We start from the raw sequence: 134922 nt of genomic DNA, 5'->3' as shown, positions 1-134922 counted from the left end.
ATTATAAAGAAACAAGCTGAACAGTAGATCCTAATATAGTGTATGTATGATTTTCCTATGGAGAAAATTCAAACGAGGAAGGGAGATAAGATGTATTGAGGGATGAACTTAATACTACCTCTATCTAGTTCCAAAACATTTTCTTTTTAAAATATTATTTATTTATATATTTATTTGGCTATACCGGCTCTTAGTTGCAGCACGTGAGGTCTTTAGTTGTGGCATGCGGACTCTTAATTGTGGCATGAGGGATCTAGTTCCCTGACCAGGGATTGAATCCTGACGCCCTGCTTTGGGAGCATGAAATCTTAGTCACTGGACCACCAGGGAAGTCCCCCTGTTTTCAGTTCTTTCAGGTGAAAACCTAAGAGTGGAATTGCTGGGTCATATATTTAACTTTCTGAAGAACCACCAAACTGTTTTCTCCAGTAGCTGCACCGTTTTACATTCCCACCAGCAATGTCTGAGGGCTCTAATTTCTCCACACCGCCAACACTTGTAATTTTCCATTTTGTAAATAACAGCCATCCTAGTGGTATGAAGTGGTATCTCATATGGTTTTAATTTGCAGTTCCCTAATGTTTCCTCATGCAAAGAGTTGACTCATTGGAAAAGACCGTGAGGCTGGGAGGGATTGGGGGCAGGAGAAGAAGGGGATGACAGAGGATGAGATGGCTGGATGGCATCACCGACTTGATGGACATGAGTTTGAGTAGACTCCGGGAGTTGGTGATGGACAGGGAGGCCTGGCGTGCTGTTATTCATGGGGTTTCAGAGTCAGACACGACTGAGCGACTGAACTGAACTGAACTGAATGCAGATTACTAGGTGTTGAGCCTTTTTTCATGTGCTTATTGGCCATTTTTATGTCTTCTTGGAGAAACATCTATTTAAATCTGTCCACTTTTGAATTGGGTTTTCTGTCTTTTGTCATTGAGATGTAAGATTCGAGGGTGAATTTTTAAATAGGGCAGTCACGAAAGGCTCCCTTAGGAAGATGACATTGTTTTTTTAAAAAGATATTTATTTATTTGGCAGCACTGAGTCTTAGTTGCGTCATTCGGGATCTTTGATCTTCATTGCAGCATATGGGATCTTTAGTTACGGCCAGCGAACTCTGGCAAAAGTCACTGGCATCTGAAATAAAGAATACTCTTACCTGGAGAATCCCATGGACAGAGGAGCCTGGCAGGCTACTGTCCATAGATCTTAAAGAGTTGGATGCGACTGAGCACAGTACAGCACACAGCTCTTCAATAACATAGGAGTTAGAGGCACCGACCCTGTGCATAGCTGAAAATCCCAGTGTAACTTATAGTCAGCTCTCCATATCTGTGGTTCACCCACATCTGCAGGTTCAATCAACTACAGTATTCACTACTGAACAAAGTCCTTATGGAAGTGGGTGAGGGCAGTTCAAACCTATTCAAGGGTCCACTATACTTCTCAGAGCTTCAATCTGTTCACTTGTAAAACAGGAATAATAATTGCTATCTACCTCACAGTGTTCTTTCAAGAATCAAATGAAATAATATACCCAGTCAGGGCCTGGCACATAGTCATGCTCAGAAATGGGTTTGAACCTAGATCAGGAGGACTTCAAATCCTGAGGCCTCCGGGAATAAAATGATTTGTAGGAGAGTCTGAGGGGTTTCATGGCTGGAGGCCTGCAGTCAAGCCTGACACAGGCTACCATATACCCTCCTCTGTGCTCCTTATGTGTTTAAGAATGTGATTTGTTTACATACTAACACCAGTCGGGGGATTAGAGTCTGAATGCCAGCTTTTACCAAGTGACTTTAGGCAAATTTCTTAATCTCTTTGAACTCAATTTTCTCATTTGTGCCTCAATATTGTCATATTGACCATATATGTGTCATAGGAAAATTGACAGATAATATATTTGAGTGTCAATGGCATCTGGTAGGTGCTCAAAAAATGTCTTTCTTTCATTGCTTCATCCTATGTCTATCTGCCCAGCAAATGCCATCTGAGACATTAAAAAACGTCACAAGATTACCTTTAATCATGCCTTTAACACATGTTGCCATGATGTTTTGCTTTGTTTTGCTTTTTTTGTGGCAGGCATAATGTGGGCTTTGGGGTCTCAGGTGAGAGTTGAGATCATGGTTCCTATTCTTACCAGCTGTTGGACCTTGAGCAAGAATCTTAACCTCTCTGAACTTTAGTTTCCTGGCCTACCTTACAAAGCAGTTGTAAGGATCTGAGATCATTTTTTGTAAAGCATCCAGCACCCAACAGGACTCGTAGCCTCAGGGCCAATGGAGGGCACCTTAGTATGAAGAAAAATTTGGGAGTTCCAAGCAGTTTGGGTGGTGAGGGAAGAACAGGAGGGAAAAATCCCAGACTGTCTAGAAAATCTGAGAACCTAGCAAGACTGAAGCATAATGAGTTTCTAGTCCTCATTTTTCTCCCTTTGGAAAAAGCTAAGAATCAGGAGTACCTAGTGTTCTGTCCAAGGCTAGCTCTGTGCTCTCAGGCAAGTCTGGTTCCCTGTCTGAACCTCAGTTCCCTGGTGTCCCTCTGGGACCCTCTCCTCTGTATCCATCTGTGGCACCACTAGTGACCACTAGAGGGTAGCGGTGAACTATGGAGTCTTTGCCTCCAAGTCTATTTTGCTTGCCTTGTTGGGGACAAGAGAATCGTGGGAAATAACGATAGTAATATGTTTCTCTTTTTCAAAGAGCCACATTTTATCCTCAGTGCACAGTCAGAATGAGGTCTTGGCATAGTACAAAAATGAGAAAGCAGAGCCTCAGAAGCATAAGAAATTTAATCAACAGGTAATTTTTGTCATACCATATCTTAAATTTAGAACATTCCAATGCTAGAAACAGCATTGCCGTATGTCTTGTCTGCTTAGTATTGATAACTTACTATCTACTTTATGATTCAGGAAGTGTTTTCTGATCCTCAGTATCAGGGGATTCTCCTCTTGTTCTCCCCAGCTTACACATGAGCAAACTGAGGCTTCTAGAGGTTATATCATTTGGCTTAGTATTTTCTTAACTTAAAAGCACCATCTGAGAGACTGTTTGGTAGACTCCCCAAAATATTAGCTTAACAACTACAGACACTGGTGTTTTGCAGCAGTTTTCATACGGTGGGACCTAGTGGGTTCAAGTCCAGATATTGCTCGTGTGGCAAAAGAAATAAAGTTCCTCTCGTCTCAGCATCTCTACAGGTTATCAGCAATTTCACATGGCACTGGAAACTGTTTTAGATCAGCAGCGGTACTCAAAAGAGGCTATCAAGTGATACACCTGTCCCAAACTCCAGATTCTGATATTTACCTTCAACCACCCTTTTGGCCTTGCCCCATGGCATGTGGGATCTTAGTTCCCTAACCAGGGTTGGAACCTGCACCCCCTGCACTGGAAGCACAGAGTCTTATCACTGGACCACCAGGGAAGTCCCCAGATTATCACTTTTTGGATGGTCCTTTTATTGTATGTGTATGCAATGTCTTTCACAGACCCCTGGGTTGGTTAAGATGCTATAACAGAAAGGCACAACTCACATGAGCTTAAACATTAAGGAAAGTTTTTACTTCATACAACAAGTAAACTCCAAGGTGGCACATGCAACAGCTCAACATTGGCAGAATTATCCTGCCCCCGAATGTCAGTAATGCTGAGGTTGAGAAACCCTGGGTTGGACTGAACAGTGCAGGGCTTCGGGCTGGAATCTTCTTCCATGAATTGCATGGCAGTGAGGAAGAGGCAAAGGACACCACATAAAATCGAGGTTTGGAGGGTCTGAAGGAGGAAAGGGTGACTGGCTTTGGGGAAGGGAATCGACAGTCTCTCAGCCCTGTTGCTGTTATTACTAACGTGGCTTCCAGTGAGCTCCAAGTAGCTCTTATGCTATCTGTGCCCTATTGTGGGGAGTTAGGAGGCATATCAGAATTAACCCTTAGTCCTTGCCTTCGCCATGCTTATAGTCTAGATATTTAAACCAGACTCATATTACTGCCTTTTATCATAATCTTTTTCTTAATTGTAGAAAATACTGAAAGGAATTAAGAAAAGCCAGAATCACCCATAACCCATCAAAATAGCTACCACTAACATTTTTGTTTATTTCATTCTAGTCTTGACCCCGCTTTCTAATGATCGCGATCCATGTAAATTATCTCTGCATTCATTCATTCACCAGCTACAGAGCTGAGTGCAGGTTTGTGTCGTTCAGATTCTCACTGTATTAGGAGTTCACAGGAGAGCAATTTCATTGTGGCCCAGAATGGTTGAATAGGTGAGGCTTTACCTGGGTCTTGAAGTCAGTTTTAATGAAGAAAGAGGGTCTGAAGATGGCCTTCCAGCGAGAGGAAGGGAGTGTCCCAGAAAGAAGGCAGGGCAGATGGGAGTAGAGAAGAAAACTGATGCATATTGGGAAGGCTAGAGGGAAGGAGTCAGTGGTGGGGAAGAGCCTAGGTGTAATGAACATGGTTCTTTGTCTGTCTAGAATTCATCTCCCTTCTGATAACAACACCCGCTTTTCCTTTCGGGCATCTCTCCCCCACTGTCAAACAAAAGCTTCTGTTTGGTTGTAGCTAACCCACCCTCTGGTTTGGAGGTGGTCACATGACTGAAACTGATCAATCAAAACACCACATTTCTCTGACCAGTGATTGGCTTAGGGGTGCATGCCTAGATCAGGCCAATCAGGATCAATGAGACTTAGTTCCTGTTTGTTCCCGCTGGTCTCAAAAGAGCAGCTCTTTTTCCTTTGGATTGGAAACTAACAGATGAATCTTATCCATTGTGAGTGGAATGGCTGCCTGAGAATAAAGGCAACATGGTAAAGTGTCGATAAAGAGAAATGGAGAAGGATTGACAGAGTCCTTGGGACAACATTTGAGCTCCTGCATCCAGTTATGCTTAAAGCCTATGGCTCATTTGGATTAGCTCATTAGTTACATGAGTTAATAAATTGTCTTTTTGCTTAAGCTGGTTTCAGCAAACTTTCTGTCTTTTGCAACTAAAAGCTCTAACACACTTTGCTGCTGCTAAGTTGCTTCAGTCGTGTCTGACTCTGTGCGACCCCATAGACGGCAGCCCACCAGGCTCCGCCATCTCTGCGATTCTCCAGGCAAGAACACTGGAGTGGGTTGCCATTTCCTTCTCCAATGCAGGAAAGTGAAAAGTGAAAGTGAAGTCGCTCAGTCATGTCCGACTCTTCGAGACCCCATGGACTGCAGCCCACCAGACTCCTCTGTCCATGGGATTTTCCAGGCAAGAGTACTGGAGTGGGGTGCCATTGCCTTCTCCGAACACACTTTGCAGCCTAAAGTAATGGATAAAGTATCGAACTTAGGGTCAGAAGGACTTTGCTCTGCCACTAACCAGCTGTGTTCTTGGGCACTGCCCTTCACCCCTCTAAGACAACTCCTCTCAAAAATGGAGGAAATAGGACTTCCCTGGTGGTTCAGTGGATAAGATCCACCTGCCAATGCAGGGAACACGGGTTCAATCTCTGGACTGGGAAGATCCCACCTGCTCTGGGGAGTGGGCCACAACTACTGAACTCTGCATGCCCTAGAGCCCATGCCCTGCCACAAGAGAAGCCACCGCAATGAGAAGCCAGTACACCACAGAGAAGAGTAGCCTCCACTCACTGCAACCAGAGAAAGCCTGTGTGCAGCAACGAAGACCCGGCACAGCCAAAAAAAAAAAAAAATTTTTTAAAAATAAAGAAGTATTTTTTTAATTACACTTAAATAAGTGGAGGAAATAATATGAGCCTCTTGCGTTAGTAGAAGTGAATGAGAGTGCTTTGCCAACTGAAAGGAAATAAAAATGTAGAGATCTGTTATAAAATTGCAGGGACAATTTTAGGAAGAAGATTTGAGGAGGGCTAAAAAAGGATGACAAGCTTAAAGGTAAACTTGGATGCTCCAGGCAGCAGGAGATGATATAAGAGCAGGTACAAGCAGGTACTGCTGAAATAGGAGCAGGTACAAGAAAGAACAAAGGGTTCCTCGTCTACACCCTCCTCTTCAATAGGTGCATGAGACAAAGGAGTGTCATTCTATGAAGAATGGCAGCACAAAGGTGATGATAATCAGCAACTGCCACCAGCTTCATGGTAGGAAGTGATGGGCACTGTGACAGTGCACGTCCCATCTGAAGGAGGCAGCCTCTTCTCAACTTCAGCCAATCTGCCATACAGTATATCCCAATTTCCTAAAATTTCAATGGAGCCCAGAAATCCAGACAGTCCCAATGAATAGAATTGAGTATCACTGGTTTTGACTTTTTTCTTTCTGAAATATCTCAATTTTCAAATGTTGGTTTGTTTGTTTAGTGTTCTGTGAGCCAAACACAACTAGTCTATCTGTCAGACTTAGCCTTGGGGATACTAGTTTTTTGTTTCTTGGGTAGTTGCCAAGATGAATCTTAGTGGGAAGGATGAGAGGGTGGCTAGTAGGGAGATGTCTGTACAAAACCAAAGCATGGGCAGAAAGTTTGCGAAGGAGGAGCTCCATCTTCTCCTGAGAAGCAATTCTGTGAACATCTGTTGAATCCTCACATGAACCTTATGAGATAAGGCAAGTTAATTATATTACATGGATGGGGAAACTGAGGCTCAGAGAGTGCTCACACCCATAGACTACAAACTGGACCCTCAAGGCTGCACTCTTTACCTCCTCACTGATGGTACCCAAGTTGGAGCTGACTTTGAAGTTTACCAAGAAGCTCAAGACACTGCAGGGAAAAAGGAGCCCTTTTGCTTCAAGGATGCCAAGCTGGCGTTGTTACCCACTGCATCTCCAGCGCCTTTTAAATCTCCTTGTCTCAAGGTGAATGTAACTACTGGGTAGCACTTCTTTGATGATGTGGCAGCCATGGAGTGCACCGCTCAGAGCTCCTTCAGGAGAGCTCTGCTTCGAAGAGCATGGTTGACTGACAGCACTAGTTACCCCTCTGGATCCACCAAGTTCATGCCAAGGTCATACCTCCCAGGGCTGCTCCCAGCCAATGACAGTGCTAGTGAAGCCCCACTGCTGCCTGACCTGGAATCCCTCTTCCAGCTGACTGTGGCTGGGGAACTCCCGTTGAGCAAGGCCAAAACTTTCTTAGAACCATACTGCTGTCCAAGGCTCTTCCTACCCTATCCTCCCGTCCCCTTCTCCTGCCAAAGGTATCAGACCAGCCTCACAATCTGAACAGTCTCTTGCCTACCCTCCCTCCCTTCCCCTTTATCCTTCATAGACATAAATAAATAAATCCTCAGTAAGTCTCTTGCAAATCTATGCCCATCTTAGCACCTGCTTCTCAGGGGATCTGAACACAGATGACTTCCATTTTGTGAAATGAGCCAGTGAAGTCTACAATCATACAAATCCAGAGTCATCTGTTAGAACAAGGAAACAGGGTTTTGCACTGTAACGCTTAGGTCCATGGGCTTTGGAATCAGAATGATCAGGGTGTAAGCCCTACTCTCCAGTGGTATGACCTTAAGGAAGTTTTATAACCCACGCTGAGTCTCTACTTCTTCATCTGTTGAAAAAAGTGATTCTAAAAAAAAAAGTGATTCTCAACCAGAATTGATTTTTCCCCCAGGAATATCTGACAATGTCTAGAGGTGTTTTTTGGTTGTTACAACTGGAGGAACTGGAGGGGGGTGAGTATTGCTACTGATGTCTAGTGGGTAGAGGCCAGCGTGTGCATGCTAAGTCACTTCAGTTGTGTCTGACTCTGTGCGACCCCGTGGACTGCAGCCTGTCAGCTCCTCCATCCATTGGATTCTCCAGGCAAGAATACTGCATTGGGTTGCTATGCCCACCTCCAGGGGATCCTCCTGACCAGTGTCTCCTACATCTCCTGCACTGGCAGGCAAGTTCTCTACCACTAGCGCCACCTGGAAAGCCCTGGGTAGAGGCCAAGGGTATTGGTAAGTATCCTACAGTGCATAGAGCAGTCTCCCCAACACACACACAGAGCAAAGAATGATCCAACCCAAAATGTCCATAGCTCTGAGGCTGAAAACCCTGTATACAATGGAGATGGTAATGGTAGCTAATTCTAAAAGCTGTTATAAGGATCCAGTGGGATCATGTGTTCAATATCTGTCATTTCTGATCCCCCATTCCCTTGTAAACTCCACAATGGCAGGGACCAGATGATTCAAGATCAACATTTGGTATCATTAATGACTAGAACATGGAAGGTACTAAGTAAATTATTATGAATTAAAATACTTATCAGATGAGTACAGATCAACAAATGGTAACTGTTATTATTATTGATGTTATCATTTTTACAATTATCATCATCATCAACACTGTCTTTTCAGACCCTGGCTCAATGCATGGGGCATAATTGGTCCTCAGTATTTGTTGAATGAGTGAATGAATGAATGAATGAATGAGAAGTGAAGGGGTATTTACTCATTAGCTGTTAATTTATGTGCTTTGGAGAGATATTGGAAACTCTTGGGAAACAAGCCCAGTCTTTTTTTTTTCCCCAAAGAGGAATTTTGTTCGTCAAAGAAATGACTTGAGAGGATTGAGACCTCAGCCAGCCAGAGTCGGGGGCCTGACTCAAAGTCATGTAGAGTTTAGGACACACATCTTGCTTGGCTTAGGCAAAAAAGGAAAACGGGCCAGGTTTTGTGCGAACTTGCTGTGAAACAAGAGCTGTTTTCAGGGCCCAGGAACACGCTCTGCCCCATGTTTAATTTCTTCCATCTGTCTGGTATCTGACCTCTGCTGCCCTCTGAGCCATTGCCACACATTGTCTGCGCACGTTCCCATATAAGGTGATCTCTCTCTTTCTTTCTCTTCCTCTCTTCCCCTCTCCCTCTCTTTCTCAGGGTTGGGCTGCCGCAGCACTTCCTCCACCCTGCTCTCTTTCTCTCTCTCTCTCTCTCTCTCTCTCTCTCTCTCTCTCTCTCTCTCTCTTGGCCTTCCCTGGCAAGCTCTGCAGTGAGGATGGATGGCTGGAGAGCGGGAAGGGGCAGGGGGCTGCCAAGGAATGTGGCAGGTTTATTTTTGTTCAGGCTGCATTCTTTGCCAGGCCTGCAGGCCCCAGCCACTTGGGGATGTCACATGCCGATAAGACAGTGGGGGGTGACTGAGACCTGTGGCTCAAATCTGCAACACCCCAGGTGTGAGACATCGTCACGGAATGGGGAGGGCAGGGAGTGGGGGAGGCAGGGACTCTGAGGTCATGGGACTTGCCTCTTCCCACTGCCCTGTGCCTGATTCCCAGAAAGAAGTCTAATCCTTCAGAGAAGCAATTGCAGGAATTGAGATCTGTGACCATGTAGGACGATCTCTGGGCAAAACCCAACATCTGTGGCTGAGTGGAGAAGAGCCAGGTGTCAGGGTGAAATCATTAGCTGTGTGACCTTGGGTAAACTGACTGACTTCTCTGACTCTCAGTTTCCTTATCTGTCAGAATAATATCAACAAATCTACTCGATAGTATTCTAGTATCATAGTGTAATGTAAACTTCATGTGGCAGCAATTATTATCTACTTTGTTCACTGTTGTTTCACCAGCACACAATAGGAGCTCAAGTGTATTAAACAAATTAAATGACAGTTCTTTTAAATGCTCAGCACCCTGTAAATGATAACTTATTATTATTCAACAACAGATGCTTATTAAGCATCTATTAAGTGCCAGGCCCTGATAGGTACTGGGGATATAATGGTGAACAAGGCAGACAAGGTCCCTGCCCTTAGAGAGCTTATATTCTAATGGGAGAGATATGTAGTAAAGTAAATTAAATTCTGAGAGTACTAAGTGCTATAGAAGATATTAAAAAAACAAATGTGGAAGAAGTGTGGAGTTTTAAAAAATATATATTTATTTATTTGGCTATGTCAGATCTTAGTTGTGGCATGAGGGCTTCTCTCTAGTTGTGGCGCACAGGTTCCAGAGCAGTTGGCCTCAGTAGTTGCAGTGTGCAGGCCTCGTAGCTCCATGGCATGAGGGATCTTAGTTCCCTGACCAGGGATCGAACACAAGTCGCCTGCACTGGAAGGCGGATTCTTAACCACTGGACCACCAGGGAAGTCCCAGAGTGTGTTTTTTTAAACCTTTTGATTATGACTCACAGTAAGAAATATGTTTATTGTGTGACCCAATGAACACACATGCACGTTTACTAAGCTGAAATAAAATGTTCACGTAAGTTGTGGTAGATTGTCTGTGAAGATGTCTACCAGGAATTTGGCGAACTTCATTCTTGGTATGCACATGCCACTCCCGAGTCAAGAGGTGGAGTCTAGAGAATTCCCTGGTAGTCCAGTGGTCAGGACTCTGCACCTAATAGGTCCTGTGACTTGCTTTGACCAGTAGAATGTGATGGAAATGACACTGTACTTGTTCTGGGCCTCAGCTTTAAGAGGCCTGGTGGCTTTCACTTTTATGCCCCTACTATATAGCTGCCATGTAAAGAAACCCAGGTTAGACCACTGAATGATGAGGGACCACAAGGAGAAAGAGAAAGTCCACTTGAGGGAGAAATGGTAGCCAGCATTGAGGCCCCAGGAGGAATGGAAACCATCTTGGATGTTTCAGCCTCCTCCCAGCCGAACTCAGTAAGGTGGTGACCCCAGGAGATACTACATGAAGCAGAAGAACTGCCCAGCTGAGCCCAGCTGACCCACAGACTTGTCGGGGGGAAAGGTGTTGTTTTTAAGCCAATAAATTTGGACTGGTTTGTTATGCAGCAAATAATATTTCTGACCAAAGAAGCATTTACCCTTATTCTGTGTGATATTTTCTAGTACACTTCATTTCAGTTTTTTAAAATTTTAATCAAGACCCATTAACCCAGGTTTACCTGGTGGTCCAATGGTAAGAATCTGCCTCACCATGCAGGGGGACACCCATTCCACCCCTGGTCAGGTAAGATACCATATACCACAGGGCAGCTAAGCCCATGTGCAACAACTACTGAGCCTATGCTCTTGAGCCCAGGAACCGCAACTCCTGAGCCTATGTGCCGCAACTACTGAAGCCCACATGCCCTAGTGCCCATGCTTTGCAATAGGAGAAGCCACTGCAATGAGAAGCCTGCTCACTGCAACTACAGAGTATCCCCCTACTCTCTGCAACTAGAGAAAGCCTGCACAGCAACAAAGACCCAGCGCAGCCAAAAATAAATTTTTCTTTTTTTAAAAAAGAGCTGGGCATCCCCCTTTCTTAAAAAAAAAAAAAAAAAAAAGACCCATAAACTGATGTCAATACTCACTAGTAATGGGCCATAACCAACAATCTGAAAGACACAGTGAAGGAAAATGATCCATAGATGTATCACTTTAAGTAATGGCGTTAGAAAAGGGGTCTCCCTGAAAATCTAACATCTGAGCTGTGATCTGGATGGGGAGAAGGAGCCAGGCTGGTGAAGATCTGGGGAAAGAACAGCCAGGCGCAAAGGTTTTGAGATGGGGACAGGTTTGGTGTGTCTGAGTAACTGGACGGAAACCAGTGGTCAGAAGAACAGGGAAAGAAGGGAAATCTAGCATGAAATCAGACCTTATACCAGTCATTCAGCCATTGAGAGCAAACACAGCAAGGAAGAGGTAGGGTGACCTCCCAAGGGCCTGACTGCCCATCATTTTCTTAAAAAAATTGAAGGGAGATCCAGGTAACATAAAACTAACCTTTTTAAAGGGAAAGCGCAGTGGCATTTGGTACATTCACAATATTGTGCAACCACCACCCCGGTCTGTTTCCAGATTTCCATCACCCCCAAAGGAAATCCTGTCCCCAAGAAGCAGTTGCTCCATAATCTCTAGTTCCCAGCCCCTGGCGATCACCAGCCTGCATAGTGTCTCTACGGGTTTGCCTTCTCTAGATATTTCATATAAATGGAGTCATACAATAGGTGGCCTTTGGTGTCTCTAGCTTCTTTCACTGAAAGTGTTTTCAGGGTTCATCCCTGTTGCGACCTGTATCCATACTTCATTTCTTTTTGTGGCCGAATAATATTCTGCTGTGTGTTTATACCACCAGTTCTTTAGGCATCCATCCATTTGCCTGTCATTTTGATTCTATAATTCCATCTGTAGCACTCTTATAGACCTTGATTTGACGTCATCAGCCCAGAAAGGAGAAAAGGTCTTGGCAACATGAAGAAGCTTTATGCCCTGCTGCTCCTGGCCTTTTCTTGTCCCCTCCCATCAACGTTTTCCTGCATGAGTCTGAGCTTTCTGATGGCCCAAAATGCAGCTTCACTGCTGGTTACCCTTAAATACTCCCCCTGAATTCTATAAATACACCAACACTCAGCTGGGAAAAAAAGAACTTGAAAGGCATCTGAAATGAAAATATATTTTTTTCCCATCATCAGCCAAGCATTTTCTCTCCATCTTCTCTCTCTCTTTGATTCCAGGATAAGCTCTTGGATTTCAAACCATTAGCCCTACCTGGGAAAGAAAAGAACTTGCTTGGCAAAGCCCTTGTAGGCAGAGAAAGCCAGACAGCGTGTTAACCCTGGTCCTCCCACACAGAAAATCCCTTTGCCTCACACAGAAAATCATTTTGCCTCAGTGGTGTGATTTATGGTCCTTCTTCCAGACTCCACTGAGCTGGTTTTGAGCCAGTTTAGCCAGGCTGGTAACAATGGCTTTGGGATCAAGCAGACTGGTGTTTGAATCTTGGCTCAGCCAGCCGCTAGCTGTGTGACCTTGGGCCCTCTATTAACTCTCCAGGACTCAATCTCCTTCGTTACAAAATGGAAAAAACAATACTGTCCTTGCAAATCTATCGTGAAGGTTAAATGAGATGATGTGGGTGTGGGCAGTGTGCAGAAATGAAATTAGACCTAACTCAAGGAGATGCCTGGAACTTCAGCTGGAGAATCAGGGCAGCTTGGCCATGTGGGGGTGATTTGGTTCACCTCACAAGGCCTTTCTGCCCATCATTTTGATTGTATAATTTGCTTTATAATTCAGTCCATCTGCCCCTCCAGATCTCCACCCTGCCATTTTCTCCCTTGGGAGGCCAGTCTGCAGGGATAGTCTCAAGTGGTTGCCTGCTCCTTTGATTCCCTGTCAGGTTTAGCCAACAGGAGGCCAAGCAGAAGATCAGAGGGTGGGAGGAGACTGAGGCCAAGACTGGCTGCACCTAGAGGCTCCTCTTGAGCAACCTTCCCCCAACAGGGGCTATGTTGGGCTTCTGGTACCTGGTCCCTTCTCTGGCTGCTTCAGGCTTAGGGACGCATGACTGCCTTTGTTGCTGGATGCTTGTTGGTTTCCCTAAACCCTGCCCACACCTTTATAAATAGTCCTTTGTTAAGCTCTCCGCCATTGCCCAGAATGTGCCATCTTTATCCTGCCAGGGAACTGACTGATACAGAGGTCACCCATTTTAGTTCATGTCTCAGATTTGCCAGGGGAAGTATATTGTTTGATAATCAACTGAAATCCAGCTCTGAGCCCCCATTCTGTCAGTGCTGAGTCTCTCTCCCTCACACAGTTCCTGGGGGATGCCAAGGTTCTGGATTCTTTTGCAGTGATAAAAGCCTTCGAGAATCACTTATAGTCTTTTGTCAATGGCCAATCCTAGTGACTGACTGCCAGGTCACCCACCCATCATCCTGGGGTGTCTGGTCCTTTTAGGTCCAATGGAATTGATGCTTCCATGTGAGACCTGGGATAAGGTAAGCTTAGGCCACACTGGAAGCCACCAGATGGATGATGTGGCCTCCTTGGGGTATTTCCACCTTCTTAAGAGCTGCCCCAAACTTACCACCTGTGATGCTTTCCAAATCTTCTCAGCATTTCTCTTACAGGAGACTTACAGAGACTTACAGGTGGTAAGTCTCTATTCTTATTCTGAACTTCCCTGTCCACATTCACCCTGAGGACAACCAGTATAAGCTCCCCTAAAGACTTCAGACCTTTACAAAAGACGTAAGGGCAACTTCTAATTTTGGCTTGTAAAACTCAAGGTGATGCAGATTGTTTCAAAAGGAGGGGAAACAGAAGGAAGGAGTACACACATAAATTAGTATTTTAATAAATTCTGACACATACATGAATTATTTAACAAAGTTCCTAACATACAGTAAGCACTCAATAAGTGATGCTATACTTATTAATTGAGTCCAGTAAGAATGTTAGGTGCCTTCTATATTTCAAGCCATAATTATAACCAAGGAACTAATATGAATTGCATATTATTTTGGCTTCTCTGCATTGCCCATTAATCTCACAAAACCCATTTTAAAAAACCATGTGACGAAAATGTCATACCAGGCATGCATTTAATAAGATCTCTGGAATCTCATCCATTCAGTTTAATGTTTCACATATGATTTACCTTTTAACCTTTTAGGAAAGCACATTCTGCTACTAAACATACCCACAAGATTAAATTGCCAGAGCAGAGACAATTTAGCCTCTCTGCAAAACTGAATAGGTTTCCATTGAAATTAATTTCTTTCATCTCCAAATAACCTAGATGGCAAAGGCATTAAATGGATAACATTAATGGATAACAGAATACCCCACTTCCGAATTTGTTCCTGAGTCTGGGTCATTTTTCTCTGGTTTAAGAGAATGAGATAAAGTGGGCAGTATGCAGAGTAGCCCCAGATGGGATAGCATCTTGAAACCTGGCATTCACTGAATACTCATGAAGAATCCAGAAATATCTCACGGTCAGGATGAAAGGTCTAAATTTAATACCCAAAACAGAAAATTGGCTTGGCTTCCCTGTACTCTGCACAGGAAAGTTCTTGTTGGAAAGTTCTGAAATGAGAAGGGGCTGGAGACATTAAGTTCATAGCACTGTCAGATTTTTATGGGGACGTTGAGGGTCTGCTGTTATCCCAAGATCTCATTTGGCCCATGCTGGAAGCCTGCATTGAAGGAAGATAATTTGCTGGAAGGAAATCAGGGAGAAGGTTTACACTGATACACAAACGCCCCACAATAAGTACAGACTCATTTCTTCCTCTTCTGGTTGTGCTTACACAGCTTTTAAGATTTAACCACCTTCCCAGGCCACCTGAACAGGACATCTGTTGTTCTTGTTTGCACAGTATCTATACCTCTGGTAAGAAAATCTAGCCCTTTCTTTTGGGAAACTGCCCTTACCCTATCTATTACTATGTTTATCAGAGCCATAACAATTGATTCAAGAATGATCAGACACACTTAAGACCGTTGAGAGTTTGCCCTGGGAATCTGCTGGAACTATAGAAGCAAAGATCCTCCTCCTTTTTTTTTTTTTTTTCCTGCCACACTATGTGACTTGTGGGGGAATGGCTTGTGGGATCTTAGTTCCCTGACCAGAGATCAAACCTGGGCCCTTGGCAATGAGAAGACCAGGGAATTCCCCTAAAGATTCTTTTACTGAGGTTGCTAGGTTTGAAGAATGTAAGCCTTTTGCTACTAACAGCCCATTCAGAGAAAAGTGGGAATGAGAGACAGTTAAGATGGAGTGAGAAAGAAAGTTAAGATGACATCATTGAGCTCCTAGATCAAGCCATACCTGATGGTAGTAATTTCCTTGGACTTCACAATTACATGAAATAATGACAAATCTCCTTATTTTTAATTTAATATTAAACTCAGTCTTGAAAAGGCACTTGATTAGGAGCAATTTTTTCCCCTCTGAATAACCAGAGCAGAGGTGCACAACTGTTGATGGTCCTTATAGTATCTACAAGGTTAAATAAGGGAGCTAGAAGGGGCAGCTTCCAGTTTCTCTCTCATCTCCTCCACGCTTCTTCCCACCTTCTCCTCCACTGGAGGCTAGTGATAATACCAAATAATAGCATTTTCTTATCAGAGGACTTTGAGAAGCAGATTGGGAATTTTAGTGCTTTGATAGCAAGGGAAGAGTAGGTTTCAACAACAGTCTGTTTTACAACCAAAAACTCTAAAGAATCTACATCTTGGGTCCTATAGTCTGCAACCACGAGTAACCAAGAGGCCAAAATTAACAATAATTGAAAGGAAAAGACAAATCCAAGAAAGGCCACCCCTCCATTAACCCATGTCCCTGATGTGCATACCCTGCTTACCTGATTTAGCCAATGGAAGTGCTTTATCCCTGAGAGTGGAGGTATGTACATGCATGTTCATAGCAACACTGTTTATTGTAGCCAAAAAGTGGAAACAATCCAAATGTCTATTAACAGATAAACAAAAATCCATACCATGAAATGTTATTCTACCATAGAATGGAAGTACTGATATATGCTGCAATATGGATGAACCTTGAAAATATTGCAACCAAGTGAAAGAAACCAGACACAAAGAACCACATACTTTATGGTTCCATTTATATGAAATGTCCAGAAAAGACAAATCCATAGAGAAGGAAAGCAGATTAACGGTTTCCAGGGGCTGAGAAGTGGTGGGGTTTTTTTAAAATTACACACTGGGAGATGATGGCTAAAGAGAATGGCGTTTCTTTCAGGGGTACTGAAAATGTTTTGGGGTTGGATAGTGGTAATGGTTGCACAACTTTGCATGTATGGTAAAAGCAATGGAATCGTATACTTAAATGAGTGGATTGTATGTATGTGGATTTTATCTTAATAAGCTATTAAAAAGAGAGAGAGAGGCTCAGGGTAGGAGCAGGAATCTTTCAGAGAGGCTGTCTCATGTGACTGAGACTTCCTTTCACCTATTAAAAATGTCAACTATAGTTCAGCCAAATGGCATCTTCTTTTACAAGGAAGACTCAATATAGAACCTAAGGAGAAAAAAAAAGAATACATGTGGGTGGCTTAACTTGGAATATAATCAGCAATGCCTTCACAGTTGTGAAATTATTGCTGATAGGTTCTTCTTGGATCCCTCAATGAATCTTTTTATCTTAAATGAATCAAGGGATGGTTGCAAAATCTTCCTTTGTCCTGTGTGTGGGCCTGATAGATAGGCGGGGACCCAACCTGTGCAAGGCCGCTGTCTGCCTATCTTCTTTGCTTCTAGTTGGAATATAAACTTCTCAGTATATGGATCCCAGGCAGCATGCAGACTGGCTTCAAATTCTTTCCTGTGTTTCAAAGCAATCACATTAAGTATAAAATCAATTCAAGTTTGAGTACAAAGAGTAGATTCCATTGCTCACTTGAATTTACACAGGATTGCATTCTTTTTAAATATCATTTTATTTATTTATTTTTATTTATTGTCTGGGCTGGGTTTTCGTTGCCATGTGGGCTTTTCTCGAGTTGTGGCAAGCCTGGTATGAGGGCTTCTCATGGGGGTGGCTTCTCTGGTTGCGAAGCACGGGCTCTAGGACCTGTTGGCTTCAGTAGTTATGGTCCCTGGACTCTGCAGCACAGGTTCAATAGTTGTGGCACACAGGTTTACTTGCCCTGCGGCATGTGGGATCTTCCTGGACCAGGGACTAAACCCGTATCTCCTGCATTGGCAGGCAGGATTCTTTACCACTGAGGCACCAGGGAAGTCCAGGATTGCATTCTTATAACTGAAATGTATAGTGTTTTCATAATAGCAGTAACAGGCAGAGAAGGAACTAAAACTACTGGAAAAGCCACTCATCTTTGTATAACCTACATCTGTAGACTACAGAAAGAGCAAATATAACGGTATCTTTTTTAAAAAGAAAGGTGGAGGCGGGGGGAGGTAAGATGTCCTTATCTTGGGCTTGCCAGGTGGCACAGTGGTAAAGAATCCACCTGCTAATGTAGGAACCTCGAGTTCGACCTCTGGCTTGGGAAGATCCAACCCAGAAGGAAATGGCAATCCACTCCAGTATTCTTGCCAGGATAATCCCATGGACAGAGGAGCCTGGTAGGCTACAGTCCATGGGGTCGAAAAGTGTTGGACATGACTGAGCAACTGAGCATGCATGCATGTACTTATAATATCAGGCACTGTTCTAATCTCAAAACCCATATCAACTCACTTAATCTTCACATCAACCCTTTTAGGAAAGTATTATTATGGCCACATTTTATAGATGAGGACATGAAATCTCAAGTGAAGCCATACAATGGCAATCCAAGCTCCAAATTCAGGTAGCCAGGAAAATCTCCTAACATACCCAATAGGGTCAAGTAATTACATCATCCCTTGTATGCATCTTTTGGGCTTCTCAGGTGGTGCAGTGGTAAAAAGAATCTACCTGCCAGTACAGGAGGTGTAGGAGACATGGGTTTGATCCCTGGGTTGGAAAGATCCTCTAGAGAAGGAAATGGCAACCCGATCCAGTATTCTTGCCTGGGAAATCTCACAGACAGAGGAGCCTGAAGGGCTATAGTCCATGGGGTTGCAAAGACATGACAATGGCATGCATCTTTTATTGTTGTTTAGCCATCTAGAGTTAGCTTTTCAAGGTTTTCAGTGTTGCCTTCTCCAACTAGTCTTGAGCATCTGTGAGCTGGGACCTGTCTTAATTTCTCTCCAAGTACCCTGCAGCCAGTGATGTACCCATCTTGGAATGTTCTATTCCCTCTGCCCCAAAAAACCTCTCCCCTTTCTTGTTTGGCTAGTTTTTACTGACCCTTAAACATCTTTTTGTCTGATGGAACCTCTCCTGACAGTACAATCCCTTCAGCTCCAAATAAACTTGAGACCCTTCATTTGGACTCTCCCACCATTGGATCCTTCTTTATAGCATTTATTGTTGTTGTATTGGTGTTGCCCATTCAACTGTCAGTCTTCCTGCATAGACGGTCAGCTCCATGAAGTCAGGGGCCAGGTAATTCCCTGCCCTCCACTGCATCCCCAGCAGCCAGCACAGAGCAGGGCATACAGGAGATGCCTAATATGGAATTTGTTTTGTTTTGCTTTATTTTGTAAGTCTGATGCTAAATCCATAGTTGGTTTCTTCCAAGATGTTTGAGCAGGCTACTAAGTTTTCAGAGTGTGAGGAGTTTCATTTTTTTTTTCTTCTTGTTTCTTCACTGCCAGCTGACATCACGAAGTACAGTGGTGTCTACTCTGATAGGAGCAGTTCAGAATACCATTCACCAACTAAGTTCTCTCCTAACACCAGTTAATAAAATCCTAGGGTTCTGTCTGCTTCTGTAGACTTCCTGGCCTCCTCTGTGATCTGAGCACTAAGATCTCCTCTTGCCTGTCTCATAGAATGTGACCTCCTTGGAAAGGTAAGGAGGACTTTATTCATTTTTGCAGGCGCCTAAAAATAGGCTCTCAGAAACCAAAGAGCCTTAGGCCATTTACTTTTTTTTTTTTTTGTCTCTCTCCATATTAAAGAAATTTTGGAAGAAAAAAATTAATTCCCAGTACAGGTTATGTGGCCCAATAATGTGACAAAGAAGTAGAAATCTCTATGATGAATGTATCTTTTGTTAATCCCACCGGAGACTCTACAATTATTCCATGTATAACCCAATTCGGAGATATTTATGTCAAAAACCTAAATTTGAAGCCCAGGCCAAATGCTTCCTCAACCCAAATCCTGTTGGCCCTGCCTCAGGGAAGTCATCACCAGATGTTTGGGGAAGGCAGGAGGGAAGGCAGGAAAGAGGGAAGGAGGAACGAGGGAAAGGGCACAGGAATTTAAAATGTGTTAATAATGAAGAGGGGCTTCCCTGATGCTTCAGGAATAAAGACCCTGCCTGCCCATGAGGAGACAGACGTTGGTTCGATCCCTGGGTCGGGAAGATACTCTGGAGAAGGCGATGGCAACCCACTCCAGGATTCTTGTCTGGGAAATGCCATGGACAGAGCCTGTCCATAGCGTCGCAGTCCATAGTGTCCAGTCCATAGAGTTGCAGAGTCCGCAAGACTTACGGACTAAACAACATAATAATAATGAAAAGAGTATTTCGTAAACTGCAAACTGGAGGACATTTACGTAAGTTTATTGCCACCGTAACAACCCCCAATTCTCTAGGCTGTCTGCAGTGGCTCAGAACCTGCGAACCAATTTGAACGTGGGCCCACAATCTCCGCCTTTCGTATCCAGAGCCTTGGTTTCACTGCGCGCGCCCGCCAGGGGCCTCGCGGAAACGCGCCAACCCATCCCTCCGGAAGTGACGTGTCCACGGCCTAGCAACCGTTGCCAAGGAGTTCGTCTCTAGGAACCCACTAGAGCCTGGATGCCTCGTGTGGGGTAAAGTGGTTTCGTGAGGAGAATTTGAGGTAACGTCGCCAAGTCGCGGTCGGAAACTCCCCTGAACCCCGGAATAGAAGAGAACTCCCTCCCCCTCCCCTTCCGCTTCCCAGTGCGGCACCTCGAGAGTGGAGGGAGGGGTCGCAGCAGTTAAACCCCCCACTTCGGGGGTCAGTTCCCGTGGGGCCTCGCAATGATCCAGGCGGCTCCCCAACAAGATGAACCGTAGGGGAGCCCAGAGCAGCCCTCGCGAGGTGCCTGGGTCAGACGTGGGGTCCTCTGTCCCCTCTCCCGAGCCCCAGGGGCGGGAAGCGGCGGGGGAACTATTTTGGGGAATCTTAGGAGGCTTGTGCCAGCCTGGGACCCGGATAGCGCCGCTTCTGTTCCGAGTTGTGCCAGATAAACGCCTGTCCTGGTTTTAATTCTCCCCCACCCCCTCGGGTTCTTATGTGGGTGAGTGCTTGTGAATTAGTGAGGCGACTTTCCGCTGGAACAGGGAGAGTAATTGCTTTTGCTAATTTTAGAGCGGAGAACCCACTGGGCATAGACAACCTACCTATTCAGTACATCTTCGTCCTTAGCGGGTGACCATCTGAAAGCTGGTGGGCAGCTAGGAGTGAAAATCAACTGGTTTCTTTTCCTCTCCTAGTAACGTTTTATGCGTTTATCCTAGTATTTTGGGCTTTGGAAGGGAAAAAAAGAATATGTGTGTGTATATGTTATGTTTTATATACATACAATTTTTACATATAAATATTTTCTAAAGAATGAAAAATTGAGTATATCCGTATGTGAAGGTTGTGACGTGAACTTTTACTTAATATACTTTACACAGTGGAAAATTTGCATCTCCAGTGTGGATTTTTATTTATCTAAAGATTTTCCTTTTATAGCTTAAAGGAAACCTTAAAATTTTAAACCACATTGGTTATCTTTTTCTTACTATGTTTTGGCTTATTTTTCAAAAATAATATAATCATTTACTCATAATTTTATCATAATTATGAGAAAATGATAATACTTTTACATTTTGATGTTTTCTAAGTATCCAACTCTACCTACCCAATTTAAAAAATCTGTTTCAGAGCAAGATGCATGCAACTCCAACTGTTGCATGTCTTAAGTAAAATTAGCATCTCTTCATTTCATGGTTAAAAACTATTAGGGAACCCTGAAATATTTTTTTCCTTATTTCTTTTTTTTGGAAGTTCACTGTTAAATTCATTTTTTAAAACTGCTACTCTAAAAAAACTGCCTGTCTGCAAATTTCTACCACTTTTCCCCATACTAAACACATGATGTCTGCATGCAAGAAACACTAGGAGCCATGGTTAAGCTGTTTCAGCCATTAAATAATCAGATAATCAATTTTAAAAAGTTATAATCTTCCTCACTGCCACCTTGTTTAGGCTTATGCTTATTTTCTGGCCTTGGGCCTGTGAACAAATTCATTCTATTGGAAGAAGTCGCTGTTTTATATGCGATATTCAAAGATAGAATTAGGCACAGATATGTCCTCAGGTGGGCTTCCTGGTGGCTCAGAGGTAAAGAATCCATCTGCCAATGCAGGAGACTTGAATTTGATCTCTGGGTTGGGAAGATCCCCTGGAGAAGAAAATGGCAACCCACTCCAGTGTTCTTGCCTGGGCTTGAACAGGGCTTGAAAAATGGTAAGGTTTTGCACCTCTGGAGATAGGGGAAAGGGAAAACAGCCCTAGGCAGAAAAAACAGCATCATGTTGAAGGCAACATGATGGAAACAGCATCATATGAAGGCAAAGATGGAAAAACTATGTAGAGAGTATTGCTTATTTTAGTCAGCTGAAGTTTGAAAGGATGTAAGGTAACAATTTGGAAACAAAACTGAGGAATGCTAAATTGAGCTTGGGCTTCCCAGGTGGCGCTAGTGGTAAAGAACCTGCCTGTCAGTGCTGGAGAAGAAAGAGATGTAGTTTTGATCTCTGGGTCAGGAGAATCAGAGGAAGGCATGGCAACCCACTCCAGTATTCTTGCCTGGAGAATTCCATGGATGGAGGACCCTGGTGGGCTACAGTCTATAGGGTCACAAAGAGTTGGACACAACTGAAGTGATTTCAGTCAGTTCAGTTCAGTTGCTCAGTTGTGCCCAACTCTGCGACCCCATGGATCACAGCACGCCAGGCTTCCCTGTTCATCACAAACTCCCAGAGCTTGTTCAAACTCATGTCCATCAAGTCAGTGATGCCATCCAACCATCTCATCTTCTGTTATCCCCTTCTCCTCCTGCCTTTGATCTTTCCCAGCATCAGGATCTTTCCCAGTGATTCAGTTCTTTACATCAGGTGGCCCAAGTATTGCAGTTTCAGCTTCAGCATCAGTCCTTCCAATGAATATTCAGGACTGATTTCCTTTAGGATTAACTGATTTTCTTTAGGATTAACTGATTTTATCTCCTTGCAGTCCAGGGGACTCTCAAGAGTCTTCTCCAACACCACAGTTCAAAAGCATCAGTTATTTGGCACTAAACTTTCTTTATAGTCCAGCTCTCACATCCATACTTGACTGCTGGAAAAACCATAGCTTTGACTAGATGGACCTTTGTTGGCAAAGTAATGTCTCTGCTTTTTAATATGCTGTCTAGGTTGGTCATAGCTTTTCTTCCAAGGAGCAAGCATCTTTTAATTTCATGGCTGCAGTCACCATCTGCAAGGATTTTGGAGCCCCCCAAAAATAGTCTCTCACTGTTTCCATTGTTTCCCCATCTGTTTGCCATGAAGTGATGGAACTGGATGCCATGACCTTACTTTTCTGAATGTTGAGTTTCAAGCCAGCTTTTTCACTCTCCTCTTTCGCTTTCATCCAGAGGCTCTTTAGTTCTTCTTCACTTTCTGCCATAAGGGTGGTGTCATCTGCATATCTGAGGTTATTGATATTTCTCCCAACAATCTTGATTCCAGTTTGTGCTTCACCCAGCCTGGCATTTTGCATGATGTACTCTACATATAAGTTAAATAAGCAGGTGACAGTATACAGCCTTGACATACTCCTTTCCTGATTTGGAGTCAGTCTGTTGTTCCATGTCCAGTTCTAACTGTTGCTTCTTGACCTGCATACAGATTTCTCAGGAGGCAGGTAAGGTAGTCTAGTATTCCTATCTCTTTAAGAATTTTCCAGTTTGTTGTGATCCACACAGTCAAAGGCTTTGGCATAGTCAATAAAGCAGAATTAGATGTTTTTCTATAATTCTCTCGCTTTTTCCGTGATCCAGAGGATGCTGGCAATTTGCTCTCTGGTTCCTCTGCCTTTTTTAAACCCAGTTTGAACCTCTGGAAGTTCCCGGTTCATGTACTGTTGAAGCTTCGCTTGGAGAATTTTGAGTATTACTTTGCTAGCGCGTGAGATAAGAGCAATTGTGCAGTAGTTTGAACATTCTTTGGCATTGCCTTTCTTTGGGATTGGACTGAAAACTGACCTTTTCCAGTCCTGTGGCCACTGCTGGCATATTTTTTTTTCAAATTTGCTGGCATATTGAGTGCAGCACTGTCACAGAATCATCTTTTAGGATTTGAAATAGCTCAACTGGAATTCCATCACTTCCTCTAGGTTTGTTCGTAGTGATGCTTCCTAGGGCCCACTTGACTTTGCATTCCAGGATGTCTGGCTCTAGGTGAGTGATCACACCATCATGGTTATCTGGATCATGAAGATCTTTTTTGTATAGTTCTTCTGTGTATTCTTGCCACCTCTTCTTAATATCTTCTGCTTCTGTTAGGTCTGTATCATTTCTGTCCTTTTTTTTGCCCATGTTTGCATGAAGTGTTCCCTTGGTATCTTTAATTTTCTTGAAGAGATCTCTGGTTTTTCCCATTCTATTGTTTTCCTCTATTTCTTTGCATTGATCACTGAGGAAGGCTTTCTTCTCTCTCCTTGCTATTCTTTGAAACTCTGCATTCAAATGGGTATATCTTTCCTTTTCTCCTTTGCCTTTAGCTTCTCTTCTTTTCTCAGCTATTTGTAAGGCCTCCTCAGACAACCATTTTGCCTTTTTGCATTTCTTTTTCTTGGGGATGGTCTTGAAGTGACTTAGCGCACAAATTGTGCTAGATGTTATGGGGGTCTCAAAACCCAAGAAGTTTGGACTTTATTGTGTAGACAATGAGAAGCCTACAAAATGATTTGGAATGGGAGAAGCAGAGATGAACAGTTGAAGGCCAAGAAAGTGAAGGTCTGAGTTACTCAAGGGTGGCTGAGTTGAGGCCTACAGGCCATGCCAAGAACATCAATGGGTGAAGAGTGCTTGGTGGAGGAAACCAAAACAAAACCAAAGAGCACATATTGTTTTGTCCCTAAGTCATGTCTGACTCTTTCATGACCCCATGGACCATAGCCCTCTAGGCTCCTCTGTCCATGGGATTTCCCAGGCAAGAATACTGGAGTGGGTAGCCATTTCCTTCTCCAGGGGATTTTCCCGACCCGGTTGAACCCACATCTCTTGCATTGGCAGGTGGATTCTTTACCACTGAGCTACCTGGGAAGCTCAAAGAATGCATACCTAAGGCTGAAGTTTGCAACCTCTACCTAGCTTCCCTTGTGGCTCAGCTGGTAAAGAATCCACCTGCAATGCGGGAGACCTGGGTTTGATTCTGGCCTGAAGAATTCCATGGACTATATAGTCCATGGCGTTGCAGAGTTGGACATAACTGAGTGACTTTCACTCACTCACCCAGCTTCAGTTGGTTGTGGCCATATACCTAGTGGGTCCAGGGTTCCCAGATCTGATTATCCAGAGAATTTGGAAACTTGGATTAATGTGGGCTTCTAATTAAAAAAAAAATTGAAGCATGTCTACAGGCTAAGTTTTACCCCTGGGTAGAAATTGTGGAGCTGAATGGAAGAAATGTTAATGTGGGTGGGTTTTATATTCACTTGTCCATGTTAATTCAGATGATTGCTATCAGATGCATATACAAAAACATGTTGTTGAATATTATCAATAGGTACTGTAGCATTCCTAATAAAGTCTGCATACTCTTTCTTTCAACAAAATAACTCTTTTCACAGCATTTTGTATTCAATGTAGAATACATTCCATGCCTACTTCCTGTGAACTTAATACTGACCTTCTGGTGTCTGTATTTTGTTAATACAGAATTTTTGTTTCCAATATTGAGGAATTTTTTTTCCTGTATTTTTACTCTTTAGTTTAAATTATAAGACCCAATTATGAGTGATCAAATCAAATTCATCGTGGACAATCTCAATAAGGAACCTTTTAGGAAGAACTATAATTTAATCACATTTGATTCCCTGGAGCCAATGCAACTATTACAAGTTCTCAATGATGTTCTGGCTGAGATTGACCCAAAGGTAAGAGTTTTCTTTTTCTCTGTGATGAAAAGGGTGGCAAAAAAGCAAGTTTCTGCCACTAAATATCTGTGACTTTGGGGCAAATTATTTAACCTCTCTGGGCCTAGTTTTCCATTCCTATGAAGTGATAGTAGATGATCTTTAAGATTTCTCTACTAGCTCAAAAATTAAATTACCTCCTTGTACCTTACTTAGAAATTATTTGTGCATTTCCAAACATAAATAAATTTGGTCCTGGAATGAAAACGCTTTTACAAAAGGTTTTATTGTGTTGCAAGTTAGCTCATGTCTCTTATACACTGGTCTTTTCCACTGGAGACTTTTTTAAGCTTGGCATTCTTAGTATGAATCCTGATCTAGCTTGTATGTACCCTCCGTTGGAATCTGGAAGACTCCATACTTAATCCGTTTTATGAAGAGACCATTGTGACTGTTAACGCTCTAGCAGAACAATTTTGACAGTGAGTTTCAATATTGTACTTTGTTATATTTGTAATAATAACATTTTTTCAATTTCTTTATTTGTTAGCAAGATGTTGATATCAGAGAGGAGATGCCAGAGCAAACAGCCAGAAGGATGTTGAGCCTTCTTGGTATCCTTAAATACAAACCTCCAGGAAATGCTACAGACATGTAAGAATCTGATCAAGTGTTGCTTTCTTAGAGCTGTACTTTAATATCCAAACCTTCATAGTCAGTCTTTCTGGCAATACTTGTTTTCCCTAAGTCAGTGGCCTCACAAAATCACTGAATTTCAAAATAATCTTGATTTTTTAATGTTATTTTTTCATGTAGGAGTCTTAAGTGAGTCAGTTCTTTCTCTTAATCAAAAAAGTCAGGCAAATCCATGTTTCTATTTTATCATTTATCTGCCATCCTATACAAAAGCTACAATTTAAGCCTGTCCAGTCAGTGAAGTGAAGTATTAGGACTGACCAGTTAATGGTTCCAAAACAACCTCCTCATGTATTCCAGTGATGTATTAAGGGCCTAATTTTATGATTATTGTCAACGTGCAGACTTACTTTAGAATAGCCTTGGTTTTTGTAAATTGGATTTGAGCAAACGTTAACTTTTTTCAAGGTTTACTTATAAGCCTCTGTGTGTGTGTGTGTGTGTGTGTGTGTGTGTGTGTGTGTATTTTCTTTTTATAGGAGTACCTTTCGTCAGGGTCTGGTGATTGGAAGTAAACCTGTACTTTACCCAGTGCTCCACTGGCTTCTTCAGAGAACTAATGAACTGAAGAAAAGAGCATATTTAGCTCGTTTTTTAATAAAACTTGAGGTACCAAGTGAGTTTCTCCAGGATGAAACCGTGGCTGATACCAATAAACAGGTATACAATATATAAATGGTATTTTTAAGCTATATATAATGGGTTTCAAGGTTTCAAATATATGTTAATCTCACTTTAGTTTATTTGCTGTTTCTGTATTTCCATTGGAACCAAAAGGATAAATTGTTATCAATAATTTTAATCTGTAATCACTCTATGAAAATATTGACTTCTGAACACCAGTACCTTTTTGGTGATAGAGTATGTGGATAGAAAAAATCCTGAAATTAGGATTTTAGAATAATTTACTACTTAGGAATTGTGCATAGTTAAATGAGCTTTTTGACTCAGTACCATGAAGATGAGGGTTCAATAAAGGGTATGTGGACTTTCTTTGTACTGTTGCTTACAACTGAATCTGCCATTACCTCAAAAGTTTAACTAAAATTTATAAATGTCCTTAAATGAATAAATACATGTGGATTTTTTTAAAAAAGAATTGTGGGTAGATAGGATCCTGGGCTTGGAACTGCAGAATACTTTGTTAATTAATTAGTTAGGTGACTATATAATTTGTCATCCAAATTAGAGAGGAGGGTGGTTATCATAATAATTACACTAGAGCAAAAGGTATAAATTGGCACTATACCAGGTGGATTGGGACTTGTGAGCACCTTCAAAAATTGTGTGTAGGCAAAGAAGCCAGGCTTATGATCTCAAAGGATGTCCTAATCAGGCAGAAGGTAGAGAAAGAACCAGGAATTTGCAATTTCAGTGTACTTTCTTCACCAGAGTTTTGGTGTAATATTGGGTTTCTGGCCTTAAGATATCAAAGCTCTTAACTATACAGGATTTTGGCTGGTCTGGCTCCTGGTCCTGGGATTTCAAAGCATGTTGCTGATTGAAGACTGTCAAAACCACTCTATGGAAATAGACTATGGAAATTAGAGAATTTAGGCTTAAGATTGCAAAGAAGTTTGATTTAAAAGAAAAAATTTGCTTCTCTCTAGCATTTGTACTTTTGTTTTATAGTGGGTCTTTAGACCAATTTGTGCCAGTTTGTTGTGAATTTTAAAAGTTTGTCAATCTGTCTCTCCCAGTAGATTTATGAGATCTCTAAGGACAGTATCATGTCTTAGCCATCTTTGTTTTCCTCTAGGATTTTGTAGGGTTGCTTCTGTACGGTATGGGCTCAAAATTTGGGTTGAATTGAAACAATCTACTAAATGTTTTTTATCCATATATTTTGTCATTTTGGGTAGCCATGACAGTCACTCAAAATAGAGTCAGTATTGATCTCTTAAGACATTTCAAGGGTTGAAAGGTTTATGCAAATAATCATGTCAAATAATACAGTAGATGCCTTGAGAAGGCACAGCACCATTGCAGCCCCTACCTTTGAAGGCTTTACGCAATGTGAGCAATAGAGAGTGTACACGTGAACTATTTCCTCCTCCCTCCCCTCCCCTATCAATAAATTTGATAGAAACTAATTCCTCTGAAGGAAGCTTATTAATAGTTTTTATCAAACATACCCAACTAATTATTAATGGAAGAATTAATAATACTAAAGACATATTTGTTCTTGAAGCATGTTTGAAGTGTATGTGTGAAATGATTTACATGTTTAGCCAGTCTTTTAGTGGAGAACCTAATAAAAAATTCACATTGTCTTTCTAAATGAAGAGTTTTAGAATGATTGATTTATAGACTTGCAGAATATATGTCAAGAAAAAAATATTAATTTTCTGTCATTATCCACAAAAAAAACCTATTTTAAAAAATGTTGGGGTGAGAGTTGTGACTTTTTTTATTCCTTTAACTGCTTTTTTATTGAACACCTGTATTGGTTAAGTACTATTCTAGGCCCTAGGGATAGAGAAGCCTCCACAAGTAATATGATTCTTGTCCTCCTGACTCTCAGTGTCCAAAGGTGGAGACAGATAAGTAGCTAGCAGTTATACGTTTATATGATATTTACTCTGATATCATGGTACTCATATAGAATAGATACAGGGCTAGAGAAGGCTGCTTTGGGGACGCTGAGATCTGAAGGATGAGTAAGTTATCCAGGAAAGGAATGAGGGAGTCATAGAGTGTTCTCAGACAGAATAGGGTGTGTAAAGTGAAGGTGGATGGAATAGGGTGTGTAAAGTGAAGGTGGACTATACCAGGAATTTAAAGAAGATCAACATAGCTAGCATATGGAGTGTTGGTTAGGAAAGTAATCAGGGAAGTCTTTAGAGGCCAGATTATATACACCAACATTTTTGTGTCCTGTATGAATGTTTAAGGATATATTTTAATGCTGTTCTATACTGATTAAATAATGACTATAAGTTAATAGATGACCTGATTAAGGAAACCTACTGGATCTCGTCATTAGTTTATAATTTTTTAACTTGTTCTTCTAGTATGAAGATTTGATGGAAGCCTTTAAAACTTTGCATAAAGAATGTGAGCAGCTCAAGACATCTGGATTTTCTACAGCAGAAATAAGAAGGGTAAAGAAAAAACAATAATGATTTTGGTGGGGATTTGAATTAAATTCAGAATGTCTTAAGACTATAGAAACTAATGATAGCAAATGGCAAATTTTCTTTTGTAGGACCTTTGCTGATTCTTTACCAAAGACATTAATGAGGCCAGGGTTAACTCATAGTTAATTCTTATGTGCTATTGATATATAGAGCACTTTGTCGTTGTTCAGTCACTAAGCCATGTCCAACTTTTTTGCAACCCCATGGACCAGAGCCTACCAGACTCCTCTGTCCATGAGATTTCCCAAGCAAGAATACTGGAGTGGATTGCCATGTGCTCTTCCTGGGGATCTTTCCAAGCCATAGATCAAACCCAAGTCTCCTGCATTGGCAGGCAGATTCTTTACCACTGAGCCACCAGGGAAGCCCATATAGATCACTACCATGGATTGAAAGTAATTATGTTTGGGTCTTTATCTAATATATATGTGTATACACACACACACACACACACACACACATATATAAAGTCTATGTTATAGAAGAAAGAAAAATAGAAGGAAAGAAATCTAATTGTTAACATTTGTTGCACTATATCCTTTCAGATTTTGTGTATGTGTGTGTGTGTGTATATTTGGGATCACACTATACGTAATTATTTGTATCTTGTTTTTTTAATCATTGCATTGTGAATATATTCCCATTGTTATCTTTCTACAATGTGATTTTCAGTGAGTAAATAGTATTCTATGGTACGGATAGTTTTACAGTTTTGGTGTTTTGTTTTCATATTTTGCTATTATAGATAATACTATGATCATCTTCTACATAAATTTATTTTGGGCTATCTGTGATTATTTCCTTAGAATAAATTTCTAGAAGTAGAAAGCATTTGAGGACTTTTATGTCTTTCTTGATGCATGTTATTTAGTGTTCTCCAAAAAATATTTTTGTACTCTCACCAGACATATAAATTCTTTCTTTAAAAAATTGCTAATTCTCGCTTTCTTGAATTTTATATTTTTAGAAATAACATCTTTATCTTCTCAAACAAGAATCATTGGAAGTTGCTTCCTCAGGGAGGCCCTTCCCTGATTCTCTAGATAGATTAATTCACCCCAGTTCTTTTTGTTTTATAACACTCATTGTACTTACGATTATTTTAGTGTCTGTCTTCCCAGACATTTTAAACTCTGTGAGGGTGAGGACCATGTCTATATATCTTATCTATGACAATATCCCCAGTGTCTATCCCCAGTCCCCTGCATGTAGTAGGTCTCCAATAAGAGTTTGTTGAATGTATTAGAAATGAAAGATGAAGTCACATCTAATAGAAAAGAAAGACCCGTGAGTAGATACTTATCACAAAGTATAGAGTAAAGGTGATAGATACCCATCTACTGTTCCTCCATTATGCCATGCGAGTAAACAGAAATGATAAAATAACCCAGAGTCTGTGATTTTAATTGTATTAATTATTACCAGAGTGTTTTTGAACATATTCTTTGTAAGGAAATACGATTAAGCAAAAAATAAAAACTAATTCACTTAAAATCCCATGTTCTTGTGGTAACTTTTACTGCTATTTTAGTGAATATATGTAAACCTTTTTCTTGGTATTGTATTATATATAAATGTCATAGTCTGCTTTCAAGTAATGCCATATCATGACTTCTTCTCATGTTATCCAGCATTCTTCTGCATAATTTTTAGTAACTTTAATTGTGTTGTGCCATAATTCACTTAATAATCCTTAGACATTTGGGTCATTTCCAAATTTTAGATAGAATTAGCATCTATGAGAATCCTTATAGATTCCCATGGGTAAAATTACTGAGCCAGAAGGTATGCACATTTATTTTAAGACTTCTGAAATTATTCTTCAGGACAATACCACCAATAACAACAGTCCCTGTTTCCCCAGATCCTGGCAATACTGACCACCATGTGTATTTTTCCTTTCATTATTACTATGAGAGTTAGTCTGTTAGTTTTTGAGGTTTAGCAAGGATTTTTTTGCTTGTTTTGTTTTCACTAGAAAAAATTGTGGAGCTGGTGGAAATATTTTTTTTGAAATCTTTTATTTTTAGAAAGGGAATTGGTTAATTGACAAAATCATACACAAATTTATATATTGAAAACACTATAACCTTAAAAATAATTTTACTGGAAAACTGACAGAACATAAAGTTTGGTGTTTAACAGAGCAGATGGGATGTCAGCAGCTGTTGTTCATGTTTTTAGAACTGCACACTATCCATTATAAAAGATTTTTGAAAAATCATGTGTCCATATTGGAATTAGAACACAAATGGGCTAGTTGGCAGCTTCACCTTACTATTTTATATCCTGTTGCTTTTCTAAATGAATACCAAGCTACCAAATAAATTACTCTGCATAAAGAACCCTGGAGAGGAAGGGTGGGTGGCAGATAGAAATGCACTTCTTCCAAAAGAGGATCTTTGTTTCTTAATGCTCTGGTTATAAGTGATGGAAGTGGTAAATGTGTAATCATATGGAAACCTTATCTGAATTCTACAGACAAAGAATATTTTTTCTTATAATGTCTTCTTGACTGCTTTTTAGGATATCAGTGCAATGGAGGAAGAAAAGGATCAGCTTATTAAGAGAGTTGAACGTTTGAAGAAAAGGGTAAGGCAAGAATTAGCACTGTAAAACTTTGACCCTCAGTCCCAAGGACTTGCAAAGAGTTAGGAATAGCAAGTAAAGGTTAAGCAAGGCATAAGTGTACGTCTGAAGATGGAGTCAAATAACATGAATAGAAAGGGAATCTCCCTAGGCAGCAGCCCAAAGCTTTCAAGGCCCTGGAGTCTGAAACTTTAGTGTCATCTCTAGGGAATGCTGTTTACCAAAAGGAAATTATAAGTGAATGTCTGGGTCACGTGACATGCTAATGTCTCTCTTAAACCTGACAGTAACATATACTACTTATTCCGTTACTGTAGGTGGAGACAGTTCAGAATCATCAGAGGATGCTGAAAATAGCAAGGCAACTTCGAGTTGAGAAAGAGAGAGAAGAATTTCTTGCACAACAGAAACAGGAACAAAAAAATCAGGTACCCACATGAAAGTTTATATTGTCATGATGAAAGAAATAGTTTCTTCTGATCATTCAGGTATTAAGAGGAAGATTTTCAGAATTGAGGATGTTCATGTTTCCCTTTGTTAACATGATGAAATACTCTTTTAAAGAGTATTGCATGGTACCAACAGCAAAAACAAAACCATCTTTTGGGTTTCTATTCTTCATACATATCTATGCACTATCTCTTGGGCCGTGCTTAACTTATGTTGTTCCAGCATTACAGAATATCCATTGTAATGTTAAGCGGTAAGATTAACTGTTAATAGAACTTCTAGAATCTCTAAAGGGTGTCTTGAGATTCAGACTGTATGAGAACGTCTATTTTATTCCACGAATCATGGTATTTTTTATGTTTTACTCCAGTGGCAAATAAGCAAATCATGAAAAGACTCAAAATCACACGTACTCCACATTTTTGATTTTGCCTTAAAGAAAAAAATAATTTGGCCAGAAAGTATTTCTTTTATTTTATTAAAAATCTATCTTAAAACTGAGTGGACTTGTGTATTAGAATTGTATTTCAAATCAGCTTCATTTCCTACTAAATGGGCAGTTTAGGTTTTTGGCTCTTTTGGAACTTGGCTTGGCATCATAATATTAGAACAGTAAGCTGCATTTGCCCGTGCCCTGAATGGTTCCTTAGCTTCACTTTCTGATTCTCAGACATCATCTCTGAGAATGTTAGCATTCCTTGGAATAAAGAAAACCATGTTTTAACAGAAAAGCCTAGTACAAATATTTCTTTAACATGCATTTTTCCTTGATCACCAAATTCAACAAATAACTAAAGAAAACATTTCCAAAAGCTTTTTTTTCAAGTTTTACTTGAAAATGTATTGAGCAAAGCAGTTACATTTTTAGCTTAGTAATTTCTTAGTTCTTATTATTTATTCCCTTTGAAAGAATTATGTAGAACTTGTATTTTTCATTGCTTGTCTATATAAATGGTAGGTTTCAGCAGAATAAGCAAGTAATAGATGTAATTGTATTTTAAAGCTATTTCATGCAGTGCAGAGACTGCAAAGAATACAAAACCAGCTGAAAAGTATGCGACATGCAGCAGCAGATGCGACACCTGAAAGTAAGTGGAAATTACTGTCTGATATAGGTGATCATATTAGTGAGAATATCAGTTTAAATCAGTAGTCTTCCTTACTAATGGGACCTGATTATTGTCAAGTGATAGGTCAGCATTTTGGGGCATCATTTCCTAGCTAGTAAGTGACAGCCTGGTGAAGACATCCTTAGTGTTCACCTAGGGGCTTTTAATTCCCTTTCAGTGTTTTGTCAGAGAGTGAAGGTAGTGGAAACCATGGTGGAGGGAGGCTCTCTGGTGTGTGAATGTATAAGTTACTTAGAATGGATGCTATGAAAAAGTTGGATAGAAAAGATGTAAATATCATTTTAGTGCCAGGGCTATAAAGAAAAGGAATAAAATGCTAGATCCTTAAAACTGAATGCTTTTCATATTTTGGGTTATGCTATTGAAATGGGTATCTCTGGCTCTGTTGTTACATTAGCTTTACATAGAGGATGGATGGCAGGAGAAGAAGGGGGCAACAGAGGATGAAATGAGTGGACGGCATCATCGATTTAATGAACATGAGTTTGAGCAAACTCTGGGAGATAGTGAAGGATGGGGAAGCCTGCCGTGCTGCAGTCCATGGGGTTGCAAAGAGTCAGACATGACTGAGCAACTGAACAGCAATCCCAGATTATACCACCAAACCCATCCTAGGCATTTTTAAGGTGTTCTTGCTCATCAGAAGGGAGATGATGTAAACTGAAAGAGCAGTAAAAAATTCTCATTTGTACTGGAGAAATATTTGCACGTAAATATCCAGCTCTTGGAGAATATTTTTCAAGTGTTCTAGGAAACATTATACTCTAGTATATAATACATAGAATGACTATAATAAAAAAGACAGTCAGTAACAAGTGTTGACAAGGTTGTGAAGAAATTGGAACCTGCATACAGTGCTGGTGGAAATGTAAAATGATTCATCTACTTTGGAAAACAGTTCAGCAGTTCCTTGAAATGTTAAACCTAGAGTTACCATATGATTCAGCAATTTTATTCCTACCCAAGAGAGTTGAAAACATATGTCCACACAAAAACTTGTACACACATGTTCATAGCAGTGTTGTTCATAATGTCGTTGTTCAGTTGCTAAGTCACGTCCGACTCTTTGCAACTCTATGGACTGTAGCATGCCAGGCTTCCCTGTCCTTCACTTTCTCCTGGAGTTTGCTCAAATTCATACCCATTGAATTGGTGATGCTATCTAACCATCTCATCCTCTGCTACTCTTGCTTCTCCTCTTGCCTTCAATCTTTCCCAGCATCAGGGTTTTTTCATAATAGCCAAAATTTAAAAACAACATCAATGTCCCTAAACTGATGAATGAATAAACAAATTATAGCATAACCGTACAATGGAATTTTATTCAACAATAAAAGGAATGAAGTATTGATACATGCTACAATATGGATGACCTCCCAAAACATCCTAAGTGAAACAAAGACAACTTATTATATGATCCCATTTGTATGAAATTTCCAGAATAAGCAAATACATAGAGATGTAAATCAGTGATGAGTGCCTAGGGTTGGGGAATTGTAGATGAGGACAGTGGTGTTGGTTGGTGGGTGGGTGATGGGGGATAGGAGACTGCTAGTGGGCATAGAGGCTTCTTTTGAAACCTGATTAAAATGGTGTAAAATTGGTTGTGGTAGTCATTATACAATTCTGTGAATATACTAAAAGCCATTGAACTGTATGCTTTAAGTAGATGAATTTTATGGCTATATGGTAAATTATATCTCAGTAAATCTGTTAAAAAGATAATACAGTATTTCCTTGATTCTAGACACATGATCTTTAACATTTTAATTGTTTTTGCAGTTGGGATATGTCTTGCACTTTATGTATACATTTCACATGGTATTTGTTAATTTAGTTGATGATGTCTTATAATTGATAGCATCTTAAAATCAAAGAAATATGGCACATTTAATTGACATTTAAGAAACCACTATAGTATTCCCCATAAAATGTATGGTTAATACATGTTAATTAATGACTTTCCATAGAATCTCTTGGGCTTCCCTGGTAGCTCAGATGGTAAAGAATCTGCCTGTAATGCAGGAGTATTGATCCCTGGATCCCTGGCTTGGGAAGATCACCTGGAGAAGGCAGTGGCTACCCAGTCCAATATTTTTGTCTGGAGAATACCATGGACAGAGGAGCCTGGCGGGCTACAGTCCATGGCGTTGCAAAGAGTGAGACATGACTGAGTTGTTTAACCATATGAAATCTGTCACTCCTCTCAATCATAAATTCAGATTCAAGCAATACCTGGAAGTTGTTGTACATGTAGTTTTTGGCATCATTTGATTCTTTATTCACTAGGTTTTCACTTTTTAGGAGAATGTTTAGGACAAAAGAAAGTAATTTTTAGTGCTTTTTTACTCCTTACTATAATATACAGTATAACTTTTTAGTATATGTTCTCTGGATTTGATGTAGGTTCCTTCACATCTTTAGTGTAAAAAATTAAGATAAATCTTCAAAAGAAATTCATTAAATTATACACATTTAAAAATTAATATCAACAAGAAATTTGTTTGCATATGTCTGTCTTTGCTAAGAAATTTTTAGAACTTACTATTAATAGTGAATTTTTGAAAATGAAAGTAATGTGTAGAAGAATTGAAAGATTTAGTAAGCAGAAAAATAACTTATTGATCAGCACAGTTTACTGCAATTTAAAATGTTAACCTGAACATGTGTTTCTTCAGTGTCTGTCATCCTCAATTTCATTAGGTTAAATATTTCTTGCTATTATGGTTTAATTCTGGTAACTAAGAATATCCAAAGGTACTTATAGTGTTAGTAATATTTCATTTTTTATTTGAGCAGATAGACTTTATTTTGCTTTGGCTTTATAGACTAAATAGAATTTTGAGGTCAGGAAATACATATTTAGTAATAAAATGGACAAATAAAATTTGTTCTCTTTGGGGGCATCTCTTGAGATGGTTTAGTAGATTCTGCTAAATAATAAAATCAATTGTGTTGCTAAGTAGTAATAGAAACAATTGGCTCAGTCCATTAATTCAGTGTTTATTGAACATCTGCTCCATGTCAGGTTCTATACTAAGTACTGGGAATAGAAAGCAAAGCTATTTCTATTAAAGTGCTCACAGGCTAATAGAGAAATGACAAGCAGTGGACAATGATAATGCAGCATGACAAATAAACTGATAGAGCCCAGCTTCAGTGAAAAGAAAGAGGCAAAGAGCACCAAACTCCAGTACGTGTGTTAGTCGCTCAGTCATGTCCGACTCTTTGCAACCCCATGGACTGTAACCTGCCAGGCTCCTCTGTTCATGGAATTCTCTGGGCAAGAATACTGGAGTGGGCTGCCATTCCCTTCTCCAGGGGATCTTTCCAACCCAGGGATTGAACCCGGGACTCCTGCCTTGCAGGCAGATTCCTTACCGTCTGAGCTACTCTAACACAGAGTCAAATGGCTTCCTGGAGGTGTGGTGATTGAGTAACTTAATGCTGCAGAGGTGGAGGAGTAGAAGACATTCCATGCTAAAGCACAGTGACCTAAAACAACAGTGCAGTGGGCTGAGCAAATGATGGAGGAAGTAGAGATAAAAGGTCAGGCTTCTGACTGCTTGTCTTTGAAAAGAAGGCAAGGGAGGGAGTGTGGGAATGATTGAGAAATCTATGCATAGATTGAGGGATGGTAGTGGTGTAGTGGTGTTTACATTACTGAAGAGTCAGTCAGACCAAGGAAGATGTGAAGATTCAGGAGGAAAAGGTAAGAACCGGTAGCAACCTTTCCTGTATGCTCCCATTGTATCTCAGGTATTTCACTGAATGTTCTACAGCAGTTACCATAACATGTTAATTGTTGGCATACCTGACTGACTCAGCTAAACTCTGGGCTAGTCATGAAGTCATAATTATTCTATTTTCAGGCCTTAGCACACAGATTTGCACAGTAAGCATGTAGTAAATAATCTGTTAAATACTTGGGAGGAAAAGGTAGAGACCCTAACCCTGCATAGGAAGAAAATTATCTTTTCCACAGGTAGGAGGGGAATCAAGGAAGAAAAAACGGCTAAAAATATTAAAATAAGGTATTATTTGTGCAATATGTGTTTTTTGTGGGTTGACAGGGAATGGGGAGCAGGAAGTTCAGTCCCTGCTTTGTTGACATTGTTCTGGGAAGCAGAGTCTTAAGGATTATATTCAGCAGACTAGGAAAAGAGTAAATTAAACAGATGTTCAATTGCTTCAGGTATTTAGTTTAATAAGGCCCATCTAAATATTTTAGTAACAAAAAATCGCTTACAAAAAAATTCTATTTGCTTAAATAACATGAAAGTATTTTTAGTGTCATAGTGTAATTTGTATTTTTTCCGAGTAACAGCCATATTATAAAACATTCACTGAAGTTAATTTATCTTTATATTCTACATATTCCTGAGATTTACTATATAAAAGAAGCTTCTTATTCAGTTGTGGTAGGATCAGCAAGATGTTTTCAGAGGGTTTTTAATCACAATGTTTGCTGAGATCTTAGTGACCTTATATTTATCTCATCAGCATATTTTTATCAAACTTTTTGTTTTGAATTGAGATATAGTCAATTAACAATGTTGTGGTAGTTTCAGGTGAACAGTGAAGGGACTCAGCCATACATATACATGTTCACCAGGATTTTGAAAGATAATTTTTTAAAAATTGCATAGAAATATGTCCACTTTTCAAAGTATAAGTTAAAATTTTTTTTTCAATTTCTCCCTTATTTATTTATTTATTTATTTTTCAGTGGGTTTTGTCATACATTGATATGAATCAGCCATAGATTTACACGTATTCCCCATCCCGATCCCCCCTCCCACCTCCCTCTCCACCCGATTCCTCTGGGTCTTCCCAGTGCACCAGGCCCGAGCACTTGTCTCATGCATCCCACCTGGGCTGGTGATCTATTTCACCATAGATAATATACATGCTGTTCTTTCAAAACATCCCACCCTCACCTTCTCCCACAGAGTTCAAAAGTCTGTTCTGTACTGCTGTGTCTCTTTTTCTGTTTTGCATATAGGGTTATCGTTACCATCTTTCTAAATTCCATATATATGTGTTAGTATGCTGTAATGTTCTTTATCTTTCTGGCTTACTTCAAAGTGTAAGTTAAAATTTTTAAGAGAAAGATTTAAAATGTGACAGAAACTGTTTTTATGTTGACTTCATCTCAGCTTTACTGAGGTTAAATGGACATATAATAAACTGCAAATGTTTAAAGTATACACTTGTTAAGTATTGACATATGTATACCCTGATGAAACTATCACCTTAATCAAAATATAAATATTGATATATCCATCACTGCAAAACATTTCCTTTGTAATATCTCATTCCTGTCCCTCTCACCCTCCTCAGACGACCATTGACCTGCTTTATGTTAGTTTAGTTATGTTAGTTAGATTAGTTTGTATTTTCTAGAATTAGGAACTTTTTAAAATAGGCAAAATGATATTTAAGAATTTAAAATCTTTTAAAAACATTTTAGACTTTATTTCTTGCATCTCTGGATTACATGCGATATGTTTAAGAACTTGAAGATGGAAAAACTGGTCATCTAACAGCCAAAGAAGCCAGGGTGTAGAGTTAATTGGAAACCATATAGGAATGATTGCCTAATTATAGTGATTCATTAAACACTCTCTTCCCTTCCATTCCCCAGTCCCTAAAAAAAGAGATGGGAAATTGTAGGGATGAATGGAAAACTCGTGAATTTGCCATTAATAAATTTTTACCCATTAATACATGGTTAGCTCAGGAGAACTAAAAATAATTTTAAGGCTTTGGTCCAAATTTATTATGCAATCTACGTACGTAGATTACTTAAACCGGAAATCCGGTGTTTTAAAAAGTCAAGCCAGAATTTGTAGATGTGTAATGGAAAGCTCTGAAATAAACTTTTTAAAGCTCTTGAGGCTGGGAATTTATAACAAAATCATTATTCACTGAAAATCTGTGTATGTGTACAATTGTGCTCTCTGCCAGAATAAGAAAACTATTAAATCTTAAAAATATAATCTAAGTTGTCACTTAACTGTAAACTTAATACTTTATGAAATCAAAACTACCAAATGTGGAAAACTGAAAATGTTTATGAATGTAGATAATTTCTCTTTTTCAGAATTTAACTTGTACCTTTAGTAATGTGTTCATTGGTTTAAACCTAAAAATTACAATGTATTATTAGGATTTGTGAAGTATTAGAATAGAAATATAAATTGCATAAGTACTGCAAAAGAAGAATAAATGACTACTTACAGAGGAAGTAACCTGGATTAGATTTCATTTGTGTTGTCATTTGGTTCATGGGTTCCTTAAATACATAGAAGACAAAATATGATCCAGCAATATATTTGGCTCTGTAAATGTTATTCTTGCATAATGTGGAGTATAAAAGAATTAGATGGTAATTTGGGAATATCATAATATTACTTTTTCTGTAATTTAAATATTCTTCTATGTAAATTGTCCTTTATTATCATTCTGATTAACATAAAAAAGTTTCAATGGCCAATCCTTTATTGTTCTGTAATGGCAGCCCACTGCAGTATTCTTGCCTGGAAAATGCCTGTGGGCTACAGTCCGTGGGGTCACAGAGTCAGACCTAGTCTCTCCAGGTTGTATGTTTTAAAATGTAGAAAGGATCACTGTACCTACTCTGTTGGGCTGAATAATCACTTATTTAATTTTTATAGGTTTAATGAAGAGGCTAGAGGAGGAGATAAAGTTTAATTCATATATGGTAACTGAAAAATTTCCTAAAGAATTAGAGAACAAGAAAAAAGAATTGCATTTTTTACAAAAAGTGGTTTCAGAGCCTGCTATGGGCCATTCTGATCTTCTTGAACTTGAATCTAAAGTAAGTAACAATCACCTTTTTATAAGCTCCCAATTTTATCTCTTCTCCAGTCCCGTGAAAATTATGTGAACTGCTTCTATAGTGTTCTGCTCTTGACTCTGAAATTAACCTGTGCTAAGAGTTGACAGCTCTTATAAGGAATTGTTCTTTATGAGAAATTATAACACATGATGTTGTTACTTAATCCACAACTGATTAGGAAACTGGGTAACTTGGAGAAAAATTAATGCATATGGTTGACTCATAGGTTTATATGTTTATAATATAATCACTTAGATGACAAATTTTAAAAAATATTTTAAATGATTACTTTTTATTTCCAAAAATAATATAGCAATTTTGTACTTAAAGCTAATGGCTTTTATTAGCTTTTTATGCCTACTTTGGAATTATTAAACTTTCTTGTAATGTTCATTGAAACCTAATATCATAGCATTTTTGATTCTTAAAAATAAAATACTAATCAAGTGTTTATTTCTTTAAATAATAATTAAATATCATGAAAATTGATTGAAGGATTTTGACATTAATGGGCTTAATAACCACTACAGTTAAATACATAATTCTTTTAATTTATGTTTAGAAATTAGTTGTCCAACTCAGATTTGGCTTAAATTTGATCTCATAGGATTAGCAGGAAAATTCTAGTCTTTTCAAAGGATAGTTATATTGAAAGTCGTGTAATTAAAAGTCATATAATTAAAGTCATATAATTAAAAAAACTTATAGGACTATATGCTTCTATTGCCTTTATTCAGTTTTATTACATTTCTTACATTTGAGAAAAGTTTAGATTAATGAATGGGATAATGACAGCTGTCATAGAATCACAGATCATTCATTCGAACAGAAAGGGTTTTTAGATGTCATTCATGTCAACTGTCAGCTGGGTTCATAAATTCCTTGTACTAAATCCCTGGGTAATGTTAGTCCAGATCTGCTTTATCACTTAATTACTTGAAAAGTCACAGCCTAGGTGAAGGGATAACTTCAGATTTTTAGAAATTGTCTTTAAAAATAATTTAAATACTTCATATAGAATAGGATAATGTAGACATGGATGGTTAAATCCGTGTAACTAATCCAATTCTGTAAATATGTAGCATGAACCATGAAATGCAGATTGACTCAAAGTAATTGTAACAACCCATCCATGGTATTAATAGGACTGATCCTCCTGTCAAAATCACTGATAATAACAACTGTCAATTCAAAGCTTTGTTTGACCAGATGTCCCTTAATTTAGGTAATTATAGCCAGGGTTTTTAACCTTTTTTATTTTCATACTGTTTTAGATAAGTGAAATAAACACACAGATCAATCAGCTGATTGAAAAGAAAATGATGAGAAATGAACCAATTGAAGGCAAACTGTCACTATATAGGCAACAGGTAAGACCTCTCGAGATTTTTGGCTCCCAAACCCACGTCTCCTGCATTGCAGGCAGATTCTTTATTGTCTGAGCTACCAGGGAAGCCCAAGAACACACTTAAGACCACTCTTTTTGGCTCACATACTTTGATCTGTAATCTTGTTATTGAATATCTTCATAAACACCACAGTCTGCGTTAGTCTTAAAGTGAGAAGGAAGTAAAGAATAAAGGTTCTTCTGTCATTGTTAATCTCCAGATTAAATCAGAGAATTTCTGGAAAAGCCACAAAGATGCATGTTCAAGTCTGAAATCTGATATATCTGATAATGCTCAGTTTCCTTAGTATCTGCCAACTGTGGTGATAGTTCTCTTTGTGTTTATATCTGTGAGTGTGAAATTTGATTTTTTATGTGAATGCTTACCTCAAGTGACAGAAATAAATATTTCTAATCTTTAACGAACTAAAGTCAAAGTGTTAGTCGCTCAGTAGTGTCCTACTCTACGATCCCATGGACTGTAGCCTGCCAGGCTCCTCTGTCCATGGAATTCTCCAGGCAAGAATACTGGAGTGAGTAGCCATGCCCTTCTCCAGATATCTTCCCAATCCAGGGATCGAACCTAGGTGTCTCCTACAATGTAGGCAGATTCTTTACTGCTTGAGCCACAAGGGAAGTCCTAATGAACTAAAGGCAATATACTTTTTCAGGTTTAAAGTTAGCTTGAAAAAATACAGAGTAAATTAAATTTTAGGGCTAAGGCATTTATCATTTTATACAGAAGTATTAAATCATGAGGATATATATGTTGTTATGTCTTGCTAGACAGAAGATTCAAATGACAGCCAATTTGAAAATACTGAGCTACATAACAAAGCATTATTCAAGGATGCTAGAATTTTTTTAAAACCTTTTTATAATGGAAAATTTTGACCATATACAAAGGTAGAGAAAATAGTCCAAATAAATCCTTGTGTGTCCTTCAGCTATAGCTATCATGGCCATTCTTATTTCATCTGTAGCCCCCAGCTGCATCTGGATTATTTGAAGTAAATTTAAGATTTCATATTATTTCACATGTAAATATTTCAGAATGTATCTCTAAAAAGGAAAAGCTTTTCAAAAGCTTAACAACATACCATATTTAAAAATTTTAATAATTCTTTAATACTGGCAAATATCCAATCAATGTTCAGATTTCCTTGTCTCTTTTTCTTTGTTTTTTTTTTTAGTTGCTTTGTTTTAATTAGGATCCATACAGGATTTGTACATGGCATTTGTTTGATGTTTAAATCTCTCTTAATCTATAGACTCTCTTCCTTACTTATTTATCCATTTATTTAATAATTTTTTTGTAGTTTTTTATTGAAGAAATTTATTTTTCATATAGCATTTCCCATAGTTGATGTTTTGTTGATTGCAACTGAATGGTGTCCTTTTAAAATGTTCTTCTGTGTCCTGTATTTCCTATATATTAGAACTAGAAACTTGAACAGGTTGTGTTTTTGTTTTTTTTTTTCAAGAATACTTTCTAGTTGGTATTTTGCCGTTCCCTGGAGTGTAGAGGAGTTGAAGTTAGGCCAGCTTCTTTTTTATCTTTACTTTGCTGTCAGACAGGGCCATTCTGACCAATATTTTTTTATAGCAAAACAGTCTTGCTCAATTATTTATGGCAAGCAGTCTTTTTGATATAGCTTCTCTGAATACGACTAAATTCACAATATTCATTCCTGCTGAGTAGATGGCCTCATATCAGAGGCCATCAGAGAAGCATGGCTCATGATTGGAATAAGACACTGGTTCCTCAGAGAACAACTTTAGAGTGAAAGAAATATGTAGAAGAGCATATAGAGCTCTATCCAGAAAATATTGGGTAATTATTATGACTCTTTTCCAAGCACTCTTTCGCTGACTGCGTAGAGGATGTTTGTCCTGCAGGATAGAGTGTGGAAAAGAGCCAGGATGATTAGGTTAATTTCTCTGTGGTTTATGAGATCCCACAGTAAACCCCACTTCCTACTTGTTTGATCTGGATGGAAAAGCCCCACCCACTTTAATGTGATCGTCCCTAGCCTCCTGTAGTGTGACCAATGGTGGATATTCTTCATCCTTTTAAATTGACCTATGACTAGACACTGGAATCTGTGTCTTGAAAGTGCAGGGTTGTCTATTCTCCTGGGAACCAAATCCCCTAATGGCATCAACATAATTCATCATTTTCTTTAGTCCATATGTTACACACAAGTTTATTATTACACTAAAAATAATATTATATATATATTCATATATTTCCATCCTTAGAGAAAGAAGAGCATATTATACACACTTTTGTTTGCACTGCTTTTTTTCTCAATATATGCTGTTGAATAGTATAGTAGAATAATCTTTATTCCTTTATGACTTTATTGAGATATAATTCGCATACCATACAATTCACCCATTTAAGCTGTAAATTCAATGATATTTAGTATCAGAGCTGTACAGCCATTAATCAATTTTAGAACATTTTTATCATGCCAAAAAAGAAACCCTGAACCCATTAGCAGTCACTTCCCATTTTCCCCCAGATCCTCAGCCCCAGTCATCTACAAAAGACCAAACTATTTCTATAAATTTCCCTGTCATGGACATTTCATATAAATGGAATCATATAATATGTTGTCCTTTGTGGCTGGCTTCTTATATTTAGCATACTGTTTTTAAAGTTCCTTCATGTATGGTGACTCAGGCAGTAAAGAATTTCCTTCTATGTAGGAGACCAGGGTTCAATCTCTGGGTCAGGAAGAGCCCCTGGGGAAGGGAATGGCAACCTACTCCAGTATTCTTGCCTGGAGAATTCCATGGACAGAGGAGCATGGCAGGCTACAGTCCATAGGGTTCCAAAGAGTCGGACATGACTGAGTGACTGACGCTTTCACTTCTTGTTGTTAGCATGTATTTCTACGTGCTTAAACATTTTTATTACTGAATAATATTCCATTATACAGATATATCACCTTTTGTATTTCCGTTTGCCAGTTAATGAGCGTTTTGGGTTGTCCCTACTTTTTTGGCTGTTATAAATAATGCTGGTAGGAATATTCTTATACAAGTTTTTGTTTGAAAATAAATTTTCACTTCTCATGAGTATACTCATATGAGTGCAATTGTTGGTTCAATGATAATTCTGTATGTAACATTTTGAGGAAATGCCAGACTACTTTCCAAAGAAGCTGTTCCACTTTGCATTGCCACCAACAGTGTATGAAGGTTCTGATTTCTCCACATTTGTACCAACACTTGTTATTATCTGTCTTTTTTGTATCCACTGTAGTGGATATGCTTATTTCTGTTCACAGACATACTCCATTGAGTGGGTATATCACAGTTTATTCAACCAATCCCCAGTTGATGAACATTTGGGTTGTTGCCATTCTTGTGCTATTGCAAATCATACATCAATAAATAGCTTTTTGTTTATGTCTTTGCATTTTTTGTCAGTATGTCTTTGGGATATAGTCTCAGAAGTGAGATTGCTACATCAAACAGTAAATGTGTATGTAAGTTTGCTAGATATTGCCAAATTTCTCTTCATAGGGGTTTTAGCATTTTACATTCCTATGGCAGTATATGAGAGCACCTATTTCCTTACAGCCTCACCAGTAGAGTATGTTGTCAAACTTTTAGATTTTTGCTATCCTTGTAGATAAGAAATGGTATTTTATGATAGTTTTAATGTTTATTTATCTTACTATAAACAAGGTTGATCATCTTTTCACATAATCTTACTATAAGCAAGGTTGAGCATCTGTATTCTCATGTCACGTGTATTTTCATTTTTTAAACAGGGAGAATTGTTTAAAGGGTTTGCACTAAAGATTTCCCTCTCTTATAAAATTTGTTTGATAAAAATATTTGTACTATTTCACTGGAGAAGACAGTTTGGCTAATGTCTTTCTTAACCTAGTACAGTCGTGGTTCATTTAAGGAAATCCCCCACAAGTTGCTAATGCTACATTATCCATAAATGCTGCACTTATGGCTAAGAGCAGCCATCTGGGTTGTGTAAACATTTGTATAATTCTGGTGAATCAGATGTATAATTTTCAATCTGCATTTTATTTATTAGAATGCCCCAAATATAATAAGTGTTTTAACATTTTATTTTAAAAGTATGGATATTGAATTTAGATAGGATGATCTGTATTGTAGTTTGGGGAATAAAGCATTCTTGTTTTATTCCTGTGAAAGGAAACCAACCATGCAGAAAAACAGCAGACTTAGTGTTAGCTTCTGGGTTTACCTAGAAGATATTTTCATTGGCATTTCAGTGTTAGTTGACAAATTTTTTTTGTCAACTAGTATTTTTGTCAACTATTTTGTCAAGTAGTATTTTTACTACTATTGCATTTCTGTTTCTCTGCTGATATATCCTATATTTTGCCTTCCAAAATGTTTTAAGGTTGCTATTTAATGCACATTGCAGGGGATTCCCTGGTTGGGGGGTGGGGTGGTTAGGACTTGGTGCTTTCACTGCCAGGGCCCAGGTTCAACCCCTGGTAGGGAAGATAAGATCCCACAAGCCATGTGGTGCAGCCTGATACATATATAAATATACGTGTATGTGTCTATTATTGTTGTTGTTTAGTCACCCAGTTATGTCTGACTCTTTGCGACCCCATAGACTGTAGCATGCCAGGCCTCCCTGTCCCTCAGCATCTCCCAGAGTTTGCCCAAATTCATGTTCATTGCATCAGTGATGCTGTCCAGCCATCTTATCCTCTGATGCCCTCTTCTTCTGCCCTCAATCTTTCCCAGCATCAGAGGCTTCCAGTGAGTCATCTGTGCGCATCAGATGGCCAAAATACTGGAGCTTCAGCTTCAGCATCAGTCCTTCCAGTGAATATTCAGAGTTGATCTCCCTTAAGATTCACTGGTTTGGTCTTGCTATCCAAGGAATTTTCAGGAGTCTTCTCCAGCACCATAGTCCGAAGGCATCATAGTTCTTTCGCATTCTGTCTTCTTTACATTCCAGCTCTCACAACCAAACGTGACCACTGGGAAGACCATAGCCTTGACTATACGGACCTTTGTTGGCAGAGTGATGTCTCTGCTTTTCAACACTCTCTCTAGGTTTGTCATTGCTTTCCTGCCAAGAAGCACTTGTCTTCTGATTTCATGGCTGTAGTCACCATCCGCAGTTATTTTGGAGTCCAAGAAGAGGAAATCTGTCACTACTTCCACCTTTTCCCCTTCTAATTTGCCATGCAGTAATGGGGCTGGATACCAGGATCTTAGTTTTTTTAATATTTAGTCTTAAGCTGGCTCATTCATTTTCCTCCTTCACCCTCATCAAGAAGCTCTTTAATTCCTCTTTGCTTTCTGCCACTAAAGTGGTATCATCTGCATATCTCAGGTTATTGATGTTTCTCCTGCCTATCTTGATTCCAGCCTGTAACTCATCCAGCCCAGCATTTCTCATGATGTGCTCAGCATATAGATTAAACAAACAAGGTGACAGCAGACAGCCCTGTTGTACTCCTTTCTCAATCTTGAACCAATCAGTTATTTCATACAGGGTTCTAACTGTTGCTTCTTGATCCGCATACAGATTTCTCAAGAGACAGGTGAGATGGTCTGGTATTCCCATCTCTCTAAGAACTTTCCAAAGTTTGTCATGATCTACATAGTCAAAGGCTTTAGCAAAGTCAGTGAAACAGAGATGTTTTTCTGAAATTCCCTTGCTTTTTCTATAATCCACTGAATTTGATCTTTAGCTCCTCTTCCTTCTCTAAACCCAGCTTGGACATCTGGAAGTTCTTGGTTTGCATAATGCCGAAGCCTAGCATGCAAGGTTTTAAGCATGACCTTACTAGCATGGGAAATGAGTGCAATTGTCCGATGGTTAGCACATTCTTTGGTACTAACCTTCTTGAGAATTGGGGTGAGAGGATTGACCTTTTCCAGTCCTGTGGCTCCTGCTGGGTCTTCCAGATTTGCTGACATAATGAATGCCAAGGACTTCGCTGGTGGCTCAGATAGTAAAGAATCTGCCTGCAATGCAGGAGACCCAGATTCGATCCTTGGGTCAGGAAGATCCCCTGGAGAAGGGAATGGCAACCCACTTCAGTATTCTTGCCTGAAGAATTCCATGGACAGAGGAGCATTGTGGGCTACAGTCCATAGGGTCACCAAGAGTCGGACATGACTGAGCAACTTACACAGCTATCTGGGGCCAACATCCTACATTTTTCCATCCCTTTGTCCTTAGGGAGTGGCAGCAGCTATACTGCAGGCATTGTTCTGCAGTGAATGTAAAACCTTGATGGCATCATCCTTTAGGGATTTGAATAGTTCTGCTGGAATTTCATTGCATCCACTAGCTTTATTAACAGCAGTGCTTCTTAAGGTACACTTAACTTCACACTCCAGAATGTCTGGCTCTGGGTGACTAACCACACCATCATAGTAACCCGGTTCATTAAGATCTTTTTTATACAGTTCTTCAGTGGATTCTTTTCATCTCTTCTTGATCTCTTCAGCATCTACTCGGTCTCTACCATTTTTACCCTTTATTGTGCTCATCTTTGGGTGGAATTCTTCCTTGATGTTTCCAATTTTCCTGACGAGATCTCTAGTCTTTTCCCTTTTTTTGTTTCCTTCTATTATTAAGCATTGTTCATCGAAAAAGGCCTTCTTGGCTCTTCTAGCTATTTTTTGGAACTATGCATTTAATTGAATGTACCTTTCCCTCTTTCCCTTGCTTTTTCACTTCTCTTCATTTTTCCACTATTTGTAAAGCCTCCTCAGATAACCACTTTGCCTTCTTTTCTTTTTCTTTGGGATGGTTTTGTTTGCCGCCTCCTGTACAATATTACGGACCTCTGTCCATCGTTCTTCAGGCATATCGTTAGCTAGATCTAGTCCCTTGAATCTGTTGGTTACCTCTACTGTGAATTCATATGAATTTAAGGCATACTTGGCTAGCCTAGTGTTTTTCCCAGCTTTCTTTAGTTTAAGCCTGAATTTGCTGTGAGAAGCTCATGATCTGAGCCACAGTCAGCTCCAGATCTTGTTTTTGCTGACTGTATGCAGCTTCTCCTACATCTTTGTCTACAAAGAATGTAATCAGTTTGATTTGGGTATTGACCATTTGGTGGTATCCATGTGTAAAGTTGTCTTTTGTGTTGTTGAAAAAGGGTATTTGCTATGACTTGTACATTCTCTTGGCCGAATTTGTTAACCTTTGCCCTGCTTCATTTTCTTCTCCAAGGCCAAACTTGCCTGTTACTCCAGGTTTATCTTGACTGCCTACATTTACATTCCAATCCCTAATGATGAATAGAGTATCTTTTTTAGGTGTTAGTTCTAGGAGGTCTTCCAGGCCTTCATAGAGCTGATCAACTTCAGTTTCTTCAGCATCGGTAGGGGCATAGACTTGGATTACTGTGATAGTGAATGGCTTGCCTTGGAAACAAACAGAGATCATTCTGTCATTTTTGATGTTGCACCCAAGTACCATATTTTTTACTCTTTCGGCAACTATATGGGCTACTCCATTTCTTCTATGGGATTTTTGCCCACAGTAGTAGATACAATGGTCATCTGAATTAAATTCACCCATTCCTGTCAGTTTTAGTTCACTGATTCCTAGGATGTCAATTTTTATTCTTACCACCTCCTGCTTGACCACATCCAATGTTCTTGATTAATGGACCTAACATTCCAGGTTCCTATACAGTACTGTTCTTTGCAGCATCGGATTTTACTTTCATCAGCAGACACATCCACAACTGAGTGTTGTATCTGCCTTGGCCCATCCTCTTCATTCATTCTAGGTCTATTGGTAATTCTTCTCCATTCCCCAGTAGCATATTGGACACCTTCAGACCCAAGGGACTCATCTTTTGGTGTCATATCTTTTTGGCCTTTTATACAGTTCATGAGATTCCTACGGCAAGTATACTGGAATGGTTTGCCATTCCCTTCTCCAGTGGATCATGTTTTGTCAGAACTGTCTGCTGAGATGTGCCCATTTTGGGTGGCCCTGCACGGCATGGCTCATAGATTCAGAGTTATGCAAGCCTCTCTGCCATGACAAGGCAGTGATCTATGAAGGGGATATGTGTATATATGTGTGTGTGTGTGTATATATATACAGCATACTCATACTAAATATCAAACTCATGATAGCAGGTGGTAGGGCAAAGGGTATTGTCGGGAGAAGTCGACCTGATATTGAAAATTTAGCTCAGTCAGTAAAATCTAAAAAATACATAATTTCAGAAAATAATAGAAAGTTGATTGTCTCATTTTACATTCTTATTTAATGCTCAATTAGGCATCTATCATTTCTCGTAAAAAAGAAGCCAAAGCTGAGGAACTTCAGGAAGCAAAGGAAAAGTTAGCCAACCTAGAGAGAGAAGTGTCAGTGAAGACAAATCAGACCCGTGAATTTGATGGCACTGAAGTTTTGAAGGGAGATGAGGTAAGTTGAGATGTCTAATGGGACGAGAATATGGTTAATGTTTTTTACTTTTTAGTTTGTCAGTAATGGGACATCATTCATCATGTTGATGTTTGGCAGAAACCAACACATTTCTGTAAAGCATTTTTCCTTTAACCAAAAAAATAATTTTAAAAAAGAAAGATAAAATAATAGGAAGTTCATTTACTTTATGAAACTTATTTATTTAAAACTGAAAACTCTGAGACTTCCCTGGTGATCCAATGGCTAAGACTCCATGCTCTCAATGCAGGGGGCCCAGGTTCAGTCCCTGGTCAGGGATCCCACATGTGCAAGTAAAGATTCTGCATGCTGCAGCTAAGACCTGGTGCAGCCAAATAAATAAAATAAAAATAAATATTTTTTAAAATAAAAATAAAACTGAAAACTCTTTTCAGTAATATTGAGATATGCTTGATATGTAATGACAGGAATTTTAGTGATTTTATGAAATAATGTTCCAAATTTTCACTTTTTAAGTGGATTTATATTGGATTTATTATAAGTATTAGGTTATAAAAGTGAAACCAAATGAGTAGGAACTGTTAGGTAAGCAAATATTCATATTTTTTGATAAATATAATTCCATAAAGGGCTGAGAAAATATCACTAGGTTACTTCATCAATAATGTGTACTTGGCCAGTGGGACTGGCATTAAAATTACTTCATTAAAAAATGCTTACAAATTTAAAAAATACAATTATGTGTTACATTGCTGTCTCTTTACATTTTGAACAATGATTTAGCAGCTCTTATTTCACTTATCCTTCTGTCAGACTCATGAGATGAGTAGGACAAGTAATACTGTCATTTATAGATGGTTGAAGTTAAGCATCAAAAATATAAATCCCATCTCCTTCTTATGAAGTTATTTCAAGAAAGAGTAAATTAATGAAGCAAAATATCTTGCCTTCAGCTCAGTGCTCTTTTTTTCTTTTAGCAAAACAAGTGATAGGTCATATTTTAGTTCCTATACATTGCATCTCTTTACCACCTCTAACAGCTTTTTTATGTTATATTAGCTACTAGTCCTCAGCAAAAGCTACTGGGGAAAGCTGCTCAGGTCCAAACCTCATTTTTGGCTTTGAAAAGTTATTGAATTCATACTGTTACAAATTGGCAGTGAATCTTCACTATGCCAAACACAAATGAATTGTTTCCATAGCACCACTTTCCTCTGGTGCTTTTGATTGTAGCCTCTCTGTTTACCTTCTGGTTTATTGAGGAGGTAGAATTCATGAATCAACACTTGATTGAAAAATTTCTTTGGCTTTTAACATCCACTTCCAGGGGAATTCCCTGGCAGTTCAGTGTTTAGGACTGAAGGCTTTCATTGCAGGGGGCACAAGTTCGATTTCTGGTCAGGTAACTGAAGACTGCCTGCCGAGTGGTGAAGCAAAAAAAAAAAAAACACATTAACTTACAGATCGCTTTAAGAAATGGGAGTATTTTACAACTAAAATAGCTGGAAAAAGAAGAACTTAAAAATACCAAAATTAGCAGAAGGAAAGAAATCATAAAGATCAGAACAGAAATAAATGAAAAAGAAATGAAAGAAACAATAGTAAAGATTAGTAAAACTAAAATTTGGCTCTTTGAGAAGATAAACAAACTTGACAAACCTTTAGCCAGACTCATCAAGGAAAAAAGAGAGAAAAGAATCAAATCAACAAAATTAGAAATGAAAAAGGAGAGGTTACAACAGACAATGCAGAAATACAAAGGATGGTAAGAGACTATTATGAACAACTGTATGGCAATACATGAATTGTGAACTTCCAGATGTTCAAGCTGGTTTTAGAAAAGGCAGAGGAACCAGAGGTCAAATTGCCAACATCTGCTAGATCATCAAAAAAGCAAGAGAGTTCCAGAAAAACATCTATTTCTGCTTTATTGACTATGCCAAAGCCTTTGACTGTGTGGATCACAATAAACTGGGGAAAATTCTTTAAGAGATGGGCATACCAGACCACCTGACCTGCCTCTTGAGAAACAAACCTGTATGCAGGTCAGGAAGCAACAGTTAGAACTGGACATGGAACAACAGACTGGTTCCAAATAGGAAAAGGAGTATGTCAAGGCTATATATTGTCACCCTGCTTATTTAACTTATATGCAGAGAACATCATGAGAAACGCTGGGCTGGAAGAAGCACAAGCTGGAATCAAGATTGCCGGGAGAAATATCAATAACCTCAGATATGCAGATAACACCACCCTTATGGCAGAAAGTGAAGAGGAAGTAAAGAACCTCTTGATGCAAGTGAAATCTCAGTGAAAAAGTTGGCTTAAAGGTCAACATTCAGAAAACTAAGATTATGGCATCCAGTCCCGTCACTTCATGGCAAATACATGGGGAAACAGTGGAAACAGTGGCTGACTTTATTTTTCTGGTCTCCAAAATCACTGCAGATGGTGATTGCAGCCTTGAAGTTAAAAGACGCTTACTCCTTGGAAGGAAAGTTATGACCAACCTAGACAGCATATTAAAAACCAGAGATATTACTTTGCCAACAAAGGTCCATCTAGTCAAGGCTATGGTTTTTCCAGTGGTCATGTATGGATGTGAGAGTTGGACTATAAAGAAAGCTGAGTGCCAAAGAATTGATGCTTTTGAACTGTGGTGTTGGAGAAGACTCTTGAGAGTCCCTTGGACTGCAAGGAGATCCAACCAGCCCATCCTAAAGAAGATCAGTCCTGGGTGTTCATTGGAAGGACTGATGCTGAAGCTGAAGCTCCAATATTTTGGCCACTTGATGCGAAGAGCTGACTCATTTGAAAAGACCCTGATGCTGGCAACGATCGAGGGCAGGAGGAGAAGGGGACGACAGAGGATGAGATGGCTGGATGGCATCACCGACTCAATGGACATGGGTTTGGGTGGACTCCAGGAGTTGGTGATGGACAGGGAGGCCTGGCATGCTGTGGTTCATGGGGTCACAAAGAGGCGGACACGACTGAGCGACTGAACTGAACTGATATGGCAATAAAATGGATAACCTGGAAGAAATGGGCAGATTCTTAGAAAAGTTCAATTTTCCAAGACTGAACCAGGAAGAAATAGAAATTATGAACAACCCAATTACAAGCACTGAAATAAAAACTGTAATCAGAAATCTCCCAAAAAAGGAAAGCCCAGGACCAGATGGCTTCACAGGTGAATTCTATCAAGCATTTAGAGTAGAGCTAATGCCCATCCTTCTAAAACTCTTTCAAAAAATTGCAGAGGAAGGAACACTTCCAAACTCATTCTACACAGCCACCATCACCCTGATACCAAAACCAGATGAAGACAACATCAAAAAAGAAAACTACAGGCCGATATCACTGACAAACATATATGCCAAAATCTTCAACAAAATTCAACATAATTCAACAACATATTAAAAAGTTCATATGCTGTGATCAAGTTGGGTTTATTCCAGGGATGCAAATTCTTCAATATATGCAAATCAATCAATTTGATACACCATATTAACAAAGTGAAAGATAAAAACCATATGATAATCTCAATAGATGCAGAAAAAGCCTTTGACAAAATTCAACACCCATTTATGATTAAAACTCTTCAAAAAATGGGCATAGATGTGCCATTTACTCAACATAGAAAAGGCCATATATGATAAGCCATAGCAAACATTATTCTCAGTTGTGAAAAACTGAAAGCATTCCTCCTAAGATCAGGAATAAGACAAGGGTGTCTACTCTCACCACTATTATTCAACATAGGAAGTCCTAGTTACAGCAGAAGAAAAAGAAATAAAAAGAATCCAGATCAGAAAAGAAGTAAAGCTCTTACTGTTTACAGATGACATGATGCTATACATAGAAAACCCTAAAGATACTATCAGAAAATTACTAGAGCTCATCAATGAATTTAGCAAATTCACAAGACATGAAATCAATACACAGAAGTCACTTGAATTCCTATATGCTAACAATGAAAAATCAGAAAGACAAATTAAGGAATCAGTCCCATTCACCATTGCAACAAAAAGAATAAAATATCTAGGAATAAGCCTACCTAAGGAGACAAAATAACTGTATACAGAAAATTATAAGACACTGATGAAAGAAATCAAAGATGACTTAAACAGATGGAGATATTCCATGTTCCTGAGTAGGAAGAATCAATATTGTGAACATGAGTATACTACCAAATGCAATCTACAGATTCAGTGTGATCCCTATCAAATTACCAATGGCATTTTTCACAGAGCTAGAACAAAAAATTTTATAATTCACATGGAAGCACAGAAGACCCCTAATAGCCAAAGCAGTCTTGAATAGCCAAAGCAGTCTTGAGAAAGAAGAATGGAGCTGGAGGAATCAACCTTCCTGACTTCCAGTTATCCTGCAAAGCTGCAGTCATCAAGATGATATGGTACTGGCACAAAAACAGAAATATAGACCAATGAAACAAGATAGAAAGCCCAGAAATAAACCCATGCACCTATGGGTACCTTATTTTTGACAAAGGAGGCAAGAATATACAATAGGGCAAAGATAGCCTCTTCAATAAGTGGTGCTGGGAACACTGAACAGCTACATGTAACAGAACGAAATTAGAACACTTCCTAACACCATACACAAAGATAAACTCAAAATGGACTAAAGACCTAAATGTAAGACCAGAAAAATTAAAACTCTTAGAGGAAAACATAGGCAGAACACTCGATTACATAAGTCAAAGCAAGATCCTCTATGACCCACCTTCTAGAGTAATGGAAATAAAAACAGAAGTAAACAACTGAGACCTGATTAAACTTAAAAGCTTTTGCACAGCAAAGCAAACTATAAGCAAAGTGAAAAGACAACCCTCAGAATGGGAGAAAATAATAGCAAATGAAACAACTGACAAAAGATTAATTTCCAAAATATACAAGCAGCTGATACAACTCAATACCAGAAAAACAAACAGCCCAATCAAAAAGTGGGCAAAAGACCTAAACAGACATTTCTCCAAAGAAAACATATAGATGGCTAACAAACACATGAAAAGATACTCAACATTGCTAATTACTAGAGAAATACAAATCAAAACTACAGTGAGATATCACCTCACACCAGTCAGAAGGGCCATCATCAAAAAGTCTACAAACAATAAATGCTGGAGAGGGTGTGAAGAAAAGGGAATCCTCTTGCACTGTTGGTGGGAATGTAAATTGATACAGCCACTATGGAAGACAGTATGGAGATTCCCTTAAAAAGTAGGAACAAACCACCATCTGACCCAGCAATCCCACTCCTAGACATATACCCTGAGGAAGCCAAAACTGAAAAAGACACATGCACCCCAATGTTCACTGCAGCACTATTTACAATAGCTAGAACATGGAATAAACCTAGATGTCCATCAACAGATGAATGGATAAAGAAATTGTGGTACCTATACACAATGGAATATTCAGTTCAGTCACTCAGTTGTGTCCGACTCTCTGCGACCCCATGAATTGCAGCACTCCAGGCCTCCCTGTCCATCACCAACTCCCAGAGTTTACTCAAACTCATGTTCATCGAGTCGATGATGCCATCCAGCCATCTCATCCTCTGTCGTCCCCTTCTCCTCCTGCCCCCAATCCCTCCCAGCATCAGGGTCTTTTCCAATGAGTCAACTCTTCACATGAGGTGGCCAAAGTATTGGAGTTTCAGCTTCAGCATCAGTCCTTCCAATGAACACCCAGGACTGATCTCCTTTAGGATGGACTGGTTGGATCTCCTTGCAGTCCAAGGGGCCCTCAAGAGTCTTCTCCAGCACCATAGTTCAAAAGCATCAATTCTTCGGCACTCAGCTTTCTTCACAGTCCAGCTCTCACATCCATACATGACCACTGGAAAAACCATAGCCTTGACTAGACGGACCTTTGTTGGCAAAGTAATGTCTCTGCTTTTTAATATGCTATCTAGGTTGGTCATAACTTTCCTTCCAAGGAGTAAGCGTCTTAAAATAGATAGCCAATGGGAATTTGCTGCATGACTCAGGGAACTCGGAGGCTCTGTATCAACCTAGAGGGGTGACTAGGGATGGAGAGGGAGATGGGAGAGAGGGGACATATGTATACCTATGGCTGATTCATGTTGAGGTTTGACAGAAAACAACAAAATTCTGTAAAGCAGTTATCCTTCAATTAAAAAAAAACCCACATCAAGAAAAGAAAAGAATTGGGAGTATTTTAAATGATACTTGGAAGCCAACAGAGTGGTTTCATGATATCCTTGCTATCCAGGAAATAAATATTAATTATGCAGCAACTTTGCTTTATAAGAGAACAGGCTATCTCCTAGCATTTTTATCTTTTCTTAGGAAAATACTGCCTGTTTGACAAATACCAATTGCTATGGCCATATTTGGCACTGAATAGTGCTTATAACTCAGTATTAGATATTCCCTCTATGCAAATATGACGGAAAAGAACCTCATGCCAAGCTATTAGCTTTTATCTTTGACAAATTATAGTGAATAGGAAAAGTATCTGATGACAGAAAAGAGCACCCTTTTTAAGGGGAAAAAGATAATTTTGGATATGGATAAGGTCAACTTAATTTTTAAACAACGTTTGGTCAGAAACTAGAACAAATTGAGTAAATCATTTGGCAGTTACCTAAAAGAACAGAAGGTATTGGGGAACATTAAGCATAATTTTATAAAGAACAAATCTTGGTAGACCAATTTTGTTTTCTACTCTGATAAAGTGGTAGACCATATGGACAAAAGGGAGGAAGTTTGTTCTACTTAAAATTATATAATATAGCTGGACTTCACTGAGGTTTCATTTGGTATCACATGGTAATTGCCAAAAAATCATGTTCTTTGCCATCCATCTGTTAACACAGTTGGTGAGAGGGTATCAAGAAATAGTAGCATGGTGTTCGAAAAGAATATTGTGCCCAGAGTCACAAATAGAAGAATGAGGAAAGGGAGGGCTAACATTTATTGAGCAACTTTTATGCATGGCTCTGTGCTAGATGATATGCAAACATATATTTCCCTTCTTCTTGAAAGAGAGATTACTATTATTTCCATTTTACAACTAGTTGAAACTCAGGAAAATTATAGGTTTACACAACTAATAAGTGGTCACGCAGGATCCAGGTCTCTCTCACATGTTCCTGTTGACCTTAAGCAAATCACTTCTCCATTTATAAAATAATGGATGTCCAAGCTTCTGAGAAACTCAAAGGCTAAAGTCAACATGTAACATCTGGCATCCAAAAGTGATCATTCCTTTGGGACCCATGTTGTTGCACCTGGAAGAGGCAGGGTAGCAGACTAGTTAAGTCATGGTCTCTATAACTTGGTCTGAGTGCACATCCTGGCTTTCTCAGCCTACTTACTAGCTGGGTGACCTTGGCCAGCTTCCTTAATGCTTGGGGACAGTAAATAAGTTGCCTGAAGTCACACAGTGAGTTGCAGAGCAAGGATTTGAATCCAAATCTGAATGCCTCTGCAGCTGTGCTCCAAAATGAATATTGAACTATTCTTCATGGCACTATTAGAATGAGTTAATTTTAAAATTCATATTTGACTCTGAATAGGACCATATTGTACACATACAGTCATTAACTGAAAATAATAGTTTGCCAGAAACTGTATGACAGCCATTTATTTGGAAATAAACCTTCATTCCTTGATTATCCATGTGTAGTTGTTTGACTAATCTTTTCTTGGAAAAATTGAGGAATGTGACTGTGTTAGGATGAATGTAACAAATATTATACATTCCTTTGTCATTTTCTCTTTAGAGATCAGTTCATTTTTAAAGTTCAGTATCGAAGTGTGTGTCTTAATGCTTCCTACTGTCATTAAAGTCAATATTCCAGACGTTACATTTTGTCTAAGAATTTTAGCTCTTCTAATTGCAGATGACAAGTGCTACAGGCATTTGTTCTTTACTAGATTCTTCATTTGTGTTCCTTTGATTTTTCTTATTAAAAAAGATGGGGACCTCCCTGGCCGTCCAGTGGATAAGACTCTGTGCTCCCAATGCAGGGGGCCTGGGTTCAATCCCTGGTCAGGGAACTTGATCCTGAGTGCTGCAGCTAAGACCTGGAGCAGCCAAATAAATAAATATTTTTAGAAAAACAGGTGAAGAGCCTAAAAACACTTGTTTTTTTCCTTATACTTTGGCTAACAGTTATGTTCAATGATTGCCTTGTAGGCAACGCATAAGGATAAGCACAGCAAAATCTTATTCTGCCAGACTTCTGACATAGGTAGGAATTTATTGCACAGTTGGAAGTATCTTCTTAGTGATAGAGATTTTCTTGCCAGTCTAGCCTATCTTGATTTCTTTCTCTTCAAACAAGTGTTTGGTAGGTGATAAAGAGGTTAAGTTTAGAGACTACAGTTTCTAACATAACTTAAAATTGATAATAATGAGTCTCTAACTCTCCTTTATATCTTGAAGTTTTCCGTGCTGGATTTAAGTGTATAATAGTAGAAGTCTCACTGAATGATATTCTCAAAGAATTTTGATTGCTTTCATCTCTGAGAGAAGTCACCCCCAAAATGCCATGGAACTTTGCCCTTGATCCTAACCTGCTTATTATTCTCCTCAATAATTTAGATTAATAATGTTTATTATGTAGTTGAATGTGCCAGACACTATATTAGGTTTATTATATACATTATCGCATTTATTTCACTGAAGAACTCTATGAGATAGGTATGATTATTATTCCTAGTTCTTACAGATAAGGAAGCCAGCACACAGAGGACTTAGGCTAACTTATCCAAGGTCATATTGCTAGTAAGTTGTGGCACCATGATTTGAATTGAGGTAGGTCGCACAGAGTCGGACATGACTGAAGCGACAGCATGCATGCATGCATTGGAGAAGGAAATGGCAGTCCACTCTAGTATTCTTGCCTGGAGAATCCCAGGGACAAAGGAGCCTGGTGGGCTGTTGTCTGTGGGGTCGCACAGAGTTGGACACAACTGAAGTGCAGCAGCAGTCTAGCTCCAGAAACCTTAATAATTTTCACATGACAGAAAGCTAGAAGGAATGTCAGTCTGAGAGAGGTGATAGCATTGTAATTCAAAATCATCTTGGTAGTTAGGAGCCTTGTGCTTAAGCAAACAAAATGTCATTAATGGGATTATAAATAATAATAATGTAGAATCTGAGTTTTATCTGCAGCTCAAAAATTATCCATTAGTTGTTATATGGCAGCCTGTATGGGAAGGGAGTTTAGGGGAGAATGAATACATGTATATGTATGACTGAGTCTCTTTGCTGTCCACCTGAAACTCTCACAATACTGTTAATCAGCTGTGTGTGTATGCTCAGTTGCTTCAGAGTTGTGGTCAACTCTTCGTGACCCTATGGACTGTAGCTGTTAATCAGCTATACTCCAGTATAAAATAAAAAGTTTAAAAATATCATCTAGCAGTAATGTGGCTTTAAAAAACAAAAATGCTGGGAATTCCCTGACAGTCCAGTGGTTAGAACTCAGTACTGTCACTGCCAGGGCCCCAGATTCAATCACTGGTGGGGAAACTAAAATCCCATAAGCTACCTAGCTTGGCCAAGAAAAAAAATTTTTTTAATTATACTCTTAGTAAAAATGTAATATCCCATTTATGTGAAATTATGCTTAGAATATTATTTTACATTTTTGGCTTCATGTTTTAAGAAAGACATAATCAAGCCAGAGTCCAGATGAAGGTGATCAAAACAAATGAAAAGTCTGGAAACATTCATGGAAAGAATTCATTATGAATTAGCTGAGAACAAAAAGCTAGGATTATGGAAGGATCTGTGCAGAAAAGAGTTAAAACAGTGGACCTGAAACTGCTATTTTTAGAAAAACTTGCTAGCAAAATTGGCCCTTAGCTGGCATCTGGGAACTTGGATTTTAGAAGAATTCCCACCATTCCTTGATAAGAGTGGCTCACGTGCCTAAACTATACATACAAAGAGTGTGGTTTATGTTGAACACCTGCTTTCCTTCTTGGAGTCTGGAATTTTGGTATGGGCTAGGCAGAGTATGCCTACGTGATCAGCCCCCAGTAAAAACTCTGGGCTCTGAGTCTCTATTGAGCTTCCCTGGTTGGCAGCGTTTCACATGTGTTGTTATACCTCCTTGTTGGAGGAATTAAGGGAGAAGACTCTTGGAAGCTTGCCCCTGGTTTCCTCCTGACTTCACCCCATGTGCCTTTTCCTTTTGCTGGTTTTGCTTTGTACCGTTTCACTGTAATAAGGCACGGCCAAGAGCATGATTTTATGCAGAGCCCTGTGAGTTCTCCTGGCAAATCATTGAACCTGGGGGTTGTTTTGGGGACCCCTGATTCAGATGGATTAATATTACTCTTGTTTTGGGATGGAATGTTCTTGCTGGATCTATTAAATTCATCTGGTCTAATGGGTCATTTAAGGCCAGTGTTTTCCTTATTAAATTTCTGTCTAGATGATCTGTCCATTGATGTAGGTGGGTGGTAAAGTCCCCTACTATTATCATGTTACTGTCAGTTTCTCCTTTCATGTTTGTTAATATTAGCTTTGTGTATTTAGGTTCTCCTGTCTTGGATGCATCTATGTTGTATCTCCTTGTTGGATTGATCCCTTTATCATTATGTAATGTCCTTTTTCTTTGTTTTAAAGTCTATTTTGTCTGATATTAATGTTGCTACCTCAACTTTCCTTTTGTTTCTATTTGCATGGAATACCTTTTTCCATCTTCAAATCAAATTGAATTCAACAACATAGTGTACATCATACACCATGATCAAGTACGATTTATTCCAGGGTACATAAAATAATAATAATAAAATAATATTTTAAAAATCAGATTGTACAAATAATATCTGAATACATTTTCATGGAATGAAAAGCAAACAGTACACATAAAGCAGAAGTCCCCATTGATTACCTTCTACCTCCAGTCCTCAGACTCTTTGTCAGAGAGAAACCACTGCTACTAATTTTGTAAACCCTTTTAGTCCTTTCTCTGGAGATAGACAGAGATTGGATAATACTGCTTTGTGGGTTTTTTAAAATGTGAATGATATTGTACTGTGTGTGTTGTGCAACTTACTTTTAATAACATGTGTCAGAAATTTTTCCATGTCAGTAAATGAAGAGGCTTTTCTCTAGAGGTTTAGAAAATCAGCTCTGAAGGCAGAACACCTGTGTGCAGATCTCAGCTTTGCCACCTCTCAGCTGGTCAACCTAACAGCTAATGTCAGTAGTTACCTAACTGCTCTGTGCCTCAGTTTCTTTATCTGTAAAGTGGGGACAATAATAGTACTCACCTCGTATGGTGGCTGTGAGGGCTAAATGATTTAATATAACTAAGCAGTATACAGCAGTGGCTGGCTTATAGGAAGTACTTCATAAATACAAACTATAGTTATAATAATTATTGTCATGTACAAAATTTAATTGCTATATTGTGTTCTATAGAATGTACAATTTTTTTATTCCAACCAAGAATGTACAAGAGGATCTGTTTCCTCTGTTATTTAAAACAGCACTTGATCCTCAGTCTTTTGATTTTTTTGTCATTCTGACAGTATTATGTTTTAATTTCTATTTCTCTTAAGATTGAACAACTGTCCACATACATGTTTGGTCATTTATATTTCTTCTGTCATTTGCCCTTTTGTTGTCTTTCTTCATTTTTTTCTAATGGAGTTAATGTTTTTAATCTCTTTACCATATTTTTACCTGGATTTTAGTTATTAATCTGGATAATTGTTCTAGTCTGTCATTTATCTCTGAACTTTGTATATGCTGTCTTTTGTCACACTGAGGGTTTCCTCCCCTTTTTTTCTGAACAGTTTTATTGAAATATAATTTACGATAAAGTACAAATTGTTGCTGTTGTTCCACGCTATGATAACTTCATATATTGAAACAGAATTTTAGTAATAAGTGACCTTGGTTTTCCATAATTTGAGGTGCTATAAAAATGTTTACATAGAATTATCTTGCTTTATGCAAAATTCGGTGTCAGAGGAGATTTTAAAAGTGTTACAGCAGAGTATAATAGTAAATGTTCATAATTATGAATCTGAGTTGTCAATAAAAGGTTGATGTGATCAGTACGATTTTAAGATAACAAAGCTGGAGTAGCATCTCTCCTAGGAATCATACCATGTTATTATTTTCCCAGCTCACACCCCACAACCCTGAAACATTCCCATACCACTCTGTTCACATGTGTTCTAAGATGTGCATGCTCAGTCACTCAAGTTATGTCCAGCTCTGCAACCTCATGGACTATAGCCCTCCAGGCTCCTCTGTACATGAGATTCTCCAGGCCAGAATACTGGAGTGGGTTGCAATGTCCTCCTCCACATGGTCTTCTCAACCCAGGGATTGAACTCATGTCTCCTGCATCAGCATGCCAACTGTTTACCACTGAGCCACCTGCAAAGCCCGTGTTCTTAAGATACAGCTCACTTAAGATCACTTGTTAAATTTCTGCCTCCCCTAAGAAAACAGTAAGCTCCATTATGGCAGGGCCATACCTCTTTTTCGCCACCATTTACTTAATAGCTGGCATGTAATAAACACTTGGTAAATGTGTAGAAAACCTGAATAGAAGTGTATAATCTAATCAAGATACAGAATTTTTCATTAGAAAATTGATAATATTTTAAAATGTCATGGCACTTCAGTTGATAAGAAAATTGTTTTTATAAAGTCTTCATGGTAACCATAGTTGTTTATTATATGAAGTTATTTTTAAATACCTGACCAAAAACCTAAATTTGCCATTTAATACAGTAGTCCTCAGTCAGTTCTTTTGTTAAATATGATCTTCACCCTTTCATGGGCAATAATCTGAGCTTGGTGACTTTGTCTCACTAATGGAAGAGCAGAGAATAGAGGCTGTACCTAATAGCCTCCAATCTTTACCATCTTTGCCACCTTGGTATCTCTGAATCTCTGCTTTAATTATTGGAAAAGCAAAACAAAAAATTAGCTGCAGTGATTCAGTGCTAGTACCTTTCTTGGAGCTGTCATTCAAATGAATGCATGCCTTTTTAGTCTGAACTTTTTTTATAGCAACAACTGAACCTTTGGTTAAGGTTCCATTGGCATTTCATGCATTGAAAGGTCACTCCTGGTTTATGGTCTACGGGTTTAGAGTTCATTATATTTTCTTCCCTAACCATTAAAAGAAGCTCAGCTGTTTTGCAGTTAATGGCTACTTTAAAAATGTGCTTGATCAAATAATATGTATAAGTAGCTTTAGAAAGAGCCAACCGACTAATTCTACAGCTACTGACGGAAATCCTAGAGCTAAATTGCAAAGATTATGAAATCTTCTTTAAATACTTCAAAGAGAAGCACAATGAAGATAAGGGAATCCTGGCAAGATTAGCTGCAGCTGTCAGATCCTGAAAAATTAGGAATCAAATTTTGACACTTGTAATTGAATCATCCACCCTTCTAAGTGAGTCCAGGCAAACCTGTGGTATTTTTAGAACCTTTCAAATCGCATTACCCTCTTTAGAGTTCATAGCAGGACCTGAGGCCCCTAAAATTTCCCAGGAGATGGAACAAAACAGAATCAAATAAATTTGCCTCATTTCAATGCAATAGAAGGTAGGCTATTATATATGCAGTCCATGTAATCCCACAACTTTAACTCCAAATGTGAAAACTTTTCATAGAAAATGTTTTTGAGAGTTAACTGCTTGGACAGCAGTTGAAAACCCCATTAGAGATATAGTAACAGCTGCGTGGTGGTGATTTGATTTATAATAGAAGCACAGAGACCTTGGATGGTATGATTAACTGTGTTTCCCAGATGGATATTCCTATGCCACAGGTTTCTGTTAAGACAGATTTCTACTAGCATATATCACATTGCTTATTATAGACCCTCCCAAGAGAATCAGCACTTACCTATCCACTACCATATGTAGGTAATTATGTTGTTTATGCTTGACTTAGTGAGATTTTCTAATTTAAAGTTGAAAACATAAAACTAACAGGTTGGAAAAGGTTAGAATAGTGTTTGTATGTCTATATTTTTATATTGCGCTAGTTATGATGAGTGATATGAAAAGACTAACATTTTAGCAGAAAACAAAGGTTGCATAAAAACATTTTTTTTCTTGACTTAAAACAAATAACGGCTCTGATACCAGACTTCAGGGAATCCAAGTGATGTATGACATGAAGCATGACTTGAAAAGATGGCCTTTTTCAGGCTTTCTTCAAGTCTGAATTCAGACAGAACAGAAACATTGACAAGTGGGTAAAAAAATTATGACCATTGGGCATATTCATTCTACTCTTGAACAGTTGGTGTTATCCATCTCACATATAACTCTCTTGGGCCTATTTCTGTAGTTTTCTGTGGTTAAACATCATTTGATAAAATAATTGACAAAGATGTGATTTAATTAAGAAGTGGAAAATAGCATGGATAGTGCACTAACAGGATTTGAGGACACAAGTATTCATTCTAATCCAGTTTTTTTCTAACTTTCTGAACTTTGATGAGTTGTTTTAATTTCTCTATAGGTTTTCTTCTCTGTAAAAGGAGGAATAGTGTTAAAAAAAAATAGCTGTTTGTGATTCTTGACCATATAAAGTGCTTATTATATACAGTTGTCTTATAAAGTCTTCACAGCTTAAGTACTATGAAAATAGCTTCATGCCCGATATTGAGTTGGAAATTTGCAACAGGAGCAGAGATTCTTGTTTCCACATAAGTATCCAGAATGATATCTAGAATCCAGTAATACTTTTGAGTTCCAGATAAGCTTGAAAAATGTTTGTAAATGATTACATACATAGGGAAATAAGCTGCCTTGTCCTTTTAAAAAGCTTGCCCAGATTTTGACCATTACTATTAAAGGTTCCAAACATATTAAATGGGCAAAAGGAGAAAGAAGATCTGTCAAATTCTATTTTGATCACAAAGGAATTGAGTCTGTAAAATTAGTCCTGAAGCCAGAATCTAGTACTATTAAAACATTAATCTTACTAATCTCAGCATCTGAAATGATGGCTGCTCTTTCATAGATGACAAATTTAGATTACAGTTGTGTATTGGATCAAATGATTAGTAATCGCTGCTATAATGGGCCTTCCTGCACAGTGGCAATCTTTATAGTTTACTTTCATGACAAATTGGCTTGATTGGCCTGCTCTATGTAGTGCACTGTTGAAAGCTTTTTCCTTAATGTTCCAAGGATTTATTGTTTATCTTGTGCCAGAGTTCTTTCAAAATATTTTAAATTTTTAAATATCTAAGAAAGAAATCTCAAAGAATTCACGTGTGGCCCTACAAACCCAACACAACACTTATCTTTATTTATTCATTCTTTCCCAATCTCGGTTTATAAAGATACATACAAAAATTTTAGTTGTACTCAGCGTATGTATATTTGTAGTTTCTTGGAGTAGTGAGTGTTCTGTTTTACTTCTAAAGAGCACTGTATCACACCTAGATCTTTACTCTTCTGTTCATTCTAATTATTTGACATCTCTTGGTTTCTTAGTGTTTAAAAGGCATAGTAAATTATCTCATCTTCCATGTAATCTTTGTTCTTATTGTTCAGTCACTAAGTCATGTCCAATTCTTTGTGACGCCATGGGCTGCAGCATGCCAGGCTCCTCTGTCCTCCACTATCTCCCAGAGTTTGCTCAGATTCATGTCTATTGAGTCAGTGATGCTATCTAACCATGTCATCCTCTACTGCCCCTTTCTCCTTTTGCTTTCAATGTTTCCCAGCATCAGTTTGTTCCAGTGAGTCGGCTCTTCACATCAGGTGGTCAGAGTATTGGAATTACAGCCTCAGTAGCAGTTCAAACAAAATGACAGGCATTATTAATCATTATCTATCATTCAGTTTTATAGAACATTAGTACATTTTTTGGATCTTATTTAAATACCTCCCCAAGGTCACTTTAAGTGGTGGAGCAAAGATTTGAAATTGTTTCTCTGATTGCAAAGCCCATGATCTCAACAATTCTCTGAACTGCTTCTGTGACCCTGTTGTACTTCTCCTAGGACTTTTAATGATTAATTTATAAGTTTATAAATTTTTGCCCAGAAAAGTCATTATAACACAGAATTTAATTTTTAATTTTTTAAAATTAAAATTTTAATTTTTTAATTTAATTTTTAGTACTCACAGTCTATTCAAATTAAAGTCTATCAGCTGTAAGGTTTTTGTTGGAGATGGGCTTTTTTGAGGTGGAGTGTTCTTTTCATTATAATTTTTTAGAGTAACACAAATATGTAGTTTAAAAACTAAAACAGGGACTTCCCTGGTGGTCCATTGGTTAAGAATTTGCCTGCCAGTGCAGGGGACACATGTTCAATCCCTGGTCCAGGGACTAAGATCCCTCATGCTGCAGGGCAGCTAGGCCCATGCACCACAACTCCTGAGCGCGTGCACTGTGGAGCCAGTGCTCTGCAGCAATAAGCCCACACACTGCAGCTAGAGAGTAGCTCCCACTCACCACAACCAGAGAGCCTGTGCGCGGCAATAAAGACCCAGTGCAGCCACATGAAAGTAAAACAGTACGACAAAGCTCATAATGAAAATAATGATACCCTTCCATGCTCCCAAGTCATGCTTCCTGGAGGCAACCACTTTTAATGCTTTTAGTTGTTTCTTCTAATATTTACCTTTGTATTTCTAAACAACAGAATTTCTTGATTTTTTAAAAAATTTTGGACAGGCTATGACCAACCTAGACAGCAGAGACATTACTTTGCCGACAAAGGTCCGTCTAGTCAAAGCTATGGTTTTTCCAGTAGTCTTGTATGGATGTGAGAGTTGGAGTATAAAAGAAAGCTGAGAGCCAAAGAATTGATGCTTTTGAACGGTGGTGTTGGAGAAACCTCTTGAGAGTCCCTTGGACCGCAAGGAGATCCAACCAGTCAATTCTAAAGGAAATCAGTCCTGAATATTCATTGAAGGACTGATGCTGAAGCTGAAACTCCAATACTTTGGCCACCTGATGGGAAGAACTGACTCACTGGAAAAGACCCTGATTCTGGGAAGGATAGAAGGCAGGAGGAGAAGGGGACAACAGAGGATGAGATGGTTGGATGGCATCACCAACTCAATGGACATGAGTTTGAGCAAGCTCCAGGAGTTGGTGATGGACAGGGAAGCCTGGCGTGCTGCAGTCCATGGGGTTGCAAAGAGTTGGACAGGACTGAGCAACTGAACTGAACCATAGGAAATGAGGATTTAGCTCTACATTCTCCATTCCCTGTCTATCCTCCATATATATCCTTATGTTCTTTATAGATTCCCAATATAATTATAATTTCTGATTACATCACTATTTACTATATACATTATGATGATTGTATAAACATGTTATTTACAGCTAAGCCACACAGCATATTATGATTATGTATCCTTTCTTGTACACTTCTGTTTGTTTTTTTTTCCCTAAATACTGACCTCATTTTTTTGTTTTTGTTTGGTTAGTTTTTTATGTACCTATCACTCACTTAACTCTAAACCTTCTGGTAGAACTGTACAGTTTCTCTTAATAAGGCATTATGGTCATCCACAGTAATCTAGTAATTATATTTCTTAAACCTCGGGACTAATTCTTTCTGGATCCCCTCCCATTCTTCTGTTCCAGTGTACGAAAATTAATTTCTAGCCTTGCTATACAATGGTAATCTCAGACTTCACAGTCATTATCCTGAAAATTTCTCTTAACCACTCTTTTGTTTTGGATCTCCTCTTTCCCAAACCTCAAGTCTTCTCTTGGTTTATTTTCTTGTTATAATAGAGAATGTTCCTGAAAATAGGGACTTGGATAATACGTTTTTGTGAATCTTGCTTGTTCCAAACTGTCTTTATTCCATCCTCATACGTGATCAATAATTTGACTAAATAATGAATTCTGGTTGAAAATCTTTTTCCCTGAGAAATTTGAAGGCATTATTCTATTGTCTTGTGGAATTCATTGGGCTTCCCTGGTGGCTCAGTGATAAAGAATTTGCCTGCCAATGCAAGAGACTAAGAGACTCAGGTTCCACCCCTGTGTTGAGAAGATCCCCTGGAGGAGGGCATGGCAACCCATTCCAGTATTCTTGCCTGCAGAGTCCCATGAACAGAAGAAACTGGCCAGCTACAGTTCAAAGGGTCCCAAAGTGTAGGACATGACTGAAGCAACTGAGTCCGCACACACTCGCTAGTATTCCTTGTTGGTATCTGAGGCTGTTCTGATTCCCAGTCCTTTGCTGTGACCTTCCATTGTTATTATTGTCATTTACCTCTTCTTGAAACTTTAAGAATCCTTTCTTTATCTCCAGTTTTCTAAATTTTTAAGATTATATACTTAAGTATAGCTCTTTCTTTCATTGAACTGAACATTCTATTGGCTCTTCTAATTTAGAATCTTTTGTTCTTCAGTTTTGGAAAGTTTTCTTGTATTATTTCTACCTTTTTTGTTTCTGTTGTCTTCTGAAACCATTGGTTAGATGTGGGACCTTCTTGACTGATTCTTTAATGTTTATTTACTTTCAAAATGTTTAATTTTTAAAAATTATGTTAAATAAGAATAGTGAAAGTGTGTGTTTGTGTGTGTGTGTGTTGTATATGAAAGACGTCCCTTATGGCTCAGACAGTAAAGAATCTGCCTGCCATCTGGAAGACCTATGTTCTGTCCCTGGGTTGGGAAGATCCCCTGGAAAGAGGGCATGGGAACCCACTCCAGTATTCTTGCCTGGAGAATCCCCATGGACAGAGGAGCCTTGGTTCATTTCAGTGTCTGACTCTTTGCAACCCCATGGACTGCAGCACTCCAGGCTTCCCTGTCCATCACCAACAAAACTTTGTGCGCACCAGGACCCAGGAGAAAGGAGCAGTGACCCCACAAGAGACTGAGCCTGTGAGTGTCCAGGAGTCTCCAGTAGAGGCCTGGCTTGACAGTGGCTTGCCGCGGGGTCAGTGGCACTGAATACAACAGCCCTGGGAACCTGGGGGCATGCTGGCATAAGTCCTTTTGAAGGAGGACTGCCATTACCCCTACCATGGTTTGGCCTCAGGCCAAACTACAGGGAGGGAAAAGAGTCCTACCCATCAACAGAAAATTGGATTAAAGATTTACTGATCATGGCCCCGCCCATCAGAGCAAGGCCCAGATTCCCCCACAGTGAGTCCCTCCCAGGAAGCTTCCACCTGCCTCTTATCTTTCTCCATCAGAGGGCAGACAGAACAAAAACCACAATCATAGAAAACTAACCAAGCTGATCACATGGATCACAGCCTTGTCTATCTCAATGAAACTATGAGCCAAGCCATGTAGGGACACCCAAGACGGATGGGTCATGGTAGAGAGTTCTGACAAAATGTGATCCACTGGACAAGTGGCAAACCACTTCAGTATTCTTGCCTTGAGAACCCCACAAACAGTATGAAAAGGACAGGGACAGAGGAGCCTGGCGGGCTATAGCCCTTCGGGTTGCAAATAGTTGGACACAACTGAGGGACTAAGCATGTACTTTTATTACTCAGCTTAAAAAAGCAACACTTTCGAGATTCCTTTTGTCCCTCTACCTTATCCCATCCAGTTTCTACCCATCTCAGAGGTCACGCCCATCATGAGTTAGGTTTTTATCCTTCTCTGATTTTTATTTACTGTTTGACACCCATTTGTATCCCTAAACAGTATATTATTTAGTTTCCCTAAGCAGTACTACTAATGGGCGCATTCTCTGTTTATTCTGTAACTTGCTTTTTTGGCTCCACATTATTTCTTGACACTATAATTGTTTATTTTGTTGTATATACTATATTGTATGAATATACAACAATTAGTTATGGCATATTTTCCAATTTTCTGCTATTGCAATGTTTCTATCAACATTATGAAGTATGTCTCCCTGTGACTATGAGCAGGGATTTTTGGAGGGTAGTGTTTCCTAACTTTTTTCACAACATGGCACTTAAAGTAAATAGTTACTGTTTAGCATACTGAGATAAAAGGACAAGGCTGCTTATAGCTGAGGATGACTGGCCTGGGAGTTCTTTATAATATCTTGAGCAGCTTCTACAGAGTCTAAGTGGATTAATAGGCACACCTCTACTGTTTGTACCACATGAGTGTCCTGGAGCATACCCCATTTAGGAAGACATGCTCTCGAGCAGTGCTTCTCAAAGTGTGGTCTGAAGACCTGTTCTGGTCCACAAACTGTTAGTTACTAATCCATAACCATGTAAGTTAGGAGGAAGCATTTAGGAACATCTAAATAGGAGGTCAAGAAACACCTGGAGTAACAGGCAAATTTGGCCTTGGAGTCCAGAAAGAAGCAGGACAAAGGCTAATAGAGTTTTGCCAAGAGAACGCACTGGTCATAGCAAACACCTTCTTCCAACAACACAAGAGAAGACTCTACACATTGACATCTCCAGATGGCTAACACTGAAATCAGATTGATTATATATTTGGCAGCCAAGTTGGAAAAGCTCTATACAGTCAGCAAAAACAACACCGGGAGCTGACTGTGGCTCAGATCATGAACTCCTTATTGCCAAATTCAGACTTAGATTGAAGAAAGTGGGGAAAACCACTGGACCATTCAGGTATGACCTAAATCAAATCCCTTATGATTCTACAGTGGAAGTGAGAAATAGATTTAAGGGACTAGATCTGATAGAGTGCCTGATGAACTATGGACAGAGGTTCGTGACATTGTATAGGAGACAGGGATCAAGACCATCCCCAGGAAAAAGAAATGCAAAAAAGCAAAATGGCTGTCTGAGGAGGCCTTACAAATAGCTGTGAGAAGAAGAGGAGCGAAAAGCAAAGAAGAAAAGCAAAGATATACCCATTTGAATGCAGAGTTCCAAAGAATAGCAAGGAGAAATAAGAAAGCCTTCCTCAGTGATCAGTGCAAAGAAATAGAGGAAAACAACAGAATGGGAAAAACTAGAGATCACTTCAAGAAAATTAGAGATACCAAGGGAACTTTTCATGCAAAGATGGGCTCAGTAAAGGACTGAAATGGTATGGACCTGACAGAAGCAGAAGATATTAAGAAGAGGTGGCAAGAATACACAGAAGAACTATACAAAAAAGATATTCATGACCCAGATATTCATGATGGTGTGATCACTCATCTAGAGCCAGACATCCTGGAATGTGAAGTCAAGTGGACCTTAGGAAGCATCACTATTAACAAAGCTAGTGGAGGTGATGGAATTCCAGTTGAGCTATTTCAAATCCTAAAAGATGATGCTGTGAAAGTGCTACACTCAATATGTCAGCAAATTTGGAAAACTCAGCAGTGGCCGCAGGACTGGAAAAGGTCAGTTTTCATTCCAATCCCAAAGAAAGGCAATCCAAAGAATGCTCAACTGCCACACTGTTGCACTCATCTCACACTTTAGCAAAGTAATACTCAAAATTCTCCAAGCCAAGCTTCAGCAATACATGAACTGTGAACTTCCAGATGTTCAAGCTGGTTTTAGAAAAGGCAGAGGAACCAGAGATCAAATTGCCAACATCTGCTGGATCGTTGAAAAAGCAAAAGAGTTCCCGAAAAACATCTATTTCTGCTTTATTGACTATGCCAAAGCCTTTGACTGTGTGGATCACAATAAACTGTGGAAAATTCTTCAAGAGATGGGAATATCAGACCACCTGACCTGTCTCTTGAAAAACCTGTGTGCAGGTCAGGAAGCAACAGTTAGAACTGGACATGGAACAACAAACTGGTTCCAAATCGGGAAAGGAGTACATCAAGGCTGTGTATTGTCACCCTGCTTATTTAACTTATGTGCAGAGTACATCATGAGAAACGCTGGGCTGGAAGAAGCACAAGCTGGAATCAAGATTGCCAGGAACCTCAGATATGCAGATGACACTGCCCTTATGGCAGAAATTGAAGAGGAACTAAAAAGCCTCTTGATGCAAGTGAAAGAGGAGAGTGAAAAAGTTGGCTTAAAGTCCATCATTCAGAAAACTAAGATCATGGCATCTGTTCCCTCACTTCATGGGAAATAGATGGGGAAACAGTGGCTGACTTTATTTTTTGGGGCTCCAAAATCACTGCAGATGGTGATTGCAGCCATGAAGTTAAAAGACGCTTACTCCTTGGAAGAAAAGTTATGACCAACCTAGACAGCATATTAAAAAGCAGAGACATTACTTTGGCAGCGAAGGTCTGTCTAGTCAAGGCTATGGTTTTTCCAGTAGTCATTTACAGATGTGAGAGTTGGACTATAAAGAAAGCTGAGTGCAGAAGAATTGATGCTTTTGAACTGTGGTGTTGGAGAAGACTCTCGAGAGTCACAAGAAGATCCAACCAGTCCATCTTAAAGGAGATCAGTCCTGGGTGTTCATTGGAAGGACTGATGCTGAAGCTGAAACTCCAATACTTTGGCCACCTGATGCGAAGAGCTGACTCATTTGAAAAGACCCTGATGCTGGGAAAGATTGAGGGCAGGAGGAGAAGGGGACGATAGAGGATGAGATGGTTGGATGGCATCACCGACTCGATGGACATGAGTTTGGGTAAATTCCGGGAGTTGGTGATGGACAGGGAGGCCTGGCATGCTGCAGTTCATGGGGTCACAAAGAGTTGGACATGACTGAGTGAACTGAACTGAACTGATAGAGTTGATACTGTATAAACATTTTTATTATTTTATAAAAGTATCCAGTTCACAAACAGAAAGTTTGAAAAACTGATCAGTCACCATAGATAAAGTGTGAGAAATCCTGCTATTTGTGGGAGTTGGTGGGGGATGAGAGGAACATGGTCAACCTTAGTAGCTATGCCCAGTTGTCTTCCAATTATTGTTCCAAATTTGTATCCCTCACTCTCAGTGGTGTATAGGTGTTCTACTTCCTCCACATCTTCAACAACACTTAGTATTGAAGGACTTTTTATTTCTGCTAGTCAGATGGGCATTATAATGGTATCTTACTATGGTTTTAATTTGCATCACTGATTATAAATGAGGTCAGACATCTTTTAATATGCTTATTGGCCACTTTGGGTTTTCTTTTCTATGAAGTGACTATTCAAGTATTTTATCCATTTTTCTATTGGGTTATTTGCCTTTCTCTCGGGTTTAATTTATGTATTTTTGAATATAAATTCTTTTTTGGATTAACGTGTTACAGATATATTCTTCCCAACTTGTGACTTATATTCTTAATCTCTTAATATATTTTTTGATGAATGGAAGTTCTTAATTTTAGCAAAATCAAGTTTATCAACATCCATTTTCAATGTGTGTGTGTTTTGTTTCAGAAATCCTTTCCTATCTCAGTAATCATAGTGATATTTTCCTGTATTCTAGATTTTTAGTTCTTGTTTTCACATTTAAGTCTATATAATCCAGTTGGAATTGATTTTTATGCATTATGAAGTAAGGGCTCCATTAATTGAGCATTTTGTTCTTTTCTTAAACTGAAGCATAGTTGTTAATTTCAGTGTTAGTTTGTTGTACAACAAATGATTCAGTTACATACATATTTTCAGATTCTTTTCCGTTATAGGTTATTATAAGATATATTCAGTATATCCCTGTGCTATAGTAAATCCTTGTTTTTTATCTGACCCTGACTACTTTTCCCCTAGGTAGTTTGTCCAGTGAATGTCAAATAACCAATCAGCATAGAGCACATTGAGTAATCAGTAGGTTTGTTCTTTCACAAAAACATTTATAGCTTTTAGCTTTTAAAAATAGTTCCAGAGCACAGCAAGATAGAGAAGGAGAAGATTGGCCTAGATAATACAGAGGATAGCAGATGAAGAGGATTGATTTCATTTTGGGCACTTTGCCCAGGACACTTTTAATAGAACATATAGTTACTCTGAGGATTCTGAATCTGTGGTTATGTCAGGCTTACACATTTATTCTTTTAAAGGAAAAGTTGCAAGTTATTAAATTCTAGGTACATTGGTCTGACTTAAATTTTTTAAACAGTTTCTGTAATCCAGCCATTGATAATTTTGCTGTGTGGGGGTTAGATTCCTTAATATTAAAACTAACTCAACCATGGATAGAGAAATATTTTGAACTTCCTTCTTCTAAATCACAATGTGTTCATCATTTCTTTGAAAGTTTTAGTCATTTAAAAAGCTGTCTAAACAATGAATTAGTGGGTTATTTTTATATGAAGAATTTTTAATCTTACTGTTTTTAAGGACTTTCTTTGTATATTCAGGAATCAATCAAGTCTTTAAGGAAAAAAAAAACAAAAACCTAAATTTTAGGAATATTCTCCTTCCTATTTTGCTACCTTACAGTTTATTGGGTTTGCCAAAAAGTTTGTTTGGATTTTTCCATAACATCCTACAGAAAAACCCAAACTAACTTTTTGACCAACCCAAGAGAATTACTGACCTTAGATTTAGCCTATTTTTAGGAGGCAAAATACCACATGATAATAGAGCTTGCATTAAATAGTGGCTTTGAATGAATTTTCCTTTTTTTTCTGTTTTCTAAAGCTTCAGTAACACATTCATTTACTTTTTTAAAATTAATTAATTTATTTTACTTTACAACATTGTATTGGTTTTGCCATACATTGACTTGAATCCACCATGGGTGTACATGTGTTCCCCATCCTGAACCCCCCTCCCGCTTCCCTCCCCATCCCATCCGTCTGGGTCATCACATTGTACCAGTCCCGAGCACCCTGTATCACACATCAAACCTGGACTGGCGATTCATTTCACATATGATATTGCACATGTTTCAATGCCATTCTCCCATATCATCCTGCCCTCACCCTCTCCCACAGAGTCCAAAAGACTGTGTCTCTTTTGCTGTCTCGCATACAGGGTTATTGTTACCATCTTTCTAAATTCTATATATATGTGTTAGTATACTGTATTGGCGTTTTTCTTTCTGGCTTACTTCGCTCTGTATAATAGGCTCCAGTTGTCACCCACCTCATTAGAACTGATTCAAATGTATTCTTTTTAATGGCTAAGTAATATTCCATTGTGTATATGTACCACAGCTTTCTTATCCATTCATCTGCTGATGGGCATCTAGGTTGCTTCCATGTCCTGGCTATTATAAACAGTGCCACGATGAACATTGGGGTACACGTGTCTCTTTCAACTCTGGTTTCCTCAGTGTGTATGCCCAGCAGCGGGATTGCTGGGTCATATGGCAGTTCTATTTACAGTTTTTTAAGTTATCTCCACACTGTTCTCCATAGTGGCTATACTAGTTTGCATCCCCACCAACTGTGTGAGAGGGTTCCCTTTTCTCCACACCCTCTCCAGCATTTATTGCTTGTAGACTTTTGGATAGCAGCCATTCTGACTGGCGTGAAATGGTATACTTTTATTACTTATAAAATTATTTATTACCCCCCTAATTATCCTTATAAAGAACTGGGCATTAAAAAGGTTAAGATTATTAAAGAATTTTCACATTGTAGGTAATATGGAAGTTTACTTTTATTTTGAAGTGATGCATTAAGTATAATAGGCCAGATTCTTACTATGGACATTTTTTTTAAATTTATTTTTTATTTTTTTAACATAAAAATTACTTTTTATTACTTGAGACGATGTCATGAAAAGTTTTATATTTTAAAAAATGAGTCTCTTGATTTAGGCCTCAGAAGCATAAGGGATTAACCACCACCGGCTGTCCCCACGGCTGCAAAGAGAGCTGAGGGGATGATTAAGCTGAGGTCCGCATCCTCAAAAGCTATAATGGCATTGTTTCCTACAAGTTCTAATAAACTTCTCCCAAACCACCACCGTCATATTCAAAATGATGCATTTATTCAAGGCAAACACTCATTTTCTTTGTCTTCTTCAGAAGAAGGAGTTACAACAATGCGTAAAAAGCTTGAAATGTCAATTTAAAGCACGTTTTTACTGAAACTTGATTCCTTGGGCCAGAGGAAGGTCCTTACTGTAGTTGATGGTACAAGTAGATCTTCTCATGTACTGCTTCCAGGCGTCACTGCCCGACTCCCTGCCCCCGCCAGTGTGTTTCTCCCCTCCATATGCACCTCCAATCTCAGCCCCACTCGTTGGAATGTTGACATTTACAATGCCACAATCTGATCCTTTTGGTCCAAGCCAGTGAAAGATTCTGCCCATATCCTTGGTAAAGATGCTACTTGAAAGTCCCTGTTTGACTTCATTATTCCATGCAAAGACCTCATCTTCATTCTTGAATTTAAAGACATAAAGAATCGGGGCAAAAGTCTCTGTGTGTACGATGGATGTGTCATGGTCAAGACCTGTCACAATTGTCGGTTCTACGTAATTCCCAGGGCTATCCATAACCTTGCCACCATAGACAATGGTGTCACCTTCTTTCTTTGCTTCTTCCACTGCTCCAAGAAACATGCTTACTGCCTGTTTGGTGTGGAGTGGCCCATAGAGAACGTTAGAGTCCCAAGGGTTCCCAACACAGATCTGTGCGTAGGCCTTTTTAAGTCTATTGACAACTTCATCATGGATGCTTTCATGTAAGAACAGGCGCCTCGCGGTGGTACACCTCTGGCCGGCTGTCCCCACGGCTGCAAAGAAAGCTGAGGGGACGACTAAGCTGAGGTCCGCATCCTCAAAAGCAATAATGGCATTGTTTCCTACAAGTTCTAATAAACTTCTCCCAAACCTCTCCTGTACCATAAGGGCCACCTGTTTTCCCACCTGCGTAATCCCAGTAAAGGACAACAGGTCCACTCGCTCATCCTTGGCCATTGCTGTGCCGATATCTGCTCTACGGCAAGTCAAGGAACAAATTGCACCAGGCAGCTTGTTGTCCTCCAGAACTTTGGCTATTATCTTTGTAACAGCTACACTAATGAGAGAAGTTGTAGGAGCTCCTTTCCAAAGGCAGGCATTCTCACAGATCATGGCAATGGCGTTGTGGTGTACACGGCCACAGGGAAGTTGAATGCAGTGCTGATTCCAACCAGGCCTACAGGATTCCACTGTTCAATGAGAGCATGGCCAGGTCTTTTAGAAGGCAAGATGGGTCCCCCAATCATCCGAGATAAGCCAACAGCATAATCACAAACATCCATGTATTCCTGAACTTCTCCCACACCTTCCACCAAGATCTTCCCCATCTCCAAAGATACCAAGCTTCCTAGTACTTGGATCTTCTCCCACAAGGCATCACCAGTTTGTCTCACTACATCTCGCTTTGGAGCAGGAATATCTGCCCAGATGCTCCATGCTTCTCTTGCTTTCTTTACAGTTTCCTCATAGTCAGCCATGCTGGCCTGCCTGACTCTTGCAATGGCCTCATTGTTAGCAGGACAATAGGTGGTGATAACCTCTCCCCGGCCTCCCCAGCTTCCATTATACACGCCGTCGTTTTCCTCGCGGAGCCTCAGCTCCTTCCGCCAAGCATATTGGGGCTGATTGATGAGCAGAGTGGACATGAAGGCGGCAGGCCTGTTCCAAGGTCCGGAGAACTTGCTCTTCCTTGCAACGTGCACGCAGAGCAGACCGGGAACGTGCGCCACATACAGAGTCAGGGATGCGAAGGGCGCCTGCGGCCCGAGGAACAACTGAAGTGGGGCCCCGCCCCCGACCCGGAGGAGCCCATTGGGTAGGCCCGGCCCCGCCCTTGAGCACGCCCCCCGCCGTCGCCCTGCCTAGCTGGGTCTTGCGTGGGAGCCGGGAGCTGTGCCCTGGAGGTTAACCAGAACCTGGAAAACAGTGAGGGTCTGGACATTTTTAAAAGAATGTAGTTAAAAGGTTGGAGCAGAGAAATTATTTTATGTAGTAAAAAAAAATCTGAAAATCCTTAGTACTAGTGGTGCATAAGAGAAAGTGATTTTTTAAAGTATTCTGTTCTGTTTTAGAAATACCAGAAAATTTTCACATTTGTCTCTTATATTGAACAATACTTTTAATGAGCCAGTGCCTCAGGACCTTTACACCTGCTGTTTCTACTACTTGGAATGCTCTTCCCTGCTTCCTTCTCCTTCCTCTAACAAACTCCTGCTATTTCAGTCTTGCTTAAATTATTTTTGAGAAATTTGTCATAACTCACCTCTCTAAAATTTCAAAACCCCCCCCCCCCACCACCACCTTTTTCTACCTTGGTCCCAACCCAGGTTAAATTCCTGTTATTTATTTTCAGGGCCCCTTCCCTGCTTCATAATGTTCATTGTGGTTGTGAACATCAGTTCAGTGTTTATTTTCTTTACTGTTTCTTAATAGTGTTTATTTTGTTAAGGGCAGGATGCGTATCTTGTTTAGAGTTGTATTCTCAGTGTCTGCCCAGTGCCTATGTAATAGTTAATTAATAGTACTTGATAAATAAATTCCTTTAAATATTCATTTCACGTGCTTTTCCAAACTCTAGTTGGTATTGTTTAATAATGGGATCTTTCCATTAGAGTAGTTACAGTTACTAGTAGGTCAGCAGCTGAATTAAGCAACTATGAGTTCCCACTAATTTGGAGTATTTTTAGCTTTTGATCATTTGGAATGAGTTTCAGATGCTTCTTAGGGTATATGGTCACAGTACCTTTCTTAAACAATAAATAGTAACTGCAAATATTGACTATTCTGCTTGGTTATATTAATCCCAGTAGATCCAGGGTCACCAAAATAGTACAGTACATAAAAGATAAAATGATAAGACCATAGCCAGAATTGGTCTTCCACTTTCTTCTTCTTTTTCTTTTTAACCTTTTTAACTTTTATAGGATTGAAGTTTCTGTTTTCCAAATCCTTATTGTAAAGCTCACAATGAATAGCTTTTATATAAGGATTTACAGTATTTAATGGGTCCAAAAAATCAAAATGTACACAAAGTATTTTAATTAAGCAGTTAGTCTCTCCAACTTTTTAATAAAACTAAGTTATTGTTCTGTATTTGTGACACGCATGTTGGACAGTAGAAAAGAAAATGTTTGGAATACATTGAGGTTATTTATAATATTTAGCAACTACTTTTCTACTTATTAAACTACACATTGTGTTCTTTTGCAGTTCAAGCGATATATCAGTAAACTTCGAAGCAAAAGTACAGTTTTCAAAAAGAAGCATCAAATAATAGCTGAATTTCAAGCTGAATTTGGTCTCTTGCAGAGGACAGAAGAACTTCTTAAGCAACGTCATGAAAATATTCAACATCAACTGGTAATACAGAATTATATTGAGGTTCTAGAAGTACAAATGCCTAGAGGTTTATAAGTTGTAGCTTCATACTGAAGTCATTGTTTTTATTAGAAAAACCATAAAATTATTCATTTTTTCTGATTAATTATAGAGGTGACCTGTAAGCTGATTCATGTACTTTACTGTAGCAATGAGTGCTTTTTTATGTGTGCTGGGCTTTGGGATAATTAATAGAAGTTGAATTCCAAGTAGCTTTCTCTTTTGGTTAGCTAGCTAATACAACAAAAATGATCATATCAGGAAATTGGCTGTAATTTATTTACTTATCATGGCCTACTAGGCAGAAATCTAAGCAGCCATTTCCGTGAAGCTATGGAAAGATATATTCAGAGAAGATTCTATATGGAAGTTTGCCTGCAGGCTTGGTTCCCTATATGTTTGTGCCTTGGTTGTCAAAAAAAGTTCAACCCAGAGAAATCCCTCTAGCAACAAAGCTGTTCTTGTTGTGGGTGCCAGTTTCTCTGAGTTTTCTTGATTTGGCTTTTTTTTTTCTTTCACCCATGTGGAAATTATGTCATCATGTGATGTTGGCTTGCACGCATGCATGCTAAGTTGCTTCAGTCATATCTGACTCTTTGTGACCCCATGGACTGTAGCCCACCAGCCTTGCTGTCCATGGGATTCTCCAGGCAAGAATACTGAAGTGGGTTGGATGTTGGCTTACCAGCTAGCAATAATCTGTGAGAGGTTAATGAAATTTCAACTAGTGGTGGTTAGCTGGCAATATGAACTTTTCTGTCTCATGCTGTTGAATATTGTTTGCTTCTAGGGAACTGAAGATTGAACACTTATAGTACATCAAACTTAGGTTCTAACAGCAGTAACTTTTAAAATTGATACGTAGCAACTGCATTATTGCTCACTTCAAAATATTTTCTAATTTTCATTGTGATTTCTTTGACCTATGGTTACTGCTTAAAACCAAACATTTGGGAATTTTCTAGTTACCTTTCTGTTATTGATTTCTAGTTTATTTCTGCTATGACCAAAGAACATACTCTGTGATTTCAGTTCTTTGAAAATTCTGAATGTTGCATTATGGCTTAGCATGTGGTCTGTCTTGATCATTGTTCCATGCACAGTTGAGAAGAATATATATTACGTTGAGGATGGTGTTCCATATGTGTCAATTCAGTCCAGTATGTTAACCATGATACTCAAATCTTCTGTGTTTATTGACGTTTTCATCTGCTTGTCCTATCAATTATTGAGAAAGATGTTTTACAGTATCTATGATTTTTCTCTTTTTAGTTCCATCAGTTTTTGCTATACATCTTTCCTTAAGCTTCTTAGAATCAGAGCCTGAGAAGGGTATACTTGGTACAAGTGACTTTCTGAGGGAGGGAGTACCTTCAAAAGAAAGGGAATGAGGGAAACAAGTGGAGCAGTAGAAAAAAGCCAAACAAAGGTGTATTTTTTAAGTTTATTTTTAATTAGAGGATAATTGTTTTACAATACTCTGTTGGTTTCTGCCATACATCAATATGAATCAGTCATAGGTATACATATGAAGGGTGTATTCTTGACTGAAAACAGCTTCATCTTGATCCTGTGAGGAACATTTGGGTACAGATTGTACCATGGAGTTGATTCCACCTTGAGGCAAGGGATCTGGCCTTTTATACTCCCGTATCAGCCAGTCATCAGCCGTGGTAGGGTGATGAGGCCTAGATGAGGCAGCTCCCACTGGGCCAAGGGCATGTTCTGGAGAAGGGGCAACTGTGAGGCATTAGCAGTCAGCACTCGTAGCAGCTTGCAAATGAGGTCTGAGTGGGGCACCAACAACATCCTCTATAACCCATCCCTTGCACTGAGATCTGCTTGTTTCTCATGTTAAAGTCACTCCATCCTGGTATTTCTTCTATAGGATTACAGTTGGTCAAAATTTCTAGGAAAATTTAGGAGAGTTAGTGGGACAAATTAAAACTCTCTTTGATGCATTTGGTCCCAAAGACATAACAAATACTCGATATCTCCTTCCTCTACCATCCATCCTAGATTCCCCACACCTTTAGCTAGCACCTCCAGTGGTCTAGATGACTTACTTGGTCGGATTACTCAGTCCCTCATTCCTCAGAGCTATGAGATTCTAGTAACAATGCCCTTCTCAGGCTGTGGTTGCTAAACCTCATTTACTGGCAAAACAGGGCAGCAGAGTACAAAGATATGCCATAATGGATCACATGAATGCCAAACATATTCCTATCTGTCCCCCATTATATAGCAACATCAGTATAACCTTAAGGTATCCTGCCAGTAAATCACTCCTTTTTTTGCCTGCTGGTCTTTGGGCATGAGGAGCCCATGAGACAGGATAGTGGCCAGAGGATTAAGTTTAGAGGGCCTGTCAGTGTGCCTTCTGGTAAAAGCATGCCCATTCTGGAAATTAGAACATTTATACTCACAGAGCCTAAAGTTGTGCCTCTTCTGTTGTGGGCATTCTCCAGTGGCTATATACATGTGATGACTAGATCTTCACTTAGTATTAATTCTTATAGCTCAGTCCACATGCCTCCTACCCAGACCTCCTTGTCCCTAGTCATTCAGTCTTGCTCTCTTGCTTCCTCCAGGCCCCTGACCAACAAACTAAGCCATTTGTCACTGCCTAGAGGATACAAGATAATCTGGGGTTTTAAGATTCTCAAGTGAATTTATCCAGTTATCCCCCTTTCAGACTTAGCACACATTCTCTTCCCTATCAGAGCCCTGACTTTGACATGGGCTATATTCAGCCTTCTATGAAGTTTTGCCAGGATTAAGTCCTGTCCCTTGTTTTCAGGTTTCTCTGCTCTGTAGCCATAGGAAATGACGGTTTCTTTAAACCTTCTAAGGAAGTTCTCTGACGTTATTGCTTTGCATTAAATCACTGATTAATGGATTTGAGCCTGTCATTTGAGCTTAGCAACAGCCACCCTGATTTCATAGTCTTACAGTTACTATTTATTTATGCTTCTCAAATACTAGCAACATTGCACCAGCTAGTACCTTCCTGTGATAGTTCAGGTCCTCCAAGAAGCATCATCCAGAGTGGTTTAAATGTACAAGATTTATGAAGGAAGTATTTGTGAAGGGTAGAGGAAATCCGGCAGGAGGAGGCAGGGAAAGATGTCAGCTCCAACGCAAGTCTGATATCTCTGCGGGAGGAAGGAGGACTGGGGAGGAAGAACCTCAGGCTGTAGGATATTTTAAGGACATTTTGGTTAGGAAGATGGGGAGTTCCTGAGCCGGTCACCAATAAGAGGAGTTCCCTGTCAGGAGGGAATGGGTTAGCCGCTGGTAACAGCCTGGAGGAAGCATGGCCTTGGCATGAACACGATGGTGGAGACAGTAATGGCTGTCATTCAGCTTTGTTCCTCTCAGCAAACTCTCTTGAAGGAGATTCAGGCAATCCATTGTCATGACCTCCATAATCCCTTCCACCTATTTTCTGCCCTAGTTGACAAGTCTTAACAATTGTACTGCTATAACATGCCCAAGACTGATATTACTCTACTTGCCCTCAGTCAGAGGGCCCTCTGCCTCGTTCATCCAGTGAGTGATCCGACCCTAGAAGCCAGGTTTGATCAGGTTCTCTAGAAGCAGAACCTGAAACAAGAATTCTTGTTCCTCCTCACATGATTAATTCAGTGAGTGCTCTTAGGAGAAAGGAAGTAAAGGAAACAGGATGAAGCAAAGAGGAAAAAGTGGATTCATTTGGAGTCCAGTTTCATTCTGATTGCATAAAGAGCTCTGGAGCATAAATTGCGTCACAAAGTTGGTCTCATCTTTAGGCAAGAGGGCTGCCCCCTTTGGGCCCCTGTGTTAGTCAATCATTTGCTATGGATCCCCTTACCACTCAAGAGGTGGTGTGACACAGTTCTTGTTCAGCCAAGGGTACGCTTTGAGGAAGGGACAACTGTAAACCTTCAAAATACCAATTCTCACAAGATCCAGGGGCTGGGTACACTGACACAGTAAGCAGATCACGACAGAGCACCCACAGTATCCACTGCAGGTATCCTGAGATTAGTCCATATGAATTTATTATAGTTACCTTCCAATTGGCAGTGTTTGACATGATAGATAACGCCCTCTTCCTGTAAAATTGTTCTTTGCTTGTCTTCTAGCACACTACACACTGCTTGTTTTTCTTTACTAACACTACTCTTCCTACTCCATGGCTGATTTCTTCCCACTTCTTCAAAGCCTAGATGTCGGAGTCCCCCAGGTTTAGGCTTTGGATCTCTTCTCTGCCCTCAGTCCCTTGGTGATCTTGTTGTCTTATGGCTTTAAAGACATTGTCTGTGCAGACAACTCACAAATTTGTATCTCCAGCCTAAATCGCTTCTCAAATTCCAATCTTGTGCATGTAACATCTTGAACTGTCTGTTGGATTTCTACTAGAGAGTATAGATTTTTTTAAACACATCCAAACTTAAACTTCTGATCTTCACTACTGCCTCACCTGTCCTCCTGAGTCTTCCTCATCCCAACAAATAGCAACTCCATTCTCTCAGTTCTTCAGGCCAAAACCCCCTGGAGTCATCTTTACTCCTTACTTTCCTTCACATCCTAACCTGTCATAATATCTTCTTGGAGGAACTTCCCGGGCAGTCCAGTGGTTGAGAGTTTGCCGGCCAATGCAGGGAACTTGGATTCAATTCCTGGTCTAGGAACTAAGATCCCACATGCCACAGTGCAGCTAAGCCCATGCACCACAACTACTGAATTTGAGCTCTAGAGCCTGTGAGCCACAACTACTGAGCCTTTGTGCTGCAGCTACTGAAGCCCATATGCCCTAGAGCCTGTGCTTCACAATAAGAGAAGCCCACATACCACAACTAGAGAGTAGCCCCAGCTTGCCGCAACTTATAGAAAGCCCAAGCGCAGCAACGAAGACCCAGTGCAGCCAGAAATAATATATATACACACATATCTTGTTGGATCTATCTTTAAAATATATACAGAACCACTTCTTATCACCTCTGTTGCCCCCATCTGCTTCATACTACCATCATCTCTAACTTGAATTATTGGAATTGTCTTCTGATTTCTCTGCCCCTTGTCCCTCTATAGTTTGATCCCAGTCAGCATAGATGTTAAAGTTTTCACTTAAAAACCCCTTTATTCTGAACCTTTCAACAAGTCTCCCATTCCATTTAAAGTAAGTCCAAGCTCTTTCACTGGCCTAAAACACAATATAATTTATCATGAAAACTAGGACACTTTTTAGAATGCAAAGGACAATAGATATAAACTGATACTGTCTCAGCTAACCAGCTAAGTCCTATATGATCCCTCCCCTATCTCCACCTCTGTTTTAAGCTCCCCCCATCTAGTTGTTTATTGAGAGGGCCAAGCATGCTCCTGTGCTGGGCTGTTCTCAGTCGTGTCCAAGGATTGTAGTCCCCCAGTCCCCAGGACTGTGACCCCAAGGACTGTAATTCGCCAGGTTTCTCTGTTCATGGGATTTCCCAGGCAAGGATACTGGAGTAGATTGCCATTTCCAACTCCAGGGGATCTTCCCAACCCAGGGATTGAACCTATGTCTCCTGCATTGGCAGGTGGATTCTTTACCGCTATGCCACCTGGGAAGTCCCCAAGTACCTACCTACCTCATGTCTTTTGCACTTGTTGATCCCCTGGGTGTCTCTATGATTTGCTCCCTCACTTCAGAACTTCACTTGGGTATCATCTTCTCAGGGAGATCTTATCTAACTACCTTGTTACTTAAGATTCCAACCCTACTCTTCCCTCACACTGTATGTATTTTAGTTGTTTACCTATTGCCCATTTGCTCTCACTAGAAGTTAGCTCTATGAGGGAAGGGATTTTTTTCCCCTGGTTTTTTCTTTTTTTCACTGCAGTATATCTGGTGCCTAGAATTGTGTTCTTGTTCAGTTTGTAAGTTGTATCTTACTCATTGACTGCAGAACACCAGGCTTCCCTGTCCTTCACTTTCTCCCAAAGCTTCCTCAGATTCATCTCCATTGAGTTGGTGATGCTCTGTCTAACCATCCATTCTCTGCCATCCCCGTCTCCTTTTGTCTTCAGTCTTTCCCATCATCAGAGTCTTTTCCAATGAGTCAGCTCTTTGCATCAGGTGGCTAAAGTATTAGAGCTTCAGCTTCAGCATCAGTCCTTCCAGTGACTATTCTGGAAGGTTTGATCTCCTTGCAGGCCAAGGGACTCTCAGGAGTCTTCTCCAGCACCACAATTCGAAAGCATCAATTCTTTGGCACTCAGCCTTCTTTATGGTCCAACTCTCACATTCGTACATGACTACTGGAAAAATCATAGCTTTGACTCTATGGACCTTTGTTGGCAAAGTGATGCCTCTGCTTTTTCATTCGCTGCCTAGGTCTGTCATAGGTTTCCTTCCAAGGAGCAAGCGCCTTTTAATTTTACGGCTACAGTCTCCATCCACAATGATTCAAGAGTGTAAGAAAATAAAATCTGTCATTGCTTCCACTTTTTCCCCTTCTATTTGCCGTGAGGTGATGGGACCAGATGCCATGATCTGTGTTTTTTGAATGTTGAGTTTTGAGCCAGCTTTTTCCACTCTCCTCTTTTGCCCTCATCAAAAGACTGTTTAGTTCTTCTAAAGAGCCTAGAACTGTACTTGGCACATTAATAAATACTAGATAAGTGAGAAAATATGTACAGTTTTTCACTTGAGATCATTCATTCAGCAAATATTTAATGAGTGCATCCTATGTTTTAGTTTCTATGCCAAGTACATAGCATTACGCTCAAGTCTAAAATTATAATTACTTCCTATGCCCCTGAAGATGCTGGAGTAAAATTTAGTATAAATTTATAAAATATAAAGGAATATAATTATTGTTGAAGTCAATAAAGACTGTTGACTAAATTCCTTTATTTTACTTACAACTTTATTGTTGTATATTAAATCTATATACTTCTTATGGAATCATCAAGGTTTGACATCAATTTTGTGAACTCTTGTTCTTTACACCTATTTTTGTTTTTTACTTTCAGCAAACTATTGAGGAGAAGAGGGGTATATCTGGATATAGTTACACCCAAGAAGAACTAGAACGAGTATCTGCTCTTAAGAGTGAAGTTGATGAAATGAAAGGACGAACACTGGATGACATGTCTGAAATGGTGATTACACAGGCTTTGTTTTATACACAAGCTCTAAGGCAGATATTTTTGTGTTTGTTCTGTTTTCAGTGCAACATTCAGATTTTCATTTCTGTGTATTGTTTTCATTATATTCTTTCGTCTGTCTTTATCACTCTCTTTAAAATTTTTCCATTCTTATGAAGTTGTTCAATTTGTAATACTTTACATGTTTTGTGGTTTTTGAAGTGTGTAAAAGTTACATAGCATTAAAGAAATATTTAAGATAAAAAAATAAGTTTTCCCAAAATATACTGCTTAACTTAGTACAGTTATTTCATTTGTGTGTGTGCCCTTAGTTTCTTTCCATATTTAGGACTGCCATTCAGCCAGAATGCACAGATAGAGCTTCATCAGACTTTAAAATGTTGAAATCTTTCATTATTTATTGGTAAATAGCTGCTGCCCCAAACTCTCAGAGTACCCACCTCCACCTGCCTTGCCCACCTCGTTCCCAGAGCCCTCTGGATTTCACAACATTCTAACTCCTAAAAAGATTAACATTTTGCACAGCAGACGCCTCCAAGACCTGATTCATCTCTATGGCTGGTGTCTGTTGTGATTGGTCATTGCTATACCTTTTGGGTTATTAAGTAGTTTGACTGTCACTTCATCCATGTTTATATGCATTTTATATAACCTACATAATTTATATACTTTTTAAACTTGATACAGAGTTGTATATCAGCAACTTTGTAATTTGTTTTAGTCCTTTAGCTAGATTATAAATATTTTCCCATAATGATTTGCAGTCTTAATAATTGACAATTTGAATAGTTAAATGATATTCTGTCTTACTGAGTAGTCAGTACTTATTAAATGACTTCCTTTTAGTTGGCATTGAAATAATTTATAGTTTTATTCACTTATATAAATACTTCAGTAAGTATTTTTATACATATAGTATTTTTGTTCTTTTGAATTATTTTCTTAGATGTCATATATTTTGTTTAAATGGCAGGTAAAAAAACTAAATTCCCTGGTATCTGAAAAGAAGTCAGCTCTAGCTCCAATTATAAAAGAACTACGGCAATTGCGTCAGAAATGCCAAGTAAGATAATTTAGTTTTGTGATACTTTTAATACTCTCTCTTGTTCAAATGTATTAGTTAAAATCCTAGATATTTTACTTGGATAATTCCTGGCAAACAAATCATTATTTTTATATGATTCTGTGAAAGAGAATAATATTGTGACCATCAATGTTTTTGTTTGATTTATGTTGTTTGTTTTGTCATAAATTTTTGCGCTGGGGAGAGAAGGAGAAGTTTAAGCTAAAGTCAAAAGTGCAGCCAAATGAGATTTGTGCTTTAAATAATGTTCATGTCAGAGCTATAAATATGAAGTCACATTCTTCAGTGGCCAGGTGAAAGTTCAGAGTGTGCCAACAAGTGGTGACAAGTTAATGTTAGATTAATGAACTTGCTTTGCTGGGGAGCAGGATGGGGGGCAAATCATGATAACTTATGCTTAAGTGATGAAATACAGTTACTTGGAAGCTAATTCTAGACACTGCTTTAAAGATAAACTGTAAGAAGGTAAATGCCCAGATCAGGTGGCCTTCACCATTTGACATTAACAATTGTTATTTTATCATTCTCCATGTAGTAATTTTAGGTTTGAATGTGAGCTGTACTGCATGTGCCTAAGGATGAACTCTAAAACTTCATAAATGCCATCCATCAGAGTGAAGAGAAGCAGAGTGAGAGATCACATGGACCTTGAAATCAGATAGACATTGTTTCCTTTTTTATAGACAATGCCATGGAGTCTGAGACAGGTTTCAGTTCAGTTCAGTCACTCAGTTGTATCCAACTTCTTGCAACCCCATGGACTGCAGCAGGCCAGGCCTCCCTGTCCATCACCAACTCCTGGAGTTTATTCAGACTCATGTCCATTGAGTTGGTGATGTCATCCAACCATCTCATCCTTTGTCGTCCCCTTCTCCTCCAGCTTTCAATCTTTCCTAGCATCAGGGTCTTTTCCAGTGAGTCAGTTCTTCGTATCAGGTGGCCCAAGTATTGCAATTTCAGCTTCAGCATCAGTCCTTCCAATGAATATTCAGGACTGATTTCCCTTAGGATGGACTGGTTGGATCTTCTTGCTGTCCAAGGGGCTCTCAAGAGCCTTCTCCAACACCACAGTTCAAAAGCATTAATTCTTTGGCACTCAGCTTTCTTTATAGTCCAACTCTCAGATTGGTGATAGGTTTCGTAACTTATCCAAACAGAGAAGGAGGAAATGAGAGACTTGGAGCTTCACTCTAGCATCTCTAGCATATTTTACATCTTCTGCTTATTTCTGCCGTCACAAGAGAAATGGAAGAGAAAAGTCCCAGTTCTCAGGGCTTCATACTGTAATAGGAGAGGTGGAACAAACACAAAAGAAATTAGGAAAAACAAAAAGATAACCCAACTTAAGAACAGTATAGAACAAATATAATCAGAATCATATTCCTAACTGATGAGGAAATGGGAAGGAAATGAAGGAAATTAGGAAATGAAATGATTGTCAGGAAGAAAAGTTTCAGAAAGGAGATTAAAAAAAAAAACTTGTAGATTGAAGATATCAAGAATTATTTTCATGGATATATTCTAATAGCTGATTTTCTTAGTGCTTTTCTTGTGCCAGCAACTTGCAGATAAAAAGTGAAAGTGAAAGTCACTCAGTCATGTCCAACACTTTGAGACCCCAGGGACTGTAGCCCACCATGCTCCTCTGTCCATGGAATTCTCCAGGCCAGAATACTGGAGTGGGTAGCTATTCCCTTCTCCAGGGGATCTTGCCAACCCAGGGATCAAACCCAGGTCTCCCGAATTGCAGGCAGATGCTTTACCATCTGAGCCACCAGGGAAGCCCAAAGGGAACAGTTATATGTATTTCTAGTGATGATGAAATTTCTCTATGATAGTATTAATAAAATATAGTAAAAATAAATCTGTTTGTAAATATAGACATACTTTATTGCATTTTTTACAAATTAAGGAATTGTAGCAACCCTGCATTGAGTAAGTCTGTTGGTGCCATTTTTCCAACATCTACTTACTTCATGTCTTTGATTTTGGTGATTCTTGCAGTATTTCCAACTTTTTCATTATGTTTGTTATGGTAATCTGTGCTCAGTGATCCTTGATGTTACTATTGCCAAAAGACTGACTTCCTGAAGGCTCAGATGATGGTTAGCATTTTTTAGCAATAAAGTATTTTAAAGTTAAGATCTATACATTTTTTAGACATAATGCTGTTGCACACTTAACAGACTACAGTATAGTGTAAACATAACTTTATATATACTGCAAAACCAAGACATTCATGTGATTCTCTTTATTATGATATTCACTTTTTTACAGTGGTCTGAGGCAGTATATAGTCAGCAAAAATAAGACCAGGAGCTGATTGTGGCTCAGATCATGAACTCCTTATTGCCAAATTCAGACTTAAAGTGAAGAAAGCAGGGGAAGCCACTAGACCATTCAGGTATGACCTAAAACAAATCCCTTATGATTATACAGTGGAAGTGACAAATAGATTCAAGGGATTAGATCTGATACAGTGCCTGAAGAACTATGAACGGAGGTTCGTGACATTGTACAGGAGGCAGTGATCAAGATCATTCCAAAGAAAAAGAAATGCCAAAAGGCAAAATGGTTGTCTGAGGAGCCCTTACAAATAGCTAAGAAAAAAAGAGAAGCTAAAGGCAAAGGAGAAAAGGAAAGATATACCCATTTGAATGCAGAGTTCCAAAAAATAGCAAGGAGAGAGAAGAAAGCCTTCCTCAGTGATCAATGCAAAGAAATAGAGGAAAACAATAGAATGGGGAAAATTAGAGATCTCTTCAAGAAAACTAGAGATACCAAGGGAACATTTCATGTAAAGATGGGCATAATAAAGGACAGAAATGGTATGGACCTAACAGAAGCAGAAGATGTTAAGAAAAAGGTGGCAAGAATACACAAAAGAACTATACAAAAAAGATCTTCATGACCCAGATAACCATGATGGTGTGATCACTCATCTAGAGCCAGACATCCTGGAATGTGAAGTCAAGTGGGCCTTAGGAAGCATCAGTACGAACAAAGCTAGTGGAGGTGATGGAATTCCCAATGGAATTCAAATCCTAAAAATGATGCTGTGAAAGTGCTGCACTCAATATGCCAGCAAATTTGGAAAACTCAGCAGTGGCCACAGGACTGAGAAAGGTCAGTTTTCATTCCAATCCCAAAGAAAGGCAACACCAAAGAATGCTCAAACTACTGCACAATTGCACTCATCTCACACACTAGCAAAGTAATGCTCAAAATTCTCCAAGCCAGGCTTCAACAGTACGTGAACCGTGAACTTTCAGATGTTCAAGCTGGTTTTTAGAAAAGGCAGAGGAACCAGAGATCAAATTGCCAACATCTGCTAGATCATCGAAAAGGCAAGAGAGTTCCAGAAAAACATCTACTTCTGCTTTATTGACTATGCCAAAGCCTTAGTTGTTGTGGATCACAACAAACTGTAGAAAATTCTTAAAATGATGGGAATACCAGACCACCTGACCTGCCTCTTGAGAAACCTGTGCAGGTCAAGAAGCAACAGTTAGAACTGGACATGGAACAACAGACTGGTTCCAAATCGGGAAAGGAGTACATCAAGGCTGTATATTGTCACCCTGCTTATTTAACTTATAGGCAGAGTACATCATGAGAATTGCTGGACTGGATGAAGCACAAGCTGGAATCAAGATTGCTGGGTTAAATATCATTAACCTCAGCTACGCAGATGACACCACCCTTATGGCAGAAAGTGAAGAAGAACTAAAGAGCCTCTTGATGAAAGTGAAAGAGGAGAGTGAAAAAGTTGGCTTGAGGCACGACATTCAGAAAACTAAGATCATGGCATCTGATCCCATCACTTCATGGCAAATAGATGGGGAAACAATGGAAACAGTGACAGGCTTTATTTTTTTAGGCTCCAATATCACTGCAGATGGTGACTGTATCCATGAAATTAAAAGATGCTTGCTCCTTGGAAGAAAAGTTATGACCAACCTAGACAACATATTAAAAAGCAGAGACATTACTTTGCCAACAAAGGTCCATCTAGTCAAAGCTATCATTTTTCCAGTAGTCATGTATGGATGTGAAAGTTGAACTATAAAGAAAGCTGAGTGTCGAAGAATTGATGCTTTTGAACTGTGGTGTTGGAGAAGACTCTTGAGAGCCCCTTGGACAGCAAGGAGATCCAACCAGTCCATCCTAAAGGAAATCAGTCCTGAATATTCATTGGAAGGACTAATGCTGAAGCTGAAACTGCAATACTTGGGCCACCTGATACGAAGAACTGACTCATTGGAAAATACCCTGATGCTAGGAAAGATTGAAGGCAGGAGGAGAAGGGGACGACAAAGGATGAGATGATTGGATGGCATTGCCGACTCAGTGGACATGAGTTTGAGGCAACTTCAGGAGTTGGTGATGGACAGGAAGACCTAGCGTGCTGCAGTCCATGGGGTCACAAAGAGTCAGACATGACTGAGCGACTGAACTGAACTGAACTGAACTGAGGCCGTATGCCTGTAGTTCTTTCATTAAATCTATTTACATTTCAAATGGGGAGTTTTATTGAAAGAGCATTTAGTGCATTAAAGGAAATGCTTCCTGGGTAACTCAAATGGTAAAGAATTCGCCTGCAGTGTAGGAGACCTGGGTTCAATTCCTGGATCAAGAAGATCCCCTGGAGAAGGGAGTGGCAACCCACTCCAGTATTCTTACTTGGGAAATCCCACAGATAGAGGAGCCTCGTGAGCTACAGTCCATAGGGTTGCAAAGAGTTGGACACGACTGAGCAACTAACACACACACACACACACAAAGGAAATGCACTGTTATGAAAATCCAAGGATCAGAACTATAGTCTGTCTGGAGCAGTTGGAGTTTAGGGAAGCTTCAGGGACTTTAGTGGGAGCTTGTGGATAATATCAATGAATGTGATAGTAAAAGAGTTTCTCAGGTGGCTCAGCGTTAAAGCATCCGCCTGCCAACGTAGGAGACACGGGTTTGACCCCTGGTCAGAAAGATCCCCTGGAGAAGGAAATGGTAACCCACTCCAGTGTTCTTGCCTGAAAAACTCATGGACAGAGGGGCCTGGTGGACTATAGTCCAGGAGGTTGCAAGAGTCAGACACTACCTAGCGACTAAGCAGCAGCAGCAGCAGCAGCAGCAGTGATAGTAAGAGCATTTATCAAGTGCTCTGCGTGCCAGGCACTATTATGTTTTTCATTCAGGCCTCATAACCACCCTGTTAGATAAACCACCCTTTACACAAAGGAGCAAATAAAAGCACACAGGGTGAAGGACTTGCCCAAGATTACACAGCTGGTACATAGCAGAGCAAAGTTCTGAAGAACTCATACTACACCAGTAACATGACTCAGTGAATCACTTCGTATTGGCTTCTCACTGTTCTTGCCACAGCCATGTGTCTGCCTGTGTGTTTTTTTTTTTTCCTCTGTTTTTTAGTTTCTCCTCATTCTTTGGATTGGCATAAATGTAACCTTAGCTTGCTTATGGTGCCTCAATGTTCACATCTCACGCTGTAGCCTTTCTCTACATATGTGTTGAAGTTGTGAACTTATAATTCCCATTTTCTCTGCATTTTCTAATTTAAATTCCTGGTGCAGTGCCTCTCTTTGGAGGGCAGTTTTCCATGCCAGACCACCTCAGAGATTACTGCTATCCTGAGGTCAGATGAAGGATCCATCCTTAGTTGAACCGGCTATGCTTGTGGGTAAGGATCAGAAGAAAGGACAGTAACATGGAACTAAGTATGGCTGCCTGGAGAATTTTCCTTCTGGAGAAGCTATAGAATCAGGCAGACCTTAAATAACCTTAGATAGGTGACTTCATCTCTATATTATGTCCTCACCGGTAAACCAATCCCTTCTTAATAAAGTGGTTGTAAAATTAAATGAAATAACACATGTAAGGTACTTTGCAACAGCAATGACTAATACATAAGAACTGTTTTAAAAAGTTATTTATCATTATAACTATTCAAAATAGTTTTAAAGGAAGGAATACTATTGCTTTTCAACCAAATTGATTTTCTAAGTAAAACCATATACTAAATTCTATAAAGTCCTTTATTATAAAATATAACCAGAACCTGAAATTCATTTTTATATGTTTTAACTGGATTTCTCTGTATGTCAAGTACTTCCTGTCTGTTCTATTTCAAAGAAACATAGCTGTCTCACCACCATCCCCAAATAATACAGCTCTTCAGTTCTTAACATATTCATCAAATCAAAGGGGCACCGAAGTCCTGTAAGCTTTTCATCTCTTCTGCCATGTTGAAAAGTAATGGGGACAGAGTTTCAATTTTAGAAGATGGAAAGAGTTCTGCAGATAGATAGAGGTGATGGTTGTACAACAGTGTGAATATATTTAACGCCACTGAACTGTGCACTTCAAAATGGTTTAGTGGGACTTCCCTGGTGGTCCAATAGATAAGAATCTGCCTTCCAGTGCATGGGTGTGGGTTCAATCCCTGGTTGAGGAACTAAGATCCCACACGTGGCAGGGCAAATAAGCCTGTGCACCACAACTAGAGACTCAGCTTGTCACAGCTGAGACCCAATGCAGCCAAAAAATAATAAATAAGTATTTTTATTTATTGTGATTTTTATTTTATGTGTATTTTACCACAGTTTTAAAAGTCTAAAAAAAAAGAAAAGAGTGTAGAACTTGCCCACGTTTTTATTAACCATTTGGTTTTTTAAAATGTTTGAGTTCAATGACCTTATTGAGTCCCTAATGTTCATTTTGTTTATCTCCATATGTCAATCTCCTACATCCCTGTATAGTTTGTTTTTACCCAGAAACCTTTTGTAATGAAAAGTATACTGAAAAAACAGCCACTTCATTGACTTTGAGCTATTTCCAAATAGTAACTGAAATTCTTAATTGTTCTCTACTTTGAATGGTATTTATTTTTAATTTGTGTAAGTGTATCTAACACTTGAAACTACATGGATGTATTATCGTTTTTTAAATAATTTATTTCTTTATAGCAGTGCTGGGTCTTCATCGTGAACGGGCTTTCTCTAGTAGTGGTGGGAGGGCTTCTCATTGCGGTGGCTTCTCTTGCTGCCACGCACCAGCTCTAGGGAGCACAGGTTTCAGTAGCTGCCGCTTGTGGGCTCAGTAACTGTGACTCCCAAGCTCAGTAGTTGTGACGCACATGCTTAGCTGCTCTGCAGCAAGTGGGATCTTCCTTGGATCAGGAATCAAACCCGTGTCTCCTGTATTGGCAGGCAAATTCTTTACCACTGAGCCACCAGGGAAGCCCCTATCATATTGTTAAAGTGCAGGAGTACTTAAAACATACTTTACACTTCTTGTTTTAATGGACAGCTCTCAAAATTTAGGAAATTTTATAGTGAAGTATTAATACATTTCCCTTGTATTTGCATTTTGTTATAAATTGAGTATTCATAATCATTTGGAAATTGGAGCATCACAACTTAAGATGTACAACTTATTTTATCTAAATCTTTTATAATTATCTGGAATTAGCTAGCATCTTGAAGTTTCATGTTTGTTTTTTAGAAACTGTTCCTTAAATTATAAGTTATTAAATGGCATAATACATGTAATTGCTAAAGCTAAAATACTTGTTTTAGAGTATATATTATGGTAATTATTGATTTCACTGAAATATTTCTTATTGAATGCTTTTTCTTAAGGAAGTAAAACCATGCTCTTGGCAAGAATTCAAACTCTAAAGAATTGTTTAAGGGAAAGAATTGAAATTATTTCTCTTTCTACATCCCACCCCAGCACACTCCCTAGAAATAATGTTAACAGCTCTTTGTGTATTTTCTAGAAATTTTCTGAAAATTAATGAATAGGTAATTATTTATTGGCTTCCTGAAGTTTGCTCTCCACACCTTTGTTCTACTCTCAGAAAAAAACAAAGGCTTTTTGAGGTGAGGGGCAGAAGTCAACTCTGCCATATTAATGTCTGCTTCCTTTTGTTTTCACTGTACCTGCTATACTTATGCCCATCTTTTGCTTTCAGCTTTTAAAAAGTTGCTTTGTTTTAGGTATGTCTCTGAATAGATCTTGAGTTGTGTTTTGTTATATGATATAATCTGACAGGTTTATTTTAATAAATAAGTTTAGCCAGTTCATATTTATTGATATGCAAACATATTTGGTCTTTGAGTACTTTATTATGTTTTGCTACTGACTTTAAAGCCCAGAAAAATAAATTCCTCTGTTCATTCTCTGTCTCTCTCTTGTATTTTCTGGCTTGTGGTTTTGCTGTACTGGTTGTATCTGTAATGCCGCCATTAATATTTCATTACTGTTGATAGTATCTATTAGTTCCCACTATGAGTAGTGATGAAATTGATATTTTTCCTCTAACTTCTTCTTCCCTCTCCTTTAGCACCTCATTTTGGTCATTTGTCTTTCTTACTATTTGCCTTTATACATGTAATATGCTTATACTATGACTTGATTCATCAGCTTTAAATTATATCTGTTGCCGTTCCCCTACCATTCCCAGCAATGAAAAACTGCTTACTGAGGAAACCAGCTTACTCATTCTACCTTCCACTTTCTTTTTCCCTTCCCCTCCCTGCAGATTTTATGTATCGTGTCTACATTCTCAGAGCCTATAACATTTACTTTCTGTTCTACTAGTTCTCCCTTTTGTCTTTAGTATTATACCTGTACTTGTTAGACTCAGTGCTCATTACTAATCCTCTCCCTACCCATTTTCCTACTTTTTATTGTCTCTCATTTGTTTTCTAGTAGAGTCCTCAAAGCTTAGAAGAACAATATTCCCTGATGAGTTCTTACGTTTCTAGAGTTTGTTGCCTTAAATATTTCAATCACTGCTTGATTGGGCATAAAAATCATTACATCATGCTTTCTTTCCTTGAGGATTTTTAAAGAGTAGCTCCACAGTCTTCAGGAGTTAAGGGTGACCATGGAGAGAGCTGAGGCCAACATAATTTTTGTTTTGTTTTTTCATTTATTTTTATTAGTTGGAGGCTAATTACTTTACACTATTGTAGCGGTTTTTGTCATACATTGAATATTACTCAGCCATTAAAAAGAATTCATTTGAATCAGTTCTAATGAGATGGATGAAACTGGAGCCCATTATACAGAGTGAAGTAAGCCAGAAAGATAAAGACCATTACAGTATACTAACACGTATATATGGAATTTAGAAAGATGGTAATGATAACCCTATATGCAAAACAGAAAAAGAGACACAGATGTACAGAACAGACTTTTGGATTCTGTGGGAGAAGGCGAGGGTGGGATGTTTCGAGAGAACAGCATTGAAACATAATTTTTTTAATGACTTGATCTGAAAAAGAATATATTTTCCAGTTGTTGAGTACTGGGTTCTCCATGTGTTTATCAGATCAAGGTTCTTGAATGTGCTATTCAAAAATTCCTGATGAATGGGGACTTTTGGTGTAATGGGTGTAGAGGTTAAGTTTTGCAAGATAAAAAGAGTTGAGATTGCTTGTACGATAATGTGAATGTTTTAATACTTCTGAACTGCAGCCTTAAAAATAGTTAAAATAGTTAAGTTTTAGATTATGTGTATTTTACCACAATTTAGAAAAAGATTTCTGGCTTAAAAAAAAAAAGAACACTTCTTGGTAAATTATTCATTTTATCATTATTTTATGACTCTTTATTCCTTGCAGTGCTTTTTTGTCTAAGGGTCTTATTTTGTTTGCTATTAATATAAGTGTGCCAGCTTTCTTATGTTTAGTATTGCTTGGTATGTCTTTCTTTACTTTCAGCTGTCTGCATCCTTATTTTTGTCCTATATAAGTCTCTTAAATATCATATAGTTGGATTTTGTGTAGATATAATTTCTTACATCCAGTTTGAGAGCTTGTCTTTTAATTAGTGAGTTTAGTCCCATTTATATTTTCTCTTATTATTAATACATTGGAATTTATTTCTGTTTTGCACGTCCTATTGACTGTGCTTTTCCTATGTTTCTTTTTCTTTTTCTACTTTCCATTGTACCAATCCTGTTTTCTTTATCTTCTTTTGTCTCTTCATTTCCTTTTCTACTCCTGTTCTGATATTGTTTACTCTTATATTTTTAGCACATTTTTCTTGCCTAAAGTTAATCAGCTGAACAATTGTTAATCTCCTGAACAATACAAGGGCCTCAGAATGATTTCATACCCTCTCTTGCCTTACACATGTGTTCTTATCCTCTGGTATTTAATTTCCACTTTATTTCTTCGACTCTAAAAGTGATTGTCATGGTGGTCATTACTGTTATAATTACTACTTCATACAGTCATTTCCTATTTAGATTTATCCATATATTTAGCAATTCTTACCATTGCCTCATGTACTTTATTCCTTACTTCTGGATTCAGTTTCCTTCTTCCTGAAATGAAATTTCCTTGTTTTGTTTTCTTTTAGTAGTTCTCTCAATAAAGAATCATTGCCAAAAGTAAACCATCTTTGTTTTTCCTCTTCAATAGTCACTTGGTCAGAAAAAAACTATTTTCATTGCTTTCTCTTTTCTCTTGTCGTGTTAAAGGATATGCTATTGATTTAATTCTCATTTCTTTTTAGATAATGTCTTCCCTATAATTGGTTTTAATTTTTGTTGTTATATTCACTAGTTTGTTTTAGACTCCACATATAAGTAATATCATATAGTGTTTGTCTTTCTCTTTTTGACTTATTTCACTAAGCATAATACCTTCCAGGTTCATCCATGTTGTTGTAAATGGCAAAATTTCTTTCTTTTTAATGACTGAGTAGCATTCCATAGTGTGTGTGTGTATCTCACATCTTCTTTTTGCATCCATCTCTTGATGGACATTTTGGTTGCTTGCATATCTTGGCTATTGTAAATAATACTGCTGTGAACATTGGCATGCATATATCTTTTCAAATTAATGTTTTTGTTTTCTTTGGATATATACTCAGAAATGGAGTTGCTGGATCATATGGTGGTTCTGTTTTTAGGTTTTTGAGGAACCTCCACACTATTTTCCATGGTAGCTGCATCAATTTACATTCTTACCAAATCTCTACAAGGGTTCCCTTTTCTCCACATTCTCATGAATAACAAATTATTTGTGGTCTTTTTTGGTGATAGTCATTCTGACAGATGTAAGGTGATACCTCATTGTGGTTTTGATTTGTATTTCTCTGATGGTTAATGATGATGAGCATCTTTTCATGTGCCTGTTGACCATCTGTATGTCTTTGGAAAAAAGCTGACTCTTCAGGCCTTTTATTTTTTAACTGTTTTAGGAGACAGATCCAAAAAATATTGCTATGATTTATTCATGTCAGAAAGTGTTCTACCTACGTTCTCTAAGTTTTATGATTTCTTACATTTAGGTCTTTAATCCATTTTGAGTTTATTTTTATACATGGTGTGAGAAAATGTTCTAATTTCATTCTTTTACATGTAGTTGTCCAGTTTTCCCAGCACCACTTATTGAAGAGACTGTCTTTTCTCAATTGTATATTCTTGTTTCCTTTGTCATAGATTAGTTGACCATAAGTGTGTGGGTTTATTTCTGGGTTTTTTTCCTGTTCCATCGATCTGTGTGTCTCTTCTCGTTGCTGACATCACACTGTTTTGATTACTGTAGTTTTGTAGTATAGTCTGAGGTCAGGGCATGTTGTGCCTCCAGCTGTCTTCTACTTTCTGAAGATTGCTTTGGCTACTCAGGGTCTTTTGTGTTTCCATACAAGTTTTATAATTATTTGTTCTAGTTCTGTGAAAAGTACCATTGGTATTTTGATAGGGATTCCCTTGAACCTATAGATAGTTTTACTATTTTTATCTTTGTCTTTGGTGTTGTCCCATTTCACTGACATGATCTAAGTTTAGATTTAGTGTTATTTGCTCAGCTAGAATTCATGCTTTTTGTCTCTCATTAATTCTGGACATATTCTACATGTCTTCAAATATTCTCTCCCCTGGTCTTTCTAGTCTGTTCTTCAGCAATTCTGTTAGATATATGTTAGTTGTATTTATTCTGTTCACTGTTGTTTAACCTCATTTTCATATTTTCATCTCTTTGTCTCTTTGTGATGAATTTTCGATAATTTCTTCAGCTCTGTTTTCTAATTCATTCTTTTATCTCCTGAACTAATCTTATATTTGTGTCGCCTACTTAGTTTTTAATTTCAGTGACTTCTTTTTCATTTTTGTCTGTTTTTTTACTCACTGTACCTTTTTCAGTCTTTTGTTTTCAGTTCCTCCTTTAATAAAGTATTAAGTATACTTATTTAATAGATTTATTTCTAGTATTCTGCTGCTGCTGCTGCTGCTGCTAAGTTGCTTCAGTCGTGTCCAACTCTGTGCGACCCCATAGACGGCAGCCCCCCAGGCTCCCCCATCCCTGGGATTCTCCAGGCAAGAACACTGGAGTGGGTTGCCATTTCCTTCTCCAGTGCATGAAAGTGAAAAGTGAAAGTGAAGTCGCTCAGGCCTGTCCGAGTCTTAGCGACCCCATGGACCGCAGCCTACTAGGCTCCTCCGTCCATGGATTTTCCAGGCAAGAGTACTGGAGTAGGGTGCCATTGCCTTCTCCAATTCTTCTGCTAGAGGAGGTATACTCCTGCTGTTTTATATCTTCTAATTCTCACTCATAATGGAGTGATTATTCCCTGCATATTTATAGTTTTGGATTGTGAGCTTATCTTTAGTAGGCTTTTGTCTCTTGAATTCTGGCACCCAGGATGGAGCAACATAGCTACATTTACTGATCGGTTTGTCCATCAGACTCAGAGACAAAAAAAGTCCTTCGTCTACTATAGTATCTCCATCTCATTTACAGGCCCAGCAGCTACCCAAGTACATAGCCTCTATTGCCCCTTCTCCTATTTGGGGTGTATGTGACTGTCAACCACAAGAGCCTCAGATGTCTGTAGGTCACTTTGATACATAAAAACCATGGCATCTTTTTCCCACCAATCTTTTGTACTTCGCTAGTCACCCCAACCCAGATGCAGTCCCATCCAGCAATGGAAGCACCACACAACATTACCCAGTAATGTTAACTCTCTTGTTCCCAAGGAAACTGTGCTATGTAAAACCAAGGGCATTCCCAGGCTGGCCTGGTGTTAACCCTTTACTCACAGATCGCAAGGTCTTTTGCCCTGCCTAGCCATTCTAATCATTCTGTTATCAAGATTGACTCCCAATTCCCTTCACCAGGGGTATCCACAGGCTGTTATCCTTTGTTTCTAACTCTGGTAATTCGTTTTACTTCTTTGAGAGTTCAGTTAGCTCTCAATTTGAAAGGGTGCTTACCCTACCTTGTCAAGCATTTGTTGATACTTTTAGCATTTCTAGGTGTTGATAGCAAATTTTCAGATTATCTGCTTCAAAATATTACGTTAGAAAAAAGTGTGAAACTACTCAAACAGCCTGAGTTCAAATTCGAACACCTCTTTCCAGCCATATAATCTTTTGCAAGATACTTATCCTCTGTGAACTTTCTCTAAGCACAATGTGGGAATATTAGTATATACCTTAAGTGGTTGTTGTGAGATTTAGTTATTGTCAAGGGTAAAGCTCAAACACCCTTAACATGGTTTACAAAGTTCTGATCAGGCCTCTGCCAAAGTCTTCAGCCCCTTCTTCTCACACTTCCCAGACGTGCTCCAGTATAATAAATTACTTACACATCCTAAATTGTCCTTCTTCTCTCTAATCTTCCAAGGCTTCATACATAGTGTTCCTTTTTTCTGAACATTCTCCTCCTTGTCTGTCCCTTCTGACTATTCTTACTAATCCTTTGTACCTCAGCTTAGATATCAGTTTCTCCAGGAAGTTGTCCCTACTGATCCCCAAGCCTGGGTTAAGTCCAATGAGAGTCGCATGTGCTCCTGTAACATCTTGCATTTGTCTCTTGTAGCACTCAGCCTGTTTACTTGTCTGAGCATTACTTGAGAGGAAGGATTTTTGACTCTTGCTCACTCTTGTATACCCAGCTTCTAACAGAGAGCCTGGCACACAGCTCAATACACGGCAGCTATTCTTTTTATCAGCACCTTCATCTGTCATAATGCTCAAATATCTGGTTGTTGTATAAATAACTCGTTAGTATGCCAAGAAGCTTAGAGTTAAGTTACAAGACTGACAAGGGCATGTATTGTTGCAGAGTCACCTTTTAGGCCTTTGTTTTTTTACTTATTCAATCAATCACCCTTTTCATACTAGGAATTAACCCAAGAGTGTGATGAAAAGAAATCCCAGTATGATAGCTGTGCCGCAGGCCTTGAAAGCAATCGGTCCAAATTAGAGCAGGTAAGAGGATAGTTCTTATTTTAACAACCTAGCAGAAACTGACTTTGTATGCATGTTTTCACTACGCCAATGTCAAAAGATTCCCAGATCTTTATCCTCATGCCTTGAGTCTGTCTACCAAGCTGCAGAGATTTTTATTTCTTCAAACTTGATGTACACACCCTAAATTCTCCATCTGCACCCCTACTGCCAGAGTCAAGGCCCCATCATGTCTTTCCTTGACTACCACAGTAACTACAACCTCCTCTCCCCTTCTACACTGGCCTTTCTAAGGTTTATTCTCCATAGAGCAGCCAAAGAAACCGGTACAACACTTAAACCACCTTCTAACGGCTTCCTGTTGCACTTAAAATCTAACTTCAAAACTTTGGTTTTCAAGACCCTACCTGCTCCATGAACTTCATATCCACATGCTCTCCTCCTCACCCACAGACCCCAGATATACTAGCTTTCTTCTTGTACTTCAAACAGGCCAAGCCTGTTTTCTCCTCAGGGGCAGATTTTCATATATTCTTCTCTCTCTGGGATACTCTACTGCCAGCTCTTTGCCTTTCTCTCTCCTTTTCTTTCACCATTTTAGGTCTCAGCCTAAATGTTACTACCTCCTAGAGGTCTTCTCTAATCACCTGTCTAACTTCGCCCACTCAATACCCCTATCACATTGTACTGCAGAATTTTCTTCATAGCACTTACCCTATCTGAAACTGCCTTCATTACACATTTCCTTGTTTATATCTGTCTCCTCTACTTGCATGAGAGCAGGGACCTGTCTTGTTCACTTCTCTGTCCCCAGCACCTAACACAGAGGTGGGCACACAGTAGTTACTTAATAAATAATTGAACTTATAGGTTGTAGAGTGATATGCATGGTATCTAGAAAAGATTGCAACCTAGCCTGATACAATAAAGTTTTGGCACAGAAGAGGAAATACTCTGATAGTATTTCTTTTGTTGTGCATTTGGTTATCCTTTCTGTATCTAATTATTCTTTCAAAAATATTGCCCACTTAAAATTACGTTTTAGGAAGTCAGAGGGCTCCGTGAGGAGTGTCTTCAAGAAGAAAGTAGATACCATTATACAAATTGTATGATTAAGGTAAGACAAAGAAAATTGGATCAGAAACTTTTCTGAGATTTTTCTGTATCAAGGACTTAACCTAAAACATAGTCTTTCCACTTAGAACCTAGAAGTACAACTTCGTCGTGCTACTGATGAAATGAAGGCATATGTCTCCTCTGATCAACAAGAAAAAAGAAAAGCAATTAGGCAAGTAATTTTGTTGTTTTTATATTGAGTTACTTAATTTTTCATCTATAGAAGATAAGATGGAATTATACAGAGTACCTAAATAAGCAAATAGTAAAGATATTATTTAGAATTAAATCTTGTTGAACATCCTCTGGGTACTCCAGCCCTCCTGACTAAGTAAGAATACATATAATTTTTCTTGTTTGCTTCCTTACTTTTTATTGTGGCAAAAGACATATAACATAAAATTTGCCATTTTAACCATTTTTAAGTGTATAATCAGTTGTATTCATTACATTCAAAATATTATGCAACCATCACCACTATATATTACCAAAACATTTTCATCACCTGAAACAGAAACTCTTATAGCCATTAAGCCACTTAATCCCCATTACTCCCTCCTCAGGGATAGATATGGGCTTCCCAGGTGGCGCAGTGGTAAACAATCCGCCTGCTAATGCAGGGGACACAAGAGACTCAGGTTGGATCCCTGGGTTGGGAAAATCCCTTGGAGTAGGAAATGACAACCCACTCCAGTGTTCTTACCTGGAAAATTCCATGAACAGAGGAACCTGGAAGGCTATAGTCCATGGGGTCACAAAGAGTCAGACACAACTGAGTATGTATGCATGTAGGATTACATATAATTTCATAGTTGCTTTTTTATAAGCACTCAATTTAGTCTATTTTTAAAGTCCCACATGGCCTGGACTCTGATCATTGGTGTGCTCATTGTTGCAGCTCATTCTGAGCTCATTGTGAGCAGCTGCACTTCAGCTAGAAATTCTGTGATTGCAGAGTGCCAGCCTTTGAAACAAAGAATGTATAAATACTACTAGTCCTTATATGGTGATTTTTTCTTTTTGTAATCCTAGCATACTATAACATAATAAATGCTGCCTTAAAAATACGTTTATAGTTGAATTGCTAGCTTTGAAAAAAATGCAGTAGTGAACAAGATAAACTTTCTTTGGCCCTTCATCACAATTCAAATGTTTTGCTTTTACCATTCAATAAGAACTCAACTGAAGTGTAGAATTCACATTTATTCAAGGTTGAAGTTGAGATTTTTAGTAGCTTATACATTGATACTTATGATTCAATAGACATGAGTTTGAGCAAACTGAAGGAGATAGTGAAAGATGGGAAAACCTGGCATGCTGCAATGCATGGGGTCACAAAGAGTCCGACATGTCTTAGCAACTGAACAACAACAGTACATTGATATTATAAAGAGGAATCTAAGAAATAGAATGTTTTACAGAGTCTAAATTTTTTAATATAATGCAAGCCAGGCTGAAAATATCCTATAAATAGGATTTTATTTGTAATACTCTAGCATATTAAACATACTGAATGTATTTATTCAAATTCTTTTATTGCATGTAAATTTTGCTCATTAAATCTATATAGTCAATGTTCACTAATGTTGACTAATGTAAGAAGTTAATTTTGTTCTTGAAAAGTAAAAGTTTTAGAAATTGTTTGTTTTCTTCCAAAGTTATCAATAGAATTAGTAAAGAAGGAAACATTGCTCCTGAGCTATTGGTTTTCTGATCTGTTTTCTAGATAGATATTCCTCTTCATCGTTTTTATTTATTTATTTTTTGGCCACACAGTGCACCATGTGGGATCTTAGTTTCCCAACTAGGGATGGAACCAGTGCCCCTGCGTTGGGAGTGAGAAGTCTTAACCACTGGACTTCCAAGGAAGTCTCCATTATTTTAAAAATCATTGTAAATCTTTACCATTCCTCAGTTTTCCAATAGAAAAATATTGCACCCTGACTAGAGAAGTACATGGTAAGAATATTTAGGAATAAAACGGAGTTATACTCTAAACTCACTGATACATATTTAATATTTATTACTAATATAGACAATATTTTTTATGTCATTTCATTTTCTATTTTTATGGTACTTTCTGGTAAGGCCAAAGGTCTAAGAAATTAGCTTGTTTTTGAAAGATCACCTGTAAAATGTAATTTTATTTAAAGAGGCAGCATGTTATGTATCAAAGTACTAGAAAGGGACTCAATAAAATTTTGTTTCTAACGTGATTTTTCCAGTTCCTAGTTTTGTGACCTTGGATAAATCACTTTTTCATCTATAAAATAAAGAGAACAATATATGCCACAGGAGCTCAAGTTCAACGTAATGTTTGCAGCAGTATTTTGGAATGATATAGTATGAGTTCCTGAAGAGTGAGGACCCTGTTTGTCCCTGTTTTCTTCTTGAAATTCCAGGGCATGCTTGGTATAGAACAGGTGATCTGTAATTACTACTTGAATAAATCAATTGAATAAAATTACATGTTAGTGTTATGAGCATGCACCTACTGATTTCTTGATAAAATAGAAATGGAAATCCTAAAACAATTTGGACATTCTTCAGACCTGGGGTAATAAATGAATTATTTAAAGTTCTCTTAATTATAACCATACATTATTCTGAGTAACATGTCATTTATATCCTCTGAGCTGTTTTTCATTGGAGAGCTAGAAAGGCAAATAACATTAACTTAGTGTCTCATAAATTTTATGGGCAAAATGAAGGTTCATCCAGACTGGGTCTGTTCCCTTTTGCTGTTATTCTTGTGCACAAATTCTACCTTCACTTCATCTCTGTAAGTACTTCGGGTACTTCTGATTGCCATTCTTTCTGTTCTAAAGGCATTAACCTCCCTTTTTTACACAAATGCAAATCTTTCTTCACTTAACCTGTTAGAGTTTGTCTTTGTGGTTTATGATTTCTTAGATTCCCAATTTTGTGTTATGTAATTTCTTCTTAAGTACTGCTGTGTAGCTTTTCACAGAAATATAGTCTTTTTCCATACAAATTTGAGGTCTAAAGTTTCTCTTCTTATCATTGGTTCTGTTGTCCTCGTTCTTCAGTCTTTGTCCTTAACACTTTAAATCTCACTTTTTGTCTTAAAATATAATTATACTTTTGTTTAAAAATACCATATGATATTATTTATATTTTTATGTTAAAAATTTATAATTTTTTAGCTTACAAAAGAAATATTTATAAAAACAAAAAGTAACCATTATCAAGTATAGTGCACAAAAATTAAATGTTGTCTACATTGCCATACCTCATTTATCTAGAAGTCTGTCTAGTTTAGTATTTATAAATCTACCTCATTCTCTTTTTCACAACTCTGTATTATTCCTTTGAATGGATGTACCATAATTTATTTAAACATTTCCCCATCTATCAACATTTAGTTGGTTGTAGATTTCTACTACTGTAAGCAATGGTGAAGTGAGTAGTCTTTGCTTTTATTTTTATTAAGTTTTAAGAGTTTTTCTGTAGGAAGGCTTCATAGAAGTTGGATTGCAGGATTAGATAATATTTATTGTTTTGTTTTGTTTTTTAATGTGTGTCTTCTCTCTTTTCTGCAAGCCTTTTCCAAAAAAGGGTAATTTAAGCAAATGTATTGCTATTTTTTTAAGTGTAGATTAACTGGAAATAGTACCTAATTTCTTACCTGATATTTTGCCTTTTTTTTTTTTTACTTATATTATTGTTTATTAGATGAACTGACTAAAGATTAGAAAAGGGAGTGTTTGATAATGGGTTTCATTCTGATTCTAGTACGCTAAACTGTATTATCTAATATATTTAGATAGATATGTTGATTTATAATTTAGTTGTATGATCAAATCAATTGAACTAAATGTAAACTATATCATTATATTGACTCCCCAGGGAACAATATACCAAAAATATTGCTGAACAGGAAAATCTTGGAAAGGTAAGAATATTTGTTTTTTAATGTGTACATAATTCAGGTTTACAGGACATGGTTATGTCATTGTCAGGTTTTTTTAAGGTTTATAGGGGAAATTAGAACTTTCTTACTCCCTTTCAAAAATGAAGACTCTTCCTTAGAAATTTATTTTTATAAAAGTGAAGACACATAGATTTGGGGGGGAAGGGGGAAATCTAGTTTTAAATAAAAAGTTCATGCATAACAAAATGCCACGTGTAATGAATGAACTACAAGTTTCACATTATTCCCAGGTATCTCTGTTTAGAAGATAAGTATAAACTTACTCATTTATTTTGTTTAATAAACACAAAGCTCTTACTATGAGCCAGGGCCTGGTCTAAGTTCTTTACAAACATTGACTCAGTTAAAAATAATCGAAAAACTTTACTTAAGATATTCACTCCCTACCTGCCAGTCTTATATGAGGACTACTAAAAATAGGGGTGTATGATTGAGCTTTGTTTTTCAAGTTCTCTGAGACACTCCTAGTGGAAGAGGTGGTAGGGGCCTTGACCATCAGGAAGTAAATGACTAACTGATTTCTCTAATTGATTCTAATCTTTAATGATTTTAAGACCATGTTACATAGTGAATGCTAACCATGCTTCACTATACATCATTTTATCTGTTTCTTACTGAGTTTCACTACTGAAAATTGAAGTTTCCTCTTAGTTTTTGTAATAGGAGTGTCCAGTTTGTATTATCATTTGTTAGGAATTGTTAGCTGCAGTTTTTCTTTTAAAATACTGATTATTCTGGAGTCACAACTGAACCGGAAGAATTTAAGTCTTAGCACTTACTAGTATGTGTATAGTTAATACCAAAGTCATTAAATTTAAACTTGAAAAAAAAAAATACTGATTATATGTCAGTGTCTCATTTCAGTGTTCTAATATTCTTGAGTCTGCAACCTGGAAGTGATTTTATATACATAATATACATATAGGCTTTTCTGTTCTGAAAGTACAAATTAACAATATGGCTTTGCTTCAGTCAATACATTGTACGGTTTAGCTATTGGATACTTTCATGTTCAAATGTATGTATTTGAATCAAGTTGTACACACATTTGTACAGTATTTTAACTAGAGATTTTGGGGGCTTTAGGATTTAGTATGATTGTCAATAATTGACTTTCATCCAGATATTTCTTAAGTGAAGTAATGTACTTTTTTCATATGAAAATATTCCTCCACTTCATTTGTTTAGTATCTGAATGGATGTTGTATATAGAGAAATATTTGCCAAATCTTGAATGCTTTCATAGACCCAAACTTAATGGCTAAATATGATTATTCTTTCCCCTCCTAGTGTAGTGTTTTATTATATTGCAAGATTTGAGAGGAAAGCAGTAGCAGTGGTCTGACATCAAGCATGTTTGAGCAAAATGAGCCATTGATTAGCTCATGCCCTGATTGTCTGGCTGTATCACTTAAGAAACAAAGCTTCTTGATTCTCTCACTCTTAGAATAGATCTAAAGTTTCAAAGCAAACACAGAATATACCTAGGCTTTCAAATTGACAATAGCATAAGTCTTCCAAACCAGCAGACTGGACATCCACAGACCTCCTCAGGCCAGCCTGAGTTTCTGAAATTAGACCAAGCTATAGTGCTACAATTCACGCTATCATATACTAGACTTTGCCTTACCAAGTGCGGTGGAATATGATACTCAAAGTTGTCACTTTCCCCCTCCTGTACCACCTCCTCCTTTTAAGAACAATGAAATCTATGACAAGTATTTTTTGTGCATTGCAACTATCCATAAATCTGTAGTACATGACAGTAACATTAAAAATAAATTATAGACTAAAGTCAGTTGTATTCATAAAGTTAAAGGTTTTAAACACATGTGGTTATGAAGCAAATTAAATTTAATATTTCTGATACAGACAATGCCCGCATCCTGTCTTTGGTTCTTTAAATAGCTTTTACAGGTTGTTAGGATTTTTGAAAAAGGAATTATTCCAATATAAGAAAAGTTACAGTTAAGTAGTACCTTAATCTTAAAATCATGTTCAATACTCTTAAAACTCTTGATCTGACTTACTACTTTTGTTTTAGTTTATGAGGATAAAAATATTTGTTGTAAGATACTTTATTTGTAACATAGACTTAAATAGATGTATTTGCATGCCAGGCATTGTGTCAAAAATTTGCTGTTTATACTTAAATTATATTTTCTCCATTCTGTTTTGTTTTGCTGTCTGCTATTAACTTTGCTTTTCTTAGCCATAGGTGGGAAGGGCAGTCTTTAATAAGCATTTTGAATCTGGCCTCAGTTTAGTTTAGCCTCTTATTTGGGCAAGTACTGACCACCGGCCTTCTCACTTGTGTCCTTAGATCAACTGTTAGATCAACCCTGCATACTAAAAGAGGAAAAGATGGGGATGTTCCCGTGTAATCTGTTTGTGTCTTTGCTTGTTTTTCTGCCCTTCTTGGTGATTTCTCACACTCTGTGTCAGTGAGTGTATTTCTGTTACTCTGTGCTTCCTTATGTGTGTCCTGTCATCTCTGTTTTCTCTTCTTTCCTTCCTACTTTTCTTTCCTCTCATTGTCTCTCAGACTTTGTGCAATCTTTTCTTTGTCACTCTTCCTTGATTTGCCATAATACAGAGCCAAAGAACAGTTCGCAGTTTACTGAAAAATGTTCCTATTCCTGTTTATAATTTTAGTCAGTAAGTAGAACAGTATTGGAGGGTGGAACTATATTTGTAGGCTATTAGTAACAAAAATAATTCTGATAAGGATCTGAGCCTTTTTAAAATATCACTGGACCTTTTCCTTGAAGAATATTTGCATACAATTTGATTTATTTGGGCATAGAACATACCCTTAGGGTATATTGATTCAGGAAAGAATGTAATATTTAATAATAATAACATATATAACACATGATAGCTTGTAATTATTTCTATATCTATTATCATGTGAAAAATAGTATTATAAAGCAGATACTTTTATAATTACTCCTATTATTAACCTTAATTGACAGTTGAAAAAACTACAGTCCAGAGAAATTGTCTTCCTTATGGCTAGTGACAAAGCCAGGGTTGGGACTCAAGTCTTCTGACTTCCAAAATATGCATTTTTTATATACCATGATACTGCTCCACTTTCCTGATTTCCTTTATTTCCCCCTTCTTTTCTATTTTTCTGTCCTTTTTAGCTTCAGGTTGTCTTAGAGCTGTCATAAATTTAATTAACTTTTATCATCTTAGCTTTCATATATTATCTGGTTTAGCTATTACTTATCAGATGTACAAAGCATACCATATTCTTCTGATTAGAGCAGTAGAAGTAAATCCCTATATGATATTTAATTATTCTTGATTTTTTTTTTTATGCTAGAAACTCCGGGAAAAACAAAAAGCTGTACGAGAAAGTCATGGTCCAAATATGAAACAAGCAAAAATGTGGCATGATTTTGAACAATTGATGGAATGTAAGAAACAGTGCTTTCTGAAACAACAAAGCCAAACTTTCATTGGTCAGGTAATTCAGGAGGGAGGAGAGGACCGGCTGATACTCTGAGCTCATGTGTCATTGTCTGGGGCTTTAGTTGGCTAGCTATAAGCAAAATCCCATGGTGTGTTTCTTTTTTTAAGTGATTTGTTGAACATTTTGCTTTCAGATTAGCCATTCCCTATTCCCTATTAAGTTTTCATGGAAAATAATGCTAAGGTAGATTTAGGTTTTAAAAGTGTCTAATATGAAAAAGAGGCTTTTATTATTTCACTTAGTTTATACATCAGTGGTGTCTTCTGTTTTATAAGACAAGAGACTGAGTTTACTGTCTTTAAATGTAAACACATGTCCATTAAGAAACATGTAAGTTTTTGTTTGGACATAATAACCCAGTGGCTTATTGTTTTTCTTAATCTTTTTTTAACTTTAGAGAAATCTTTTAGGAACTAATATCTCTTGTTTTGAAGATACATTTATCTGAAGTTCAGCAATTCCTACAGTTTCACTTCAGTTTCTTTTTCTTCTGTACAATTCAAGAACATTTAATATTTTGAATGGCATATTTGTTCTATTTGTATTGTTTAAAGGCAAATAAAACTTGGTGCACATATCATGGCTATTTAAAATTTAGTGTAAATTTTAAATCTTTTTAAAGTAAGTATTCGCCTATAATACTGTACTAAATTTGAGATTATTGCTTATTTTCACCAAAAATCTAACACAGTAGGTTCTGGGCATTATTATTTCAAATATAAGAAACTGTCGAAGTGCCTCCAAATCTCTGCTTCATCTGGACAAGGTATCTGAAGATGTCTTCAATTTTTTCTTAAAGACACTAAATTCATATGCTACCCTTTACTTCATTTCAGTTTCAATATACTTTTTAAATTTTCTTTATTTTAGATTTGAAAACTCAGATTTCAAATGGTTAGCATATCCTTCTTGGGTTCTTTCTTCTTAGCTTTCCTATAGAAAACAAAGCAAAAACATTTTGATGAAAAAAATTGTTTCCACCCTTGCAAAATATACAAACTTGATTAATGGCCTTGGGTGTCTGTTCCCAAATGTGTCCTACCCGTTTTTTGTCTTTCTTGATAATTAGAGAATCTCATTAGCATGGAAATTACTTGCATTTCTAGGAGCTATCACCAGAATAGATCCATCCGAGTATGGAAGAACTTACCAGGAAAGTATAGAAAGAAACTTCTTTTAACATATTGTAAGAAAAAAAAAGAGAGAAGTATTTCAGTGTTATTAAGTAGTTCGGATCTGGTCCTCAGCTTACTTTAGCTACTTTTTTGGACAAATATCAGTTATCAGAATTCTCACTTGGCCCTTAGATCAACTCTTGGATCAACCATGTACTAAAAGAGTGAAGACTGTGTTCAGTGTGTGGAAACAAACCGTTACTAATTCAATAATCAGGTTTTGAACATTGTATTTGTTTAGAGTTGGCTACTGGCTTGTTATTTTTAAGCCAGTAGTTAGTGATGTTCCTTTTAGAGTATGAATTCCTTTGCAAATAGTTGAAAAAGACTAGATGCCCTTCCCAGAAACAGCATTTTATTCCCCAGAGGAATGTCAATTTGTAAGATTATTAAGCCTAGTGACTAGTTTTTTCAGTCTTTGTTATCTTTGGTCCTCTTAATTTTTAAAATTGTGAGCAAGAGATACGTCAAGGAATGCTTATAATTCTGCTTTGATTATTGCTTGCTTTCATTCCACACAGAAAGAGTATGTGGATTAAACACTAAGGCAGCTCCAAAATTATTTTATTAACTGAAGCAGAACATCATTACTACTTCAAGAAAAGCAAATTGAAAAATAGGCCTAAAAGTGCAAAGCTATTTATAGTTTTTATGTAACATTGGACATTTAGTAACATAGCTTAATGGGTTTTGTACAGTGACTTTCCACTCATTTTATGATTTGATTGGAACACTAAAAAGCTTTGACCAACTCTGACAGTTTTTGACAGCTGGCACTTACAGAAGAAGAGCTTATTACATTTTTTCCTTCAGGATTGATACTCTGGCTGGCTAATTGATGAAAATGCCTAATCATTTTGGAAAATAATCTTGTCTCCCACATGATGACCCAAATAAAGGAAAAAAATGTAGCCTGTGAAATCTGCTCCTATGTTCACATATTTTCTCCTCCTAGGACCCAGTATTGTCAGCTGTTGCATGGGACTGACCATTTAAGCCATAAATTTCAAAAAACTGCCTATCTTGTTTCCTGTATTAGTTAAGGAAATAATCCAACTTTAAAGGTTGTCCTTTAAGAATTTTATAATATAAAATTTTATAGAATTTTATAATATAAAATTTTATAGAATTTTATAATATAAATATCTTTTCTGTTATAAATCTGTTAATAACTGAATCTAAGGTCATATGTTTTCCAGGTCTAGAAAGTGTTAGCAGAATTACCTTAGAGCATTGTTCAGAGGCATATGGAAATTAAACCAAATCTCAGGGAATTGTAGAATATTTAACTTTCTTCTTTAGATTAATATTTTATTAATATTTATTAATATTTATGCATATTGCTTTAATGCAGTGGACAGCAGCAATAAAAGAAACCATTTCATTAAACTATCAAGTAATTAGTTTATATAACATATATAATTGGGGGGAAAAATTTTAAGCTCTGTGAATTTTCCAAGTGTCTTTCTTAAATTTTTAGGCTAAACATGATACAGAGCACTTTTTTGGTAATTTGAGTAAGAGACTGAATGTGTTCCTTAAACTAAAAATACATGAATTTGCAGAATTCTTCTGCAAATTGAAAATATATGTACAAATGGGTAAATTGCCAAAGCTGCCTTTACAAAAGCAGCAATCAAATTTGTATTGAAAAAATGACTTTGTAGGGATATGTGTGTCTTATAGAAACCTCCTTGTCTTACACAGGCCTTCATTCAATATTAGTGACTAATGAGTGTGAATCTAAGACTTGTTTCTACAAAAGGTTCTAGGCGCTTACATCATTCCGCTTGTTTGGCACCAAGGAGTGTTTAGCCTTAGGGAGTGGGTAACTTAGCACTCTGATGATTAACTTTCATTAAACCTGGTTATTTCAATAACTTCTCCATTGTTGTAGTAAAGGTGAGATCTAGATTATATATACAATGAATCCTTCTTTTTCAAACAATCCATGGCAGGCAGGAGAGAAAGTTGCACTTTTATTAAATATGTGATTGCTTCCCTACTCAGGAGAACTGCTGGCCTGAGCTCCTCCTCCCTTTCCTTTTAATGAGAGCAGTTTAATTAGAACTGTTTGATGTGTGGCAGCCAGGCATAAGGTGAATGTTTTGTCTGGGGAAGATAGAGAGGGATCATTTAAAGTTATGCATCTATTTTCAATCTTTGACCTTTCTGTCTTAAGACAGTCTTAAAAAGAAAATATTGTCTGTAACTGGCATTTAGTTTTATCCAATCCTTGCAAAAGAAATAAAAAACTAAAAAACAGAATCCAAACAAACATTTTTTTTTTAAAGACTTGGACAAACGTGCTTTCTGCTCCCATGCTCCCTCTTTTGGCAAACTGTAAGTACTGTCTCAGCAAACGGCCATAATTTCACAATTTCCTCTCTAGAATTGCTGAGAGACTTGAGTCACCAAACGTGGTTCACTGCTGTGGAAATGCACTGTTCAGAACACAGAAGGAAATTTAAGATTTCTGCTTTTCTGTGACAGTATTTGTTTCCGCCTCAGTTCAGAGTGTGAACTGCACGTTCCTGGCAAGACTGCCGCTTAACACTGCATGTGAGAACCTGGTGAATAGGCAGAGAATTTTGGAACTTGAAAGGAACTTCAGAATGATTCATATGGTCATTCATTAGGTTGGGACCTTTGAGGGATCTCTTTCAGCCTCTCTCAGTGCAGAAATCAGGACAGCAGGGGCATGTGTGGCAAATGGCTTTCCAGCCTCGGTAGAGTAACAGCAATGCAGTTCACTCCTCACGAGGGAGCCGGTCCCATTGTTAAGGAGCAAAGACTGATTGGTTTATTGGTTCTAGAAGCAAAGCCAACTTACAGAGGAAGGGAAATTTCTTTAAACAGCAGTTCGGCAAAGCAAGATTGAATAAATTTTGCTCCCTGAAAAAAATTTTACTTCAGGGGAGTAATATTATTATGGTTATTATAATACTCAGAATCCTGAGAATGATGAAAACAATAATGATGCTAGCAGCTACTCCATTAGTAAGCACTGATTACGTACCAGACACTGTCCTAAGTGCTTTATGTGTATGAGCCAGTGTAACTCAAAAATAACCCTGTGAGATGGATACCGTCATCCTCACCTTATAAATGAAGAAACTGAGGCACAGAAAGGCTTTTACAGTATTACACAGATAATAACGGTGGCAGGTGGAGCCAGGGTCCAAGATCTGTGCTCTTAACTACTGTGGTGTCCTGCAGTGTGACCCATGGTTGTATCTATCCATAAAGGTTGCTGTCCATTTATGAACTGCAATATATGTGAAATTATTTTTTTTTTGCTTTTATAATGCATTTTCAATAATATATTTCCTTAACTGTAGTTGAAAAATAAATGTCACTAATTTACTAAATGATTAAAAATAAACTCTACTGGGACTTACCTGGTGATCCAGTGGTTAAGAATCTACCTGCCAATGCAGGGGACATGGGTTCTATCCCTGCTCCAGGAAAATCCCACATGCCTTGTGGCAACTAAGCCCACACACCACAACTATGGCACACAAATCGCAACTACTGAGCCTGTGTATAGCAACAAAGACTCAGCACAACCAAAAATAAATAAAATAAATCAATAAATAGTTTAAAGTAAATAAATTCTACCAACCAGATGAGGGAATTATAGTAAAATGATTGTCGAGTAAATGCATAAAAGAAGTGAGTAATAGTTTTAGGTAAAGAGAGAGTAGAAACTTCATAGGTTATCTCTTAAAACTTTCTCTGTGAAGAGTTTCAGTGTGGGATAATGAAAAAGTTCTGGAGGTAGATAGATGGTGAAAAAGAAAAAAAAAACTTTCTCTGGGAAAGTCTTAAACTCGTGTGTCTCCTGTTGCTGGACATTTAAATCGATTCCAGTTTTTTACTTTATAAACAATGCTGCCATCAAACTTAAAGATTGAAATAAGGTAAAATATTAAGCAAAACCACAAAATTTAATTTAGTCAAATCCAGAATCCATTGAATAGTTTTATGGACTTTTCTCGCCTTCATCTATGAAAATGCCAAGGCTAAACCAAAGATATTAACAAGATATTACTTGATTAACTGGAGAATAAAATTGTAAGTTCATTCATTTATTTATATGTATTTAATGAGTATCTTCTGCGTGCTTGACACTATGCTACATGCTAAGGTAGAAAATGAACATGACCTGGTTTTTTCTCTCAAAGAGCACACAGTCTAGAAGATTCAAATATTAAGCAGCAAAAAGAAAAGTTTTTTTATGTATAAAACAAGGAGCTTAGAGGAAGAAGCAGTTAATTTTGACATGGGGGATTGGAGAAAGATTAATGGAAGAGGTGGGACTTGAGCTGGATTTATAAGAATGAATTAAGATTTTGATAGTATAAGACAAGTAGAAGACATAAAGGCATTTAAGTACATGACATGTTCAGGAAATGACAAGTGTAGAATGGCTCAGTAGGTTACCTAGTTGTGTGAGGCCAGAGTAAGGAGTTTCTAATATGGGCTAAGCTCGTGTGCTCTGTAATTTGACATGCTGGGCACTCAGTTGGACTCCATGAAAAGGTATAGTAAAAGGATAAGAAATGGCCTCTGTCATTAACCAGACTAACAATACAATACAGCAAATATATTGAATCCTAAAATCTAGTGCTAAATTTTGTGTGCTGTCGAAGTTCAGTCAAAATGGACTAGGGAAGACTAAAAGGTCAAAGGGGAGTCCAGGAGGTTTCATCAAAGAAGAAGGAATGATCCAGGCCTGGAAAGCTGAGTAAAATTTGGATAGGAACCAGCAATTGAAGCAATTTACAGCACTGAATTATCAAACAGGTATACCCCAATATTTGATATTTCAGAAATCGAAGAAGTTTTCATTAGAAAAATCAAAACTCAGACTTCCTTACACTCTGTTTAGAGTTTAGGGTCTCTAAAAGTTTCAGTTTAGCTTTTTGGAATGCCATCAAGAGTTACTAGTCCAATAGGAATTCAGAGGGGAAAAAAACACTGTGGGCTGGAGCAATCTGGGCAGACTGGAGAAAGAGATGGTACAAGTTTAAAACCACTCTGGAAGCATGGGTAGAATTTGGCTTAGGGAGGGAACAAGAGCTCCACAGGGATGAGGAAGCCCCAAGAAAGGAATGCCCTGAGGTACGAGCCAGGCAAGGCTGCAGAGAGTAAGAGAGTTAAAGCTGGAAAAGGAGTTGGAAACCAAATCCATGAGGTTTTTGAGTTGGTGCAGTTGTTGGAGCTGTTCTTAATATCCTAATTCCTTTTAGACCCTCGATGGAATGAGAGGTTCACTGCATTGTAGGGAATCACAGATTATCATCTCCACAAGAGACTGCTATCATGGACTAAGTTTGATTTGTTTTTTATGACAAAAGAGAGCAGTATAGGCAGTAAGTCAGTTGTTTGTTTCATCGTCTTTGGGGGACTATTTTTTTACACTAACTCAGAGATTCAACATTTTATTCTTTGATTCAGTTTACAACTCTTTGTCGTCTCATTTGTACAATCACTTTTTTGTTTCATGTCACATTTTCAGATATGTGGAAAAGATTTGCTAATTTGAAGGAATTTAGATGAGAAACAGAATATTTTAAAGTTACATTTTTGTTGGGAGACATTTTTATAAGTTTATTTGATTTCCTATGTATCCAGAAATATGAGGAAAAAAATTCAAAGCTGGTGTTTAACAGTCCTTGATTGCTTTTTCTTGAGAGTAAGAAAAAGAACTCTTTTACGTTGTAATAGTTGCCTTGTAGCCAAGGAGAGCCTCGGTCCTTGAAAAGACCCACTTGCTAGTGACTTGGCAGTGTCAAACAAATGTTCAACTTTTATTCTGACACTTCTTAAAGAATTTGATTGAAACTATATATGTCCAGATAACACTCAGCAAAGTGCCCTTCTTGCATTTGTTTCAAGATATATTTGGAAACAAGAGAGATGACCTTGGACTCAGCTGCTTTTCCAATTTAGGACTTCTCTCTGGGTCTACTGAATAATATTCCTGAACATTGAAAATTCAACGAATGGAAAAACATTTTAGTTACTATATGCCATAAGTCCTGTGATAGAGAATTTTTTTCCCTCAGCAATATGTTCTGCCTCTAAAAGAATGATATATTTAGACTGCAAGCTCTATATTAGCTTTCTAACCATCTACTTCAAAACACATTTAGGAACACATTTGCTTTTCATCAGAGTGCCTTTTTTATAATCTAAATTGAGCTGTCCTTGCTTTTTAAAATATTTTAGCATGTAAGAAATTTTGAAAAAAAATAATGAGCAGTTAACCCTTCGCCTTTGCCTTTTGGCATTCAAAGTTTGTTCAGAAGCCAGGGTTCATTGTAGCTTGATGTCAGATCTAAAAGAAGACTTCGGAGGCTCTGACATCCCCGTCTAAGGTTATTGCCACCTGTCCCGATGACAATAGAAGTCCTGCTAGTCTAACCTCAAGCCTGAAAGCCAAGGTTAGCTTCCAAATGCATCTACATTTAGCCCATGAAGATGGATGGTTTTAACTGTCATTAAAGCGATATTCTTTCAGTTACCATTTTGCATATTTTGGAGGTTTAAGCAGTTCCATTTTTAATCTGTTGTCACAGTCACAGGACAAGACTTAGGTAACCTTTCTGATAAAGCAATTTTACTTTTAAGCAAATAAGTAACTACGAGTTATAGTTTGATCATTGTCCTCCATAGCGTATTATCAGGGAGCATAACGTTTTTTATTTCCACATGGTTTCCTAAGCTGTCATAGTCAATCAGAGCATTTATAGAGATGATTATGTTGTTAGCAACAGTCTCCAGCATGCACAATTCACTAATTCCCAGTAAAATGTTGTGTTACGCATGTGCACACATTTAACATGCACATGTAGAAATAAGAAAACACATCGTATTATAATACTTCAAAGCATATCTTGTTCTTGAGCATTCTTTGTCACTTGATTTTTTAAAATTTTATTTTATTTTTAATTGGAGAATAATTGCTTTACAATATTGTGATGATTTCTGCCACACATCAACATAGTCAGCCATAGGTATACATATGTCCCCTCCCCCTTGAAGCTTCCTCCCACCTCCTTCCCCATCCCACCCCTCTAGATTGTCCAGAGCACTGTCTTTGGGTTCCCTGCATCCCGATGGCTATCTGTTTTACGTATGGTAATGTATACTTTCAGTGCTACTGTCTCAAATCACCCCACCCTCTCCCCCTGCCCCTGTGTCTGAAAGTCTGTCCTTTATGTCTTGTTGCTTGGTTTTGAATCAAGCATTGTATCAATTGTGAGCCACAAGGTGAGTGATTTTGCAACTGTTGACACTTAAGGTACTTTTAGAGATGATCCCTGCTATCAGATAATAGATTGATCTTAAATTTTTAATTTTTATAAATTATTGCACCAGCAGGAATTCCCTGATGGCCTAGTGGTTAGGACTCCCTGCTGTCACTGCTGAGGACTCAGGTTTAATCCCTGGTTAGGGAACTAAGATCCTGCGAGTTGCCACACAATAACTGATAGCTCAGTTGGTGAAGAATCTGCTTGCAATGCAGGAGACCTCGGTTCGATCCCTGGGTTGGGAAGATCCACTGGAGAATGGATAGGCTACCCACTCTAGTATTCTTGGGTTTCCCTTGTGGCTCAGCTGGTAAAGAATCTGCCTGCAATGTGGGAGACCTGGCTTCAATCCCTGGGTTGGGAAGATACCCTGGAGAAGGGAAAGGCTACCCACTCCAATATTCTGGCCTGGAGAATTCTATACAGTCCATGGGGTTTCAGAGACTGAGCGACTTTCAGGAGGATCGCCAAAAAAAAAAAAAAAAAAATTATTACACCACTGTTACTTTGTAGTTTCCTAATTCAAAACTGATGACTTTTTTTAATCTCACATTTACTTCTTTATAAAAACAGGTTTCGCATGAGTGTGGCTATCTTGCATACATTTCCATTTTTTATTGATGTTGAACCAGATCAGTTGCTACAGTCTCCTCAGTGCCCTAATTATTATAGATAAGAGCTCATTGTACCCAAGCTAATTGATTCATAGGATAATCAGTAAAGTTCGCCTTTCCTGGTGCCAGAGAATCCTCTAACCTCACAACTTTTGAACTGCATTTTTTAAAGATACGAAAGAGGAAAACAGGTGATATTCTACAAAGTGTTCCTAAGATCTGTAGTGCTCAAGGAAGATTTTAATGAGGGAAAAGTCTCAGAGAAAAAGTAATTTTAAATAGTACAGAGATTAAATGTGAGTTTTGCTGAATGTTTTCATAAAATATTATCTTTCAAATGTATGTTTTCTCATCCTTCTTCTGAAAACATATATAAAACTTTGAGTCAAGGAGTCAGAATGAATATTTCTACGTGGTGTTTGTTTATTAAGTTTATGTTTCAGGAGCTCTTTTCTCTACCCAACTCTTCCTATTCTTGGGTATTCTTATGTAAATCAGAGCACTGTTGAGTTCAGTAAGTGTTCATTGCTCAAGACTTAGTATTTCTCTGTCATTTTCCTAAGACAGGAGAGATTTCTAGCAACTACAAAGTAAATATATTTCTCTAAATTCTTTTTATCTGTGTCTTCCATAGATGGAATTCATTTCCAGCTGTCTGCAGATTTATATAGAATCTGGTTTATCCAAATATTTGCAGTACCATCAAATCAAGGATTTCTATCTTTTTTCTTATCATGCCTGAATGTCTTACCTTGATCTTGTTGTTACAGAATCCAGATGTGTTGATTTAATGAAGTGAGATCTAATACATCCCTAGTTAAAACTCAGTTTAACATCTTTATTTATTTTCTGTCTCAGATCCTTTCCATCATTTTTTTTTCTCCATGTTAATGTGTTATCATTCCGTTACTATTCACACTTTTTATTTTATATATCTACTTGACTTCACCAGGTCTTATTTGCAGCATGTGAGATCTTTAGTTACAGCATGCCACCTCTTAGTTGTGGCATGTGGGTTCTAATTTCCTGACCAGGCCCCCTGCGTTTGGAGCGCAAAGTCTTAGCCTCTGGACCACCAGGGAAGTCCCTCAAATTTTTTTCTGATCCTATCTCAGACACGCATTCTCTTACTACTACTAAGTTTACTTTTAGAGCATTTTTCAAAATACTTTTCATTTAAAAAATTACACACTGTGATAATGATTTTACAACTCTATGAATATGCTAAAGAAATAATGAATGTGTACATACACAAAGATCACTTTAAATTGGTGAAAAAATTGTATGGTATGTGAGTTATGTCCCAATAAAGCTGTTAGAAATACAAGCTCAGTGTAACAATTTCAGATAATATCAGTAGTTTAAAAAAATAAACCTTAACCTGTCTCAGTTTTCTCACTTCCCAGAGATGTCTCCACAGTTAGGTTTTAGAATATTCTTCCAGACATTTTAATTCATACACAAACACATGTATGTATTTACAGCCTTTTAAAATTATGTACAAAAAGGGTTATATTCAGTGTTCTGAAACTTGCTTTTTGCACTAAACAGTAAATTATAATCATATGTACATATGGAACTATCTTATTCTTAATAGTTTCAGAGTATTCCACTATATACACTACATGAATATAGTACAGTTTAACAAGTTCTTTATTGAACATCCTTCTACTTATATCTTTGCACTGTTATGCAAGTGTATCTTCAGAGAAAAATATCTTAGAATTGTTGGATTCAGATTTGCATTTAAATTTTTAGATAGATATTTTAGATCACTATTGCCAAATCACCCTGCAAAAAGCTGGTGGCAGTTTGTAATCCCATCAGTCGTGTATGACAGTGCTTGTTAGCTGTCCCCTTACCTATACTGTGTATATTAGCTTCATAGCATCTTTGTCAATATGATAGGTTTAAATAATTATTTTAATTTGCATTTTTAAATTATGTGAGGTTGAGTTTTTACAGTCTCTTTTAATTGCTTAAGTAATATTTTTTATAATTTTATTTGATTATTTTTGGCTATGCTGGGTCTTCATTGCTGCACCAGCTTTTCTCTAGTTACAGCAAGAGGGAGCTACTCTTTGCTGCAGCACGCAGGCTTTTCACTGCAGTGGCTTCTGGTTGCGGAGCACAGGCTCTATATGCTCTGGGCTTCAGTAGTTGTGGCGTGTGGGCTCAATAGTTGTGGTTCCTGGGCTCTAGAACACAGGCCAAGTATTTGGGGCCCTGGGCTTTGTTGCTCCATGGCATGTGGGATCTTCCTGAACCAGGGGACTGGGAATCAAACCCATGTCTCCTGCATTGGCAGATAGATTCTTTACCACTGAGACACCAGGGAAGCCTCAGTAATAGTTTTTTTTTTCTAAATGAGAAGTCCATAATGTCAACTGTAGAAATTTTCAATACAGAAGATAATTAAAATAACCTGTAATCCCACCACCCAGGGATTATCACCATTTACAATTTTACTTCTAGTCTTTCTGTGAAACTTATCTCATGATTATTTTTAACATTGGTAAAGGAACTTATTTTTGTATTTAAAATACAAAGTTTACAAAATGAGGTTATAGTACAGCTGCTTAGAATACTGCTTTGAGCTGTTTTAATCAAGGTGCTATATAAATATTCAGTGGACTGAGCTCCCCTCTGCCAAGCTTTTGGGATCAGCTAGTGGAAAAATCATTAGCATTCTTTCCTTGACACTGTCCTGTCACTACCAGGGCTCAAACTGGAGGCGATTTCCTAGGAGCCAATAGGTCTCTTAGTGGAGGAAAAGGAGCTGTATAATCCCTTAATGGCATGGAAGATAGAGCAGTCTGAATATATATAATCATTGTTCTCTCTCACATAAAACAGGAGATGAGATTAGTGAGCCAGGGTAAGAACCTTCAGGAAGTATGGTAGACACCTGGAGAATAGTAAAATATATAGCAGACAGGGTCAGCCAATTAAAGGTGCAAGTCCTGTATGGTAATCACACGTATCCTTACCTGACTCTCCTTTGGGACTGTACGAGCGTGGCATGCAGAACTGGTTTCCGTTCGCAGCTGCATTTCCTGTGCCTACTTGCACATAAGCAACTTTTATCAGTAAATACTAGTTAAATGAATAATGAATGAGTGAAAGTAAAAGAGAGTGACCTTAAGTAAATAACTTAATTGCTTCAGACCTTCCTTTCTTTCTCTGAAAACTTCAAAGGAAAGTCACCATTCAGGTAGAGCTTACTGTAGCAACTGCCCGAGTGTCATCTTGGTTAACCAGGTAGAGAATAAAATAAATATAACATAGCTCTATAATTAGAAATAATTGCCAGTATGATCTGGAGACTCTGACATCTTAACCACTGCTTCGTTCTCATTATTTAAGAGTATGTTGTATAATTTTAGTATAATACTAGAACACTCATCAGACTTAGGATGAAGGTTATAGAAAATGAATGTTATTAGGCCTTTAACACACTTAGAAATGCATATGTATGATTATTGTCTGAAAGCAGAGAGGATAACTAAGGAATACACATAGTACAAGTATGGAATAGTTAGTCACTGTTCTCAGAGTGACCCATTGTACATAATTGTAATGAACATCTGTCCTTTTTGGCTTATCTTGTATCAAATTATCATAGTTCCAAGCAATGGTTACATTTTGGAGTTAATGTGATGAAACTTAAAATCTATGAAATATTTTGTGTATTAGTCAAGATAGATTCTATGACCTTTTAAGTTTGTTGAAAGGAAGCTAAATTAGCATCACCTCATAGTTCTTAAGGAAGATTCCTTACCTTCCAAAATTTCAATTTAGAAATAAATCTATATAAAACTTACATAAGTAGAAATATCTCTTAGTCCAGTCCTCTTTAATGTAATGCCATAAAAATACTAGCACATAACCTTTTTTTTTTTTCTGTTTGTAATCAAAAGCAGTACGTAATCAGGCAGGAACCAGGAAGTAAAAATAATCACAAAATTAAACCAAGTGATCTGTTTTCATTATACTCCAGCAGGAGTATAAGGTAAAGATAAACACATCCAGCAAGTTTCTTTATCAAATTTGAAAATTCTTTCCAAGTCAGTCATATTGTAATAGAATAAAAATGAAAATTTATTAAGGCTTATAACTCAGCACTGTCCTATTTTAATTTTTTTAAATTATGGTGAAGAATTTATTGCTATTGTTCAGTCGCTAAGTTGTATCTACCTCTTTGTGACCCTCTGGACTGCAGCATGCCAGACTTCCCTGTTCTTCAGTATCTCCCAGAGTTTGCTCAAACTCACATCCATTGAGTCGATGATGCCATCCAACCATCTCTTCCTCTGTCGCCCCCTTCTCCTCCTGTCATCAATTTTTCCCGGTATCAGGGTCTTTTCCAGTAAGTTGGCCCTTCGCATCAGGGGGCCAAAGTTGGAGCTTCAGCTTCAGCAGCAGTCCTTCAAGTCCTTCAAGAATATTCAGGGTTGATTTCCTTCAGGATTGACTGATTTCTCTCCTTGCTGTCCAAGGGACTCTCAAGAGTCTTCTCCAGCACCACAGTTCTAAAGTATCAATTCTTTGATGCTCATCCTTCTTTATGGTGAAGAATACATAACCTAAAATTTACCATCTTAACCACCTTTAAGGTGGACTATTAAAAAAAGCTGAGCGCCGAAGAATTGATGCTTTTGAACTGTGGTGTTGGAGAAGACTCTTGAGAGTCCCTTGGACTGCAAGGAGATCCAACCAGTCCATCCTAAAGGAGATCAGTCCTTGGTGTTCATTGGAAGGACTGATGTTGAAGCTGAAACTCCAATACTTTGGCCACCTGATGTGAAGAGCTGACTCATTTGAAAAGCCCCTGATGCTGGGAAATTTTGAGGGCAGGAGGAGAAGGGGATGACAGAGGATGAGATGGTTGGATGATATCACTGACTCAATGGACATGGGTTTGGGTGGACTCCGGGAGTTGGTGATGGACAGGGAGGCCTGGCGTGCTGCGGTTCATGGGGTCGCAAAGAGTCGGATGCGACTGAGCTGAACTGAACTGAACTGAGCCACCTTTAAGTGTGTGGTTTAGAAAATTCACATTGTTGCACAGTAGATCTCCAGAACAAACTGAAACTCTCTACCCATTTAACTCATTAACTCTATACTCATAACTCTACCCATTAACTCTATACCCACTTAACTCCCCATCCTCCTTCTCCCAGCTGGCAGCTGCCATTCTACTTTCTGTCTCTGAATTTGGATATTCTAGGGTCCTCAAGTAAGTAGAATCATAAAGTATTTATCTTTTTGTGACCAGCCTACTTCACTTAGCATGTCCTCAAGGTTCATCCATGCTGTAGTATGTGATAGGATTTCTTTCCTGTTTAAGGCAAACCAAGCCAGAGTCCCTTTTTTTTTTTTTTTTTAATTTATTTTTGGCTATGCTGGGTCTCTGTTGCTGCTAAAACTTTTCTCTAGTTGCAGAAAGTGGGGGTTACTCTCTAATTGCGGTTCCTGGGCTTCTCATTGCGATGGTTTCTTTTGTTTCAGAGCACAGCCTCTAGGGGACTTCAGAAGTTGTGGTTCTCGGGCTTGAGAGCACAAGCTCAAAGGTTGTGGCACGCAGGATTAGTTGTTCTGCATGTGGGGTCTTCCTGGATCAGGGATTGAACTTGTGTTTCCTGCGTTCTTTACCACAGGCAGGCAGATTCTTTACCACAGAGCCACCAAGGAAGCCCCACTGTCCTTTTCAATGTCATTTTTATGGTACAGTCTATTCTACTCTTAAACATCTTTGCAGTATTGTCTATTTTAATGTTCCAGACTTGATCAAATACAGAATGATGAGAAGCAAGTTGAAATACACATTTGAACTTCCAAATTATCTTGTCAAGAAATCAAAAGAGGTTATAAAGTGATTAAACAATGTAGGGCTTAGTTTGAGAAAAACCTTAAAGACCTTTTGCAAGCCCCTTATATTGAACGTTTTTAGTTCTTTTCTTTTTCTAAAAATGTATTTGACCTATTAGAACTTTTTTTGAAGTATCTTTAAAAAAATCTCTGCTGCTGCACTATTTTTTTCTTTCCAGCCTGCAGACATTCTTTCTAAGTTCTTCGACTGAGTTAGCTGTATTCCTATTTGTGAATAACACTTCTCCTGCATTCTGTCATAGCAACAGCCTCATGTTCCCACAGTTCATTAAGATATTGTTAGATCACAGAACCTAACAATAATTTTTTTTAAAAAGAAGCAGTTCATTCATTTTCAGTCTGCCTACCTTAATTTTTAAACAACTTTATTGAGATGTAATTCACATACACACAGTGCACCCATTCAAAAACTCAGTGATTTTCAGTGTATTTCCAGAGTTGTGCAACCATTACTACATTCATTTTGAGAACATTTCAGTGCCCTGAAAAGAGACCCTGTACCCATTAGCAGTCCTTCCCCATTTCCCCCAGACACCTCAGTCTGGGAAATGACAATGTCTCATTTAAATAGTACCATGTAATATGTGGTCTTTTGTGTCTGGCTTCTTTCCCTTAGTATAATGTTTTCAAGGTCATCCATGTCACAGTATGTATCATTACTTTATTTTTTTTAATTGTGGGAAAATACACATAACATAAAATTTACCATCTTAACCTTTTTATTTTTTGGCTGTATGGTGTGTCTTACAGGGTCTTACTATAGTTCCCCAGCCAACCAGGGATCAAACCTGGGCCCATAGCAGTGAAAGCATGGAGTCCTAACCAGTGGACTGCCAGGGAATTCCCTTCACCATTTTGATTTATTTGACTGTGCCAGGTCTTAGTTGAGGCACGCGGGATCTTTGATCTTTGTTGCAGTATGCAAGATCTTTGCTTGTGGCATGTAAATTCTTAGCTGCAGCATGTGGGATCTAACTCCCCAGCCAGGGATCTAACACAGACACCCTGCATTGGGGGCATGGGGTACCAGTCACTGGACCATCAAAGAAGTCCCACCCTGATGGCTAATATTCTTATATTTATTGGCCATTTGCATATCTTCTTTGACAAAATGTCTTTTCAGATCTTTCCTTATATTTTTATTTGTCTTTTTAAAATATTTATTGATTCGTTGGTTGTGCTAGGTCTTAGTTGCAGCTTATGAGATCTAGTCTCCTGACCAGGAATTGAACCTGGGCTCCCTGCTTTGGGAGCATGGAGTCTTAGTCACAGACCTCCAAGGAAGTCCCTACCATTTGTCTTTTTTTTAAATTAATTAATTAACTTGACTGCACTGAGCGCTTTCTTTTGTTGCGGCGAGTGGGAGTTGCAGAGGCTTCTCACTGCGATGGCTTCTCGTTGCAGAGCGCAGGATGTAGAGCACGTGGGCTTCAATAGTTGTGCTGCCTGGGCTCAGGTTGCCCTGTGGCATCATGTGGAATCTTCCCAGCCCTTGATCAAACCTGTTTCCTCTGCACTGGCAGGTGGATTCCTAACCACTGCACCACCAGGAAAAGTCCTCCATTTGTCTTTTTCTTGTTGAGTTGTAGGAGTGTTTTATTCTACATACAAGTCCCTTGTCGGACATATGACTTAGAAATGTTTTCTCCTGTCCTGTAGGTTGCCTTATATTATACTTTCTTAATGGTGTCCTTTGAAGTACAAAGATTTTTTACTTCAATGAAGTCAAGGTTACTTTTTCTTTTGACACTTGTACTTTTGGTGTTATATCTAAAAAGGCTTTTGCCTAACCAAAGAGCACGATGATTTACTCCTATTTTCGTCTAAGAGTTTTTTTATACTTTTAGCTCTTGTATTTAGGCCTATGATCCATTTTTAGTTAATTTTTGAGTATGATATAAGGAAGAAATCCAACTTCATTATTTTGCATGTGGGTGTCCATTTGTCCCAGCACCATTTGTTGAAAGACTATTATTTCCCCAGTGAATTTTCATAGCGCGTGCCTATGTGCTGTTTCTCAGTCTTATCCAGCTCTTTGTGACCCCATGGACTGTAGCCTGCCAGGTTCCTCTGTTCCCAGACAAGAATACTGGAGTGGATTGCCATTTGCTTCTCCAGGGGATCTTCCTGACCCAGGGATCAAACCCATGTCTCCTGCATCTCCTGCATTGCAGGCAGATTCTTTACCATTGAGCCCCGAGGGAAGCCCCTGAATTGTCTTAGCACTCTTATTTAAAATCAGTAGATCATAATTGTGGTGGTTTACTTCTGGACTTCTCAGAGTTAACCTTGTAACGAGGTTCTGGTTCCCATCTGATCCTTTGCCCTGGGTCCCAGTCTTCCTGTCTCACTTCTCACCAGTAAAACCCAATCCTGTATCCTGTCATCCCTGTGTATGCATAGTTGTAGCATAAGGCAAGGAGACTCAGGGGCATTGGTTATTTTTCATTTAGGACTAATACAAGGTTGAGGGACAGTCAGTCAAACCCAAACCTGAGGGACTTCGATGGTGGTAGACTAGTTAAGAATCCACCTTCCAATGCAGGGGACGCGGGTTCAGTGCCTGGTCAGGGAAGGAATGAAGATCCCACATGCAGTAGGGCAGCTAAGCCCAAGTGCTGCAACTACTGAACTCTCGAGCTCTAGAGCCCGCACTGTGCAACAAGAGAAGCCCATGTGCCACAACTAGAGAGGAGCCCCCAGCATATTGCAATGAAGACCCAATACAGCCAATAAATAAATAAGTAATTTAAAAAAAACATCTGAGACTGTTAGTAGCCCAGATTTTAAAAAGCACTAACCAGGGAATTCCCTAGTGGTCCAGTGGTTAGGACTCTGAGCTTTCATTGCCAAGTGCCCCTGTTTGATCTCTGGCAGAGAAACTAGCTCCCTGTGTGTGAAAGGGCGGTAGAACTGGTGGAGTTTGTGTAGAACTTGTCAGCATTCACGCTGAGCTGGGGGCATCTGTAGATCTGGCTCTGAAGCCAAAGTCACCTTTTTAGTACAAGCCAGTGGGATCCCCTTATAGTGAGCTTGGGAAGTCATTAGATTTGCTCCTAAAGTTAGATTTCAGGCTCTCTCAGAAGAATGGTTGGAGAAGGAAATGGCAACCCACTCCAGTACTCTTGCCTGGAGAATCCCATGGACGCAGGAGCGTGGTAGGCTGCAGTCCATGAAGTCACTAAGGGTCGGACACGACTGAGCAACTTCACTTTCATGCATTGGAGAAGGAAATGGCAACCCACTCCAATGTTCTGGCCTGGAGAATCCCAGGGACGGGGGAGCCTGGTGGGTTCCCCCTACCCTACCATCCATGGGGTTGCAGAGTCAGACAAGACTGAAGCGACTTAACAGCAGCAACAGCAGCAGCAGAAGAATGGTAGAGGGAGGAAGAGAATGGAGAAATGAGGGAGAAGCTAGAAAAAGATTTGTTTTGATGGTAGAAAAAAATGAAACCTCGTCGTGAGTTTACTTAGGTAAGGTAGAGTGCACATACCTTGACCTGACAGTTGTTTCAAAACCCTGCCTGCCTTCCAGATTCACACACACACAACACACACGTATATACCAGACATACAGAGCAGTTCCCTAGCTCTCTTCTGGTCTGGAAAATCTTTCCCCTGGGGCGTCAGTAGCTTGCCATGTGATGACAGGCTTAATGGTTTGATATCCCTGCATTCCACTGAGACCACCTACCCAGAGGCCACACCCTACTGACCTGGTTCACCAGGGCCTGAGACTAAGCATGAAGACAGGAGGGCAGAGCCAGTTCTAGGAGTAGGGGGAGCTGTGTTCTGGTTTGGGCAAATCGCTTCCACTTGCTGGGTGACTGCGTCCATGTTGCTGCCCTCTCTGTAATACTCAGGGTCCCAAAATATAAAATGGGGGCCAGATCGATGGTTCTTATCTCCTCGAAATGTCATAAGACAGAGTGAGTTGCTTTCTTCCAGTACTTATGCTTCTAGGAGGCACGGAACTAGGAAAATTCTGTGCTTTTCTCTCTCTCTCTTTTTTTTTCTGTTTTTGAGATAGGGTTTCCTAGGCACTCTGTGCAAACCCTAGGAAGACATTTAATCAGAGAATAGTCAGGGAAAAAGCAAAACTGCTCACAAAAGAAGAGAGCCTTGAAATTTCTGAAGTGTTTCCTTCAAAGAGGTCTAAGAGATTCTCTTCTAGTTTCTGGCCAGCTTCCTGGAGTAGAGAAATAGAGGTGGTTCATTTTTCCTTCTGCTAGGTTGCCTTTCTGGTCTGCTCTGAGTGATGCTGGTTGGGGTGGGACCACAAGTTCGTGGAGAAAACCACATCCCAGCTGCTCAAGTCTGCCTATTGGATAATAGATTGATCAGCCTGCAGTGTTGGTGGGTAAAAATAAAAGAGCAGCCTTTTTTGTTTTTTTGTAATCTTTGGCTGTGTTGAGTCTTAGTTGCCGCCCAGGGATGGTGCAGGGCCTCTGTAGTTTTGGCATGTGGGCTCTAGAGCGCATGCGCTCCGTAGTTTGCAGCGTGTGGGCTTAGTTACCTCTCAGCGTGCAAGATCTTAGTTCCTCAACCAGTTCCTGCATCCCCTGCATTGCAAGGTGGATTCTTAACCACTGGGCCACCAGGAAAGTCCCCAAAGAGCAGCCTTTTTATTGATTTGTGTTTAATTGTGAATCAGCCCACCTGATTCAGTGCCCCTTGATGATCTGGTCATCTGTGGTAAATACATCAGGAAGGAAACACCTTGGTTTCCCACAATCATCTGCCTGCAATACTAGAGTGTGGAGGACCCAAGAACTAATGGAAGGCTTCTTGTCCTTGGAAAAGATCCTTGGATTCTCATCTGCTGTATTAGTGACCTGTTGTTGCTGTAACAAATTATCACAAACTTAAAACAACATAAGTGTATTTTCTTACTTTTTGGGAGGTCAGAAGTCTCATGAAGCTAAAGTTAAGGTGTCGGCAAGGCTACGTTCCTCCTGGGGCTCTTGGGGAGAATGCAACTCCTTGCCTTTTCCAGCTTCTGGAGGCCGCCAGCATTCCTTGGCTTGTGGTCCCTTCAACTGTCTTCCAAATGCATCATTCTCACCTTTCCTTCCATCATCACATTACTCTCTAACTCTGAGCTTCTGCCTTCCTGGCACAGGACCCTTATGGTTGAGCCTGAGCCCTCTTCTTTCTTGGGTTTCTAAGGACTTCTCAGGAATAGAAGTTGCAATCATTGTCGGGGCTGGGAGCTAGTAGGGAAGTACATTGATTAGAATCACTGTAACTTTCATAGGACAGGAGACCTCCTGATATTACAGGCTTTTTGAGCATCCTCCCTTCCCTCATAAAGGTGTTGATGACCATAGAAAGAACTAAGTCCAGTATGTGTGGATTATAAGAAACTCAGTGAAGGGCGAAAGCTGGCAAATGGGCTAACGTGACAGAACAGCAGCTTAGCTGACAGCTTTCTCCTTCACCCCCATTTTGGAATTACTTCCCCAAGATACCACCATGCTTTCGATCCTTCAATGCCTGTATTTTTAGTTTGGGGTATTTTCTATTGTTTGAAGGTTGCCTTGCAACCCATTTGCCTGGAGGGTTTAAACAATATAGAGTTTCTTCGCTGAGCAGCAACAGTAGCCAAGAGAGACCGAATATAAACTTTTAAGTCTATTTTCTCAGAGTTCGTACATCAGCGATGGCTTTAAACAGAATAGCTCATGCCCCCTGGCTTGCCTCTCCTTGGGGGAGGGGAGAAGGGTGACTGGTGGAGAACATTTTGTGTTCTCTTATCTTTCATACTAGTGGACGGGGATAAGCACCAGAATAGGAAAACAAAATATCTGGCTATTAATATACCCTAAGTCCTCTAGCACATGGATTGGATTTGTTTATTTGTGAAAGAGAAGGATGCTTCTCTCTGACCGTGGGCTCCCCTGCCAGCTGGACGGGAACTAGCAGGCGTAGTGCCCTCCATAAGGTGAAGGGGATAGGCAACTGGGGCCTAACTTCTTACTCCAAAGAGCAAACTCTCAGACTTTTTCTCAAGAAAAATGGACTTTCCGGCCCAACCTGCCTCAACCCCCAGCAGCATCATTCAGGAAAACTAAGAAAAAAAGGGGAAAACGAAGGCAGATTTACCCTGAACAAACCAGAGAGTACCCCCACTTGCCCACTAGACATGTGCGTCCCTCACCCTTCTCATGTCCAGCTTGGGGAGCCAGAGGACTGGAGGACCTTGCTGAAAGAAAGAACACAATTTCCTCAGAACCGGCACTTAGCTGACAGTGCTGACAGTGAGCACGGCAGCAACAGGAGTGTTTCCCTCCCCGGAGGACAAGCCCTGCAAAGAGGAAGGCACTCCTGCCGAGCTCAAAGTCAGGGGCGCTGACCTCTAATCTGTTCCCTTGGATCCCTTAGTGGTTTGAATGAAGGAGTGCCCAGAGTGGATAGTTTTCTAGAGGAGTAAATGGCTAGTTAATGATAAGCCTTCTAGCTGGGAGAAAGCCAGAAGGGAAGAGATTTCTTTCAGGAGCAGCACACGCATGCCTAGGAGCCCTGTGCGTGACGTGTCTGGACAGAGGTTCAGAGCGCCCTTCGGCTGCCAGAAGAGGTCTCTGCTTGCCACCCACAAGGGTCAGGTTTTCTGAGGTCCCTGAGAACATTGTGATTAGCAGGAGTGCCCGGCAGCCACGGAGAGAAAGAAGAGAGCAGCCTTGGCAGGGTCCACCCTCTCCCAGAGCAAACGGGGACAAAGGTTGGTGTACTTACAGCTGCCTCTCCCAGCCTGCCCGCCCGTCTGCCATGCCAGATGCCCCAGGTTGTTCCGGCGTTGCTACACAATGTAGGAATCTGTCATCTCTGTGCCTGCTGGGTCACCCATTACCCCAGATCCAGTTCCCAGGCAGGGATGGTTAGAACCGCCTGAGCAGAAGCAGAGGGGTCAGCGTTTAGTAGCTTTGTCTTGTCTTTACCTGTTCAGTTGGGAGCAAAACCACGTTTGTTACGTTAGTTACGGGCGTGATGCTGCTGTTGTGGAATAACCACAAGAAGAAAGAATCTGTGAGCCTCCCATGTGAGAAGAGGGCTCTCCGTGCAAACCACAGCGCTTCAGACACTCTTAGAATGTGAACACACTTTCTTTGATTTCTTATCCTCCATTTCACTGCCAGCCCAGCATGTCTGAATTTGTCTCTGCGTCAGCAGGTCTAAGTATCCATTGGGATTCTCTGTGAGAATTTAAACAAGTTGGAGGCCACTGAGGTTGCCAAGTACAACCAGGTCTGTCCCAGATTTGGCTTGAGAGTGAGCAGGAGACAGAAGCCTTGTGTGTTATGAAATCACTGAGGCTCTAGTCCACAGCCCTTCTTGTTTGGGATTACAATTAGAATTGCTATTATGTGTTTGCCTTTCTTCTTTGTACCAAGTAATGGCCCTCAAACAATGACACAATAATATAGGAGCCAATATTATTCAAGGCACTAAACTAAGCACTCTCCTTGAATTATCTCCCTTAATTTCCACCTCAAACCCACGACATGATTCCTCATTTAATGGTGAGGATCCAGGTTCAGCGAAATTGAGTAGCACAGTTAAGGTGATCTGCTATATTCCTCTGGCATTATGACTTGCTGGCACCCTATTCTGAACACAGAGGAAGAAAATATGAGGACAAGTATTTCTGAGGGCTACAGTTGTGTATAGGTTTCTCCGAAGCCAGGGCCCTCTTGATTTATGTTCCATGGGGCCATCTGAGGAAGTTGTTTAGCTTCAGAGGTGATAGATGAGGGCTGGGTCACTTCTGTTTGCAGAGCGAGGGTTGAAGGGTAAGTCAGGACAACATTTCTTCTCTGGTCCCCATCAGGGACTCCACAGGCCAACCTCTGTGGCTGTGTTTATATCATTATTTTTAAGGCACCAGCACAACAGCTCTAAGCTCTCTCTTCCTTTAGCCATCCTCCACGTGGAAAGAAGCCAAATGGGAGAATTTCCCCAACCATTTCCCTCAGTGCAGCTGGTCCCAACTTGAAACCTAAGACATTTAATGTTGCAGCCTACTGAAGCCTGGCTAAGCCGTATTTCTTTAGCCACAGCGGGAAGCCATTCCGCGCTCTAGTATCCAGAACCAACTCAGGGCCCAGGGGGGCTCTGCTTCCTTGGTTTGACCCCAGGAGGTCAGCTGGCTGGTGAAGCCCATCAGAAGTACTCCTGTAGTCTGGTACTGTCAGCTGCAACTTACTAGAAGAGAGGGGAAAGGATACCCAGGATTTTCATATTTAATTGAAAAGTAGTATCTTTGGGAAAGGCAGCTGGTAAAGGAGTTCTTGAGAGAGCTCCCTCCACTTGTTGCTGACAGAAGGGAGTATCAGCCCAATGCCTTGTCCCACCCTTACTAGGATTCCTCCAGCTGCTTCAGAGCCATTCATTATCGTTCATCCTAGTGGATGGAACTCCCCTATGAACAGACAGTGTTGGTAGTGAACCCCTGAGTCTCCTGCCTGCCCCCACAGGCCACAGGACCTCCAATCTGATGGCCCAGCATGCTGCCAGTCTGGTTCCATCCCCCGTCACTCAGGCCACACACATCATTTTGCTCCATTCTGCACTTGTGAATTCCACTCCCTGGAAACTGGCACCAGCTCTCCCCTCCCAGTGCCCTGATATCCTCTGGTTAATAAGCAGCTCACATAAAGACACCAAGAACTATTGCAAGAGGGGGGAAAAGCTGAGGCTCTCCGAACACAGGCCAAGAAGCCCTGGACTTGGCCCAAGAACTCGTTGGCTGTTTCTGTTCTCTGCCCTTTGGTAGCCGTGCTCATAGGTTGTAGAAGGAAGAGAAGCATGAATGCTTCCTCTAAAGCTGTAGTGGACCATAAAGCAATACAATGTTTGTTTGGCAATGAGAGACTCTTGCTGAAGCCTGAGGTCCCTTCCTGGAGGATGTTAGTCCTCTCCAGAAGAGGCGAACTTTCTGCCCTTTATCCTTTGAAACCTGTTTCTAGAAGAGTCTTCACTTAGTTAAGTCGCTCAGTTGTGTCCAACTCTTTGCAACCCCGTGAACTGTAGCCCACCAGGCTCCTCCATCCATGGGATTCTCCGGGCAAGAATACTGGAGTGGGTTGCCATTTCCTTCTCCAGGACATCTTCCCGACCCAGGGATCGCACCCAGGTCTCCCGCATTGCAGGCAGACGCTTTACCCTCTGAGCCCCCAGGGAAGAGTCTTAGGTCCCTGTCAATGAAAGCACTAAGCTCTCCCCACTCCCTTCTCTCTCCTCTCTGTCTTCCTGAGCTGCCCAGGTGGCACTCTTCTCGTCCTCATCTTCATCTGCCACACTGTGCTTTATCCCCCAAGATTGGGAGGTGTCCTTGCAACGTCCCTGTGGAAGGAAGCAGTGGGAGCATGTGCCAGTCCCCGCCTTATTGTCACTGGGGTCTGAATCCAAGCCTTCCAGGAGAGCTGGAGCCCTCTCCCTGGGCCTACCCATTGTCAAGGTCCTGGTCACCTTTAAAGCCTCCTGCAGGGATTCCCACTGCCAGTGGATCCTTTTCTGAAGCCCGGCACCGTGACATTTTAGCCTTGGAAATCCCTAGACAAATATGTCTCACTTAATCCTCACCATGCTGGCCCTCGGTGGAGACTCTCGCTTGGCCAAACTTGACAAGTACCACTAGTTCTTGCGGCAGACGTTCCCCGTGTCCCAGGCATTGTGTTCGGGGCCTGGGAGAAGGGTAAACAAGCTAAGGTCCCTGTCCTTGAGGATCAGCCAGCGATTAGAAGGGACATGTGAAGGAGCCCCTCCC

The 134922-nt window shown here is 38.9% G+C and overlaps 2 protein-coding genes across 2 annotated transcripts; one reads left to right on the top strand and one right to left on the bottom strand.

Moving 5' to 3' along the window:
* The first annotated feature begins 19908 nt into the window (after nucleotides 1-19908).
* On the top strand, nucleotides 19909-110750 carry IFT81 (intraflagellar transport 81). The gene is made up of 19 exons (XM_061141944.1): nucleotides 19909-20080; nucleotides 25232-25396; nucleotides 25926-26029; nucleotides 26551-26731; nucleotides 29086-29175; nucleotides 31738-31803; nucleotides 32118-32228; nucleotides 33254-33338; nucleotides 40061-40224; nucleotides 41520-41615; nucleotides 49914-50060; nucleotides 78978-79127; nucleotides 86148-86276; nucleotides 87256-87345; nucleotides 101534-101620; nucleotides 102645-102716; nucleotides 102802-102887; nucleotides 106586-106631; nucleotides 110002-110750. The coding sequence occupies exons 2-19, from the start codon at nucleotides 25253-25255 to the stop codon at nucleotides 110182-110184; spliced, it is 2031 nt and encodes a 676-aa protein (XP_060997927.1). The 5' UTR covers nucleotides 19909-20080; nucleotides 25232-25252; the 3' UTR covers nucleotides 110185-110750.
* On the bottom strand, nucleotides 75769-77489 carry LOC133055738 (alpha-aminoadipic semialdehyde dehydrogenase-like). The gene is given in 2 exon segments (XM_061140852.1): nucleotides 75769-76897; nucleotides 76900-77489. Coding segments are annotated over 2 exon segments (1527 nt in total). The 5' UTR covers nucleotides 77414-77489; the 3' UTR covers nucleotides 75769-75884.
* Nucleotides 110751-134922: the final 24172 nt, after the last annotated feature.

The sequence above is a fragment of the Dama dama genome, chromosome 5, assembly GCF_033118175.1.
Source record: "Dama dama isolate Ldn47 chromosome 5, ASM3311817v1, whole genome shotgun sequence".
Classification (NCBI taxonomy): Eukaryota; Metazoa; Chordata; class Mammalia; order Artiodactyla; family Cervidae; genus Dama; species Dama dama.
Note: the sequence above shows the minus strand (reverse complement) of the source record. Positions and strands in the feature narration are given on the sequence as shown.

Coding starts and splice junctions, on each gene's coding strand:
- IFT81 (XM_061141944.1), top strand. CDS start 25,253: ATGAGTGATCAAATCAAATTCATCGTGGACAATCTCAATAAGGAACCT. Junction 25,397..25,925: donor TGGCTGAGATTGACCCAAAG/GTAAGAGTTTTC, acceptor TTTATTTGTTAG/CAAGATGTTGATATCAGAGA. Junction 106,632..110,001: donor AACAGGAAAATCTTGGAAAG/GTAAGAATATTT, acceptor TTTTTATGCTAG/AAACTCCGGGAAAAACAAAA.